At 45.3% G+C, this 144,179-nt stretch overlaps 2 protein-coding genes and 2 long non-coding RNA genes across 15 annotated transcripts in view; 2 read left to right on the top strand and 2 right to left on the bottom strand.

Annotated features, from left to right (window-relative positions):
• The first annotated feature begins 23,606 nt into the window (after positions 1–23,606).
• Positions 23,607–133,624, top strand: igsf9bb (immunoglobulin superfamily, member 9Bb). 6 transcript variants are annotated; one of them, XM_023813570.2, is made up of 22 exons: positions 23,607–24,134; positions 55,755–55,946; positions 59,303–59,449; positions 80,927–81,078; positions 87,526–87,643; positions 91,041–91,182; positions 94,313–94,458; positions 96,746–96,888; positions 97,562–97,702; positions 97,790–97,906; positions 98,520–98,670; positions 101,380–101,503; positions 107,516–107,691; positions 108,233–108,459; positions 110,774–110,858; positions 111,271–111,432; positions 113,331–113,376; positions 119,538–119,624; positions 123,424–125,088; positions 127,739–127,866; positions 128,457–128,528; positions 130,056–130,192. In XM_023813570.2, exons 1-21 carry the CDS (start codon positions 24,071–24,073, stop codon positions 128,522–128,524), a joined length of 4,281 nt encoding a protein of 1,426 aa, XP_023669338.1. In that variant the 5' UTR covers positions 23,607–24,070; the 3' UTR covers positions 128,525–128,528; positions 130,056–130,192. The 6 variants fall into 6 exon arrangements, with proteins under 6 accessions (XP_023669338.1, XP_023669335.1, XP_023669334.1 ...); XM_023813567.2 differs by lacking the exon at positions 128,457–128,528 and having other exon boundaries at positions 111,289–111,432; positions 130,056–133,624; XM_023813566.2 differs by lacking the exon at positions 128,457–128,528 and having other exon boundaries at positions 23,608–24,134; positions 101,380–101,491; positions 130,056–133,624.
• On the bottom strand, positions 107,772–118,240 carry LOC140579700 (uncharacterized). 2 transcript variants are annotated; one of them, XR_011983608.1, is made up of 4 exons: positions 118,003–118,240; positions 117,384–117,537; positions 111,258–111,475; positions 107,772–110,855 (listed from the first exon to the last, which is right to left on the bottom strand). It is a non-coding gene; the product is annotated as an uncharacterized lncRNA (long non-coding RNA). The 2 variants fall into 2 exon arrangements; XR_011983607.1 differs by having other exon boundaries at positions 117,384–118,240.
• On the bottom strand, positions 122,036–133,752 carry LOC111844782 (uncharacterized). Of its 2 annotated transcripts, none has more exons than XR_011983606.1 (4): positions 133,632–133,752; positions 129,940–132,911; positions 126,168–126,257; positions 122,036–123,555 (listed from the first exon to the last, which is right to left on the bottom strand). It is a non-coding gene; the product is annotated as an uncharacterized lncRNA (long non-coding RNA). The 2 variants fall into 2 exon arrangements; XR_002838463.2 differs by lacking the exon at positions 133,632–133,752 and having other exon boundaries at positions 129,940–130,119; positions 132,783–132,907.
• Positions 133,753–142,472: 8,720 nt separating this feature from the next.
• Positions 142,473–144,179, top strand: part of arhgap32b (Rho GTPase activating protein 32b) — a 102,275-nt gene continuing 100,568 nt past the window's right edge. For all 5 annotated transcript variants that reach the window (XM_072702153.1, XM_072702151.1, XM_072702149.1 and 2 more), the window contains exon 1: positions 142,473–143,017. The gene's annotated coding sequence lies outside the window, so the exon portion shown is untranslated. The remainder of the gene's footprint in view (positions 143,018–144,179) is intronic.

Here is a 144,179-nt window from a genome sequence, read left to right as displayed (position 1 = left end):
ACTGATAAAACATTTTTTAAAATAAAAATACTGATAATTAATCCAGTTGCAGGTAATTACTGCAGGTATATGTTTGATTTGTGAATTGCTTCAGGGGAATTGTAATTCCAAAGGTTTACTTACCAAACTCAAAAACATTTTGCTGACAGCTAAAATTGGGTTTTTTTGAAAGAAAATTCCAACAAAAACAAAAGTTTCACAGTTTTTGCCTTTAGTGTAATAGGAACCTATGGTAAAAAAAAACATTGGGATAGAAATTTCTTTCCCTTGATCCAACATACATCTCAATAGAAATATGTCATGGTTATATTTTCCTGGTCGCGGCACATATAATCTGATTTCCCCAGGATAAGCAGGACATCAACTGATGATGGACAAATGGACACGTCTAGGCCCTTGTTAAATCACTATTCTTCTTTAAAATTGCAAAACAGCTCATGTGCACTATGGGTTCAAGTTGAACCTCTGTAAGGTCCCACCAGCCCCACTATTCACTACAGCATCACTGCACAGCGTGGATCATCAGCGTTGTCTCTGTCAATGTCTGCCTGGAACCTGCAGTAATGATAGATGACTAGCAATCTGTTGCTGACCACCTAGCCCATGTTTCCCGGTCTTGTAGATTCACATCAAGAAGATCAGGTCTTATTTGTCAGAATATGCAACTCAACTTCAAGGCCAGGCACCTGTCATCTCAGAACTAGGAGACTGCAACTCCTTGCTGACAGGCTACCAGCTTGTGGTGTCAAACCGCTACCGATGATTCAAGATGTGGCAGCATGTCTGGTATTTAATCTGCCAGAACACTCTCATGTTAGACCCCTCCCTGTCTCTCCTCATTGGTTCCCTCTGGGTTCTCACATCAACTTCAGTTCCTTGGTGCTGCTTTGTTGACAGAACAGCACCTACTTCCATGGAGCCGCTTATCAAGAGCAACATCATGTCTCGCCCTCTTTGCTCAGCTAACCAGTGCTGCCTTAAGATCCCTCCACCTCTTGAATATAAATCTCCAAAACACCAGCATGTTTCATGCATGGTCCTTGATGGTGAAACAAGTTACCCAGTCACAGTCGATCACACCCTTCCAACCTTCAAGGAACATTTCAAGACCCATCTGTTCCAGTCACACCTCAACTAGCCCTCCAACCACTGACCTGCTATACCTTCATCTTTGATGAGCTTCATCGCCGATATCTTGTGTATCCCAGATGCTCTTACTTTGTTTTTGATCCTGCTATCTCTCTTATTTGGTTCTTGCTATGTTAGTAACATACTCTGAATTAGAATCGGAAAACTTGTATTATCCTTGGGGAAATTGTTTGTGATTACAGACTGCACTGCACACAACTACACCAAAAGACATAAATAGACAACACGCAGTACCACATATAACAAAATAAGTATAGCACATGGAGACAGTAATAAATTGCTGGGTGAATAGAACAGTAAGTACAGTAAATATTTCTCTAGAAAGAAAAATATACTATATAGGCATATTGATAAAAATAGATATTGTTGTGCATGTACCTAGATTGATTCGCTAGTTGTACAGGCTGATGACCATTGAAGGCAATGTCTTCCTGAGATGCTGGATAATTTTATGTTGAGCGGTCTGCAGCTGAATGTGCTCTTTTGTTCGACCACAACATTGTGAAGTGGGCGAGCGCCATTGTCCATGATCGACCGCAATCTGGACAGAATCCTCCTCCCTGCCCCAGTGTCAATAGTCTCCCTCTTCTCCTACACAACCGTTTTTGTCGTTTTGTGTATCGCATTGCTGTACACTTCGTACGGGTCACTGGAAGCTCAGCCTAGCTACATTTTAGCCTAGTCTGGTCCTTGACAGCAATATGTTGCAAAGGACTTTCTGCCTTGTTTGTATGTCGTTTTGGACAAAAGCATATGTTAATTATATGAATGCCAGTGTAAATGTAAAGGAAAGGAAGAGATATCCTCAGGACCTGGAAGTGGCTCTTTGGTAAATCATGCATTGCGTCTGACAGGCTGAAAGACTCAGACACATGAACTTCCTTTTTTTTTGTAAGCAGACAACCTGTATGCCAAAAAAAGAAAGAAGTGTCAGGAATATTCTCTGGTACATCATCTGATTTAACAGGTAATTGCAGCTGCAACACTTCAGTGATTTTTACCGTTAGAGTTTCTATGGAGGCACCTGGAAGGGTGTTAGTGCTGTCAGTCACTGAGTGATCTAATCTGCTTATTATTAATGTGTTAGTCCCCCATTCGAAACTGGCAGCTATTGATAGTGCATGACAATTCTGGAATCTTTCAGAAATGTATCTGCCATCAGTAACAGACACTGCTGGTAATGCCCCCCCCCCCCCTCCAAGATCATCGTAGTTACACCAGCGGCCAAAATTGTGGGAACACCTAGCATTTTAGGCTTGACACTTTAAAAATTACTACATGAATATTGGCGGTAATGTTTATAGACAATCAAGGAATGTTACAGATATCATACATTGGGCGATTAAATAAGTAACTGGAGCAATAAAGTTCTGCAATCTCTTAAAATTGGGAGTGTTTCCACAATCTTGGCCATTTGTGCATTGCGCTAATCTTAACACAGAATGGCCTCGTCTCATTAGTATATTTCTTATGTTATTATTGTGTGCAGGTTTGGTCACCATACCTTAAGAAGGACATTGCTGCCTTGGAAAGGGTGCAACGTAGGGCTACAAGAATGATTCCTGGTCTTAGAGGAATGTCTTATGAGGAGAGGTTAGCTGAGCTGAATCTGTTCAGCCTCAAGCAAAGGAGACTAAGGGGGGATATGATCCAGGTATGTAAGATTCTAACGGGTCTGGATGCTGTTCAGCCAAATGGCTACTTCAATATTAGTTTAAATATTAGAACTTGTGGCCATAAGTGGAAATTAGCGGGAGAACATTTTAAAATTAATTTGAGAAAGCACTTCTTTTCACCATATGTAGTTAGAGTATGGAATAGTCTTCCTGCTAGTGTAGCGGAAGCTAAAACCCTGGGTTCCTTTAAATCAGAGCTAGAGAAGATTTCAACCACTCTGAGCTATTAGTTAAGTTCTCCCCAAACGAGCTTGATGGGCCGAATGTCCTCCTCTCGTTTGTAAATTTCTTATGTTCTTATGTTCTTACTTAACCATTAAAGTCATGCATTGAGGTCTCCCAATTGCTTGCTTTCTATTCTTTTTTCCCCTGGGGAGGGGGACTTTTGATACAAGAGTATGTGTTGTCATGTACCATCATGGCATTAAGCAAGTCCCCTGCCTGACGTCCAGGGCTTCCTCGGAGTGGATGCAGGTTTGCCATAACGAGACACCAGACAAACATCCTTCATAATCCGTAAAATTTTGCTCCTCAGATCAGATGCCTTCAGGATTCAGTTTATAAGGTCTGTAAGCGTGGATGCATTGTTTTCTTGCCATTATTAAGGTCGAGCAACGCGGCATTGGACAAAGAAAGCCAGGGTTTAGGGGGCAGAGAGGTCATCGTCACCGTCGGATCTCATCAGACAGCCGATAGCACCTTTGTGGGAAACGCCATGTAATTTTCTCACACCTGACACTTTTGAACTGCTCCCTCTCGAAAGCGAGAGCAGAAAATCAAACTTCCCCCTTATCTGCCGCAACACAGACGTCCTTCTTCAGCTGAGGGGGTATGGGAAAGGGGGGCTGAGATTGTGTAATTGATTATTTAATAGTTCTAAATCCACGGGCAAGGTGATGTTAGTGTGACCTGTTCCGTGGCTTTGCGTTTGTGTCGTTCTTGTGATCTCGTGACTCTGAGGTGTTACCCTGTTAATGGAGTTCTGGTAATAGTTATTGAATAATTTAAATAAAACGTAAAAAAAAATGGTGCCCAGTTTTTATAATAATATAAATGCAATGTTGCCACTGTGACTGTGATGTTAATATGAATACACGGGATAACCTTTAACACATAAGAACCATATGAAGTTCAGAGCTTAGTTATGCGAGCAGTGAAAGTGTTTCTATGTATGTTTTCACACAGTCAAGCACAAAATACGAATGACCTCAAAGGTCTGTTTGCTACTTTATAGTATATGGGTATCTCACAAAGAAGCAAATTTAGTAATTTTGTCAAATTTAAATAATTTAGCCACAATGATCAACAGTACCATCTTATTAATATTCCTTTTTATCTAGCATGCAATTTTTCAGTTCACTGTAGTGGTTAATAATTATCCATTACCGATGCTATGATCATTTCTTATTTGCACAAGACCTCCATGGAACTGATGAGAATAGCTACGGCTGCAGGGTACCTGGCCAAGGACATCGACAGAAACTAATTATTTATAATGTAGAATTTGAGTGCTCCCTCTTCTGGTGACATGTTGATATTACATTACCTGACACAGATGGACGCAAGTGGGCAAGTAGGGAGATAATCTTTTCCTCCACGATTGAGAGGAGGCCAGAATTTATGGACAGTGAAATCCCACTCATCTGCAGCCCTGCGTCAGACACCCATTCAACGCTATTTGTCATGAACAAGGAATGAATTGTTCTGTGCTTTATAGCACCTTTTACTCTCATCCATGGGACTTTGACATTCATTCATGCCTGTTGGCTGCTGTCCATTAATTCTGAGAGAGACAGGTGATGTGAACTGCTGCAGACATCTATCAATATATATATTATTTTACAAATTACAAAATATCCTCATTTGTCAGCCATGATGCTGGAATAAGATGCGTTTTCATCTTAGAGATGCACTTGACGGAAAGCCTTGAGTGTAAAGAATTAGACGAATCCAATGTAAACATAAATCTATATCCTATAGAAAAGTACATGCCAATTCTGTAATATGAAAATCTTCTTTGTATCTATTCTTGAAGAATTAGTAAAAACTTTGACAGAATTAGGGTTGTTGTATTAGTTGAGGAAACTCTAATTCTCTTTCAGATAAAATACACGGGGACACTGCAAGGGCGAGAAAGTTAGGGACATTCTTAGGGCCCTTGGCTAACAGGGGCCCATAAAAAAATTGGAGCATGATTGGATTGGTTTGGGTTGGGGGCCCAGTACGATATGCTTTCATGGGGCCCGAAACCTCTCGCAGTACCCCTGGCACTACACATAAATAATCTACGAGAGAAAGCGGGGGCCAGTGGATTTGGGTTGTTTTGGATTTTTGGCATAGTTTCACACTATGGCATTAAGGTGTGAATGAATGCATGAAGCTACTGTGACAAAACAAGCAAACGAACAGACAAAAACATTGCAGTGAGCATGCAAATGAAAATCCCTGCCTCTGTTTTGAGATGCGTCTATAAAGCAGTGTGTCGCCCCTTACATGTTTGTAGTGAGGACTTAATTTAATCTATTCAGTGTAATTAATTTATATATTTTTTTCTTTGTTTCGGGAAACATCTGAGTTAAGATAACAACCTCCCCAAGGATCATGGTGGGGGGGAGGGGGACTAATTTAAACATGCATTAAGACGATGATGCAGAAAGTCACGGGCTCTTAGCTTTCTTTGTGTGTTTCATTGTATTTATTTAGCTGCAGCGTTTCGCTGATTTTTCAATAACGCGCTAATTATTTCTTTGTTTTCCATGGGAGTCGGGAGCGATAGCCCCTCAGTATAATGTCCACGCAGTCTTTTTGTTCCAGCGAGTTGTAATCCCATTTTGTCCCAGTTTCCCCGCATTGGACTGTCATTAGGTAATCCCTCTACTTTCTAACATCCCCATCTCTGCCACCTCCCCCCCCCCTTCCCCACTTTTCATTGGCTCAGCACTTTCTCCCTATAAGTGCCCCTCCCCACCCGCTCCCCGCCCCCAGCCTCTCAAATGAAATCTAATTAGCGTCTGCTTCTGCAGTAAATATAGGCCAGGGATCTGGGAATCACCGATTCATCTTCGAGTGACGGCAGCTGTCTGCAACCTGCCTCAGCGGAGACTGCGGCCCTGCGGGGTGGGGGGGGCGAGGGCCACAGCAGGGAATCCCCCAACACAGTGCTGAACTGCAGCTTCTGCCTGGAAATTGCCCTGGGCTTATGTGTTTAATGTCCACCCTCTGTCTGGTAAGCATTCCACTGCAGGATGTTAATAATTCACCCTGCTTAACTGCAAATGGGAAACGTACCTTTCTCTCAAAATTTCATCACAGAAAAATTTTGGCTACTACATCCTACTAAATCTACCTACTGCAGTCCCTATCTATTATATGGACAGAAGAAGCTTGAGGTTCCAGTTTAAAAACTGCTACAGTGTTAGGTGATGTGTGGATCAGTGGGTTAGGGTGCTGTGTCTCTAGTCTGAAGGATCTTGGTTCAAATCCCAAAGTCAGCAGCATGACCTGAGATAAGGCCCTTAATTTCTGAGTGAAAAGTGTATTTCCAAAACTTAGTCTGCTGGATACATGGTGTAGATTTCTGTGGGCTTGTGAATTTAAAGAAACTTTATCACTCATTTACATGAGGACTGAATCTGACTTGGTTCTCGATATTGTAAAAATGATGAGGAAGCCTGACTTCAGGTCATTGGTGGTCTCATCCCAAATACCATAAAATATGGACCCAAGTGAGCTTTGGAAATTTGCTCTTCAATCACTCGAGGGACAGTCAGACCCTGCTTTCTCAAAAATGTGTGTTGCTTTGGGTTTTACGTTTGCTAAATAAATAAAACAGTCTGAGTTCCATCTGGCCCCGTATCAAATCGTGTTTAAAGACAAACCGGACCCCCCGCTAAATCCCTGCGTAGTTTGGGCTATTTTTTTTCACAGTTAGAACAGGAAGAGACAGACTGTCCCACGGAAAGCGCCCCTGCGCGCCAGCCCCCGTTTGCAGCCTCCCACGCGCTCGCACGCGTATGCGGCGGCACGCCCGGGCCCGTGACTTGGCTGCGCGTGCACAGACGCGCTCGATTACGCTTTATTGACCCATGAGAGTGACATCCGGCTCATTGCGGGCTTCTTCGGGAGCCGAGGCAGCCATCTGCAGGGATCTGCTATGCCTGCATCCTATTTCATTGACCAGTTTTACTTATTTATGCAGCTGAATATAACTGGAGTGGTTTAGCTTAAGTACGGTTTTCAGGCGACACCTCCCACTGTTCCTGGTAGCTCCCCCCCCCCCCCCAACTCAATCACAACAGTGCAGCTCCATGGCTGTAAGATTATATGAAATGAAGCTGTATTTTCACAAGTACAGGTACACTGGAATGCTCCCTTTCACAAATCCCATCATGCTCTGCTTTGAGACGCGCACAGACATATATGTAAGGGTCCGACAGACGCGTGACTGTTTAGCTGAGGACGAGATTCAGACTGGGACTTTTCGACCACAGGCACAGAGGCCTACCCAACTGAGCCACACGGCACAGACCGGGCCGAAGAGCCTCTACGACTAGACCAGGATTAGCAAAAGCCTTTGTATCAGGCCCCAAGAGCCTTCATTATGTATAATGTGGCACCCACTGCCTTTAACTTGCAAAAGAGCTCTGAAAATGTAAGATAGAGAAATGGGGCGTGGCATACAAAGGGACGTCCCTCTCTGTTACCATGTCATCAGGGATCCCCATCTGTGGGGCGTGCCTAAGACTTTATCCACTTAATAATAGTTATGTGACCAACCGCCCAAGTTGTTTCCATGCATGCACAAGAACATGGCCACTTACGAATGGACGAGCATTGTTGAGAAACCACACCCTCCCATCGGCTGTGGACCACCTCCAATTCACACCCACCCCCAAGTCCTTTTCCCTCCCGACGTATAACCAGTGGAGAGAGCTATTTTGGGACTTGCCCCCAGCCTAATTCACTATCGTTATCTGTCTTTTGTCAAAAACTGGTCTGAAAGCTTATAGGACTTGACAGAATGATTTGAGAATCAGCAGCAAAAATAAAAATCTGTCAAACACCCGCCCTATATTTACCGCTGCCTATCTGACCCCATTTGTGGTCTCCACCGGCCTATACTGTATAATTATTCCAGTCGTTACGTGGTAATTGGTGTTTATCACTGTTTTGCATGACAAACATTATTTAAGGTGATAACCAGCAAATCCCGACAACGAGGGACGTCACTGCCGTGCTGTGCCGGTTTTACGCGTCTGATTGAAACGACGAGAACAGTTTATACACTCTGGAAATTAATACTTAACACTTAACACTGTGGACCCCCCCCCCCTCCCACCTGCTCTGTGATAGGCAGCCCAGACCTGCCTCATGCTGCCACATAAGTTCTGCCATTTTCATGACCGCTGCTCGCGTCGGGCGAACAGATGTCCCTGAAATCTCAGTGTAAACAATTGGAAAAGGCTCTTCACAGTGACTCTATGCTCAAGCTGCCCTCAACAGAGCTACTGCTGGTGGGGAGACGCCTGCACAACATAGCCAGAGTGCTTAGGTCACGCTAGGCAGAGGCACATACAGGGGCGGGACCACAAGGTCGCTGGCCCCAGCTGAGTGGCCCCTCCCCTGTCATTCACCAATTTAAAACATATCATTGGCTAATGATTACATTGGCCCCTCTATATGAATTATGATCCCCTCCTATACCCCCAATGACAATCCCATTCATTCATTTCATCCCAACCATTGTAGCAGTACAGGATCAGTTTCTATTTTTTTGTTCTGTTTCATCCCAAGCCTGAAAGAAAACAACCGTTTCCAGAACTGAACACCCATTTTACTTTGCAGTGTGCTTCCCTCGCACTGCTGCTGAAATCGTCTACGTTCCTGTACCACTCCATCCCCCCACCCCCCGTCACATGGTCCTCTTCACTCTTCATCATATCTTAGTATATTTACTGGATTATTTACAGTTGACCTGCCCACCTGACAAAGGTTACAGCGCCATTTTGTCTCCTGCGCGGTACAGACTGGTGAAACCCTACAGTAAATGTTTCTCAACCCGGTCCTCAGGAACCCCCACATTGCCCACGTTTTAGCTCCCTCCCAAGTCCCTGCCAGACAATTCACATTTTCGAGAAACACTGGGTCGAGAAACACTGCCTACACAAAGGGGGCGTCACACAGACCAAGGGCCCTTTGGGGCTAAATAATGACCAAATGCAGTAGCTTGGACAGACTAATTAGTTATAAGTTCACAGTTTGTCAAAATGGATTATACATCTTATAAAGAGAAAGAAACATAGGGTAGGGAGTACCCCAGGGAAGGGAGTACCCCAGTGAAGGGAGTACCACAGGGTAGGGAGTACCACAGGGTAGGGAGTACCCCAGGGAAGGGAGTACCCCAGAGAAGGGAGTACCCCAGGGAAGGGAGTACCACAGGGTAGGGAGTACCACAGGGAAGGGAGTACCCCAGGGAAGGGAGTACCCCAGGGAAGGGAATACCCCAGGGAAGGGAATACCCAAGGGTAGGGAGTACCCCAGGGAAGGGAGTACCCCAGGGAAGGGAATACCCAAGGGAGGGAGTACCACAGGGTAGGGAGTACCCCAGAGAAGGGAGTACCCCAGGGTAGGGAGTACCACAGGGAAGGGAGTACAACAGGGTAGGGAGTACCCCAGGGAAGGGAGTACCCCAGGGAAGGGAGTACCACAAGGTAGGGAGTACCACAGGGAAGGGAGTACCACAGGGTAGGGAGTACTCCAGAGAAGGGAGTACCCCAGGGAAGGGAGTCCCCAAGGGAAGGGAGTACCCCAGGGAAGGGAGTACCACAGGGTAGGGAGTACCACAGGGAAGGGAGTACCACAGGGTAGGGAGTACCACAGGGAAGGGAGCACCCCAGGGAAGGGAGTACCACAGGGTAGGTAGTACCCCAGGGAAGGAAATACCCCAGGGAAGGGAGTATTCCAAGGTAGGGAGTACTCCAGGGTAGGACGTACCCCAAGGAAGGGAGTATCCCAGGATAGGGAGTACCCCAGGGAAGGAAATACCCAAGGGGCAAATATTGCAAATGAACAAAATATAGCTACATGCATCTCCATCCATCAAAATGGGTGTGGATATAGGAGGTGATTGGTGTGTGAAGTCGGAGTGTCCCGCCCATCGCTGTAGCAGGGACAGGGTGGGATTGTTGGAGGTGGAGCCATCCCCTCCCCCACCCTCATTGTCCTTCACTTTTGGGTATCTCCCTTTCTCCCCCCACAGGTTCACCGGCTCAGGTTTGCTGTCCCCGTCACCGGCAGGCACGCCAAGCCGTGCCCAGCGCGGAAGCAGCGGCCCTCAGCGGCCCTCGCCGCCTGACCTACTTTTCTCACTGTAAGAAAGCGGACTGCCACAGTGACATTTCATGCCAGGCTGTCCCCGGGCACAGCGGCGGAGCAGCGCCAGGGAGGGGGGCAGCCAGCCGCTCAGCTTGCCCATTATTTGTTCAGGCTGGCTGGAATGAAGGGATTACTTCGGCTTCCCTCATTCACTGGGACGGTTTTGAAAAACATGCACTTTGTTTCGAGTGCGGCCTGCTGAAATGCGGTGCAGCCTGAAACCCAGCAACTTAGCGACGGCACGAGGAAAGCTGAGGCAGGATTCAGGGTCTGCAGCTCTCACGCGTCGGGCGTGACACTCACGCTTTCAGACTGCCACGTTCAATCAAGAAATCTTACAGCAAATCTATGTCCTCCTGAGACCCAAGGAAAAAAGTGTCCTTCAATTTTAGGTTATTTGTCTTTGGATGAAATAAGACATCTTATAATTTAGATTTTTTTCAAATTTATTTTTATTTTTAATTTCACAGCATGTCCTCTTTAGTGTACAACATGAATAGATGCAAAAACAACATGTCCACTACAATGGACATAAATGAATGGGTGGGGTCTCAGGAGGATTATAAACCTAATATTAGCTGCATCAAAAGCACTGGGGTAGTTTGCAAACCTTACAGAATATTTACAAGGTAGTAAAACTGTTAAATACATGTGAATGTGTGGCAGGCTTGTCTCGAACTGAAAATCTCAGGCCAGCCAGCTGACCAAAGTTGGCGACCCCGAGAATTACACATTTTGCTCGAAGGCGGAGGGTTAACGTTACTGACATTCCGTTGTGTGGAAGAATACGGCTTTGGTTCACACTTCTTCTGGGTTGGGCAGCCAAATTACATCAACAGCTCAATTAATTGATCAACTTTTCATCAGCTGTTTCTCGTTCTGTTTCATTAGTTCTGTATGTTTCCCCAGTCCGGTCATTGACGTCGCTGTGTGTTTCTGAGCATGTTACCCCTTAATAAATCTCATGCTTACCCGACTCCACGATTCCCTCTGCCTGCTTCCCTGCTTCGAACGTGACACATAGTGTCCCCAGCAGCGTGGCAATAAAGATTCTGATACCTTTTACAGACATGAAATGAAAGTTTTATACCAACATAGTTGTAATTTAAACATGATTTCCTTTGGCTGCCTATGGCTTTTGTGGTGAGTTGGCTTTTGTAGATTGCCTGCAGTATGTGTGTATGCCTGTTGAGAAGCTGGCATCCTGTCCAGAAAGTTCTCCCGTCTTGTGCTCTGAGTTTCCTCTGATTGGCTCCAGGCTCCCCTGTGGCCCTCAACCGGCTAAGCAGCCGCATGACGGATGGCGACAGGAAGGAAACTTTTCCCAGTTGTTTCAGTGCTTAACCATTAAATCACTACTGTGATTGAGCACGATTTGCTGATGTCCCCTTCATTAAATAAAGTAGCAAGTTAGTGTCCTCACAGAGGCCCAAAGTGTTCTCACACATGTGTGGGGAAGGTTTCAGGCTGGAAATTTTACTGAATTAACACCATACTTTCTACTCCCACAAAGGCAAAAGCTAACCTATTACCCCCTATGGAGCACCAACACGTCACCGTGAGAGTCAGACACTTGGGCACAAATGGACTTGGATTGGATGTTAAAAAAATGCCCTTTCATATTCACAGAATAATTTCATATCTAGAAAAGCTCAAAATTAACATGAAATAACTACCATGAAGAGCGTCATCGGGTTTTTATGTTTAAAATGCCTTTTTGCCGCATTTGTATGGAATACAGTCTGGGTGTAAGCTGGCATGTAATTTAAAGCGTGCAGAATCACTCAGTCTGTGGGGACATTTGTTCTTTTATATGGCTGAGTGGTTTACGGACAGGCCGGACCGTGTTTCGGGGAGTGGAGAACGTCAAAAAGCCAATTGTAACTTTCGAACCCCGGCAGCTCGCTGCGGCTGATTAATGGCCAACTTTCCGGCAAGTCATTGGTGGCTTTGATATCTGGGATTGATTCGTTCGCCTTGATGGTTTTGCTAAAAGGGCGTCCCGTAGTGTGTGACGAAGGTTTAACACGTGATCCAGCGCAGTACGGGGAGTGATGATTCCCAGCTTGCAGCATGTACATGACAGGCAAACAGTGAAACAACTGGGAAGACATAACTTCCTGGGACCATCCATCATGCTGTTCCATCTTATACACCAAGGGCCGTTAAGTCGGTTACCAATACACCTTCATGGCTCATCTTCAGGCTGTGGGACACCAATCAGAGAATGCAGAGAAGCCCAAATGCCGGGCCACAAGCCTCAGCTGAAAGCTGATTGGCCTCACGAGTGCACCTTCCCCTGTCACTCATCAATTCAAAACATATCATTGGTTATCAATGAAAAAAAAATCCTAGAATCACCCCTGCTGGCATGGATAATAGAAGTACAGGAAAAGTCTGCTGATGGCCATGCCCACAGAAACCATGCTGTTGGGAGCAGAGTGCTCTGGGGGTTAGAATTCTGCTCATTGGAGTTTTACTTACACAAAAATGTTCTGAGGGTGGAAAAAAAGACTGGTTCAGAGAGATAACCAATCAGATTGTAAAGGAGGTGAGTGCAAGCAACCAGAGGAGGCAAGACCAACCAGTCAGATGTCTTAATCCTAGAACTCCCATGAGCTTAGGACTCCCTGGCAGTGATCAGAAGGTTGCTGGTTCACACCCATGGTTAGTGGAGTGGTTTCACCATTGGGCCCTTAAGTAAGGCCCTTAATCCCAGTTACTCCAGATACCGGCTGACTCTACTTTCTCAATTGTATGTTGCTTTGGTTAAAAGAAGCATCCCCTAAATAAAAATAATCAATTGTACTGCAAGAATGCAGTGAACACCAATGGCCTTTTCTTGATTGTGCTCTTTTATCGCTTATTGTATTGTTTGTTAGTCAGCTAGCCGACAGTATGTCAAGTTCAACATGTGTTGACTCAATTCAACTTGTCTCTGAGTGACTAACAGAGAGACGCTGCGGAATGAAGCAGAATCCAAGCACCTCCCCTACACCCCCCACGGGAAGGAATTCTGTGCCATCATCATATCTTTTCCAGAGGAACATTGCGTGATATTTCTGTAGAACTCACAATAAGTAGTGCCTGACTAAGCGTTAGTCACACACTGGGCCACGAGGCATGACTAAGGGAGCTGGGGAACTGAACGTCTGGGGTATTGCATTCCGAGATCAATGTGTTCTCCTTGTGGCCAAATGGTTGGTCCTTCCCACCGATACACTCATATGTCAGTATGTGCAGGCGGACAGCAAGCTATCTGCTGTGACGTTATTCTGTCGTGTATCTAGCCCAGTGAAAGTTGCTTCTGAGGATGCCCTTTACAGCATCGAATAGCAGTAGAATAGTAATATGTTTAAGCAGGGCTAGAAATTAATCTTGCACATTCGTATGACGTGGGTAAGTTAGACGAAGGGTGAATGCAAAAAAACTGACCACTAACCAGCTATCTAGTAAAATAACTTGCATGTTGGACAACATCAAATAGCCAGAATATTGTATTTATTCACATCCTGACACAGTATGCAGATCACTGCGTGTAAAAAAAATTTTCTTGGGTGATGGCTAGTGCAGGGTCTTCTTGGTCAATCTCAATGTTGGACTTCTCTCAGTTAGCCAATCAACTTGAAGGGCCTGATGAATCGATATTCAGCATTTGATTGACCATTTTCCAGAGGAAGAAATTACTAAAGATATTGGTAAGCTAGACTGGAAAGAAATAGAGACAATTAACTAGATTTAATGCATTACTTCTTGTGGTAATTTATCATTTCAAGACATGATGGTTTTTGGTTGCTCTTCACGCTTGAATTTCACATTGCACTTTGTGGGCTAGTGAAAAAAATTCTGAGCCTGTACATTTTTTACTGAACTAGCACAGTTGGTTAGTTTTGTTGTTCCACAAATCAAACAAGTAAGAATTCCCACACACTTGTTACACATGGCCAGTAGAACATCTTGAATTTTGAATCGTAAATTTCATGGATCATGTCTCAGTGGTTGGCAGTGTCTTCAGTCTGTTGTCTGGCTGCTATTGCAGTCATACATCTGTGATGGAGAAAGCTGGTACCTCTTTTTTCTAAAGACAATAAGTGTAAAGTCATTCATGTTCTAGCTTCACTGAAACCCACAGGACCTGGGCTACCTTTATCGTGTGTCGAGGAGTGTTCTCTAAGCTCACACCTGATACTGAAATAGCCCTTTGTCTGCTGCAATTAAACACATGTTAAATGTGACATTAAAGTGAATTGATTGAAGTCACTTCCGATCAGGTAAAGCTTTATATTAAGTGCACCATCATAATGCATTCATTATGCATTTATAGAACATTCAGTGCACTTTCATAATGCATTCATAGAACATTCATAAGCAGTATGCAAGCACACCTTAACATCCTAACATCCCTTAAGAGCTTTAATATACATTAATAACAAACATTACATGATTATACAATTATAATGTTTGTTATTATTATATGTTTGTTTTTAATGTGTATTACAGCTGTTAAGGGATGTTAGGATGTTAAGGTATACATACATGATGTTTATGAACGTTTTTATGAATACTTAATGAATACATTATGAAGGTACACTGAACGTTTCATGAATGCAATGTAAAAGCATTATGAAGGTGCAGTTAATGTAAAGCGTTACCCAACATAGATATAAAATTTATATGAAATGTAGACCTTGCATTCAGTCACTGCAGGAGTAGAGCGGTCCAATCGGTAAATCATTTGTATCTGCAAAAGCCAGGTGACTCTTTCCATCCAGTGCATCTATTGAGCTTTCAGACTCAAGGGAGACCTACATTTCCTGTCTTCCTCATGGGGTCTTATTGGTCATCCCGGCTGTACATCATTCACCATCAAAGTGAAGCAGCGTTTCGGTTACAAATGTTGCTGGAGAGTATTAAAATTGTTTAAAAAAGAGATTAAAATAAAGATAAACAACAACCATCATTTTAAGTGGATATTCTGTGGTCCTACAAAACATACAAAAAAACAAGAACCGGCATTATCATAGCTTCGAGAAATGTTTCATTGATATGAACATATATAACATATTGTTTTTTCTTTTTTTTTAATTTTAAAAGGATTCAGAGATGTCTGAGGTCAGGTAAATATTATAAAGTATATTCACAAGTGTCACGTTTGGCGAAGGAGGCGAGCAGGGAAGCAGGAGAGCAAGCCAGGACTTCAGGTAAACGGGGTTTAATTGTCAAGAGACAGACAGGTACGGACAATACAATGACAGATCTGGGGAAGACTGACTCAGACGAGGACTAAATACAAAAGACAAGCTAGACCTAACAAGACACAGGTGATCACACTCAGGGCTGAACACGAGGTAACGGTGGGCGTGGCACACATCAGGAGCGGACGGAGCGGGGCGTGACACCATTCAGAATAAGAGGGGCATCGTGTCATTGGTCGGCAGCAGGCAGGATTGACCACGTGACTTATGGTGAAAAGGTGAAGATGTGAACATTTTCACTTTATTTAGAGAGGTGTTTATCTAAAGAGATACTTAAATGTATATATATTTTTTTTTAATCTGCAGATCCTTGCAGCACTGCTGAAACATGACCTTTCTGTTAAAACAGATGGTGGCGATAATTACTACAGTACATTCCACCACAAACATTGGATAGATCCAACAAAAATACACAAACTCGTTTTTTTCTTAGGTCTTTAGAATTTGTTTGGCATAGAATAACATTTCATAAAATTCACACAGCGCTTTTAAGAATCAATGTCATGGACAACACAGACAGCATCCGATCGATTGTAATGCGTTCTAGCGAAGGCTACTAGAGTGAAAAAAAGAAGTAATTAGAACAATTTGGGAAGAAGATATAATCAAGGCCGTTCAAATAAGCTGAAGATCTCTGAGAGAGCTATTTGTGCTACAACAGTCTGCAGTTGTACCTGTTTTTTTTTTTATTTTATTTTATTGGACATAATTGAACATTTTTTAAATCAACAACTCCAAACTTAGATTGTGTTGGGTGGTGTAATATCTCAGTGGGTAACACTAAGTCCACACATCTCCATAGTCATTTACATTTATATTTATTTACCAGATACTATAGTAAAAGAAACATGCAAGGTCAGACAGTCCCTGGAGGTTAGAGGCCGTGCTCAAGGGCCCAACACTGAAATTACTCAGGAAGCCCTAGGATTTGAACCAGCAGCCTTATGACCACCAGAAAAGCACCCAATTTTATTGAGCCACACAACACACGATTGCTCAAAGTCATGTGTTTGAAAACAACTAGATTCTGTGTGTTCTTCCACAATCTGAAAACCAGCAGCTGGTGTGAATTAGTGTCTCCAGATAACCCAGATCGTGTGTGATCTAGTGTTTCCTATGACAGGCTCGAAGCTCACTGATTAACCCTCCTATTATGTTGCGGGTAAAATTGACCCGTTTTAAAGTTTGAAGATTTAGGAAAAATAGTTAAAAAAAATTTTTTAGTATGAAACTACTTCTGCTGGCCTTAATTAGCGTAATCAACATATAATATGAAAATGGTTCATCTCATATATTTGCAACCACCCCCCCTGAAAGTTTATATCACAGATACTGTTCGGGTTAATTTGACCCAGCAGCAAAACTGGAGGTAAAAGGGTGTCAGAAATGTCAGAGTATTTCTGTCTTTGCAATTGTGAGACATATTTCACTACAATCACACATGCACACACACACACACACACAGACACACGCACACACACATCCACGCACACGCACAAACACACACACGCACAAACACACACACACATACGCACACACACAGACACACACAAACACACACACAAACACACGCACACACACAGACACGCACACACACGCACACACACAGACACACACAAACACACGCACACACACACACACACACAGACGCACACAGACACGCACATCCACGCACGCACACAAACACACACACACAAACACACACCCACACACAGACACAGGCACACACACAGACACGCACATCCACGCACACACACAAACACACAGACACACGCACACACACAGACACGCACATCCACGCACACACACAAACACACACCCACACACAGACACATGCACACACACACACACACACAGACACACGCACACACACATCCACGCACACGCACAAACACACACACGCACAAACACACACACACATACGCACACACACAGACACACACAAACACACGCACACACACAGACACGCACACACACGCACACACACAGACACACACAAACACACACACAAACACACGCACACACACACAGACGCACACAGACACGCACATCCACGCACGCACACAAACACACACACACAGACACAGGCACACACACAGACACGCACATCCACGCACACACACAAACACACAGACACACGCACACACACAGACACGCACATCCACGCACACACACAAACACACACCCACACACAGACACAGGCACACACACAGACACGCACATCCACGCACACACACAAACACACAGACACACACACACGCACATCCACACACAAACACACACACACACACACAGACATGCACATCCACGCACACACACAAACACACACACACACAAACACACACACACACACAGACACAGGCACACACACAGACACGCACATCCACGCACACACACAAACACACAGACACACACACACACACGCACATCCACACACACACACAAACACACACACACACACAGACATGCACATCCACGCACACACACAAACACACACACACACAAACACACACACACAGACACACGCACACACACAGACAAGAACAGGGCTGAACTCCCTGCTGAGCTGCTGGTAATAAAGAACAGGGCCCCTCAATCTTCCATGTTCCGAGTTACTTATCCTAATCGCACCATTACCTGTTAGAGCTAAGGAATACCATTGCGCTAAATATTGGTAGAATAATTAGTAAAGTAGTTAGTGATTAAATATTTAGACTTATTGTTAAGATTTTTTTATTTTCAGACACCTTTTGGATGATTAAAAATGCACCGGGTAAAATTGACCCAGGAACACCATTGCTGTTCCTGAAAAATGAACATAATAGGACAGTTAAGTGGTAATGGCAAAGGGCGGATGAGTGGTATCGTAGTCAGAAGAAAAGGTGACTTAATAGTGCGCAACTGCCAATATCTTCTACCCTTATATATCACTTAAAATACAAGCTGTTAACAGATTTTGATTTTTTTAATGTCTTGGAGAATATTAAAATAGCATGTGCTATGGCGATGTCCCGGAATCCCGTACGTATGACAAATTGCGACCGTTTTGAAGTGAGAGACTCTTCTGATGACGCATTAGAACAAAGATGTCCTACTTAACATCACCTAGAGGCACATGGGGAGATGGTGAGCACGTCGCAAACCACTTTTTTGACCGCCAGAGGCCTCACGAATCTTAATGAGCAGAGCATGAAGACATCAGAAACCCTGATTATACAAAATGTCGCTGACACAGAGATCAGCGTATTGGATTCCTGTTGTAGCTATATTTTTTCATTGGGAAAAATGAGACTTGCATAACTCATCTTTTATGTTTTAATAACATTCGCTGACCTCCCTGTGGCAACGCATGAACTCGGGGTTATGTTTCAGTGGACCACAAATGAGTTCATCACCGACAGCCTCCTGATGTGATCTTCAGACCCTACATGTCGGATGGGGCTCTCTATTTATATCAGGAGGTCAAGTCATCTAACATCTGGTCATGTTCTTGATTGTGCTTCGCGCAACCACTGAGAGGAGGTTACAAAAATGAAACTTCAGCAGGGTTTTTGCACCTTTAGGTTAAGAGTCATTGCACCTTCCACCCCCAGAATGAGACAATCCGCATCCCCCCCATACCAATGTAATGTAAACGCAAGTGCTGGGGTCATGAAAGCACAACGCAGTGAGTCATTCCTGCATTCACTGTATTCAAAATCTAACCATCTATTACAGCTTTTGGATTGTTTTGTAAATATTTTGCTCCACTGTCCTGAACCTCGGTTCTTAAAAGCCAAAGGTTTTCTTGCCGACACATAAGTGCGCATTAAACAGAAGAAGCCAATGGCAGATTCCTCGTACGACACCGTGAATGTAAAGTGCCTCAGAATTACAGGTAATTTGGTTAATGCAACAACTGTGAGAAGGTCAAGCCAACTTTGGAGCATCCTCCAGAATAGTACAGCACTTTCCTCGCAGCACATTACACTTGGGTTTTCTGTAGTGCAGGAATGGGATCCCAGTACATGAACCTCACACCTGAATCTGTCACTAATGTGCTTTATGAGGTTGTGCCTAAAGTAGGGATTCAACAATCTTTGACTTCGTCAATGTTCTCCAAGATTTTTTCCCCCCCACACTCCATTTCAGTCTAATACGTAACAGTAGACTGGGCACTTGGTTCAGCCACAAAGAGCCTGAGCTGAATGAACCATCCAGACCTCGATTATCTGCAGGCTAACAGGAAGTTGAAGCCGCTTTGTTTGACTTACAGCTCTTTTCTCCCAGGAATTGCAACCTCACTACGCTCTGCATCTGACCCTCCAGTGAACATAACAGTTTAATCATAACCAGTTTAATCTCACACATACAGCCCTAATCCCAAATACTACAACCTTAACCCCTACCCAGCCCTAACCTTAACCATAAGTAACCAAACAAAATACAAGACTTTAGGCATTTTTAATTTTTTGATCACAAAGATTTTTTATAAAATTGAGTTTCCCCTTGTGGGGACCAAAAAGATGGTCACCACAATATCACAGTCACAGACTTTTATCACATTGTGAGGTCCAAAGGTTTTGACATCGGATCTTGCATTTCTGTAATATTGTTCTCCTTAAGCTCGATCTTGTACTTGCTATTAAGCAATCAGTAATTAATGATAAATTGCTGTTCAGAAGGGCTTCCCCAGTTCTCAGTATGCAACAACACTTCATTGATATGCACTCTCAGAACAGAAAGTCCCAAACACAGACACATTAGTCAGGGACATTAAGATCAAACAAGACACTGAGTGCCGGTCAGACAAAGAGATAGAAACAAACAGACACGCGTGGATATCCTTATGTCTTCCTTTCAAAGCCTCCTCACAGTACGGCTGCAGTGATCCCACAGTAAGCTGTAGGTGTTTTTTTCCCCACCCATTTAAATATCAAGGATGAGACAGCGTTCTCATGGTCTTACACGCGTGGTGTGCTGACACATTTGTATCTGGTGCACAGTCAAGCATCAGGGGGCTGCTTTAATCTGACTCATCACAGACAGAAAAGATATGCCTGGAAGCTTAACTTAAAATAATTGTATTTATTTTTATAAAATACATGGCCAAGTATCAAGCAAATGCTTATGTTCAGTTGATTGATGGACTGATACAAAATCTGTTCTGTAAATGGAGCTGCAGTCCAGGGGCTTTAATAACTTTAATAACTGATTATTGGAATTATTGGAATTATTATTAGTGCTTTCATTTCAGAGTGTGCAACCTTAAACCTGGCACGTCAAACTCATTATCCTAAAAAGATGAGGTCATAGATGATGTGACATACACCGTTTGTGGAAAAAATTGCATGGTCAGCTTTAAAGCCTTTAATGCTCGTATTAGTGAAGAAATGATTCTGGCCTTTCGGGATGCAAACGGTACGAGCTGATCGTTCAGTCAGCCCTCCCCCATGAAGGGGAAAAAAATATCAACTACCAGCTTCCGCTTCCGACTATCTTGAGCCATGCTTTTCTCTCGACTCTGGGGGGGAAGTTGCCACTTGTTACCATGGTGAGGAGACAAATAGCTTGCCTTGTTGTTTTGAGAGGAATCTCACTGTATTAGGTCAATCAGTTTTGCTGTGTCTGATTATTAACAATACCACTGAGATAACATTACTCTTAATTCAAGCGCTATAGCCTCAGTACAGGGCAGATGGCATGTATATAAATAATCCTGTTTGCGCATAAACTGTTTGGATGGCATTGCTTTCATCTTCCCAGTCCAATTACATATACAATATGGGCTTCATTAAGTGTGATTGCTCATTGGGTCTTACTTGCAATGTCGCATATTGAGTAATATGTCAGCCCAAAACACGTCTTTTAGCACTTGCGATTGATTGATGCTATTGAGCCCGAGTGGCGGAATCGGGTATTAAAGAAAAAATAATGTGTATTTTTTGTCTGGGGAGTGATGCGAGACTATAATGTACTTGCCACAAAATGTGGTGTGAAAAGGGAATGTCTAAGTAATAAAAGAACCTAAACATATAAAAGTTCCAAACGCATAAACCAAAAATATGCCATAATTACTGTCAGACAAGTACCCCCTCCCCACCCCCTTACATAGGCCTACGTGTAAACGTCAATGAGCCCACTCAGCTTTGTTAGGTGATCAGTTGAAATTACAATATGTAAACCTGGCGTGATTATATGATTGCGCTTTTTGACGTCTTGACTCCGGTGTTAAGTGGGGGCACGATTTGCAGCACGTTTCAGCATGTGCGCATTACGTTTTATGCGCAAAACTCGTCAAGAATCTCAAGTACAGAGCGAAAGCTAAAAAAAAACCTCCAGCTGCCAGTTAAACTGCTCCCTGGATATTTTAACTGGGACTATAAAGGGGGGGAAAAACTCACCGCGACTGCTTGACCCGTTTACCTGGACAAAGGTAAATGCAAAAATGCATTACTTAATGCAAAAGCTTGTAGTCAAACAAAGCGCGAAATAATATTGTTCTTAGTGGCTCTAAACGCGAAAATAAATAAATATTGCTTTTAATTATTTTTTTTTTTAGAAAAGACATTCAACATATAAGTGTTGTGCGTGTTGGTGACGTCTCAGGTATCATATGGCGGCTTTTGCATGCAGATTACTTCATGTAGTGCCAGGGCACTGAAACGATCTTATTTTTAACTTAATTTTTGAGCATCGTCCTCATTCCATTTCTACCACAATAACCAGTTTCACTTCAATGACTCGCCGGAACTCTTCCCATTCGCTCAGTATTTGCTGACTATCGGCCACTGCGCACAAATCAGTCAGTTTTTATGGCGACGTTCTGGACCAGAGCTGGATATAGTTCTAGGACAATTAGTAATAATTGGCGTAAGTCACATATTGCATCGCTGTTAGGATATGGTCCACTCTTTGTAAACCGAACAGTTATGCGAGTTGTGTCAAATTGGAATCCTGTTATATTATATTCGCATCGAATATGGCAAATTTAAGGACAGAAGAATTATTGGCAGGTCACCAAGGTTTCCATTAAAGTCTCTGGCTGAGGTTTGCGGAGCAGCAAACAATGATATTTCACGATTGCCTTAGATGCAGATGGTGGCTGAGTCCATAACTGAACTTAAAGTAAATAGCCACCGAGGAGCTGAAACGGTGGTCTTGACGGACTTAAGCAAAAATAATTTTAATTATGATAATATGTATGACTACTGAAATAATATAGAAAGCGTATATGTATGAAGAAAACCCAAATGAACCGGTGTTTGAAATGACAAAGTAATGTGAGCCGTTGTCTACCATGTCAAAAATATTTTTTTTATCATAACTAATATTAGGGAGTGTAGTTTTTCGATCTCATGCAGCTGTTTCCTTATTGTTTCGGCGCAAACCGCAAATTGTGAGACTTTCTGCATGTTTTCATAATACATTTTACTCAACTTAATTTCCAGCTGGTGCTCAGGTCGTCTGGCAGGCGCGTTTTTGCGGTTTTAACTCAATAATATACCGCTGAGCAAGACGTGATAAGTAATAATAAACATCTTATGGTGGCTGGCATTCTGCAGCGAAATGAGGAAATGACATGTGCGGCGGTGGGGAAGCAGCTTTCTCATAATTTATACACATATATTCTCACGCAGCGCTTAAGTGCAATACGTGTCCTGTCTGCATAGCATTTAAACTGACTGCTGATCACCGCCGCGACACGAAATTCGCGTCTAACCGCGTATCCGCCTGGCAGTTAGCCCGATCGAATGGATACCTGACAGCCGGCTCCTAAGTAACATTACAGTGCTGCCAAATGCGCGGATAATTTGAATAAATCACTGCAATAATTCAGCATTTTTTTCTCCAGTGTGCCATGTTATATAGCCGCAGTCAAAAAAATTGACTTTAAAACTCTAAACGTGGAAAAAAAGGACTCGATGCGCACACCGTGTACTCGGCGTATTGACCTCACGGATTCTTTAAAAGTCAAGTTTACGGTCATTTCCAGCCTGGGATCAGCCTGGGAAGGACGCAGCCGACGATTCGTCTAACGCTTCTCTTGCAAGGAAAGCATAAATCGAGCCGCTATATCTATTTTAAATAGCCTGGAAATGATACCTACAATTTATCTCTCCAGTGCGGCGTATATATTAAAGAAACGGCCCCGACAAATTCAAGAGAAGATGCTAACGCGGCTCTCCCTCATTGCGCATGATACTGCGGCTCCGGTGCAACTCCACGCTCCAACTCACCTTGAAACAGGGCTCGCCTGGCCCTGCCTGCGGAGCGACGGGCGACGAGGCCAATCCACGCCCATATTCCTCCCACTACAGCCAATAGAAACGCAGCGGAGGCGGGCGCAGAAGCTAAAAATGTCACGCTTGGTTTCACGTTGCCCCTCGGCAGCTCGCTCCGTCTGCTTTCGTCTCACTGGTGCAGGTGCTCCGTCTCAACGAGAGAGGATGCAAAAGGCGTGAAGGGGAGGGAAGGAATGAGGGGAAGCGTTGAAGAAAAAGTGTGCAGGGCATGAATAAAAGGGTATCAGCAGCAGACTGAGCGTTCACCGTCCGGGGGGCTCGGCTATGAAAGATTTATTGAAAGGGGCACTTTGAGATATGATGAGGTTTCCTTCTGGTTGGCAATAGTACTATGATTTGGTATGTGGCCACTTTGATAGCAAGTGTATTCAGCACCCGAGGAACGGCTGCTCAAGGTGAGTTGAAGTGCAATATTAGATGATGCTCAGTACTAAAGTTTTTCGATTACTCTGGTATTTATCTCGCGTTTACTTTCCCGATGGCTCCCCTTTTAGTAATTGCTGCTGCATGCACGCAGATGTCTTACATTTAATTTTTATTTAATATGGATACGGATTCGAATAATATTCCAAAGTGATTGCATGGGGTTTATCAGGTTTCCGTTATTTATCAGATATTTCCAGTTTTCCAGAGTATTGATGTTTTGCTTTTTTTTTTTTTTAGCAAAAATTGTAACCGATTCACGCCAAGTATGCTGGAATAGTTGTAGAAAACCACATGCGCACGAAATTCTGATGAAATCTTATAAATTGTTGTCTCGTGGCAGGAACTTCAGCTTATAGATCCTGCTGCTTTGTAGCCAATTTGAAACCATTTAATAGTAAGCTATTTAAATCACGGCGGTTTATATCATATAGTAGCCCAGTAATGTATTTTCCTTAGTCATGCATTAAAGGTAAATGTAAGAAAATCAGGAATACACCTTATACCTCATTGGCTTTCCTGCGGGTAATTAAAATCGGTTTTATTTTCCTTGAGTAGGCACTGGATGTCTTCTGGTCTGTGAATAGATCTGAATTCGGTTCTGTTTAAACGACTGCCGCTGCAAAGGGGTGTGCTAAGTCCTAGCATGGTGTCTCACAGTGATGTTGGTGTAACGAGCTGCCTTCACAAAAAACGTTGCAACTCTTGCCAGTCCTATTTGTTGCTCTTTGCAGGTGAAGTGATTTCAGTCCAGTTCTTTTCTGCTTATTTCAGAAACAGATGTTAAAGCGCTCGCAGATATTACAATGGGCAGAATTATGTGGTTAAAAACACAATTTATTTTTAAATGCCATTGATGGGTACTTTTAATTTGCATAGCTGTTTATAACATGCGATTTCTTGTGTAGCGTCCGCCTTGACAGTAAGGCAAATGCATTCTTATTTTGGGTAATTTGCCTCGTCCTGGTGGACTTATTTGGCCTTGCGTTTCCATTTGCCGCCACAGGAGGGTGCGCTTTTGTTCTGAAATTACTGCATCATAGCTGAAATAGTTCATATCCTGGAGGTACCCCTTTAATTTTTAGACTATATTTTAATTTATACAATTTATGCATAACTCCTATATTTAGCCCCCAGTCTGTACTGTTGGTTTTGTCATCCTTGTTATCCTGTAACCTTTGTCCTTGTTCCTTTTATTTTTTTGAAAACTGAAGTGTGAATTCTCTTCATCATTAAACTTTGCTGCTTATACATTTTGCTGATATTTGTTGTTTTTCGTGCCTTAATTTTAAGTGTAGTGTGTTTTCTGTTACCAGAGATGGGTATGGTGCATGATCTTTGATTGAAGATTTATATAGCACCGAGTCCACGAGAGTTGGAAGCGGCAGCTAAGGGATAAAGTTGACGTGGGTGAGGGGGTGCCGGATGCTTCTGATCACAGGTCGTACGGGCAGGTCTTGGCTGCAGCCTGTGCGCGTGGCAGCTGGTGCGCGTCACGCCGCCTAGAAGCAGAGCATCGTGGCGCTGTCCTCCCCGTGCCGGTCACCTGCATGCGCTACGTCTAACCTACCAGCACCAACCCCCAGCGCCACCCTCACCAGACGCCGCCGCCCCTCCCCCACCCCCTTCTCAGCCAACCGCAGTGGAGACACAGACCACTAGGGGCTCTGTCCTTCTTCCTCGATGCTGCCGTCTCAAGCTGTTAGCTGGCGGGAGCCTCCGCTTTCGCCAGCTCCTCCCTGGACGCGGGCCATCATGCCAGCCCCCCTGATCTTTCTTTGTCACTTTCTCTCTCTCTCTCTGCCCTCACGCACTCCGTTGCTCCCCTCTGCCAGCGCAGACCAAAATAGAAATCGCTCCCGTTAAGAGCGCTTTGGGCTTGGTAGGACAGTTAGGGCAAGCACAGTTAATGGGGGCCTGCGGGGGGGGGGGTGTGGGGGGGGGTTATGGCTGCAGTCTGGCTCGCACTTGTTGAGCCCTCACTCCCCCCTCCCATCTTCAGCTCCCCTCCCGCCCTTGGGAGGCTGCATCTCTAACCACAGAAGCATATGCCCAACAGCGTCTGTCTCCCTTAAAATGATTATGACTAATCTGTGTGCTTGACTAAGTGCCATGTGGGTGCCATTCACACACACCAACGCGTGTGGGTTTGGTTTGGGGGGGGGGGGGGCGGCATCGGTACACGGAGTCAGCATCGTCACTCGGGGACCTCCGCTCCTGCGGGGAACTCCCCGTCGGTGCTGGTCCAACGCTGACGCCAGTGCAAGCTGAAGGTGGTTCTGTTTGAGAACCATTCCCTCTACCAGATCAGTTACTGCCAGTGAATTGGACTTTTCTGGGTCAATATGGCGAATTCCAGTTGCAAATGGGATTACATTTGTAATAGGGCTCCTGGAAATAAAAGAGCTAGCATGAAAAGAAGAGGAGTTTGTTTTTATTTTTTTGGCAGACTTTTTTTGAGCACTTAGTAAAATAGTTTGAAAGCGTGTTATGTAGGGGAAGGTTTTAATATGGGGAGAGATCCAAGTTCTGTGGGGAGGATTTCTGTAAATCTGGCCTCCTGTGCTTTCTGACAACCGCTCCTTCTCATCCTGTTGAAATGACCCTTTTTGATATGAAGAATGGGATTCGTGTTCTGACACGGATAACACTCTGTGTTCCAGACCCCTGTAACTCCGTAACTCTGGTTCCGCTGAGCCGTGCTTTAAATCACCGCGGTAGTGGTTCGTGGAGCCGGTATCTGCCCCGTTTCCGGTGAGTTGTGGTTTCCAGTGACCTGGCAGTAACCTGCCCGGTGCCAACCAGCTCTGCATAGCCCAGACTCGGTCACAATTCCGATCGATTCCCATTGCCGTGTAGCGGGGCGAAAGATCACAGCGGATGCACCTCAGAATCCGACGGCTAAGTCTGGATGTGTCGCCCGGCATAGACAGCGCACGACGAACGTACCCTGTTCTTTCCAGCCTCTCATAATGTCAGGAATCTAATTTTACGCTCATCTTTTTTTTTTGTTTGCCTCGAGACAGGGTTTCAGACCGGGAGCTTTCAGTTAGAGACCTCACAGAGGCTTGGTTAAATTATACAAGTTTTTTTTTTTTTTAAATGTCATTGTAGCTTGGCAACGGAACAATCCAGCCGCGAGAAAGACGTTCCCCAGAGCGACCGTGTCTTAGTAACACCGGGTCTCCGCTGAAAGGTGCCGTCTGATCCTTGCGTCGGATCCTCTCTGCCGGCCCGGATTCCATTTCCCTGAACTCAGCAACTTCAAAAGCCCCCGGTAGCACCATCCCGTCCGCGCCCCCCTCACCTTCACCCCATCCACAATCCTGCCTCAGAATCAACTGGGCCCATCTCCACATGGGGGGGGGAACATGTTTATAGACCTCAGACGAGGCGCCACTCCCTGGAAATTTCAAATTCAAACTCTAGCCCAGGGCCCCCGGATCAGACTTCTTTGTGATCTGAGTTTCGTGTAGATGGCTGGAAATTTTTTGGGCTTTTTTTAGGAGTCGCTGGAGCATCAGCATTTAACCTGGGAGTGGAGGAGTGGATGCATGCGGGGTTTTCAAGCCCTTGGTCTAGTTGGCTTTTCTTTTTCTTACTGCTGTGTTTCCGTTGTCGATGACTTTCATTTAATTTTCATTTTTCGTTAATTCACCAGGTCGTAATCTCCCCCGTGACGCCTCGCCTGAAATTACACCAGGTAGCTAGAAATCCCCCTGGGTTGAGTCGACTCCACTTCTTTATCGAGGTTTTCCGGCCTTCGCGTTCCGGATGGAGGGATACGGAAGGCCAAGGCTGAGCCCCCTCCCCCCCCCCTCCATGCCGTCTCCGGAAAACCATCCCATTTGAGTTTTCCGAGGCGACCCCCGAGAGGGACCGTCGGCCGCAGATATCCGTCGGACAGCAGCACTTTGGAAAGGCGTCCTGATAAATTATGCAGGAATTACTCCTGTTAGCTCTGGTCTAGTTAAGGTCAGGAAGTAGCTATTTTAGATTTATTGAAACATGCTTGCACTCCCTCATTATTTGAATTATATGGCCAATTATGCTAATTTATTTTTGCCCTCCCCAGAAAACATATAAGCCTATATCTGGTCTTCATGCCGCTCTCACGGTAGGGAACTTGTCAGGACTCTGTGTGTTTGTTTGTGTGTGTGTTTGTGCGTGGATTATGTTTATATTACATTGTTTGGTTACTTATGTTGAAGGTTAGGGCTGGCTAGGGGTTAAGGTCGTCATGTTGGGATTAGAGTTTTCCCCATAGAAATGAATGGCGAGTCCCCAGAAAGATATAATTGCAAGCCTGCCTGTGTGTGTGTGTGTGTCCAGGTAGTGCATTATTTCCTCATGGGGTTGCCAAGTGTGGAGCTGGAGGATGATGCTTTAGATCAGTGGTTGTCATCTGGCCTCAGGACCCACATTATTATCAGGATAAAATTGTCTCCTGAGGGGGTGTGGGGGGGCTGGTGATGGTTAAAAAAAATTGTTGGCAAAATTTGTACGCTCATTTTTATTTTTTGAATCACACACTCCGCAGCCCGCTGAAATTGGTAGCCCGAGTCAGTTGAGAAACGCTGCTCTAGACAGAGGTGTGTGTCAGGATGCTGCAGGTACAGCGGGAATAATTACGGACCAGAGAGTGGAGCCTGTGTCTTATGCGAGTTGAGTCTGCGGTTTGTTTCCAGCGGTGGGCTGACAGCCCTGGGGGGGGGGGGGGGAGAAGTAGAGCTTCTGTCAGGCATATTGTATGGAGGCGCGGTATCAAACCAGAACTGCAGGGTGATGTGCGGCGCGGGCTGTCTGGACGGTGTGCGTCCATGCACACGTGTGCAGCCGCGCATGTGTGCTGCTGGAGAACCTGCGGTCTCTTGGGCCGACGGAGGGGGAAGGATCCGCCTCACCTTTGCAACTTCCCGTCTGTCATAAATATTGCATCAGCCTGGGGCTATGCGCCGTGTGAGACGGTGGGCCGGTGTGTGTGCTTCCGAGTCGGGGGGGGGGTGGGGTTATTTTGACCCCAGATCAGGGCTGTCCGGAGATGTCACTCGAACCGAAGGCCATCCAGACAGAGGTGGTGAGTATAAGCAAGCTGACCGCACCCTCTCTCTCTTTGACAGTCGGGATCACTGGCCAGACCTCGAGTCCCAAAAACGAGAGCCTTGGCTTTAAAGCCTCACACTTACGTCCCTCCGCTAGCCAGGTACCATCCCATGGCGCCCCCTACTGCTGGGGGTGAGGTGCCGTCGCTGCTGCAGTGTATTGAGGCCTGCGAGGCTACACTGCAGGGGTGTATACAGGGGCGGGGCCACAGGGGCAGTGGCCCCAGCTGAAAGCTGATTGGAACTCCCAAATGCACCCTCCGCTGTCACTCACCGATTCAAAACATATCATTGGCTAATGAGTGGCCAATCTGTATCAGTCATAGCTGTTAAATGTCCTAGAATCAGGGTGGCTTGTGAGAGTCATAGGTATACCTGTGAAAGAGAAGTGGTGGACACTAGCTATGAACACTTTGCCATGTTTATTATAACTGTAAATAGGAGTGTGAGTATCAGAGCCATGTCACACCCTCTATAGGCGTCAGTTTCCAAACTTGTTTATTGAAAGTTTTACTGAAACAGACCTGGTCGGGTCCCTTTTATTGCTGGAGTTTCCTGGGACTTTAAAGCATGTTATCCAGGTCCCAAAAGCACCTCCTCGTTTTTTTTCTGAGCACTGGTGCTGAGGACAGAATTCGGGCCCTGTCCCCTGGCACAGACTGCCTCGCCTGGGCCCTAGTGGTGGTCCAGACCGGTCCAGACCACATGGTCACAGCGCTGGCTTCCTCCTCCTGTTGCTGAGCCAGCTCGCTGGGCTGACAGACCGGCCACGTGACTTCATGCGTCATTAGCTTGAACTCGCTTCACTTTTCAGAACGGGCGGGGTTGGGGGAGGGGGGTTTATGATGGGAAGGACGTTCTGGTTTTTTGGGTCTGATGCAGTCGGACAGTGGAGATCAGGCATTGGTAGCCCGCAAAACTAATGAAATTCATTTTTATTCAAAATCAAAGCACTAAAATCAATTTACCATATTGTGTTGTATCATGCCTGTATAAACCCTACTGATTTTTACATTCACATATAGCCATCTTCCATAACTGCTTATCCAGTATTGGATCACAGTGTTCTCTGCATGTTATTTACAGTGTCTAGTGTGGGCAGATTGTTAGTTTCTGCTACCTGCTTTGACTGTTACTGTTCAATTAATATTTATATATTTTGTTCCTTGGGGAAATAGTACTCGGATCTCCACTTCTGCAGATAAACTTGTTCATCCAACCTTTCTTGTAGTCCGGAGTTAGCAGAACGCTGGGTTCTCCCGTGAGTGTGTTACCTGGGAAGCGTGTTGTGCGTTGGGGGGGATTCCGGTGTTACGTGCAGACGTTGGGCCTCCTGCATTACGTGAAAAGTCCCGCTACCTATTTTTGGGCGTCTGTGTAGATTCAGGGTCTTTAGTGCTCCGTAAACACTTTTGCACCAGGAGTTACCAGGACTGATGGAGAGCCTGTTTATTTATTTATTTTTAAGTTGACGTTTCTAAATTTTAGTTTAGCACTCTAGCAGTAGAGCAGCAGTGACTGTTTTTTGTATCATCAACAGAAGATGACGTGTTTTTTATCCAGCGCAAGTTCCCCTGTGAGGAATCACCGTAGACCGCAAGCTTGTTGCAGAATGGGTTCAAGGGTGGTGCGGAATTTCGCACAGAATATATTGGAATTAAACGGAACGTGTGGTGACGTGACACGGTGACAGGATGATTTAAGTCCCTCTCGCGTAAAAACAACATCTGCTGATTAAAGCTAAATATTTTATGAGGCCAAACAAAGGGGCTCCGGCTGTGTTGCGAGTGGCAAGGAGCGCTCCGCCGACAGATTGTGGGCTCGAGGGTGTGTGTGGGGCTCTTCATGTAGGTGGGCTTGCCTAGGCAGGTATAGGACCATGTACGGGGGCGGGGCCATAGGTGCTGAAAGCTGATTGGCTTCCTCCTCAGTCACTCACTGATTGGTCATATCATTGGCTAATGATAAAGTTGGCTCGTCTGCATAAATTATAGGCCTTCTTAAAAATCCTAGAATTGCACCTGGGTAGGTGGAGGCGGTCCCTCCCACTGCGGGTGTCACCGAGAGAACGTGGTCCAAGTTCAAAAAGAAAAGGGAGAGGGACTGAATTTTATGGCAGCCCCATACAGCAGGACGGAGAAGTGATTCAGAACAACTTCTGGGGTTTGATTAGCCATGTGCGAGGAGCTGGGGGCACACAGGGTTAATCATCACATGACAGAAAAAATACAGAAAAACAAACGGCTGCATAATTTTAGCATTTCAGCATCCAAAATCGCTGCAGAATATAATGGTTGACGGCAGTTTATCTGTGTAATTGCCAAGTAATACTGAGAAACTCAATGGCTGCCATTCTACTATAATGGTAATTTCAGTTTTTCAAATATGGCTGGCTGCTTGTTTTGTTATTATTCTAGAAAATAATAATCCTGAAAAAAGCACAAAGCTCTGCTTGCTGATGGTGTGCTGGTGTGTTTAGGGGATTTACAGTGGTGTTTGCCTTTCTGCTGTTGTGGTGGCTGTGAGTGACAGAATCGGGGATCAGTCCTGTTTTTAGCTGATGTTTTGTTTTATGTATGTTTTGAGCAGTTCAGAAAAAATCAATGGGTGGTTTTGTGGGAAGAACTGTCAAATATTGCGCTTGCAAAGTGAGAGATGAAATGGTATCTTTGTGACAGGCCACATTATGCAGCTTTAATGTCTGCTGCTGGGGGGAGTGAATGTTTACAGTCATTCATGCTTTGACAGCGCTGGGGACCGTTATTTGGGGAAACTAGAGGATGAAAATAAAAAATGGAGTGCGATCTCTGGTTTTTCTCCCGGATAATTTTCAGTAGATAAAAGCAAGATCACTGAAAGACGGAAACGGAGATGTGCTTTGGAAAAAAAATAAACTCCCCTTACCAGTCTCAGAGATGTCTTACTTTGCCTCTGAGTTTCGGCAGCTAAGGATGCCTTGAAATGAGATTACGTGAGATCTCAGCTGCTCCCTGTCTTCGATTGGTCATATATCTCTAGAAATTTCCGGCCATTTCTCGTGCAGCTCACAAATATCTAATTTGAAACCCTTTCTGTGTTACTTAATTTTCTGTCGTGGCCTTAAATTTCTTTAAATTTATGTCAAGTAATTCATGCGATTATTAAACGATATCTTAGCCGAAACAAAAATAAGATCATTTGTTTTTTTTCTCCAAAATATACAGCTGTAAGATTGGGGATTTTTTTCCCACCATGAGGTATGCATGTAGGGTATGGGGGATGGTGTGTGGCTCGAAGGGTTAGGAAGCTGTGCTTGTGATCAAAAGGTCATTGGTTCAAATCCTGGGGTCGACAGAGTGCTTTCACTGTTGGGCTCCTGGGCAAGTCCTGTAACCCCAACTATACCAGGGACCATCTGAAAAGCATGTTGCCTTGGATAAAAGCATCTGCTAAAGAAATGCATCATGTCTTTAAAAAGTTCTAGTGAGAAATTCCAGCATACAGTAACCATCTGACAAAGAGTACGGATAGATCCCAGTATTCCGCTTGAGTCGTCCCTATCTCTGGAGCGGGACGCTGCCATTTTGGTAGGCATGGCGCTACGAGAATCCCACACCGCTGACAGATCAGAGCGCCAACGGCTTTCGTCTGCACCTCACGTCTTCAGCGCTGTGGCAGCGGGGGGACCGGCACTGAGAGCGAGCCCTCCCCCCCCCCCCCCCATGGCGGCCTCTCTTCCTATCCAGTCCCGTATCACTGTTACCCATTGATAGTGAGCTGCCAGCTCCCATCGCCTCCCCTCCTCCTACGCTGCCATTAAACATTCATGGCCATTAGACACCGCGGCCCAGAACCGGCCCAGGAAATAATCCTCATCTCACTATATCCGCTCGAACCCCTCCCCCCCCTCACCCCAGCACGTTAATTCAGCATTGCATTTCTGTGTCAGAAGGCTCTCAGGAGGTTTGCCCACCCCCCCTCCCACTCGCACAACTGGTTGTGACGTACCACAGCCAAGCACTGGTACCCATTCAGCAAAAGCATCCCCCTCCCAATTCATCAGCTCCGCTCCTCCCATCCTGGCTGACAGCGTCATGGAGACAGACTCCGATGCCCCCCCCCCCCCCCATGCACTAACCTGCGTCCTGGTGGGAAGCGAAGTGACATATCATTGTGGGGGATTTGTAAAAGTATGCTCTAAGGGGCAGGATTACTCATCTGAGCTACAGCTATCCTCAGATTGCTACTGACACAGACATTTTTCCCATTTCTTTTCTTTCATTTTTTTTTCTTCTCCTACATCAGGGCAGTTTATAGTTAGATCACAGGAGCGTGTTTTTATGCTGACGCGCTTTGCACGTGGGGTGGGGGTTGTGTGGCAGCCGGCATGCCCAGGAAGCACTGGGCTGCGTGTCACAGCCAGTGTGCTCAGCAAAGCCCTTACGGTGGATCTACTAACCCCTTAAGGTGAAGACGGAGGACATGCTATCCTCTTAAGGTGGAGACGGAGGACATGCTGTACTCTTAAGGTGGAGACGGAGGATACGGTAACCCCTTACAGTGAAGACAGAGAATGTGTTATCCTCTTAAGGTGGAGACGGAGGATGCGCTAACCCCTTACAGTGAAGACAGAGGACGTGTTATCCTCTTAAGGTGGAGACAGAGGACATATTATCCTCTTAAGGTGGAGACGGAGGACATGCTATACTCTTAAGGTGGAGACGGAGGATACGGTAACCCCTTACAGTGAAGACAGAGAATGTGTTATCCTCTTAAGGTGGAGACGGAGGACATGCTATACTCTTAAGGTGGAGACGGAGGATACGCTAACCCCTTAAGTTGGAGACAGAGGACATGTTATCCTCTTAAGGTGGAGACAGAGTATGTGCTAACCCCTTAAGGTGGAGACAGAGGACATGTTATCCTCTTAAGGTGGAGACAGAGGACATATTATCCTCTTAAGGTGGAGACGGAGGACATGCTATACTCTTAAGGTGGAGACGGAGGATACGGTAACCCCTTAAGGTGGAGACAGAGGACATGTTATCCTCTTAAGGTGGAGACAGAGGACATATTATCCTCTTAAGGTGGAGACAGAGTATGTGCTAACCCCTTAAGGTGGAGACAGAGGACATGTTATCCTCTTAAGGTGGAGACAGAGGACATATTATCCTCTTAAGGTGGAGACGGAGGACATGCTATACTCTTAAGGTGGAGACGGAGGATACGGTAACCCCTTAAGGTGGAGACAGAGGACATATTATCCTCTTAAGGTGGAGACGGAGGACATGCTATACTCTTAAGGTGGAGACAGAGTATGTGCTAACCCCTTAAGGTGGAGACAGAGGACATGTTATCCTCTTAAGGTGGAGACAGAGGACATATTATCCTCTTAAGGTGGAGACGGAGGACATGCTATACTCTTAAGGTGGAGACGGAGGATACGGTAACCCCTTACAGTGAAGACAGAGGACGTGTTATCCTCTTAAGGTGGAGACGGAGGACATGCTATACTCTTAAGGTGGAGACGGAGGATACGCTAACCCCTTAAGTTGGAGACAGAGGACATGTTATCCTCTTAAGGTGGAGACAGAGTATGTGCTAACCCCTTAAGGTGGAGACAGAGGACATGTTATCCTCTTAAGGTGGAGACAGAGTATGCGCTAACCCCTTAAAGTGGAGACGGTGGATCCGGTTTGTAGAAGCAAAACTCTGAACTAATCAGCTGTGGAAATCCATTACTACATTATTTGCCCGTAATGGTACATGAAACAGGAAAAAAAGGAAGAAGGAGAGAAGAGTGCCAGAAGAGAGCGGAGGCTGTGATATCATCTTGCAAGTTAAATCATAAATTTATCACCGTTTTTATTTGGTGAACTATGGGTTTGCGCTCTCCTAGCACCACGACAACCATTTGTAACAGGCGTGTGGCAGAGACACCTAAAAGCACCTGAAAGGCAAGGTCCCCCAGGGGTCTTCCTGTTTGTCTAGGTCTGCAGGCGCCATGCTCCTGTCACCATGGCCACAGATCGCTCCCCCCTCTCACATTGTTGTACCTGCTGCTACATTCGACAGCCATAATTCCTCATATGGTGGCCTCTTTAAATCATTTATCATGTCTGAATAGTGGTCATGACTCTTGGGATAAGAGGCGATGAGAGGGAAAACAGTGACTGTGTGAAGTTCTTGTGGAGGTGGCGCTCCAAGCGGTTCCGCTCGAGCGGTTTGGGGTGGGGACGGGACGTGACAGCTTAGCACCTTCTCGACGAGAGGCAGAGAGAGCCTTTTGAAGCTCAGCCGTCGGAAATTATGAAAGAGTCTCCATGGATGCGTCCTACGTCGAGTGGTGTACCGGAGGCATGCTTATGTAACGTTTGAGGCTCATGCAACCCCTGTATGAAGAGCCTTTCCCAGAATGCCTTTCCCAGAATGCCTTTCCCAGAATGCTCAGATGGGAGCTTTTAGGGGGATACTACCAGGTGCTGGGCATACAACCTCACATTTTAGGCCAAAGTGGATCTCTTGAATTTAAGGCCAGTTTGGTAAGAACCAATAATAAACTATTATTAATACTAACCTATAAATACGAAAAACAAATAATAAAAGTGATAGTGTTCCTGGAGTTTTGAGACAACTTAAAGGTACAGTCTTGTATTTTTTTTTTTAAACTGTCATCAATGGAGAAGCTGCTACTTGTGGATGAAAGACAAACTCGCATGTGATTTGCTTACGGGAGAGGGGCGGGACTAGATATGCATCGCTGGGTGGATGTCGGGATCCAGGGTTTGACCTGGCGCTTGCCTCCGCAAATCTGCCCTGTTGGTGAATGAGTGCTGTTTCATTCACCATTAATCAACTGAAAAATACCAAAGTGTAGCTACATAATAAATAGAGTTGTATTATGTAAGAAAACATGTTTTCCAGGCTCGCCAAATGAATAAACTGTAAACTTCAAAAATCTGAAATCCAGAATCTGGCTTCACTGTTATTTACAGACAGACCCGATACCATCCCTGCCACTGAGAATCGCTTTTTTGTTTTGTATTTTTTTGTTGTTGTTGTTTTAGCGCCATATGCTAAGCTAGCAAACTAGGCATGTGTTGTTTCCGTCAGCGCTCCCACCGGCGAGCCGCTTCTCCCTCCTCGTCGCCGGCCCGGCCGGCCCGTCTTGGCAGGCGGTGGCACACACATGCTACACCAGCAGTGGAAGCGAGATGGTTTCGGGCACGCGGCGATCGGGGACGCGGGCCAGCGCCGAGTCACACGGCGCTAAGCTACACAGGCCACGGTGGGGGGGGGGGGGGGGCAGATCTCCCCGGTAATTTCGTTCTGTTTACAGGGACTTTAAACGAGCAGTTGGGCCAGAACGTTCGCAGGGGGGTTTTGAGGCCGGTGGGCGGGGGAGAGCGAAGGCGGGGAATGGGCACTTAGCTTTGTGCTGGCGTGCCAAGTGCAACATACGCGTAAGACGGAAGGACGGGCCCTGCGTCATTGTGACGTTAGCTTTCATTTAGGAAATTATCTTCTCTCGTACGATGACTTTATTCATTCATCAGCTCGGTCTTGGCGGGGGGGGGATGTAAGGGAGTGGGGCTCACTTGTATAAAGGACCATATGGTGAAAGCATGGAAGAGTGTGAGTTGAGTAGCTGTAAAATATTGCATGTTCAACTGGCATCTTGTCGCTAGCTAAGCATTTGGTCAAATTTTGCCAGAAGCAAAGCGATAAATGCAGAAGACATATGGGCCATTGTTTGTTTTCTCCACTGGTTTGTCCACATTTGGGCTAAAACGCTGTGACAGGGACACAAAACGGTGTTGGTTTTGGTGCGGTCTTCACCACCACTTTCGAGTAATGATCCCGTAAGCAGTGTGATCCCGTGCGTGACATGGTTCCCGAGTGATCGGAGATCACGACGGCGACAATCAGTGACTTCGTGACAGTGACTCACCCTGCATCAGGTGCTCTCTGTTCTGGTTAGGCCGAACGTATAGGGTTAATTTTAACCCCAAGTCTGTTCTTCAGCTGTCGTTCGTGGGTCGTCATGTGAGGCACGCTCTCTGAGAGGCGGGGTGTGAAAAGGTGCACTCCTTTGCTTTCGTCGTATCTGTTTTTACTCATTTTTGGCTCAGATCTCCTGCCTCTTCTCCGGGAGACGCTGCGGAGGAGACGGAAAACGTTCTGTTCCCGTTATGTCCTGTACTCGTTGCTTGCGTTGGTATCACGCTGCTATCCGTGACAGTTGGCGTCCGTGAGGTTTACTGTTACTGCTTGTCCAATGAGATAAAGAAACATTTTTTTTTTTTTGGGAAGGGGGGGCAATGCTGTCACCTGAGCTTTTAAATCCAGGGAAATAGTTTTGAATATGCCCCTCATCAAATGCACAGCGAGACGGTGGTTATGAAACAGAATAAATCCGTTTTCACCCTCGACGCTTCGTCACCCTCCTCGGCACGTCAGCTCAGACTATTTTTGGCCTGTCTCGTGGCGAGCGTAAAAAATGTTAATTTTGGACCTAGAGGCAGAATAGGAGGAATCGATGAATAACCGGCGGAACAAGGAGCCAGATGTTTATCCTGATCTTATGCAGGAATGTGTCACGTACACAAGAGGAATGTGACTCAGCTGGGCACGTCTTCCTCGCTCCCGTGTTGGAAACAGCAGCACGGGATTGTCCTGGGGGTGGGACGGCGGGATTCGGAAAAGGAAAACGAAAAGCGAATCCGGCACGGCTGTGCACTAAAAAGCCGACTGACGCTTTCAAAGCGGAGCTGCTGGAAAAAGTGGGATTTTGCTAGTGGGAAGCCTGAGAAAATGTCAAGCTCAGTAGCAGGGAATAACTATTGGTTATAAATAGAGAGAGAGGGAGAGAATGGAAATAAAGAGCCTGTCTGTGTAAATAAAGCTTTTTCTTGTCAGAGATACAAGGAGCTCTCATACTGAGCAAGGCGTTGCCATTATATAAAACACCTTGAGGTTATATTTGTTTGTATTGCATTTTTTTCTAATCGCGTCCGATGGGGACCTGTGGTCTCTTTCACACCTGAAGCATAAAACTGCTGAAAACTACCAATCACAATGGGTGGAACAGCTGTCGATAAGACGCAAGGGCGGCGTAGCCGGGGCTTCTGGGAGTTCCTGAAAAGGGTGCCCGCCGGCATGCATGAGCAGATCTGGCTGCTGTGTCGTGGAGAGCATCTCGGTGTCCCGGTCTAATGTGGATTACCGGGAGACCGCGGCCTCACTCTGTGAACACTTATGGGGGACAAGCTGTTTAGGCTGGCAGTTGGCCTGTGGCCTGGTAGGCTGTGTAGCTGTAAACACAGAGTAAACAGCGGGCTTCGGTGCTCAGAGGTTTAGGGTTTGACTGTTTCCTGTGCTTGAGGATTTATGCAGTGGCATGCGTGTGTGTTTGTTTGTGTAACCGTGTTATCTGCCTCTTGGCTGTGAACAACACTTTTGGCAGCATATAGCACTTACTGTCATGCGATTTTCTCGAGGCGTTGAAGACCTTGTGCCACGGAGCAGAACAAATTAATTCAGGTTTTACTCTTGTGTAAAGAACAGAGTGTACTGTACCTGGCATGAAGAGCATGAAGAAGGAGTACTGTACCCACTGTAAAGAACATAAAGAACAGGGTGTACTGTACCTGGTGTGAAGAGCATGATGAACAGGGTGTACTGTATCCAGTGTAAACAGCATGAAGAACAGGGTGTACTGTACCTGGTGTAAACAGCATGAAGAACAGGGTGTACTGTACCTGGTGTGAAGAGCATGAAGAACAGGGTGTACTGTACCTGGTGTGAAGAGCATGAAGAACAGGGTGTACTGTATCCAGTGTAAACAGCATGAAGAACAGGGTGTACTGTACCTGGTGTAAACAGCATGAAGAACAGGGTGTACTGTACCTGGTGTGAAGAGCATGAAGAACAGGGTGTACTGTACCTGGTGTGAAGAGCGTGATGAACAGGGTGTACTGTATCCAGTGTAAACAGCATGAAGAACAGGGTGTACTGTACCTGGTGTAAACAGCATGAAGAACAGGGTGTACTGTACCTGGTGTGAAGAGCATGAAGAACAGGGTGTACTGTACCTGGTGTGAAGAGCGTGATGAACAGGGTGTACTGTACCTGGTGTGAAGAGCGTGATGAACAGGGTGTACTGTACCTGGTGTAAACAGCATGAAGAACAGGGCGCACTGTACCTGGTGTGAAGAGCATGAAGAACAGAGTGTACTGTACCTGGTGTGAAGAGCGTGATGAACAGGGTGTACTGTACCTGGTGTAAACAGCATGAAGAACAGGGTGCACTGTACCTGGTGTGAAGAGCATGAAGAACAGAGTGCACTGTACCTGGTGTGAAGAGCATGAAGAACAGAGTGTACTGTACCTGGTGTGAAGAGCGTGATGAACAGGGTGTACTGTACCTGGTGTGAAGAGCGTGATGAACAGGGTGTACTGTACCTGGTGTAAACAGCATGAAGAACAGGGTGTACTGTATCCAGTGTAAACAGCATGAAGAACAGGGTGTACTGTATCCAGTGTAAACAGCATGAAGAACAGGGTGCACTGTATCCAGTGTAAACAGCATGAAGAACAGGGTACACTGTATCCAGTGTAAACAGCATGAAGAACAGGGTGCACTGTAAAACTTTAAGGTGTGCGAGAAAATGACGCCTGCAGTGGCTTTACCTGAGGTACCATGCGCAGGTTGCTGTTGTGTTTCTGGGTCACGTCTCCCTATCACGCCCTTCTTGCCGAATCGTCTCCATTTTACTCTGAATCGTGTCTCTCAGCTCCATTGTGGGAAATCCCTTGCACTGTCTGACTGACATAATGTCTGTCTGACTGGCAGATGTCAGATGAGAGATGCAGGGAGAAAAACCGTCACATAATAATGCTCTTGGTCAGTTTTGGAGTATTAGCATGAAGCTTATTGACCTTTTTTTCAGTGAACGTGGAGTGATATATTTAATCACTTAACTGCCTGCCAATTTTGTATAAACTTAATACTTAAAAGCCACTGAAATATAAGTATTATTACCGTATGACATAAATATTCGCTGATAATTAGCCAATGGGTTAACTTACATAACCCATGAATGTAGTGATTCCTGGTTTGCTAGACTTGGAAGAAGAAAACTTAAAACAAAAGACGGTGAATTAATCTTGAAGTGTAACTGGAAAATATAGTCACGGCGTGGCTGCCATTTTCTGTAATATCTATCCAGCCATTATCCAAACCACTTAGTCCCCACTGGGGTTGTGGGGGGCAGGAGCATCAAGCACAGGAGGGAACCAACACACTGCAGGGCGCGCACACTCACAGGGCCAATTTAGACACACCAATCAGTCTACCCTGCACACTTCTGAAGGTGGGAAGAAACCAGAGCCCCATGTGAACATGGGGAGAGCGTGTGAACTCCGCAGAGAAAGGACCCGGGATTGAACTCAGGACCTTCTTGCTGTGGGGCAGCAGTGCTAACCACTGCATCACTGAGTCACCCATTTTCTGTAGTGTCTTAGCTTTTTATATATATATATATATCACCAACAGTTCATCAATACACTTGTTTTCATGTTTCCAGCAACACAGTTACTGAATAGAGCTGTTGTTTAGGTGTCAGGAGACCAGCCACATACAGTATGACATGGAGGTTTTATTAGTTGGTTAGTTATGGAGAAAGATGCAATTGTTAGTGAAGCCCAGCATGCTGACGGCTGAATAGTCAAACTGTACAGTTAGAAATGTTAAATCCAGTGTCAGGTCATTTAAGTCCCACCATTTCTAAACGTTAATATTCTCCGTTTTGTAAGACTTGTCGGTAACACTGAATTCTTCATATCTTTGATAGGTGATGGGGGGTTTTTTTATTTCTCCTGTTTATCACATTCTATTTATTTAGCAGACGAATTTATCCAAAGTGACATTTGGTTTTGAGGAAGCAGGGTCAGACATTCCCCACAGTAACTGGGGGTTAAGAGCCTTGCTCAAGGGCCCAATGGTGACATCACTCTCCTGACCCTGGGATTTGAACCAACAACATTCTAAACCCCTGACCCACACATTACGTCTCTAGAAGAGATACCAGCCAGCCATTTGCCCCATTTCCATGCCCCATGTGCCTTGTTGTGTCCACTCCCCTCTTCCAAAGGAAAGGGTCTTGAAGTTCCAGTTTGATTGGTGAATATGGAATTCAGTCGATCTACTGCAATCTGTTTTCATGGGTGTTTCCGATATAAAATGCACTAAGGACAGTGGACAGTCCCATCGTTTTTGACCGGTTGCAGTGCCTAGTGGTCACAGACATACTAATATCTGTGTGTTGAACTCTTGAGATGTTCACTTGTGTTCATTTTTGGCGGTGGGGGGGTGGGTGGGGTCTCACAGGAAACACTACGCAGAGTTTGGACAGAGTCACTGAACCACTTCCAGAAAAGTTGATGTCTCTTCACCATAGATCATTGGGATTGAAATGTGGCTTTGTACCAGTCTGCCTGTGAAGAACATGGAACATTTAAACCAAATAGCTGCAGTTAAAATATCCATTAGTACAAATAGCAGTGAAATTGTGGCACTGTGAGCTAACTAAATCTTTCTGGGTCTGCTAAGTGACTTAATAACCTGCCAAAAGGAGATGCTTTAGTCCTTCATCCAAGCCTCTCAAGATCCCCCTCCTGACACTTTGTCAGAGTCTGAGGCGATGAGCATCCGTCTCGCCAGATTCTGAGAGGGGCGCAGCGGAGAAGAATAAAAAAGACAGGGAGCTGATGAAGTGTTGGGAGGTATCAGCAGGAAGGTGTAGCATGGAGAACAGAGGATGCCTGCCAAGGCTAAATGAAGAGGAACATGGAAGGTGACTAGCTGTGAAAGGGACAGCGCCCCAACTCAAAGGTGCAGGGCTGGTTGAATGCGAAGGCAGCGCTGCTTAGCTATCTGAAGCACATCAGGCTATCGGGCTGTCAGTCAAGGGACGGTTATGCCTAACAGCTGCAGTATGTAGCTCGGTAGGGTAGCTGCCAGCGTGCAGAAGGTACTGGTTTCCATTTCTGTGGCCAGCATGGTAACCATATCACCACTGAGCCCGAGCAAAAGCATCTGCTAAATAAATTAGACCTGGTAGAAGCTTGACCTTGGCTTTCAGGTCCGTCCATTCAGGGGCTTATGCTGTATCGCTGATGAACAATGGCTGACTTGAAGAAGAACGGTACACTAACCTTTATGGGGGTCCAGGCAGAGTTGCTACTGGGACCCAATTGTTTTTATTATTGTACTTCTAAAAAGTAGTAATGGAATCCCAAGGTGATAGTATGGAATGATGCTTTACATTCTCCAGTGCTGTAACTTGTAACTGGAAAATTAGTTTATTTTTTTGCTGTTATTTTCATAATAAAGAAAACTATACAACAACCTTGCATTAAAGTTTTTGTTACGTATGAGCACTCATTGGCCGCTTTTCCTTCACTTCCTGGTCAGACTCCTGTGGTTCACCTCGAAGTCCTGCTGAGGAATGGACTGGAAGTGCAAAGGTTTCCGACATCTGGCTTGATGACCCCCCGCCCCCCCCCCCCATCTTCCCCTGCTTTGCAAACGCACCTTTTAATCCATTCATATAGCTATTATTAACTATTTGTACTGTATTTAGGTCTGGTGGCCAGGTCATGTGATGCGACACTATCACTCTCCTTTGTAGGCAGCTTGGTGTGTCCAAACTTTTGACTGGTACCATATGTGTGTATGTCTCAAAGGAGAGCAAATGGGATATTTGAAAAGAAGCATTCTAATGTACTTATGCAAATAAAGCTTTATTTCATTATTAATCTATTTATAGTAAATAGAGCTTTATTGGTCATGGCATTTTAATTAAAAAATGACAGCACTGGAATTGATGGCTTGCACATTCAGATTGGCCCCTTCTCATTATTTCACAGATGCATACTTGTGATATTACAAAAGACTCACATTGCCCAGACTCCATAAGGTAATTTCCCAGCATGCCTCGTTCTCTCGGGATTGTCACTGTGTCTCAGGGCTCTCTGAAGATGTGATCTTGACGGCAATGTCTTGGAGCTGTCAGATACACTTTGTAATTGCAGTTCACCTCTGGGGCATCCTTGGCCAAGTGCTTTGGGGCCTCAAAGGGGCCAACATCAAAATTGGCTGATTTATTCTGAAATGAAGCCCTTGGGCTATAATATTTACCCTGAGATCTGTGAGCTTAGAATAGGGCGTAATGGACATCGAGAAAACATGCTATTTTAATATTGGGAGCTTGTTATTAGGACCTAGGAGGCCGGTTTGTATACATCACAGTGATGTTTTTGTTTGTGGGTCACTGGACAGTTGACCTGAAGGACACCCCTAATGGGCTATCAGTGTTGTGCCCCTGGGCTAAGCACTATGCTTGGGTAGTGTCAAGGTTTCTGTGCTATTTTCAGATATTCAATTCAATTCTATTTTATTTGTATAGCGCATTTTCACATTACATTGTCTCAAAGTGCTTTACATTATTCCCGCCCCAAACCCCCAGTGAGCAAACCAGAGGTGACAGTGGCAAGGAAAAACTCCCTAGAAGGAAGAAACTTTGGGAGGAACCATATTCCACTTGAGAGCTACCTGAAGTGCTCAGTGTTTGGCATCGTACGCAAGCTTTATGACACAGAACAGCTCTTCCTCTCGATAGGGGCTGATCTTTCTCTTCAAGGAGTTAATCAGCAATTGTGGCATATTAACGTTAAAAGCACAATCGGTGCATTCCGATATTTTTTTTCCGGATGACAGATTATGAAGCTGGACAAATTGACCCACTTGGCCACATAGAATTGTTATAGCATTCAGGAGAGCAACAACAACGTGGAACGATAAGGAACAAGATGAACCTTTCAGTGGAGGCAATGAATCATGATCTTTATCGTAAATTCTCCATCTGGAAGATAAATTAGCCACGGTAGATTCAGATATAAAAAGAGAGGCATGTAACACATGCCGTATATTAAAGTATAAATAAAAACAATTACGGTAACAATGAGACATTAATTACTGGTAGTTAAAATACACATCCTGTTTACTCTTCATGAACCACGGCGGACCTGTTTTGTTCAGTATAATGAACAACTACTGTAAGCTTTTTTTTTTTTTTTTTGGTCCACTATCATTTCCAGAAATCAAAAAGTTCAGTTTCCATCTAAATTAAATGATGCTTTATTTGCCATTTGTACAAACACAGCTATCTTTTGATAGTTTTCACATATCCCATCATGCTCTCCTTTGAGACGCACGCACAGTTCAGAGTGAAGCTTAGCTTCTGAGCCCGGGGTCAAGCCAACACTGTCTGTGGGTTAAGGGCCTTGCTCACGGGACAAGTAGTGATATGGTCACTCTGCTAGCCACAGAACTCAAACCAATGACCTTCTGGTCATTTGCACAGAGGCGTAGCCTGAGCCACACAGCACCCTCGTCTTCCATAACCACTTTTGCAGTGTAAATAGATAATAGTGAGCCTGCGACCTAAAGCACAGGGCAAAGGGCAGGGCTCAGCCAGTGTGAAATCCGTGCTCACTGCTTGCAACCTTCACTTATAGACGAATCACTGGCCATCAAAGTGCTTTTGCTTCTCTTTCTGGTGGCCCATTACACTGATTTAATGCTAAACTCACTGAGAAAGAACTTTAATTTAATCTGCAGTTTAATTTAATTATCCAGGCGGGTGCAGCCAGTGGTACCTCTTTGATTCTACCCGGGAACGTGCGCAATGTGACAGAGTAACAGTAATTGTGGGCACACAGTGGAATTTCCACCATATATCATTGCGCAGATGATTGCTGGTCAGATTGTGGAATTTGGAGAAGGTGAGATGGCCACTGTAGATCAATCCTTTTCCTTCTAATAGATTCAGTGAGCAAACACAGTGCGATGCACTTAATGTCTTTCAGCACATACTGTATACGCAGGTCGGACACGGATTCTCTGGCGAAGGGCAGCAGACTGGGCACGCAGCCATGAGGTCGTGAAGGGGGGGGCAACTCTCGACCCAGGGGCTAGACCTGAATAGCTTCAGTAAACATCAAGTTTCTGCCGCTATATGAATGGATTAAAAGGTGCGTTTGCAAAGCAGGGGAAGATGGGGGGGGGAGGGTCATCAAGCCAGATGTCGGAAACCTTTGCACTTCCAGTCCATTCCTCAGCAGGACTTCGAGGTGAACCACAGTCACGTCTGCATAAAAATTGCCGTAAGCATCCCAGTGAATTCAACTGAATCAAAGGAGAATGGAGTGGAAGTGCCAGGGTTGTTTTCTTAATCCACACAAATAAGCCTCTATATGGGAGTGGTGTGTGGCTCTGTGGTTTGGGACGCTGTGTCTGTGATCAGACGGTCACTGGTTCAAGGCCTGGGATCGGTAGAGTGACGTCACCGTCAGGTCCCTGAGCAAAGCTCGCTGACCCTGCTTTCTCGAAAAGCGCATGTCGTTTTGGATAAAAATAAACAGCGTAAAATAGAATCTCAGCAGCCTTCTTGCCCTGTGTATACTTCAGTGATCTTGTTTATTTGTATTTTGCGTACAACGGAACTTCTGGGCTACTGTATGAAAGTGTTTTTTTCTTCCTGTGTGAATATATCCAGTGGTATAGTGTGTGATGTTGTTTCACACGCAGGGGGAAGTTTTTTTATTTTATTTATTTGTTTATTTATTTGTTTGTTTATTTATTTATTTAAATGCAACGCAAAACATCCATATTGGTTGGATCTCCTGAAGTTCCATTGTTCTGATATCTCTGGAACAGGGCCAGGATTTTTTGAGGTGGGGGGCCACAAGACGGGCCATAATTCATATAGAGGGGCGAACCTTATAAGCCAATGAGAAATTTCAATTTGCTGACTGACAGGAGTGGACACTCAAAGGGCCAATCAGCCGTCTGCTGGGGGCGGTGCCCCTGTGGCCCTGCCCCTGTATATACCTCTATATCCATGCCAGTTACCAGGCCGGCTCCAGAACTGAGCCTTCTGCCCTCTTAAGTCACTTTCTCTCATCAACCGACATGTAGAGGTTTCTTCGACGTTCGCATTAGGCAGTTAACGAAGTTGCAAGCTAGATGTTCGGTGCTTTGTAAAATAAGAAATAAAACACCTTGAGCTCTGGCCTGGCCAGTGGCACCTTAACTGAATGCCGACTGGGGGCAGCTACTGGTCTTGGTCCCGTCGCCTCATTTGCAGGGCTTTGCGGACACTGGCAATAAAACAGTCAATTTTTGAAATAGTAGTTTAATCCAAATGCTCTTAGTAGTGGCGTAGACTGGTGCCTACTGTGTCGGTTTTTGTGTCGGATGGAGAGCCAGCCACAGACTGGTCACATGACATTTGCGCCCTTTAATGGACAGGAGGCCGCAGAGGGCGGGCAGAGGGCGGGCGTGAGGCGCGAGGTGAGGTTACGTCCACCGTCATTCTCATTAACGAAACCGTCATGTGATTAAACCTGCACTTTTCAGCCCCTAAAAAAAAACTGTGCAGGCGAAATCTAATAAAGTGGATTAACTCTGAATAAAGAGGATTAGGTGGGTGGACACTGTCACAGAAGGATGCGAGCTGGGGGGCCGGGGGGTGGGGGTGCCTGAGACCTAAGCCTTTTGTGGAAAAAAAACGATTATGGGAAATAAGGCAATTCTTTACAAGAATGCTAGCTAGCCTTTGTCAAGTATATCACAATATCTGTCCTCATCTGTAAGTGAATTCAAGTTAACACTTAATTACATAGTTGGTAACATTAGATTGCTGTATTTTGCACGGGATGAATTTCTAGCTAACTTTCATTATAAACAGAAGTTATGTACTTAACACTACTTGTTGTCAAAATATCTTCAATTAGACATTTATTTTTCAGCTATTCCTTTTGCTGAAGTTCATTACTTCAGTTAGTGTTTAATGTAAACTTTTGGTTTATATCTTGAATACTTAAACAGAAGATCTTGCATATGAATTAGAAAATCGTATTACTAAAAAAAAAAAGTATAGGCATATTACAGGAAGTGCAGTGAACATTTAAAAGGTGCAGCTTCAAATACCTACAAAACAAATACCTACAAAAACAACCTAGGTGTTTCACCAGGAATTATATATATACTCATGTAGTGGAATTATAGGGTTCAAACGATTGAAAAAGATGTCTTCTTGAAAGAGGAGAGTTACTAGTGTGATTTGCTGAAAGATCAATTAAAATCCATGCGTTCATCCATCTATCCATTTTCCATACCTGCTTGTCCTATGCAGAATCGTGACGGGATCTAATTAATAAATCAAATGAAAACTTGAGTGTTAGTGCATTTTAAATATGACTTTAAAATAAATACGATATTCACAAAAGCTATGCGTTTCTAACTAAAAGAGTCTGCAGGTATTTTAAACTGACACATGCCCACGTTATTTGCTAGTGTTATGTACTTATGTGGAAGTAGCCCAGTTTGTATCCTCTGATGACTGGTGGCATCTCGATCCATTTTCAGCCATCTGCAGTCCGTTCCTAGCGGACCGGGTCCATGTGGGATAAGAGGCTCAAATCCCGACCCAGTTTCACTGTCGTCGTTGAAGACAATCGGCAGTGTGACTTAAATACTTTTGCTGAATTTCTGTTCCGGTGTCCTTCACTTATACACGTCTGTCTGTGTCTTTAGCTAACAACGTCTAAATGTGTAAATCAAGAGAGGAGTCAACAACTTCGCGTTTTTTCATCATTTGGACATTTGCCTTAAGAAAATGGTTGAGCCTGGTCTTAAATTATCTGTGTGGCTTTGTTCCCATAAATTCATTATATAGTATAAGCCACACTACTGGCATCAGCAAAAAAAAAAACACAGGACTCAGCATACTGTATATATCCATGTAGCTTGGAGGAGAAGAAACTCTGTGCAGGCAAGACATTGCACGGTGCTGTAGTGATACGTTGGTTGTGAAAAGCAATACCCATCACAAAGACCTACAGACGAAGGAAGGACGTTCTGGTGAACGTAAGAGTATGCAAAACAAGATTTGCCTTTCATTGGTCATTAAAATCTAGCAGGGGTGATTCTGGGATTTTTTTTTTAAGGTAGGGGGTCGCAAAAGGGGCCATAATTCATGCAAACGAACCACAAGCGTCACTCTCAACTGTGTATCAAAAGAGGGCAGGATGGAATATGTGAAAAGAAGCATTGCAATCTGCTTGTACTAGTGCAAATGGGAAATAAAGCATCTTTTCATCATTTTGTTTCTTATCATTAGTGCATGATTTGTTTGAATCGCCACGGGTTACAAGAGGGGCCAATCATGTTTCAGCTGCGGCCGGTGTCCCTGTATAAAGCCCAGAACCCTAAGATACTGTGGCTAGGTTTTTTACGTTCTGCCTCTTGATAATTAATAGGGATGTTTATGCTATTGATAGCTGTACCATTAAGTTTTAATAGTTTATAGTTGATATGATGGTGTGTGTGTCCCACTTTTTTTTATGGAATTTTCTTACTGGCAAGATTCCTGCTGTTGTCAGCATCATCATCAATGTGTTGTTCGCTGGCCAAAGCGATTGCTTACTAGACAAAAGCTGTACATGAACAGTCGGCTTCCTGGAACTCTTTGTTTTTCCTGAATGGCTGAGGCTTCCCGCTAAAGTCAGTGGTCTGGGAGGTACTCCGCTGTGATGGACGGGACGTCTGTAGTGAGGAGCAAGGGGCAACACCATGCACTGTGAGCCGGTCAACTGCTCAGGGAAAGTTGAAGTCATGCTCCTTTCAAACCATCCGCCCCTTGGGCCCCTTGGGTCCTGCTGCTGTAAATAAACTAGGGAGGGATCTAGAGCTTCCAACTGGTCCTCAGAAGAAGATGCAGAAGTAACAGTGCACTCCACTTGGCTGCTGGCCTGAGGAAAGCAGGTTGGGAATGGCTGGGGTCTTGAGTAATTGCAGCAATTCCCCATTGAAGAGACCCATGTTTGCTAATGGGAGGAGGGATTTCTTGTAGGTTTTTTAGTCGACTGGTTTGGACTTTTAATTTATTAGACTTTTGTTTGGAAATTAGCAGCTCAAGCTTCCAATGAAGCCAGGAGTCTTTTGTAAAGGGGGACTAAGGTAGAAGATGGGAATGTCTGAATGGATCCTTGTGATAGATAAAGGCTGCAGTGTTTACCCCCCCCCCCCCCCCCCCCCCCCCACAACGGCACCTCCAGCCCCCCCTTGAAGGTCAAGTTAATTTTATTTAATTTTATTTTCTATATAGCGCCAAGGTTACCTTTCCTATAGAACAGGTCTATACATTGTCCTTTTATTAAACAAACTAAATAGCCTTATGTTATTTATATAATATACACAATAACTTGTCATTATTGTCTCTAAACGGTCGTGCGTTTATAATTGTCCTTTGCTCTCTGTATCGACCATAGCGGAGTTCTGCCCCGGTGCGCGCGCACACAGACACATGCGCACACACAGACACATGCGCGCGCACACAGACACATGCGCACACACAGACACATGCGCGCACACACAGACACATGCGCGCACACACAGACACATGCGCACACACACAGGTGAGCACACTCCCACCAGCGGACAGAGAGCGCGCGTCGGAAAATACACAGTAACAGTTGTTACGTGCTACTATGATACTTCATGACTTACAATGTTTCCATTTTTTTATTAATGTAAATTCGCACTGTTCACGCTGGTGACAGGTCCAGGTGTCTGTCACCTTTGATTTCAATGAGCACTTAAGCCCAATAACCAAACAAAAAGCACACCCTGGTAATAATTCAATGTGGCACTACAGAGTAGCAGTTAAAGAACTTGATTTATGGCCTGATATATGCAGTAGTGTTTGGTTTCTCTGTGGATTTTGGGGCAGTGCTATTATGCCGAAGCAATATCTATGGCGTTTGCCTTAGGCCTTGGATAATCCCCAGTGACAGGCATAGCTACCCTCGTGAGGACACTAAATTCATTTTTGATCGCAATCATTCGGAATCCCCAACATGACACTGGGAGGGTTTATAGCATTTTACGGAACCTCTGGCTGTATTGTTGTATTATCTGATCCCTTGCAGCAGTGCCCGGAACCCTAGCAGAGATGTTCTACTTTGTCCCACATGAGTGTACTTGAACTATGATGTAATGTGCTTGAAAACTGAGACCTAGAGACGGTAGCAGAAGTTAAGAAGACTGAGAAGCAGAACAGCTGAGGAAGGTACAATACCAGAATGGTATGAGTGCACAATGTGTTTCATTTAAATGTAGACACATTAGATGCATTCTTAGGCCTTCGTCACAAACAGACCTTCCCCTGAATTTACTTGGTTATACTTGACTAAAAAGGCTATAGTACACCTAGAGAAACACTGCAGATACACATTCACTCGCCACTCTATTAGCAGTACCTGCCTAGTACCGAGTTGGACCCCATTTTGCCTTCAGATCTGCCTTAATTCTTTTTGGCATAGATTCAACAAGGTGCTTGAAACATCCCTCAGAGACTTTGGTCCATGTTGACCTGATAGCATCATGTCAACAGCTGCTGCAAATTTGTTGGCTGCACCTTCACGATGCGAATCTCCCGTTCCCCCACATCCCATAGGCGCTCTATCGGATTGAGATCTGGTGACTGTGGAGGCCATTTGAGTGCAGTGAACTCATTGTCATGTTCAATAAACCAGTCTGAGATTATATGAGCTTTGTGACATGGCGCATTATCCTGCTGGAAGAAGCCATTAGATGCTGGGTACACTGTCGTCATAAGGGGACGGACATGGACAGCATCGATACTTCGGTGACATTTAAACAATGCTCAGTTGGTACTAAGGGGCCCAAAGTATGCCAAGAACATGTCCCCATGACAATAAGCCACTACCACCAGCCAGATTTGCTGTTTTCATGTTGTTTATGTCAATTTCTGACCTTACCATCTGAATATAGAAGCAGAAATTGAGACTCTTCTGACTAGGCAACGTTTTTTTCCAGTCTTCCATTGTTCAATTTTGATAAGCTCGTCCCCATTGTAGCCTCAGTTTCCTGTTCTTGGCTGACAGGAGTGGTACCTGGTGTGCTCTTCTGCTGCTGTAGCCCATCTGCTTTAAGGTTCGACGTGTTGTGGGTTCAGAGATGCTCTTCCTCATACCTTTCTTGGAGTGGTTATTTGAGTTGCTGTTGTATCAGCTTGAACCAGTCTGGCCATTCTTCTTCGGCCTCCGCCATTACCAAGGCATTTTCGCCCAGAGCACCACCGCTTCCTGGATGCGTTTCCTTTTTCAGCCCATTCTCTCTAAATCATAGAGATGGTTGTGTGTGAAAACCCCCAGTAGATCAGCAGTTCCTGAAATAAAAATACCAGCCTATCTGGCACCAACAACTAAGCCATGTTCAAAGTAACTTAAATCAATCTTGCTCCCCATCCTAATGCATGATTTGAACCTTAAATAAAGCTCCTGACATGTATCTGCCTGATTTTATACACTGTGCTGCTGACATATGATTGGCTGATTAGATATTTGCTTCAAGCAGCTGGACTGGTGTACCCAATAAGTTCCTCGAGGTCCCAGCACTGCTGGTTTTCCAGCCTTCCTTTACCTGTCAGTCAGGTGTGAAGCCTCTGACCAATCAGAATCAGTAATTATTAAACAACTACCTGGGGGAACTGAAAACATGGCCTGGATTTGGAATCGAGGTCCAGAGTTGAAGAACCCTGGTGTACAGTATGTCATCCTCGAGGATGTTGTTATCCACACTGTAGATGTTTCCCTTGTAGTCTGTAAGAAAACAAAGTCTTGGAATCCTGGTTAATTTTACACTCGCAAATCTAAACAGTTGACCGGGCTGCCAGCACACCTGAACCAAACAATCAAAAACATTGAATACCTGATACAGGTGCATTGGGAGCTGGGAGGGAGTAAAATTATGGGCTGTCTGAGGGTCCCTGAGGACTGGGTTGGGAAACACTAGTGTAAAGGCTACATGCAAAAATAAATGTCATCCATGAGTGGACTACACTTATTTTTATCTCACTGTTTTTTCAAAATTCAGTGAATAAAGAGAAAAAAAAACTGATATAACATTATAAAAGACTTTGTTAGTATAATAATGCTGTTATGTAAGTGAATCCTGCACATTTGCACTCCATCATTAGCACTGAGTTCGAAATACAGTCGTTACCCGCCAATTTTAAACTGCGGTGATCGTATGTCGCACTGATGATGTGAGAGGACAGAGTTACGTACTCGAAGAGGGTTACGCAACCGTGGGGCCGCTAACAGGGGTAATCGTCCTTTGGCCAGAATCTCAGAGCTCTGCTGTGCACTGTGACAGAAAGGAACGTGGAAGCTGGCTGGGACAAAAAAGATGTTTGAGCCCCCTCTATGGGACACCGGCGATACATCTGAGGAACACCTGCAGAAAAAAAGCGCCCCATTTTCCTTTCACATCGTTTTACTTCAAACGGCGTGACCCCTGTTCTCCCTTGAGTCTTTCACCGTGAACTGGCGGATCTCTCGGAGGAGGCAAAAGGCTGCTTGTTGCTGCTTGTTGCTCCATTCAATATAAACAATGAAGTCATCCCTTCCATCGCTTGTTTTGCTAGCTGATGATGTCACCGGCAGCCAATCAACACGTTATACTGCAATAGGTGGCAGGGAAGGGGAGGGTCAAATAGAAGCTTATAAGAAGTAACCAGTATCATTAATAACAGCAACAAATAAACCTGTATTGTTGCAATTAGCAGTGATATAGTGACTGACTGTGGTTTTTTTCAGTTGTAGCATTAATAAAATAACAAATATGAAATTTGCCTTTTGCTGTAACTCTTTAAAATTCACATTACACAACTCGCATAGATGTGGCTGGAATATTTTGAGTGAAGCTGAAAAAGACATAGGTTAATCGCCAGTCTCAAGCCCCAGATTGACAGCTGACGTTCTGGGCTCACTGCATACAGTATAATTAAACCCATTTCAGGTAATTTAGGACTGAGTCATTAAGCAGGGTTACAATTACTTCTCTGCCTGTTACTGGAAAAATCAGTGATTTGAAATACATCACACAGCCTGACAGGAGACTGGTGAAAAATGACATTGAATTTTTAAGGAAGGATTCCCCAGTTTTGGACCTGGGGGGCCAGTTTGCAACATGGCTTGCAGATTTCCAGGCTCAAACACACCTTATTCAGCTCACCAGCTAATTACAAGGCTTTGTAGATGTGTTTGCATGGCATGGAAATCTACAGTGTTGCAAACTGCCCCTCCAGGACCGGAATTGGTGAACACCATCCAAGTCATAATGTAAATAGAAATTGCCCAAAATATAAGCTAATCATTATGAAGGTAAATTCTCTGAGATACTGGATGAAAAACACTTATCGTTGCCTTAGTAACCATCATCCTTCATCCAGATCATTATCAAGATTCTTATCAATGGGGGCTGTGAGTGCCTCAGTGGATCAGGATGCCGTGCCTGTGATCGGAAGATCGCCGTGGCGAGTGATGTCATCGTTGGACCTTTGAGCAAGGCCCTTTACCTCGAAATGCTTTCAGTTGTACATTGCTTTGGATAAATGCATGAGCTTAATAAATGAATTGAAAGATTGTTTGAGAACCTGATCAGACCTGGCCAACCAATTTGGACAGATTGGTCATTGTGATGTACTGTAAGCAACCCTGTGCAATATGACCAAATTTCCAGAATGTTCTGAAAATGAAAAGAAAAGCATGTTATTGTCATGCCCGGCTCGTACGATCCTCGTGTGTGCCACGCCCCCCTCGTTACCTCATGTTAATTCCTGATTGTAATCACCTGTTGCCTGTTACGTTCAGCCTGTTTTATGTATTTCGTCCGCGTCTGAGTCAGTTTTCCCCAGATCTGTCATTGTATTGTTGTAAAGTTTGTGGATGTCTGCCCTTTCGTACCTAATAAACCCCGGTTACCTGTCTGTCCGACTCAACTCGCCTGCTTTCCTGCTCGCCTTATCCGCACGCGTAACAGTTATGTCTTATAGAATCTGGTCACAGGTAGATTCTATCATTTGTGTTTTTTCCCCTCCAACACCTCAAAGTCCCCGCAGTTTCCTAAGGACACCAAGAGCTGGACTTCAACCCTGGTGTGTCCATAGAACGGGGCGGAAATAGAGCAGAACATGATTAATGTCGAGGTTGCATGAATGTTGAGGTACATGAGGCAAATTTGGCACAAAAGTTCTCAGAGGGCAGTAGTTCAAATTAACTGCCACCCCCCACCCCCCACCCCCCATTGCCGAAAATTACTGTCAGTACTCTATAGGGGCCTTGTCATGTTCTAAAAGAGATATGTATTTATTTAGTACCAGGGTGTAATTACCTAGACATGAGAAGGTCACTGAAGTCCTTAGGGTATGAGTAGTACTTCTGCTGAGGCGAATTAGGTGTGACGTGGAGGGTTTTCCCCACGTATAGGAAGTCGCTGTGCTCACTAGCGTAGGATAATTAGTTATGCTAATGAAACAGTGGTTTGTGCAAATGCAAGCAAATGTGTGTGTTCAGTCGCAGACCGTCAATTGAGTAGCTTTCATTCCGCGAGTGGTAACGGCTCTCCAGCTCCCGTGGCTTGCGGTGGACGCCGTTCATGTCGCCGCAAGAGAGATGAAAGCACATTGAGGAAAAAGCGAGATCTGAATCCAATCTGGGCAGCCCGAGTGGACACCGGGCAGGTTGACCGAGAGCTACCTTGTAGTAAGCGGCGATGTTTGATATGTGTCCCTTTTCGGATGCTGGTTATAAGGCTATAAATTTCAATGGCTCAAGACTCAGTTTCACCAATAATTGTTTCATTATTACTGATATAAATGGTGAACAGTAAGGTGTGTAAATAAGATAAAGGCCTCTTCTGGGAGGATGTGCAAATAAGCAATTATTTTCTACATGCACTAAGGAGCACTGCTCTAGCCATGGTGGAACGTGGCATGTTTTTAATCTTGGGTAAAGGGGCTCTGTTGGCCCATCCTGGTTTTCTAAGCCGACTGCATACAGATGTTGTCACTGAGGAACGCGTGGAAGGATGTGTCAATCAGCCTCTTGCTAGCTGTTATTTTTACCTTGACTGCGATAGTCAGCAGTAGAGTTTTTCATCCTGACAACCTTGACTATTCAGATCTGCAGTATACAAGTCTGTGGCAGTTATATTCACTGCATTTTTTTCCTCTGACAGTTTTCAGCTAAATGGTGGTGTATGTTTTGTTAGTTAGGTTGGAGTGGGTGTACAAGGACTAAAAACTATAGTGATAGTAAATCTGTTTTATTGTACCCCTGGTTGATGATTGGCTAATAGGAAATTGTCTTGGAAACCCCTTTGCTGTAGGATTGTCTCTTGTGCTGTAGGGATCTCCTGAGTTTTGTACGGCAACATTGGCGTGATTGGTATGGGATTGCAGATCGGTTAGCGTAGCGAGCATCTAAGTCACGTATCTTTGTGTCATGCTAGTATACCAGATGTCGAATGCTCACATTGTCTAATCGGTTATCCCCCCCCCCCCACCCTCACAGGTGCCCACGGAGTGCGAGAGGAGCCCCAGTTTGTGACAGCGCGCGCTGGAGAGAGCGTCATCCTGAACTGTGACGTGGCCCATCCCCTGAACGGCCAGCCCTATGTGGTAGAGTGGTTCAAGTTTGGAGTTCCCATCCCATTCTTCATCAACTTTCGCTTCTACCCCCCACATGTGGATCCTGAGTATGCCGGTAAGCGGGATAGCATGCACCCTTTTTTACCACCTTCTGGCCCCCGCACATCCCTAATCTGATGGCTAGGGGCACCATTAGAGAAACAGCCTGTTGGATACGAATCGAAGTCTGTAGGTGTCTCTTTTGACCAAGTGTGACCCTTTGAGGCTCTATTACTGGATTAGTTTACCAGAGAACCAGATTAGCATTGCAGTATAAAATGAAAAAAATACCGATAGATATTCCTGTTTGGGATTGTAAAGATTAAGACACACGGGAGTTAAACATAAATCCGTCAGTGCAGATAAGTTAGTGAAAGACTGGTTTTTGCAATTCATTTCTGTGGGAGCCTATTCTACAGATTCTCTGGAACTCTTAGGGTATTAAACATCTTGCAAAAAAGTATTATGAAACGGTAACCCTTCCATCTCTCACACCTAGTTACAAAATTGAATCACAGACCTTCCGGTCTTGCCTTTGGAACATGGGAGTTCTTTTCTTCTCCAATGGTCTGTAAAATAATAGTTTAAAGACCTTCAGATGGAAGTATATTTGCATTATGTAGTGTTGGATAAATAATGTAAATCAGGTTGCAGGTTTCTAGCACTGACTTAATGTAATGTGATTCTAAGTGCCAAGTAAGAACCTTTAATTTCATTTTTAGTAATCAGATATATCACAGAATTTGTTGGATTTGTAGACGTGTTTATTGCAGTGCCAGCCTTAGGCTTTCAACATGCTGAGATGAGGATAATTCCTGTTTGACTGTGGCTACTTCACACAAATGGAACAATATTTTGTCTGTGAATGGATTGGTTCCGTTAAATCATTTTGTAGCATGGGGCTCTACAAGTGTTACGCACAGCTTTAGTGCTCGCTCTCTGTGTGATTAATAGCCATTGAGTAATTCAGAGGTACTTATGGAATTTACAGATCGAAGGTTGTTTCTCAGTGACAAAGGAACAGGGGATGGCCCAGATGAGACGGTCGGTGATGACATCATTCTGCTTTGAGAATCGCAGGCTAATGATATCAGGTCTGCAGGTGAAGAACTCACAGGACGATATTTTTTTTGTCCTATTTTATTATTATATTTTTTTGAAGACAGATGCACTTGAAAAGTGCCAGACACATAAAGGGCACGATTTAAAACCATGTCAGCTTTCTAAAAGCAAGGCAGGCTTTACATTTTTGACCGCCGATCCGCTCAAATGCATGCAAATGAGGATTTGCCAGCCTCAGATTTATGAACTTCATTTTGGACCCCTTATGAAGTGACTTGAGGAGGGTGTGCGGTTGTCATATTGAGAAAAACAGTATAATCCCTCGGCAAACCATCTTCCATTAAATGAGAATTTTATATGCTGGGAGCTGCCTTTGGTCTCTCTCTCGGCAATAGGACTGATTCACCCTCCTGCCCACCATCATAGCCCCTGTGTTAGCGCAACTCTTACAGGACCTGTAAGTGTCCTTGTGTTCTACTTTGTTGCAGTTTCATTACAGTTTTTATCGATCGTATGTTGTTTGCAAGCTTTAAAAGAAAAGTGTAGAAGAACTGGTATTAACGCACTAACAAGTGAGTCTGAGAGATGTGTCTTGCTCACAGAGGATTTCCTGGCGCCCCTCCATGGCATTCACACCCCGTCTCACAGACTCTGCACAGTCGTGGACTTGTGAAGATGGCTATCGTGGATGCCACATCCTCCCTACAAAAAGGGCGCCCTGTGTCGGGCCACAAGGGCTCTTTGTCAGCTCATCCGGTGGAGTTCATCTGGCCACGCCGGGGTCTTAATCTCCCAGCCGGTCCTGGGACTGAGCCAGCCCGGCCGCCCACCTGCCTGCACATTCGCCACAAAGCGTCGCTTGTTGGGCCACACTCTCAGATATCTAGTGCGAGAGACCGAATGTGTCAATGCAGGCGGCCTGACAGCGTTGACAGTATGGGTCTTGTGTCTCACGGGAACTCCGTCTGGCCTGGGAGGGATCGAGGTGCTGAGCTGGGTATCTCTTATCGTCAGTGTCATTATTATATCGTTGTCGCCGAGCGCCAAAGATTCCATTTACCGCTAAGATTCTAAACCATGTCCTGCTCCTGCAGCAGGTATCAGTATCGTACAGACATATACCACCAATCCAACGCCCCCATCCCTCTACCTGGACCTCCCCAGCACATGGTGATGTCATCTGCTACTGTGGGACATGTTCAGGCAGCATCATCAATGTCTTCTATCTGAGGGTTGGGGACCAAATCTTAATCTTAACCCAAACGCTAACCCTGTAAGGATGAGAATGAGCTGATATCTAAGAAAAGGTGAACCATCAAAAACTAAATAGAGGGATTCAGGGTACCATGCAGCTGTACTGACATCTTCCACAGGACTCAGGCTGTATACTACGGTATCCCTCAACCTCATGTGAGTGCCCCCCCCCCCCCAAACCACCACCCACCTCATTCCCATCATCGGTTTGTCATGGGTGTAAAAATAAACCAGACTGTTGGCAAGCTCTCTTTTGCCAATATAAAGTGGCAGACTTTCCTTGAAATCTGCTTCTCCCCTTTTCGTGTTCTGATAGGAAGAACACACTGTATGGAGGGCTCTGGTACAATATCAGGTTGAGTCATCTGAAAAGCAGTAAAGTATGGGATGAAGTCTGGGGTCCCAGCTGGGGACATTTAAAAATCTGGTTTGCCTGTTAGTTACCAGTGATGCCTTTGTAAACATGGGTGAATTCAATACAGACATGGTCACATTTCTCTCATTGAATATCCCGCACTCTAAGCGTTCTCTTCAAAGAATCATAGGGGAAAATATATCTTTAAGCAACTCTGCAAGCTTTAAAAACAGAAAGGATCAGAAAATATTCTCTAGGATGGAACTTTTGTCTCTTGTGTCTGTACTGAAGGCCATACTATTTATCAGCTATAACTGCCTTTCTTGTGTTATGCATTTCCAGGCAATTGGAGGAAAGTCATTTTTCTTGACTATACATATCTTGACCCTTGAAAATCAAACGTGAGGCAGAAGTTTTATCTATATGCTTTTTCTGTCTGGAATGGCTCACAAATGCAGCTGTGGATTTAAAGGGCATATCTGTAAATTTCATCATTAGTCCCTTTCTTAAGTTTGATTGTATCAGAAAGATGTGACAGCAGCCTCCTATCTGCAGCGGTAATCATAAAAACACAGTTTTACCTTTCCTTCTTTCTGCCAGCTTGCTAATACAAACGTCTTCTGCTGATATACGGGAGTGGCAAACATTTGACAATTTTGTGGAAATGGACATCATGTCAGTTCTGTGAATTTTGGTTGCTGTTCTGCAAGTAGTTATTGGCTTCACCACTAAAAGATGGAAATGTGTCTCGCATTCTGCAGGTCGGGCCAGCCTGCATGGCAAGTCCTCGTTGCGGATTGAGCAGGTGCGCTCGGATGACCAGGGCTGGTACGAGTGCAAGGTCCTGATGCTGGAGCAGCAGTACGACACCTTCCACAACGGCAGCTGGGTGCACCTCACAGTGAACGGTAGGTCAGAGTCCCAGACGCTTTCTGGGAATTGAGTGAGTAAAGTACAGAAACGCTACCAAAACCTATTAGAAAACGGTACACAAAAACCCCAGAGGTGTCTAACACCTGGAGAGTCTTTTGGCTTGTGCAATTGATGATTTGAACCACATGCACTCCGTTATATATGTGCAGTTGCAAAATGGATCATTGAGGGTTTCTGTCAGCCTGTTAAAGGAATGGGAAACCCATTAAGAATGGGCCCCCAAAGAGTTCTACCTTAATGGGCAGGACACTCTGTCTGGCCTGGTGCTGCCCACTGAGCCGGAGCTGGGAATTCCGTATAGGCAAGGTAATAAGGGGTTCTCCTGTCAAAAAAATTTAAAGAACTCACTCATAACTGGATAACACCCACATACTTACTATCCCTGCTTTTTTGGGTGCCAGCAGGCAGCCATCATCACTATTTTATGATGTTCGATTTGAATCTGCCACCCTAACCCCAGATAGCATACTTTCCTTTGTCTAATTGCCAATTTTGCGGGGGTCGGCTGTGAGGTTTGTCCTACAAATGCTGCAAATACTGAGGGTCGACCATTATTCTACACAATTATGGCATTGCAGTAAGTTACCACATGGGTAATATGAGTACAAAAAGTGCAGTCCATTGGATGTCGTAAAATGGCTGGCGCCCCATGCAACCCAAATGGAATATTGCAAAACTGGTAGAATCCAAATGGGGTAGAGAAGGCTCATTTGTTTCTTAGACTACTGTTGAGGGACTCTATAAGCAGCACTGGTTCACATTTTGAGTTGAATAAAGTCGAACTATGACTTACATACCCAGCAACACATTCATTTAGCACATGGGATATATATTGCATTTTGGAACCCTAATAATTTTAAGTCAGTATGGAGTTATTATAAGATTTCTTGATTGTTTAACTTTTTAATCAATGCTACCCAAACTACCTTTTCATGGGCACAGGCAAATAGGATGGGTAAGAGCCCAGGACAGAGGGGGCTGATTGGATTTATTTGTGCTATCTGCACTGGAATAAGCCGGACACCACATGGGACTAAATCGGGATTAGCTGATTTCGGAGGTTGCAGCCCTTGAGCCATACTTTTGGTTTATGGTGCAGCCAAGTGCACAGGTGCAATTCCCTTCCATGCTGTCAGGATGTTGACATCATACCTGAACCTTTTCTTACTCATTTTGTCGGGCATCTTCAGTGACCTAAGGAGCTGTTGCCACTTGGCAGATGATTTCGAAAGGTGGAGGTAACACATGCAGATTACTTTCCAGTGTCAACTCACTTTTTTCACCGCTGTCATTGAAAGATTTTTGTTGTCCAACTTAGTACAAATGTACTCACAGAACCAACCTTTGTGAAAGGTCTTCTGTTCTCCATGTACCTCATCCTTAGACTGCCTTGCACTCTTATCTCTGGGTTGTTTAATAAGGTGCAAATTCTGGCTCCATAATAATTCAGCAATACGCTGTTGGAAGGCTAGGGAACCTTTTGAATTGGGAACAATAAAGGGCTGATTAATCTTTCCTGATTTTTAATATCAGGCAATATCAAGTTCAATATGTGATGAAAAATAAAAGATGTGCCTTGATCTATCAGAACTTTTACATGGTATAAAAAGTGTAACAGTGCCTATAGTTATAAATATTGCGTAGAGGCCCTGCTTTCAGGTATCCCTGCATCGCATACACTGCCTATATATCACTGTGCAAATGCTAATTGAATCGGGCTATTAACCTTTAAAGTGTTGTCACCTCCGCCAGTTGCCTAGCTGCCGGGTTATGATGAGGCATCTGAAACAACGTTTCCTAATGGCTTTGTGGTACCGGCAATTGCACGGTTTTTATGCCTGTGTCCCATATGACCTGTACCTAATTAGCACAATTTTAATAACTTGATGAGTCATGAATTGAAGGGTACTGTCCCGTGACTGCCCAAAGGCAATATCTCCAATAGAAGCGCGATGACGTATCCTGATCATTGTTCTCGAATCTTCCCTTCTCAAGAGCTAACGAAAGGCCCCAGGGTCAGAATCCGAGGGTCCTCTCAAGAATGATGACTCCTTTCTTTGTTCAGTGCTTACAACAAAGAGTGACAGATTAACGAGTTCAGGGGCCCTTAGAACCGTAGAACCCTCTTCTGCCCCGAAACAACACAACTATTAACTGTAAAACTATTAAATATTAGTAACTATAAAATTATTTCTATGAAGTGAAAGAGAATGTGACACTTTATCAAACGAGAGCAATTGCATCAGAACAAACCGGCATTAATCTGCCCCTAACGACAAAGCAGATACATTCTTCCCAAAGTTCTGGCACCAGCCCTGATGATAGGGAATGTAAAGTGCCGGCTGACCTGACCCACCAGGCCAGTGCCTCATGTAAATGAACATTGAACCCATGGTTATATAGAAGCCCCCCAGCTATTTCAAGGGTATCTAGTACAGGCAGTTCCCAGGTTACGAACAAGATCTGATCCCTAAGTCTTTAAGTTGAATTTGTAGGTAAGTCGGAAAAATAATAATACAGTACATAATAATGATAGTACAGTCAAAATAAAAGTAACTACATACAGTACTATACTGTACCTCGAGCTGAAGAGCTACTGAATCTGTGCAAGGTTTTCACAAGTATCACAAAGCAGTGCGTACATTCATTATTATGTACCATTGTATTTAACCTGGAATTTTTATATAATAGGCTTTATGGCAGTCTATTCGTAAGTATCTGTTGTCCGTAAATTGGACGTTCTTAACCTGGGGACTGCCTGATTCAAAATGAATTCATGGTTGCCTTAAGTAGACTCAAGATGAACTGCTTTAGTGCTACCTGCTCCACTTTGTCCTCTGAGGTACCTTTGTACCTGCAACCGTCGCCTGCAAGCTTTTGGAAAATGCTGAGGAAAGGGAAAGGGAGGCTTAGTATCTGTGAAGAGAGTTCCTACAGACTCCTCGAGTATCCCTTCTCCAACATACCCATCCTTTCTAGTACCGCTTTCCCATGGATGTCATAATCTGTCTGAGCATCAAAGAGCACCTAGCCCAGACTTTGTGTTGATTGGTACTGGTGTCATCATGAGGTTTGTGGCTTTTGGCAGTGGAACCTACAACCCAATAAATCAATGTACACACCAAGGTTAGGTGCATGTAATTGATACAAAAGAATCCAACAGCCAGACTATCAAATCTCATAGGCCAAGCTTCCCCTTCACCCTTAAGAATCATTACACCTCACATTGACAGAGGACAGAAGTTGTGGTACAAAATCAGTCCATTTCAAGACATTTTCTACTGCCTTCTCTGCGAATCATTTCCATGCAGAATGATGAACAGAAGCATTCCTTTCGTAGTACAGGTCTGTATGATTTCCTTCTTGCTCCACAGCTGCACTATGACAAATATCTTCGTGATGGTGTGTCTGTTGTTATCTGTCATTAGACTCATGGGAGTTTTACTTACACAAAAATATTTTGAAGGCAGAAAAAAAAAGAGTGGTTTGGAGAGATAACCAACCAGAATGTAGAGGAGATGGGTCCAAGCAACTAGAGGAGGTGGGGCCAACCAGTCAGATGTTTCAGTCCCTCCTCCTCTGGTTGCTTGGACCCACCTCCTCTACAATCTCATTGGTTATCTCTCTGAACCAAACATTTTTTTGTTCTGCCCTCAGAATATTTTTGCATAAGTAAAACTCCCACGAGTTGTCATTACATTGATGTTGAAGGTCATTTTATGGTTATAGTTACTGTTAGATGCTTTCAAACGCCCAATTGTCTCGCAGTAGGCATTCCTACTGCAAAGCAGGAAGACTAACAGTACCTACCTACACAGAGTCACATCGTGGCTGAAAATTTATAGCAGGTCTGTCACATAATTCACAGAGATGACGCATGAATTTCTAGACCCAATATGATACATGCCACATTCAGATCAAAACATCAGATCAAAACATGCTGCATTCAGATCAAAGCCAAAAGCTGTCTTATCAGAGGAGTCCCCCACACCTGAGTGTGCATTGAAAGACATGCAGTTCTGCATTATAAATAGCCGGAATAGAACATGTGAGGCTAAAAACAGATCTGCAAACAAGCGGAGAGACAAAAATATAAAGGCACAAGTGATAAAAATCTAAGCTTCAGCAAGAGGTTGCAGTCCTGCAGTTGCCAGACCTAGTTCTGAAAGGTAAGCTTGTCCCCCCCCCCCCACCGGTGCACCCTGCCTCCCCCTCTTTGCAGGTTGCAGTACATTAACCCCCGATCAACTGCAGTGTCTCATCTTGGAAAGAAGCCACGCATTCAGTATGAGGGCTGTTGCCTTTCCCTGGTAAACAATGCGAGATTTATATCTGCCACAGGCGAGGCGCCGTTTGAAACACTGTACCTGATAATTGTTTTCCTGTCCATTTAATAGTGGAATGAGGCAAAGATTTGGGAACCCTGAGAGCAGGGAAGATTTTACATGGGGGGAGTAATTAATATAGAGGGGCCACCCAATGATATGATTTAAACCAGTGACTGACAGAGGAGAAGGCACTCTGGGAGCCAATCAGCTTTCAGCCAGTGCCTCTGTGGCCACGCCCCTGTCTGACAGTCTGGTTTCTTAGTTAGTTGGTTAGTTATGGGAAGGGGGCTATATGGAGATGACACCCATGAAACTTAAGGAAGATCCATAATTCTTTGCTCTACAAAGTTCTTTGTCAGGATTTTTGAGGTTGGGTATTGATAGGTACGGTGAGTGATAAACCTATAGATACCTTCTGTCCATCTTTAGACAGCTAGCAGTAACAGTAGAAGGTTGTACTGTTGCTTAATGCATGATACTTGGTTAGTCGATGCTGTAAACATCCATACAACCACCTTTCAATTGTTTCTGCCGTGTGAGGTCATGGTGGGCCGGAGCAGGATATGGGATGGGAAACCAGGTCATCGCTGGGGACACTCATTCACACAAACATGGGCAGGTTTGAGATGCCAGTTTGGACTATAGGAGGAAACTGGAGCATGGGAATCCATGCAAGGTGGAGAGAACCCCCCTCCCCCCCCACCCGAGGTGACTGTGTTACACACTGCGCCATGTCCTTGACCTCATAGATAGGTTTCCATCAATGCTGTCAGGGTTTGGTGGCCAGGTAATTCACTTAAGCACCAAGGTCTTCCTGTGTGCTGATTGGTCAGTCTCCTATAATCATGCACGTGTCACTAATGCTAATATGAAGCAGCTGGATGAGTCTTGCAATCAAGGAAACAAACCAGTCAAAGCAAACAGAACTGTTCAGCCAAGTATGAGAGCTTTTTTGTTTTAAAGTAATTTGTAAACCTGAAGTAGCTCAAACTGGTCACCCTATGTAGGGGGGTTTGAGTCTGAGGTTAGATAGACCTAGAGAGACCTCACCATGGGACGCAGAAGTCATAATGTACCGCCTACATATTGATCACATGTAAAACATGACCTGTGAATCTCTTATGGCTGCATCACTATATGTAGCAGCAGGAAAATTGGGGTGCTTCTCTGACAAGTCTCGGGTGACGGATGCACAAATTTTTGGGTCTCCATAGCGGGAGGCTTTCTGACGCAGTCTAGATGAAGTGCTGAAGTGATGCTTTGATCACAGACGTCAAGCGAGCACAATTTATAGAATCTCATAATGGCTGGCTCATTCACATTGATGACTAGTCTGAGGTTACGTCCTCATAGTTTCGCTTTGATAAATTACATCCGATTGGGTTTATTTTGTAAAAGTACACTTCAGTCAGTAATTTGGCTATAGAAACTAAATGAGAGCCTTTTAGGTTTTTTTATGTGCAGAATGATACTGAAGCGTCACATTTCCTGTAGCCACTGTTTAAATGCGTCATTTCTGCCAGCCTCATTGTGTGAAGGTTATCTGGAAATGAGACACACTGATTAGTTGGTTACACAAGGTGCCAGAACAGGACACGGCCAGGACTCTCGGAGTCAGCGCCTTATGCGCACGAACGTGTCCACATCGCCGCTCAATGAAGCTTCTTCTGGTAATCATGATGGATAATGTTGCCGGATGCAGTACGTGCTGCGGCCCGTCGTCGGGGGGCGATTTGCAGGCCATTTGCGATCGGCCGGTGTGACGATCACCGAGCAGCACAGCGCTGGTGCCGTCAGCAGGTTGATGTAATGCCTCACCCCCCCCGCCACACTAGCTGTCCATGTCTCTCTCCATCACGCTCACTAGTGCAGCGTTCCTGTGATATTCCTCACCCTCGCACACCAATAATCCTCCCGGGAGACGTGAGCTCTTCGCCGCGCAGTAAGTACGTCATGCAATGGTGATGGTATAGGCAGCGCACCTGTCTGTGCTCCGGCGGTCCCTGCAAAGAACCTTCCAGAATGACTTTAATGGAGTCCCGCCTGCATGTATTTCCTACAGAAACACACTTTGTGGGGTTTTTTTTCCAACGCCAAAAGTAAGTTGAGGAATTTGAGGAAACCGAAAATGTGAACATTTCAACGATTAAGTATGAGACAATGACATTAACTTCATATATATATATATAATACATGGGCAGTATGTGGCTCAAAGCTCTGTGCCTTTGATCAGATGGTCACCAGTTAAAATCCCATCCTCAGCAGAATAGTCGCATGTCTGAAGGACTCCTGGGCAAAGTTCTTTACCCCCCCAAAATGCTCCAGGGGTACTGGATAAATGGCCCTGCTTTGTGCTTGGACTCCTACTTTCATTCTGAACTGAACTGAAATGGCAGATAAAGCATAATTTCATTTCATTTCTTATCACTGGCCAATGATGTGTTTTAAATCGGTGAGTGACAGGGGAGGGGGCACTGCAGTGGCCAGTCAGCTTTCAGCTGGGGCCAGTGCCCCTGTATTCACCCCTGAAGCCTAAGATCCTATGGCTAGGTGTTTATTTTTTACATGCTGCCTCAAGATTATTAGTAGGGATGATTATGCTATTGATAGCTATGCCATTAAGCTGTGCAAATGACAAATAAAGTGTCATATTATAAATAATTTGGTCGCTCTTTCACTTTGGAGACCCGCTCTGGATCATCACGGCCTCATGCAGATGAGCGATTATCAAGAACGTTTGCAGAGACGTGTGTGATTTAGCTGGACCATTAGAGGTCCAGTGCAGGACTTGCTCAATGCACAGGCATCCGTCACTCTTCCGGAATTCTGAAGGCTTCTTCCCCCTGGTCTGTAGTCCTCACTGGTATCGCGTGGATCTGCTTCCATCTAGAGTGGGCCTTGGGTTTAATGTTAACGATGTTTCCTTAAAAAGCAGAAAAGGGAGGAAAAATCTTGATTGATTTTTCTTTTATTTTTTGTTAAACGGATCAGTGATCCAGAGCAATCTGCAGATCCCATTAGGATTAAAACGCCATCTGGAGAGATGGAGGAAAGGCAGAGTGACATGGATCCACAGCATATCAAGGACAGGAATGCAGGCAGATTCCCGCAGAAGCGACGCAGCGTGCAGAGAGGGGGAGGCGGCCTTCAGCTCTCTCACGCGGCGCTAGCATAGCGTACTACTACTCGCGCTAATTTGACACCGCTGATATTTTTGGATGTGCTTTCACAGTTTGACGCAGCCGTAAACGGCTCATTTGCAAGTAGACACGTTCTTCTAGGTGTCAGAGCAAAATTGGGAATGACGTAATGATCAGAGCTCCAAGGAGACTCGCTGTGCCAAAAAAAATCCCAAATCCGATTTCACCTATTCAGCTTCACCTGTGTGACTCTGGACTCTAACGCCTCGCACTTCCTGTAAGCTGCAAACGTCAGAATCATCGTTTATTTATCGGCAAGTACTTTTACATACAAGTTATTTACTTTGGGTGTCGGGCATAACAACCAAGGACAATGAAGACAATGCAAAAAATACAGTTTGTACATAATAATACAACAAAGCTGTTTCTTGTTCCGCAGTTATTTTTTCTAATAGTTGTAAATGTCACCTGTCCTGACGAGGTGACACATTATATTGTCGAGAACATTTCTTACGTGCCTTACATGCTGTCTTTCTTGGAGTGTGAAAACAAAAACGAATCCTTGTAAAACGATTTCAGTGTCCCTTGGGGTTTAGCATGATATTGGCAGAAAAGAGGGCACGGACATCTTGGATGTTTCTGGTTGTTTCTGAACAGGTTTAAGAGATATGCAGCTTTGGATACTGTAGATCCATTCAAACTGCACTAAATTGTATGCGGATTACTTGAGTAAATATTTGCACGAGTGATTGAATAGTGTCTCTCATTGCATCCTGTCACAAAGCAGACTCACGTTTCACTTGGTTTTATTGTTATAAGATCAGATAGAACACTGATGCAGAGCATCCCAAACCTGGACTGTCCTGTAACCATTCTGCCAGGTTCTCATGAGTCCACTGGACAGCAAACAGGTATCAATCAGGATGGGAGGTTGAGGTATACAGGATGGGTGGGGCTAGAGGGGCACTGGCCCCAGCTAAAAGCTTATTGGCCCTCGGAGTGCCCCCTCCCCTGTCACTCAGCATTCAAAACATATCATTGGCTGCCTAATAAGGTTGGTTATATTTAAAAAATCACGTGCTACAGGAGAAGGACTTGTGGTTCAACGAGGTGGGGGAAGCAAAACCGGGAACAGTGCCGAAAAATATGGGAATAAATAAAACGAAAATTGCGAGTGCCATGTAAAGCTTGCTGTTCAGTATATAGTAGGGGTGGGCAATCTTATCCAGAAAAAGCCATTGTGTATGTAGGTTTTCACTACACCTCCCTAATTAGGTTACTAATTCGAGGACTGATTGGCTGAAGAATCCCTGCACCTGTGTTTGAACAGCCGACCTAAAGGTTATCCCCAAAACCTGCATACACACCGGCCCTTTGCAGGTAAGATTGCCCACCCCTGGTATATAGCGATTCCCAGGATTTCCTGTTTGAATTAAGTCCCAAAGGGCCACTCCTATTCATCCCAGGTTACATGGGTTTTCTTCTCCCATCAAGGCCGAGTGGTGTAAGGTGCTGGGTTAAGGCTTCAGTCTCTTTGGGGACCTGGGTCCAAATCCCATGGCTGCCAGCAGTTTTGAACAGGTGTGTGGCTCAGTGTGTTAGGACGCCGTGCCCGTGATTGCCGTGTTGCGAGTCTGACTTCCAGAATTGGCAGAGTGATGTCACCGTTGGGCGCTTGAACAAGGCCTATAACCTCTGTTCACTCGCTTTCTCGAGAAATGAACGTCAGTTTGACTAAAAGCATCTACCATATAAATGAAATGTATATGACGGATTTCACTTTCCGTAGGGGAGATTTTAAATAGAATCACCTATTGTCATTTTAGTGTTGTATGAATAAGGCATATACAGTTTTGTTGTAGGTGGTTCAGAAATGGATATTTGTGTAGGACCCATAATAGCTACACAAACCGGTAAGGACAGAAACTAAACAACGGGAATTAATCGATATAATTTTCCAAACATGAAGCTTTTAAAAGATCGCGGAGGGCTGTGCTTTTTTTTAATAGCATTACGTAAGAAGCCCGAGTTACATTTTTGAGATTACCCAATGAGTGAGTCAGCCTTTCGGAATCCGCGACCCACTTCTGGAGGCGAGAGTACCGCTGGGGCAATAAACGTTAAGAGACCTGGGCGAGGCACCTTCGCGGGCGCCTCCGGAAGCATCCTCTGGAACCGGGACCAAGTGAAGCAAATCAGATAGGGTGGCTTTGTTGCCAAGGGCATATAAGAGGCTCAGAGGAGCTCTGCCCTTGGTTGAAAGCTGACTGGTCCCCCGAGTGACCCCTACTCTGTCATTCAGTGATTCAAAACGTATCATTGGCTAATGATAAGGTTAGCCACTCTGTATGAATTATGGCCCCTCTTATGCCCCCCATCTTAAAAAAATCCAAGAATGTCCCACGTATGCTCTCCTGGTCTCCCGCGTGATGAACGGCGTCATCGTCAGGTCAGCTGGGTGCTAATTAGATAGCAGCCCGCTCGAGTTTAATTAAGGAACAGCGCTGCAGAATAGAGGCCCGTGACAAGGTGCGTTGGTTCCTTTCACGGGGACGATAATGATGACAATTACATTTTTTTTTTTTCCGAAGAAATGTTCCAGTCTACGAATCACTGTGGGATAATGTGTATTCCTCTCTCTGCATGATTACATCGTTTTCTGTTCTAGTCCGATCCTTAATTGTAAGTTAACGTTAGACGAATGTGATGTTGTCATACGGTATTGTGGCCTGCGTCATTCAGCATGGGTACCTCAGAGACATCAGTATCGGTGTGGATGTTTATAAAAGGTTTACTGTATCACACTGAGAAGCGTCTTTAACTACTGAAAGCTTCTCTACCAGTGATTTTTTTACAAGCTTACAGGTACACACTGCTTGCTACGAGAGCAGTCAGCGTGACTCTTTGGATTTGTGTGTGATCTTTTCAGTTAGATAGGCAGAGTATATGCAAGTAGGTTAAACCGATCATTTAAGGGGGTGACTTCCTTTCATTTGAGGACCTACGTTTTAAAACCTTTGTCTGAGTTACAGTCACAGTCATGATAGGTGGTCCCAAGTAATTATTTGTTCCAGCCAAACCCAAATAGCCAGTAGCCTTTGTGTTTTGCTTTGTCAGCTGTTCGTACCACTCCGCCTCCAACCTGTCTCCGTTTATAATGATCCAATGGGAGATCAACACATTAGATCTCTTTTAAGCCAATGGTAATTTAGTAATTTTAATATAGCACCCCCTCACAAAGCAGAGCCAAAGAATTTAATCACAATAAAGATACCTTTTATCTGTTCCAAACGATGAACTGGAAATGACTCTCGACTGCCATCAAAACCATCTGGATCCCTCCCTGACCACTATTGTCTGGGTGTTTGCAGGAAGTGGGTTAGGTAGACAGGAAGCGGTGGATATTGTAGGTAATTTGCTCAAGCACTGGCAATGATCCGTGTCGCTTGAGGGAGTTCATGGTCGGAAGCCCTAATGTGCGAAAGCACTCTCAGGCCAATCCGGGGCATGACTCATGTGTCAGGCGTGACTGGTCAGTCTTTAAATCGGATTTCCGCTGCTGCTGTCCCTACAGACACAGTTGGCTTACTTGGAAATGTCTATGGTCAAACCCCCAGCGTTACTGAGTTACTGAGAAAATTTGCATGACAAATAAACTAAACTTTCGCCGACCTGTTAAATGGTTGTAAATGTGTATGACCTGGGCTCTTTGTCCAGGGATGTCTACAGAGGTATATCTTGATTAGCACTTTGATGCTGCAGGAGGAGGCTTTGGGTCTGCCACTTAAAGCAGGGGTTCCCAACCACCGGTGCCGATTTGTAGCTAGTATTCCATGGATCTGTGGAATTCTGGGGGTTTGCAGGAGGGTTTGGTTAATTTCTAAAAATAAACAATATATAAACAAGCCATGCCTTTTTTATTGATCGTTTCACAGCCAGTACCCCAACCCTCCTCCCTCATCTATCCGTGCAATTTTTGCACAACATATTCCAGTCCGTGGTCAACAAAAGATTGGGAATCCCTAACCTATAGGTCCATGAAGCTGGAATCAGATCTCCTACACAGGGTCCACTGGACAGAGACATACCCTGGATTGAAGGCAGTACAGTTAGGGAGTCAGTACAGGAGACGAGAGGAAATAGTAAAATGCTATGCTAGTTTAGAATGCTAATTTAGCAGGATTTTCCTTTTAGGCTTGTTAGCGTTTCTCATCATGATTTCTACTGGTGTCCAAGATGGCGTTGCTCCAGACCTTAGCGTCTAAGTAGAAGGAAAGACTCTGTCGACCTCCTCTTGGTTCAATGGATACGGTGGAACTGTCCCACTGAGCGGAGCAGGCTAGCGACGGGGCTGCGGTGCCGGTTTTGGCAGTTCAGAAAGCCGGACTCTTGGCGAATCTCCCCGGGCCGTCTTCTCTTCCTCTATGCGGAACCAAAGAGCACACATAGAGCGATAGTGCCACCTTTGATTCGCACAGAGTGCCTTTATTTCAAGGCCATAGACGAGTGTATGCCCTCTTTTTTCATAGCCTTGGAGGGAATGGCTTGAGAGGCTGCTCAGTTTCCTCTCGGTGTTGACGTTGTCAGGCAGGCGCTGAGGTGAATGAGAGCCCAGTGTGAGGAGAGCAATGCTGTCTGTTATTTATGGTTTTTTTAATGGTTCCTTTGAATATGGATTTTAAGACCTATCCTGTGACGATCCTCTGTTTAGCAAAAAACCGTGCATAGCAACAGAAAATAGCCAAAACTTGAGGTATTGGGGTCTTGGTGAGTCTATGCGTGTACGTCCATAAAGCCCGATGGGAGGTACGCTTTTTATAATCTCGATTTGATTCAGAATGTGGCAACGATGCCCCGTCTGTCTGTCGGCTGGTGCATTGAAGCTCAAATCACATTGACGGGCCACTCGAATCGGAAATGCAGGTTCGGCCTCGGAACTTAAAAATGCTTTTCAAGCAAAGAGGGGGGTTTTGGGGGCTGGTATAGAGGCCGCGGAGAGAGAGATCAACACATGACGACGGGCTTGATGCGGGATGAATTAACGAACACCGGTAGCTGGTTCGGAGTAACGTGAAAAGGGGACAAAGCTTAAGGATTACTTGTGTAAGCAGATCATCTTTTAAGGTGATTATATATGTGTATCATGTGAAAGGGGGAATTAACGCATAGAATCCCGCCATCGGACTTGGTGGCGACGGCTCTGCCCAGCACCAATCGATGTCTGGTTCTGGGTACAGAGAAATGCCACCCCCACCCCCCCATTAGTCCACCTACCTGAGCAGTTAATTCCATTTAACCCACTGTGAAAACATCCTGGCTTTCTGAAGAATGCTAACCGTGCTGTTAGTAGGATGCTGTTAGTAGGATGCTGTTAGTAGGATGCTGTTAGTAGGATGTTAGAAGAAATCCTGTAAAGGATCTTTACAGCCCATGTTTCCTGCTCTCTGTATTTCCCATAGCGAGAATTAGGTTTGAAAGGTGTGTTTTTTATGCAAAGTGGCACGGACTGCCAGGGTACTGATTAACATTTTCTTGGGCTGTAGAAATAGTAAGCTGAATTTAATTGTATTCTCAAAATGCAGCGCAATGGCTTCCTGCATATGTGCTGCCCCTGAAAGATCCGACAAGTTGCCTGGGTCCTTAGAAAGGTCTTGGTTGAGCTATTTAGGCGACCGAGGAGAACGCCGGTGTGGCTGGACCTCAATCCCCCCCCCGGCATGAATCAGAGAGGGCATCACATTCTGTCGTGCTGCCCACAGAGCTTTCTTAACAGTGATAGGAGATGTGGGGCCTGGAGTCTCAGATGGCAGCATGTATGCTCTCAGCTCCGGTACTGCCGTGATGCAGTGGCCCCCGGGCCCCTCCCCCCTCTTGCCATTCTGGGATTGGGCTATTTTTCCAGGTAGGCCTGCACAGTGGGACAAATCACATCCTTCTGTTTTGCGCTTTGTTACATTTCACCAGATTCCCCCCCAAAAATGAACAAACAAATAAATAAAGAAACAAATGTTTAAAATAAATAAATAACCAAATAAATAGATAAATAAAATTTGCCAGCACCAGGCAAAACCTTCTAGTCAGATTTGGTGTTTTGCTTTTTTTTCTTTCTGTCTCACTGCTGTGTCCCGTTCTCTCAGCACAGACTATAAACAAGGACAGTTAATGCATTTGAACAGCATTTGATGGTCCCTCAATCATAGGGTCTGAGTTGTTTCGAGCACAAACATATGTAGCTGTGTTCAGATGCATTTAATTATGCTTTCTGCCTCCAAATGAAGACCCATCATTATTTGGGACCAGACATCTATGTTCTGGGTCTGAAGTGTCATTAAGTCTGAGGCTGGAGTTCTGCGAAGAAAGCGTTGCTATCCTAGGGTAATTTTCATTTTTTATGTCTGGAAATCCTATTCCCACAGTGCTGAATCGGTTACATATCGCCGCACAAACCTCATACATCGACTCGGATCATAGATTATAGTACGTATAGATCCCAGAACAGGAGGGATTTAACTGCCGGACCAATTAACCCGGTGTCACGGTTTTGGTTGAAAGTTGTGGCGCAGCTGCAGTCCATCTGTGCGAATGGTTACTAGCTTGGAGTAAATAACAGGAATCTGGTGACGACGCCTTGGAGGGATGTTATAATTAGCAGGGAGGTAGCAGTGTGCCGTTAGCACCAGAGTTAGCAGCCATGCTAACATCTGTTTGGAGAGTGACGCTCATGTATGTATTAGTCAGAATGAGGGCTTTAGCGGGTCGATCAGAATGCCCAGACCCAGCCCGCCTCATCCTTCCCGGTTCCCACTGAGGCAGTGGATCGCGACATAATCACGTCTTCGTTCCGGGACTGAGATCCCACCTGTGCTCGATCTAGGCACAGCTGCAACCCCCACCACCGTTGCCGCCACAGACCCTTATTTTAGCTCACCTCTTTCCATGCCGCCCCCGGTCGGTGCAAACCCGCCGACTGTGTCACCGGCTAATGCACGGATTATGTCACTCGCACGATGACCAGGTTCGGCTCTCAATGAGAGAGAGAGAGAGAGAGAGAGAGAGAGCATGTCTAATCACGTGCGGCTGTGTCTGCGTATGAGAAAATGCTACTGACTGTACTATAGGCATGATTTGTAAATGTGTGTTTGGGATTTCCCAGATTTATATTTTAGCACGCGCTTTTGTCCCAAGTGACGTACATTTTCTCTTGAGAAAGCAGGTTAAGACAATCCCTGGAGTGACTGGGGGTTAAGGGCCTTGCTCGTGGGCCCTACGATGATCACAAGCACAGTGTCTTAGTCCATGGAGAAACACTCTGCCCCAAAACTGCTGGCAATGGTGGGATTCAAACCCACACCCCCCCAAAGAGACTGGATCCTTAATCCAACACCTTAGACAATTTGGCCACACTACCTTGAGCATGTGACTTATGACCATGTGACCTGGGATGAATGGGAGAGTTCCTTAGGGACGGGTAATTACAAGACTAATATGCCCTAAACTGTTAGCTTTATATGACTTGTAGTTTTTGTTTTGTAATGTGTTGGTTTTGTGGTACCATTCTGGTTGGCTCCCTTGACTCAGCAGTTAAGTCACTGGGATTTGAACCAACAAACTTCATGTCACAAACACAGCCTCCTAACCCACCAACCCCACACAACCACATGGGCTGGCTCAGGAAGGAGACAAGTATTGATTTACAGTCTGTCTTTAAGCGGGTTTGTCGGAGGAATGGCGATGAAAGGAGGAAAGGAAGAGAGAGATTGAGAGAACAGGACGGCTGCAGAAAGCGATGCGATGTGGATGAATATGAGCATTCAGACCCGAGAAAGACCCTTTTGGGCACAGGTGCAGCTTGGACCCCAGAACCTACCGGTGGCCCAGTATCCCGCTCGTCCCTGAATTGGATCATGATCACTCACCCTTTTATCCACCAACCACCGCCGTTGGTGTGGGGGTAGGAAGCCGGCATTGCAGCTGTCCGGCCTGTGGCGGTAAAGGATCCTCTGTTCGGGACCAAGCAGGGGGGGGGGGGGAATTATACTCCGGCTCCGCCTTCAAAAGCCTGTCAGGCAGACTCTTTGTATTCAGTCAGATTACCTCACATCTGTTTCTTGGACGCCTTCATCCAAAGAGATTAGTGCATCTTCGCGGTCCTGCACGTGCCACATTTAGACAGACCTCCGGGTGCTGAGATTTGCAGGCTCCCCCCCAAGGGTCCAACAGCACCATCCCACCTGGAGTTCGAGCAGGTACCCTTTTCTTTGCGGAGTTACTGTTAGTACTCCACCACACCCAGCTCTTGCATTCACATAAAGGGCATTTTGCAGTGTTGGAAAGCAAACCTCTGAAAACATTTCACAAGACACATAAAATCACCGGCTTTTTGCTTTAAAAAGAAAAAGGTCTTTTATGCATGATTGTCTTATTCGTTTCCTTCAACATGCTAAACAGCTTCGAAGTCGTTTCAGATCACAAATTACAGTTTAAACATCGAAATGATCCATTACAGAAATATATTCAGTTTATCGTCTCCCTTAACGAACCCCCTTCGCTCTTTTATCTCTTTTTGTCTGCCGTTCATTAGCGGTAATCTTTCTTTGGCGCAGCCAGCCACACAGAAAGGAAGACGGGCAGAGCGATGAAGGCAGGCTTTCATTTGCATGCCGCATTGATCCGTAAGTGTTTGTGAGAGGCGGGGAGGGAGCTGACTCGAGGTGCGGTGGATATATTTAGTTTTAGTCTTTAAAAGCAGGGGGGCGTGGTTGGAGTTGGCGACGGATATGTATTGAACTGAGAATTGCTGATACATTTCCATTCATTAAAATAAGTGTAGTATGATACATAATTTTTATTGAATGCTACTGCAATAAGTTCCGGTAGTGAAGTTATTATCACTGCTAGGGTTTGAGTCTCTGCCCTGTGTCTGCACATGTCCAGTTTACATGTCCCCCCTCCCCCGTGTCATCATGACGTTGCCTCTGGTTACCCCCCCACAGTCCAAAGACATGCTGAGATTATGAGTTGCCCGGTTGGTTGTAGGTGTGAGTGTGCCCTGCAATGGGTTGGTGCCCCGTCCTGGGTTATTCCCTGCCTTTTGACAGTACACTAAGATAAGCAGGTGTAGAATCAATGTGAAGCAGGAGGCACTGGGAACAACCAGAAACCAGCCAGGTAAAGGGTGGAAGCGACATTGTAATGCCAGAGATGACTGTCAACTTACTAGACAGTGTCTCATAAAACAGAGGATGACCTCAAGTGACCTTCGAAAGGAATGGGAAATATTATGGGTGTGAAGTGCACTGCTAGGACAGTTCATAATTTTACACGGACTCATAGACTGAGAAGTGAGTGAAACTGAAAATTTTCTGTGGTCTCTTAATTTTTTTCCAGAGCTGCATATATGGTATGTGAAAAGAAGCATTCTAATATACCTGTGGTCATACTTGTGCAAATGACAAATAAAGCTTTGTTTCATTGTCTCTGCCGGCTATCTATGGCAAATCCCCACAAACCCCCACAAAAGCCCTTGTTACAGCAGCCCGTGATGCCCACACGTGCCCATTCCCAGTCTAACCACATCGCTCTTTTGCGTTTGCTTCCTCATTCTATCGAGGTAGCACCACTCGGCCTTCTGGACGTTGGTCCGTAAAAAATGTTTTCCCCCACTCCCCACTTTCAGAGTCCTATATATCATTTTCGGCGCTGTGGTTTCTGGCATGGATATAAGTCAAACGAAGTGACACCTCTGTGGGTGATGCATTTGAAAACCTGGAATGAAAAATGGGTGCGTGGAGCCAGATTGAAAAATGAGCAAACCCTCTCGCTCGACAGCTGTGGTTTTCACTCGCTGTGCACTTACAGCCCGTCGGCCTACTTAAATGTTACTGGGGTCGGGTCTTGATGCTATGATGACCCCCGACTATTGACATCTTTGAATTATAGATGTCTGGTACAAGCAAAATCATTTCTGTCATGCTATCTGAGAAATCTGGCAATATTTCCCAGATGCAACCTGAGAACTGCTGTCTGCTGCCATGGGATTTTTGTTATGAGTATTGAATATTATCAATGGTCGTGCGGTATTTCATTTCAGGTGAGTTTAGGATGATATACAAAGGTCTAAGTCCCATTAAGACAAAGAGCCATTAATTTAACCTAAAATCCCAACCTAAAATGGTAAAACTGCAGGGTTCACCCGAGACTGACGGACTCCAACTAAGAGCACAGTTTAGCCCTCGCCCCTTTTTGGTCTGTTTGCTATAATGTTAGCATGCCAGAGGGGGTTAGCCAATCAGCTGAGTTTGAACCTTTGAGGTTTTTTTTTTTTCCCCTACTTGGGCGTTTTTGGTTCCTCTCCTCCACTGTCTTCTGGCACTCCTTCTCTCCCTCCCACCTTTTTCCCTGTTCCATGCACCATTGCGTATAAACAGTGTAATAATGGATCGCCACACACTCTTCTCAAGTGTCTTGAGGCAACTCTTTTGTGAAAGGCGCTATATAAAAGTACACTGAATTAAATTGAGTTAAATTGATTCTCTATCACCGCTTTGGCCACTCAGCTTAAACAAAGATATGCAAATGGTCGCACCATGGAATAGAATCCCCTTCCTTCATAGAAGGAAGTAAAGAAGAGCAGTAAAAGACAAGATAGTGCAGGACTAAACAGTGCAGCAAGAATGAGTAATGGGGATAAGGACGCAAATGGACAACAGAGTAGTGGAGTATTAGTGAGGTATTTACAGTGCACAATACAATGCGATTGGGCGAATATGACAGCATGGACACTGAGCTGGCCATCAGGCTGGTCAGAATGAAAATTAGTTCAGTTAGCTTTCTAGGAAATGAATTTGCAATGGTGGCCAATAATGTCCCCACAAACCACCGGAAGAGGTACTGACTTGCATGCTTTTGGGTTGGTATTGAGCTTGGGGGGGGGGGCGGTTGCAGATGGATGCCATGGGGTAAGAAGGAAGAAATCTGTTATTTGCTGGCGAGACAGAATAATTATCTGCATACATTTGTGTATAGTTCATTTGCATGCTTTTGACAGAGTGTATCGATGTCCCTCTTCATTACTGCTAGATAGAGGTATCCATATTTTTGCAGGTGTGCTCCGGGGTTTGATTAAAGCCCATGTTGGGGCAAACTACTGTTACAAAGTCACCAACCCCCCCCCCCCCCCCCCCACGCTCACGCGCGTCTAGGAGCAGCTCTGTGAATATGCAGTCAGGCGCCATCATGTGTGACTTCATTAATGGCTCCATCACTTTCTGTTTATTTAATTTAGATGTGGAATATAAACGAGCGTTGGCGTGGAAACGAGAGCGCGAGCGATGATTATGCTAATAGCGGCCTTCCGCGAGGTGGGGGAACGCGCCCTTTGGTGAGCTGCTAAAGACAAACCTTAATTGGAGGGGCAGGTAATAACTTCTCTCCAAGCGCAGCTGTAAATCCTCCCCGCTCGCGTTTTTACGGTTTGCCGCGGAAAGCTGTCGTAATTAAACAGCACTGTGACAGTTTTTTTTTATTTATTTCTGTTAACCTGGAGTAATAAATCACGCCGTTCTTGACGATGAAACCGTTTCCCCCTCTTAAAACTTGGGTGAAATTGAAATATTCAAATGTGCTTAAGTGCTAATTTAACAGCTATAGATATATTTACCATACAATATTATACAGCGCGGACTTCGTCAGTGCTACTGCATGACGACACGGGACTAATTATAATCAGGGTGGATTCAACAGAAGAATTATACCATCTTATATTGATGATGTAATGTTCGATTCAGCTAATTACAGTTTGTTTATATACAGGACTCTTCCCATCATAATTGCCTCAGAACGAATAACAAAAACTCAAACAACAGTGTGACTGACTGTCAAACAACAGTAACGGAAAACAATAATAAAACTGAAAAGCGAATAAAAGCCACAAGACAATGGAGGAGGAGATACAAAACCGCGGAGTTTGATGTTCGGTAAAAGCTCTCGTCTCCAGCATTCAAGTAACCAGTACAATTGTAACATGTCATAACAGCATAAAAATTTTACATTGATAATGATAAGTAATATCACTATTATATTCGAATGTACACTAAACTAACTAAAAATATCAGAAAATAAAGAAATGCATCGTGCCATAAAAATATCAGTTTCTGCACATGACTACAGAGCTGCACGCTTTCGTAGCCTTTCCACTTATTCTGTTGTTACCTCGTTATCTCTTGTGTTCTATCATATATTGATCATTGCAGCGTGGTAAAATAACAGTATAATCATTTGTGTGCGTTTGTATAACGGATTAAAGTGAGCAAGAAATGTTACAATACAGTGGTTTTCAACAGTGTCTGCCATGTACTTTTGCTGTAGGAGAAAAATGTCAACCGGATTCCTCACCACCTTCTGGCATGCTGACCATAAACAGGTCAAGGTGCAGTATGTGCGTGTATGCGTGTGGATTAGGTTTATTTTACTTTGTGGGGACCAAATGTCTCCCACAATGTGATAAAAACCTGATTTTTTTTTTGACGTTGTGGGGACCAGTTTTTGGGTCCCCACAAAGATCTGTGACTACAATCAAAAAGTAAAAATGCCAAAAGTCTCGTTTCGTCTTTGATTACTTATGGTTAAGGTTAGGGCTGGGTATGGGTTACGGTTGCCATGTTGTGATTAGATTTTTCCCAATAGAAATGAATGGAAAGTCCCCACAAATATATAATTACAAATCTGTGTGTGTGTGTGTGTGTGTTTCTGTGTGTGTGTGTGTGTGGTGCCGTCTTCTGTCATGATGTCTGTCGATCGTAAACATAATATTTCAACACAAAGATGGGATACTATATTCTTTTTCCCTCCAGACTTCACTGACTGCAGCATTAAAGACACAACATCATGCTGCATTTCTGCCAGTAATCCGGCGAATTGTCCAACTGTTTAGCCACAGAGCGGAGACGACAGCGGGGTACCTTGGGAAATTCCAGATGGTGGTATTTCTCTCAGTTATGAAGCATTGATACTGTAGAGACCCTAATAAGGAAATGATTGGTCTGTTTTTTTAACCTTCTTTAGTGTGACACGTGTTACAGTTCAGGGAACAGCTAGTGTGACCCCCTGTGGGGTCAAGCGTCACTGACCATGGGATGAACAACAACCTTTAGCCTTTTATGAGACAGAATCAGACAGAAAAGATGTGCTTCTCAGCTAAAACAGAAACCTTGAATGTAAGCAACCAAACGAACTACAGCAGTGTCCGTTTTTGCGTGTTCAGAATTCCTGCCACGTATCAGCACGGCTGAGCTATTTAGAGCAGTTTCTAAATATCTGAAATCTTGACCAGCTTCGTCAGTTGGTGGACAGGGCTTTTTGCTAGGTCATGCACACGTCACTACAACAGGCTGGCTTGTCCAGGGGCGTGGCCTTAGGGGTACTGGCCCAAGCTGAAAGCTGATTGGCCCTTGGAATGCCCCCTGCCCTGTCACTCGCTAATTTGAAACATATCATTGGATATTAATAAGGTTAGCCCTTTTGCTTCAGTTATAGGTATCCTTTTGCTGCCCACGATATAAAATTTTAGAATTGGTTCTGCTGCAATTCCATGCATTATGGAAGAGGACACAAGGTTTTTGTGCATTGGGGCGGGGATAATGGGGGTGTTCCTGGTACAGATACAAATTATGGCTTGTCTGATGCCACCCCCCCTCATAAAATTAATCATAGAATCGGCCCAGCACTCATCTCAAACTGGTACAGCTCTTTGTTCTGCACACTGATCCAGCAACACGAGTGTGCGAGTGGACAAATGGATGATTACGGAAAAACAAACCACGGCTGTGAAGAACAGTGTCAGATATATGGCACGTTGTGGAAAGCCGCCATTGACCAAATTTTATGGGGGGGGGGGGGCATCCACCAAAAGGCCTCCCCCCATTTATCCTGAAGGAGATACATGCCTGAACTTCTTCCTGTATTCCCTGTCTCCCGATTTCCACAGCTCCGCCCACTTTCACGGACACGCCCCCGCAATATGTGGAGGCCAAGGAAGACGGCAGCATCACCCTAACCTGCACTGCCTTCGGGAACCCCAAGCCTGTGGTCAGCTGGCTAAGAGAGGGCGAGCTCCTCACTGAGAGTCAGAAATACAAGGTAGGTCTGCCGTCACTGATCTGTACATCCCTCTGTAAATATTCTATAGTCTTGAATCCAGCCCCATGTGACTAAATGTTCACAGATCCTGACTTTCACGCACCGTGTTCCCCGGACGCTCTTAGCCTTGCAGTCGCGTAGAGGCATTCCCGGGGATCAGGATGCTTTAAAGGTCACTCGCTAATTAACTGTAATGCATAGATTAGATGTGTTTCACACACATTAGCAAGTGTGTGTGTTTTTAATGCTTGGGGGATAGCCCTGAGTGCACAGCGTCGCAGTGTAGCATCATTCACTTAATCGCACGTGTTGGTTGCCAGGAAACAACGGAAGCCGGTGTTTCGGAGAGGTAGTTGGGGCTGTGTGAGGTGTTAATCCACTCGTTTGTGGATCCTTGGGGTTCTGGGGGGTGGGGGGAAATGCAAACGCACCCGTAGGTAACGCCGCAAGAGGCGGCAGGCTCCGCCGCAGCTGGGATCGTCCTCCGGAAGACTCCGGAGGGAATTGTCAGAGAAGAGCGGGGAAGGTGTGTTTAAGTCGGGTTTTCTGTTTCTCGCGTCTTGTCTGAGGTGTAGACACTTTGTGGATCTGAGGCTCCTTTGAACTGAGTAGCTTTAGAGGAGACACCCCCCCCCCATATCCAACACGCAAGCACTCACACATCAGGGCCGCATGACTGCAAGCACACAACTGACGCATGCAGGAAAGGAGACGCGCCCCCCCCCCTGCCCACCCCCACATGACCGTGTACTTAGCTACAGATGCCGTTCCTGCTGTGCCAGTCTGCGAAGCTCCTGTTCCTCTGTGTCGTTGCAGTGTACTTACCCCGCCCCGCCCTGCCCCCCCCTCACAAGGTCACCATGAGTCAACACCAAGATGTTCATCAATCTCCTTTTTGTTATTATCTGAGATGTATAATCTACTCACATTTCAACAAAAGAAGACTATTAATATTATTACTATTATTATTATCATTATTATTATCCATCTTCTAACTATATATCCTGACTGTGGTCACAGAATATATACACATGCACACGCACATATACAGGCAAGTAAAAGTATGTGAACCTTTTGGAATTTCATGGTTTTCTGCATTAATTTGTCAAAAAATAATCAGATCTTTCCTGTCTTTATTGAGAGTGAGTAAGTAAGTAAGTAAGTGAACCTTTGGAATTACTAAATAGTTGACCCCCCCCCCTGCAGACTGTTTAAGAGGAATTCTGGCCCATTCTTCCTGGCAGAACTGCTTCAGCTCTGTCATATTCTTTGGACGTCTCATGTGTACGGCTCCATAGCATCTCTACTGGGTTGGGGTCTGGGCTCTGACTTGGCCACTCCAAAAGGTGGAGTGAAAGATCAGAATTTGTTTGTGATATTATTATATCCACATTATATTTGTCAATACCTTTGACTTAGATGAAGATCAGATGCCATTTTATGACAAATTAATGCAGAAAACCATGGTTCACATACTTTTTCTTGCCACTGTATGTATATATAATTATTATTATTATTATTATGTCAATCTAAAGTGATTAGCATAGAAAAGTGATTTGCATAACTGAAAAGACTGCAGTTATTAATGACAACACTGCTAGCCATGCAGATCGCAAGCCCAACAGCAATCTATATCCTGTAAAAGCTGGGAAATTACACAACTAAAATAATAAAACGGATACCTAGGAAACTTTTATTGCAAATAACAGTTATGATTCTGTCTGCGAATCTCCCGATGCTTTGGGCAGGCTACAGATTAGCAGGTATGTATGAGTAAATATGTATCCACTTGACTTTATAATTTGCCTGGTTAGTGTAATCCTCGCACTGCGGTCACTGGCTCCCAGTGTGGGGGCTTTTTCCGTGACAGAATGTAGAGATGATTCAGCCAATTCTAGCTTCCCTGGCTTAATCTGAAAACTTTCACATGTATTGATTAAATTAACATTTTTTTCTCTAGCGCACATCTAAATAATTGCTGGACTGTGGTGATCTGCCCGTTTCTTTGATTGATCTCTTCCCAGTGCTGAACCAGTACATTTTTTCTTTTTTTTTTTTTTTGCAAGGCATCTTTAAGATCGACTCTGCAGCGAATCATTTATCACTTGTTAATTAGACGTGGGCGGGATGTGCTTGTCGTTGTGTTTCTTCGGTAGAAATTGGACACGGGGGTATGGCGTCGGGTCAGAACCACTGCAATTAAAGGCGGGAAGTGGCCCGTGTGGAAGTTTTGGAGCGGGGGGCTCGTTAGTGAGCCATGGGGAAGCAGGCTTGCCGCTTGATCCGTTACCCCCCCAGCCCCTTCCTGGCAAACGAGGTTAAAGGATGAGCGAGGAAGGCCACTGACATCACCGGGAAGGATGGGGCAGCCCTTTAGCAGGGGGGGTTGGGGGTTGCAGGAGGACACAGTGGGAAAACGGCAGTTCGTAAACGGACCATACCCATCAGTAATGCGGGTGTGCGCTTCGTAAACTGGCCACGCCCATCAGTGATGCGGGTGTGCTCTTCGTAAACTGGCCATGCCCATCGGTAATGCCAGTGTGCTCTTCATAAACTGGCCACGCCCATCAGTAATGCGGGTGTGCTCTTCGTAAACGGGCCATGCCCATCGGTAATGCGGGTGTGCTCTTCGTAAACTGGCCACGCCCATCAGTAATGCGGGTGTGCTCTTCGTAAACGGGCCATGCCCATCGGTAATGCCAGTGTGCTCTTCATAAACTGGCCACGCCCATCAGTAATGCGGGTGTGCTCTTTGTAAACGGGCCATGCCCATCGGTAATGCGGGTGTGCTCTTCGTAAACGGGCCATGCCCATCGGTAATGCGGGTGTGCTCTTCGTAAATGGGCCATGCCCATCAGTAATGCGCTCTTCGTAAACTGGCCACGCCCATCAGTAATGCGGGTGTGCTCTTCGTAAACGGGCCATGCCCATCGGTAATGCCAGTGCGCTCTTCGTAAACTGGCCACGCCCATCAGTAATGCCAGTGCGCTCTTCGTAAACTGGCCACGCCCATCAGTAATGCGGGTGTGCTCTTCGTAAACGGGCCATGCCCATCGGTAATGCCAGTGTGCTCTTCATAAACTGGCCACGCCCATCAGTAATGCGGGTGTGCTCTTCGTAAACGGGCCATGCCCATCGGTAATTTCCGCAGGATGATGCGCTCTGTTTCCGGAGAGTGACAGCTCAATTACCCATTGCACATCTCCGTTATCGATTCACCAAATCATGTGCTCTTTCCGCCTTGGTTTTTTTTTTCTCATGTATCTGTTTTCTCCCCCACCGTGCTTGTGGTAGCAGTCTGGGCACGGGTTCCCGAGCAGGCTCATTTGGTCGTACGCGCGGGTGGGGGGCGGGGGGATATCGACGAGGCTGCGTTGCTGGCTATTTACAAGGCCCAATAAAGTCCGGCCGCCCGACAAAGCTGAAAGGTTTACGGTGTTTTTTTTTCCTTTATGCCGTTAAGCTCACCCTGCTGCCCGAACAGCCGCCTCGTCCTCACTTGTAGCACCACTGTTTTATGGAATCTGTGATAATCTGCTGTCACTACACCGGATAAATGCCCCCCACCGCGGCATTCAGGAATTGAGCCCATGCTACGCCCCATTTTACTGTTGCTTACTGTTGCTCAACCCAAAGTGCCTTTCTTGAGATTATTACCACTCATATGTCACTGGACCGCACACATGCAAGGGAGAGGGGCACAGAGAGGTGGAGGGGCACAGTAGTGTTGGGTCTGTGGGTGGGAGTGTCGGGGGGATGGGGAGTCTATCGATAATACCGCGTAGGGCACTCCAAGGGGATGTGTCAAGCGGCCAATCAATCGGAGGACCAATTTGTGCACATCAGGGGTGATTCTAGTATTTGTTTCTTAAGGTGGGGGGCATTAGATGACCAATGATTCATAAAGAAGGGCTAACCTTATCACTAGCTAATGATATGTTTTGACCCTGGGGGCCAATCAGCTTTTAGGGGGACCTGGCCCCACCCCCTGTATACACCCCTGGTGCTAATGTGCCGTTTTTATAGCCTGAAAGCTTTTTGGGATCTTCCTTACTGCCCGATGTCCATCTCATCAAGCTGGGACATTCGTTTGCCTGTGAGCAACCCATCCCCGCTCCAAGCAAGACTGAATTATTTAAACAACAAAAGCCCCCCCCCCCTGCCGTGGTTACACCTTTGGAAAATACCACATAGTCCTCAGTCGGTTTGGCTGAATTGCTAGATCGCCGTGGTCTCAAAACCGTTGTCATGCTTCTTTTCATTACAAGCAGTTTACTTTTGTGGCAGCTCAGAAAGCAAAACCCCGTTGGTTTGTTTTTCGGAAGTACAGTTTGAGCTAATAATACTCTTCCTGCCAGTTAAGGAGGTGTAACTCACTGATGATACAAACAGGGTCTTGCAGGACAGGAAAACCAGTGTTGTGGAAATTTCGCGATGTAGGACTCAGGACAGCGTCTTTTCAACCTTCAGTTTATTGTGGTATCTTACAGCACGGGCCCGGGGAGATACCTCAGGAGTTCTCCCCCGAGCCTCTTCTTACAGTTCTTTTTATCCCTGCGTTCTACTGTGTGTTTCCATATATGGTTTGTTCCGGTATTTCAGTGCTCGCCATTTCTTGACTAGGGCCTAATGCTATCATCCGACCTTGAACACATGGTTTCTACTGGCCTAGTGCATTCTTCTATTGCTAGGAGATTATACATAACATAACATTTACTACTTTTGAGTTACATTTGGGTATTACATTTGGATTTTTCTCTCACACCGGACAGCCATGGATCATGGTTCCTGCGCTGTTACACATACCTGGCTCGCCGTAACTGGAAAGATGAGCTGCGGAAATGGAATCAATTATTTAAATGGATGTCAGCCGCCCGTCAGCTTAAAATGCAGTGCTGGCGAGCAGCTGCTCTGTGCTCCCCCCAGGCCGATTACCACCTGTCTACCAGCGCCATCCTCCCCGACGGCGTAAGACGAGCTTCTCGGGAACAACCTCAACCCCCGCCGCCCCGTACCTATCAGACACTCAGCCAGTTACTAAACTCATAAATTTGAACCTCCCCCTCGAAATTTGCTTCAGGCTCCTGTCCGGTGAAAAGTACCAAGGGGGACACACCCCTCTCCAAAATGAATCTTTGGCTATGGTCCTGTGGAATGCAACGCTGTTCTCCGCTTTTGATCGGGGTGCTTGGGGTGCTGTCATTTCACGTTCCAAGATGACAAACCCGTTACAGGTCTGATGTTCGGGCACATGGTTATCAGGGCGAACGACCCTGGAGGGGAGACTCAGTTGGGGACTTGGGCAAATGTCCAGCTGCATTGCTTTGGGGTATAAAACACAAAGTAAACAATCGCCCTTTTGCCCCAAGGGCGTCTTTGTTCCTTACGCGTAAACACGCGGAGCAGCATGTGGCAGAAAGGCTGGTTGAATCTCTGTTGGCTGCCCTCTTAACTTTTCCGCCATCTCCCTTCTCTGAGGTCATCCTTAGCGACTCTTGAGAGCTGGAATGCTTAGTGGCTGGGATATTCGCCGTACAGTATAATGTCATCAATGAAGGGATTGTTATGCGGGAAGATGTTGGACAGCCCTTTGATGGACGCTGCCGTTTGATACCGCATCATTCTGTCCAGCACAGAAAGACAATGGCCTGTTGTTCCTGCCGTCAAACCCCTAGCCCCTGAAATCTGATAATACTGGCTGGCAGGCTTAAAATCGGCACCCAGCTCCAATCACGATTGGCCATCTCTGGCTGTCACATGTATCTGGTTGGCTGTGATGTCAGCTGGACACTTGCAACACCCAGAGACCCTCGGTTGGCCCATATTGATGTAGCCATAAACAGGCACTACACTAAATATAAATTAGACATGTTCCTTAATTAAGAGATGCTGAAGCAGCATGTTCTACTAACCAGCTACTACCCCCCCCCCCCCCCCATGCATTCAAAAGGGTTAACAATTCAAAAGTGCAAGTACAATGAAATGTTTGCTTGCTTGCGACGTATCAGAGCTTTGACCAGCCAGGGTTTAATCTGGAAGGACATCTGTCTGTCTGTAGAGCGCTGCGGCACATCTGTCTGTCTGCAGAGCTCTGCGGCACATCTGTCTGTCTGTAGAGCTCTGCGGCACATCTGTCTGTCTGTAGGGCTCTGCGGCACATCTGTCTGTCTGTAGAGCTCTGCGGCACATCTGTCTGCGGGGACGGTAGTCATTTGCAAGCCTTTCTCCTGCTACATGAAGGATATTTCAGTTTCAAAATGTTAGTATTTAGAGTAGGGGAAGGCTAATTCTTCTGAAGAATGTTTAGAGTGAATATTCATGCACACCTGCTTTGACGTATACGTACGTTAAACTAACGTCAACATTGTTAAGGCATATGGATGTCTTAATGACCTTGACTGACATTTCTGTTTTTCATGGTTTTATTTTGTATTATTTGGTCCACAGGTGAGCGATGGGAGCCTGACGGTGCTGTCGGTCAACCGGGAGGACCGAGGAGCCTACACGTGCCGGGCCTACAGCGTGCAGGGAGAGGCCGTCCACACCACACGTCTGCTTGTCCAAGGTGACTTGCCCCGGTAGTCTCTACATGCTTGTTCGGTCATTGTTTATGGGTTGGTGCTAACTGACTGGGCCGCTGACAAGCCGTGCCGGAGCCTGGGGGTAGGGTAGCGGTTTGGAGAGTGAGGTGGGCCGGGTCACCAGTCAGGATCTCCCCTTGGGGTGGGGGACGCGGATCTTCCCTAGCAGCTGTGGGTACGGACGTCAGGGGTCGGTCGCGTTGGAGGGAGATGACACATGTTGAGAGTGACAGGGCAGCCCGCAACAACCGTAGCTAACGGATTTGCAAGCTTGGGGCAGAAACGTGAATGAGAGGTCTGTCTGGGGGCTATGTCCATCTGCAGAGACAGTGTTTACCATCACTTACACCATACACTTGCTGGGGGCCCCTGTTGGCCACAAACAGGCACTACACTTAATATTAATTAGACACGTTCCTTATTTAGGAGATGCTGAAGCAGCATGTTCTGATAACCAGCTAGCTAGCTAGCATCTTCTAACTCTACTTGTTAGCAATTGATTTAATTTTCAGAACATTTGGGGTGGGCGAGTGACTTTTTGAGTGGGGCCCCAGAAACAATAAACCAGCCCCTGTCTTTCCCTTTGGTTGACCCCCCCAAGCATTCAAAAGGGTCAAAAGATTCAATAGTTGAAAACTTTATTGTCATTTGTACAAGTGCAAGAAAGAATGAAATTTTTGCTTGCTTACCATCCTTCAGACATAAACAACATATAATCATTAATACGAATGTTAACAAGTAACAGAATGGTGAATAATAACATTCATTCAATATAATATATATGATATACATATACAATAAGTTGACTATAACTGTTGAGAAAAAGTTGTTCTTGCTTCTGAGGGTCTGCGCTGTCCCTAAACATCTAGGGACGACGGCAGAAGAAAGGATGAGTGCAAAGCTCACTCCAGTTATAAACACTCATGCCCATCCTTTCCTGGAGCACTATGGTGTTAGCTCACAGAGACACATTTTTGGGTCTCCTTCCTCTGCCATGCTTCCTGCCCCTGGTGACTTGACTCCGGATAGAGAGGAAAGAGGAAATTCCCAAAATTCACTCTGTCCGTTTTTTGTTGTATTTGAGATTGCCAGACTTCATCATCATATGCTACAGAATTGGGAAACAAAACCCCCTCTGTCCTCATGTAATCCACTGAAGTACTTTCGTTAAATTTCCAAGTCCATAGACATTTTTTTTAAAACAAAATTTACTCTTCAGTTTTCTGGTTATTGTTTTTTTTGTACCATTATATACATTATATATTTTTTGTATTATCTTTGCTACATTGTTTTGGATTTATTGAATGCTGTATTTGTGTTTGATTGGTGCATGTTTGTTAAAGCTGGTGCATTTACATAGGCTTGTTGCACCAGAGTAGTATCTTCCTAGCAGCCAATATATTATGCTGACTTACCTACCTACACATACCCACTATTAACCCTTTTTTTAAATGCAGTCTGACTCTTCGGGAATTGATCATGCCGCTGTACAGATAACAAGCTCAGTTGCGAGGCTCCAGCTAATGGTCACCTTGCACAGTTCATGGCTGTTTTTCAAAAAAATGGGTGATTAACTTACCTCAGGGTAAATAACACTCCCAAATGAGGGAAATACTGCCCTTCCATTGGCTACAGCGGGTCCACAGTGAGGCGTCTCTCCTCGCCACCCTCCCTCCTCTGATTTCTCCCACTCCTTCCTTGTTTCTAGAAGCTTCTTCCTCTGAACCCATTCTCCCTGTGCACCCTTCACTCCCAGACTGCCTGTCGAAATGGCATTTCATGCTTAATTAGTCCGAGGCGGTGTAAGGGGTGGGGTTTGGAATCAGCCGCCTGATTAGTGCCCATTACAGTGAACCCCCTCCCACCCCTCCATCACAGACTTACATGCTCCCCTTCCCCGCTGGGTTCCTGCTAGGAGCTCCATCTGGCTAAAGTTACACAGCGGTCAGCGGAGGTAGTCACCCGCCTACCACCCTGCGATTTGCACACACCTCCGGAGCTTTAACCTGTACCCACCTGTGCTGTGTTACCTGAGTAAGAGCTGAGGGTTTGGGGACTACTGGACAAGCAGTGACAGACTTGAGCAGGCTTGCCTTCACAGAATCCCAAGACTTTTGGGGCTTAGCCCAGAGACCTAATCCCTCCAAGGATCCACCCGAGGCATGTAGCCACATAGTCAAATCACAGGTTTGAACCCTGTCCGAAATTTGTTAGATCCTGACTAGGCATAACCAGGCAGTAAAATTACGTGTCTGATCCCTCCTCCCCCAACTGAAATTTTCTTCCCCTGTTCAACGAAATGCACTACGAGCCTCGTTTGACTGCCCTGCCCTGGCATCTCTGAAGTAACGAGGATCGTAGCACTACGAAGATTTTGGGAAATGCAGTCCCGGACCAGGACTGCTGCAATATAAGGAACTCTCGATCTGACAGAGTGGCTATTAAGACATCTGAGTGAAACAAATCATTTGGGGCCTGTTCAGATTTGCTGGGGGCTTCAGCCTCTATTGCCCCAGGCTCCTAACCAGTCTGCACAGGACCCCAGCAGTGCACCACAAAATGAATCAGGATTCAGGGTGGCGAGACCGCAAGCGCCCAATGAATGGTCCATTAACTGTGTTTATGACTATGTTTATGCAGCACCTTACTAATGATTCTCCTAAAGTCTGGATTCATTCACACCATGAGCAGAATTCCTGTTCTTAATGTCACCAGGAGGCTTAACCTGGACAGTTTGAGCCATGCTTCTTGTGGACAAAACGCGGAATAAACTCCCAGCTTCCAGATTCAATTCAGCGCCAGATAAACACTCGCTTTTCTCCCACTCGTCAAGAGCCCTTCGGAGTCTCCTTATCTTGCACTAGTAGCTGCTGTGGACCTTTGAATGACAGGATTTTTTTTGTTCCTATTTTTCCCCGAATTTGTGTTATTAAGTTGTAGCTTCTTAGCAGACAGCCATATGCTCCACCAGGTGAAGGAGACTCCAGGCCTGGTAAACTTTCTATGTATGCCTCTCATGGCAGCGCTGCAGCTAACTCGTTGTGACATCATTAGGTGGGAGGTAAAGTGGTGCCCGTGGAATGCCATGGACACCACTGCCCCCGGTGGTGTAGAAAGTGTACTGCAACTTAATATTTTTACAATTCATTTTTGTAGGTGTGCTTTTCCTATTAGTGAAACTTTAATGTTCTATGTGAAATTAAATAATAATGTTGAAAGTTTAAACTCATAATTTAATAGGAGGAGATATTTGTTCACTTTTGTTAGAGGACAAGCAGTACGTAAATTTCCTAGCTAAAAGTTAGAGAACACTTCAGTCCGCTTTAGGTCGTTTATTCACTCACATATCTGTTAACCCTTGCTTTTTGTCTTTTTTTCCAGGGCCACCATTTATCGTATCGCCACCAGAAAACATAACAGTCAACATATCCCAGGATGCATTCTTCACCTGCCAAGCAGAAGCGTATCCAGGCAACCTGACCTACACCTGGTTTTGGGAGAAAGATAACGTCTTCTTCAAGAAGTAAAGTTATGATCGGGTTCATTATTGTGCCATTTCTCACTGTCATCCTCAGACCATCCATCATTTATTGCTCATTAATCCTAAGCTATCGAGCTTTGCGTGGTTTAAGAGTCTCTTGCATGTTAATGTGGACGCGTGTATTATCTGCGTTCTCTCTTGGCTTTGATGCGGTGTGTATTATGAAAATGATTTGTTGGATATTTATTAATCCAAACCCGATTGGATTAACGATTCTTTTGTGCAAAACGTGTACATATCTGTACGGTATATTTTTGACCTTGTCTGGCCTTCAAGGGGGGAGTGGGGCTGCTCATATTACACCCCCTCCCTTCACATGAAAAGATGACATCACTTTTTAGAGTGGAGCTAAAACGGCAAGGCCACAGCGTGGACGGCGACGGGCTGCTAGCGCCGTCCCTGAGCGCGTCCTTGGTTTGTGGGCCAAGGTCACATCCAAGAGCACATGGTCTAGCTGCTGTTCAGCCAGCCGTGGATTATCCTTTTCTTTTGTTTGGTTTTTTTTATTGTCCCAGCGCTGGTCAGGGGCAGACCTGAACAATCGCAGGCTTCTGCCCGACTCTGCGCTCCCCGGGATTAATTCGATTCCCACCGCAGTGTGCTCACTAGCTGGCCTGCTGTAGCATGCTCTTACCAGCAGGGGGGGAGGCGCTGGCCTTTTTTTAAATCACAATTTATCACGGGGAATGAATTTTGGCAACCTTGCAGTGAGGAAACGGGGCCGTCCTTTCTGTTCGTCCCCGGATTTCTGCCCCCTGCCCCCCGCACAGCTTTTTGGAGCGACGACGTATAACTCTGTACATAATGTACTTGTGTTACGGAAGTGATGTAGAGACTCCTCTAAAACTATGGCTGCTCTCAACAGCCTTGCCACTTGTGACAGTAAGGGCACTTACCGGAATTTACCGCATCCAAGCAAAGATCTCTATTTTTTTCTTCCGCGAGATGCGCAGGTTAAGGGATTGAGCAGCGTAAGCTCCCATGCTGAGAGGGATGTGGAATCCCCCTCATTGCTGGATGGTGGAGGTGACTTTTATTTATAAACAAGTGGCACAGATTCATGTGCATGCAGACTCTGACCCAGAGAACATGCGAAAAGCAAGGCACTGAGGTCCTGTGTGAGGTTGCCTCATATTAAAAAACGGCCTCATTTTTTTTTATTTTTGCACATCATCACCTCCCCCCAACCCCCCCACCCGCTCCACCGCCAATTAAATGTACAAAAAAACTTGGCTGGTCACCCCACTGCCTCATGGGATGATGAAACCGCCACAGAACAAAGCTGCTTCCTCTTTATTTTCTCTTTGACATGTACTTTAGAATTTTTTTCCTTTTTTTTTTTTTTAAACTTAGGCCCAATTTGAAACCCTCTGGGTTTTGTTCCACCCAGAACCGGAAGCACTTAATTGGATGATATACTGAGCTCAATCAATGAAGAAAGCCGTGACTTGCACGACGTCCACTTTCGGTATGATGAGGAATTCTGAGGAGTTTTTGCAAGGTGGAACATCGCAGTAGATGGTAGAAGTTTGTCCTGCACGCCTTCTTGTCATGATCAAAACATGATCTTCGGAAGCATTTGTTTGATTAAAATCTCGACCCTCCCCGCACCCATAGGCCAATTCATAACAGGCCTACCAGGCCTTCAGTGTTCCGCACACTTGATACAAATTCTCTTCTCTCGTGACGAGAATATCTTATGGCATGGCTCTTGTGTCATCACACGCTTCGTCGGCGCTGATTACGCGCCTCCATAGCCCTCGGCGGCCATACGGTCCCTCATGCGTGTCCGGCAGATTCAAGTGGAGAAAGGTTCCCGTGTGTGCCCTCCCCCAGCACCACACACCAACCCCCCCCCGGTGCCATCTTACAGCATAGAAACGTGTTAGGATGCAGTCGCTCTGGGTCTGAAGCAGCCGTGTCAGGCTCAATGCCGAATGAGCCGTTTTTGTGGACCTGCAGATGGTCGATGTTCACACCGTCCCGTTTTGAGATAGTCTGGCCACAAAGCCGCGGAGGTGCCTGCTCCATATAGAAAGGGGGTCTGCTATTAGCCTCACGGATGCAGGAATGCTGTGAATGTGGTTTTAAGCTGAGCCAGCATTCCTGGTGCTCCAGCCCAGAGTATTACTCAGACATGAAATCCTTCTTCTTAAGAAGATAAAGGAATCGCAAATGTTAATGAGCACTGGTCAATGTATACAATGTTTTTGTTCATTTATTTCTGTCCTTTCACAATGTCATGGAGTGGTTCTTAGCCAAAACCTTGTATGAACCCTGTAGCGTTTAAGCAGCCAAGACATCCTTTCCGATGAATGGCTGTGGGCCCCATATTATATGGGTGTTTTTTTTTAACTCAATACTGCCCTCTAGTGGTATCACTGAAGAACAACATGCACCAGCCCCTAAAACCTTAGGGGGAAAAAAAAAAGTCATTGCACCCACACCCCTGTGTCATTGTCATGAGGCTGCATAATCCCAGAGGAGTATTCTTGCATCCGCTGTTCTTTCTTTAGTGCAGTGAAGTATTATGCAGCTGCATCTTTCCGTCTGGCTCAGGACCTGCTCCCATTCTTCTGAAGGGCCACCAGTGCTTGAAGGAGTCACCCATACTGTCCTCACCCCCTCGATTAAACCCCGGTGTGCATCAAACCACCTCAAGCTTTCAGGGGGTTTTTCTCCCCCCTCGTCAGATGCTCGGAGAAGCTGCGATGATGTGGAAGGCTCATCGGGGACCTTGGCTGAGGACCCAGTGTATTCAGCACGGCAAAAAGAGGAAATGAAAACAATTTCTTGCTGCCTTCGATGGGCACCTCGCTTACAAAGGGCCTTTTGTTGTAGCTGAACACAAGAAAGAAGGACTGAGCCTTAGAATGCATCTCTGTCAGATTGTGAAAATGATTGTATTTGAATTGCCGCTTTTCGGTTGGTGCCCTTGGAATGACCTTTGAGAGGATGGTACTTGCAATGCCTCCATGCATTTCTCCATGCTGTGCTTATACCTTACAGTTCTCTGTGGCACTGTGCATCTTGCTAACCTTTTGCTCTGTCTCTCTTCCGCCCCCTACTGCCCCTCTCCCAAACAACGCCACCAACCACCACCCCACTCCAGTGATCTGAAGCGCAGGGTTAGGATTCTGATTGACGGCTCCCTCATCATCTCCCAAGTGAAACCGGAGGATGCTGGGAAATACACCTGCAGTCCCAGCAACAGCCTTGGCCGGCCACCCTCTGCATCTGCGCACCTGACGGTGCAGTGTGAGTGTCGCCGCCGTGAGGACCCGCACACCCGCTGCTCCGCCGGCTTCCGCTACGCCGGCTACCCTACCTGCAGAAATATTACCGCAAAACTCAGTGACATTTCTGTGGATAATCTCATTTTTAAACCTTTAAAACTCTGGTGGTCGGTGTGTCATTTTGCCGCAGGGGTGGTACTAGGAAATTTTAAAGGTGGGGGCATAAGACGGGCTGTAATTCATACAGAGGAGCTGACCTAATCATTAGCCAATGATAAGTTTTAAATTGGTGAGTGACAGCTGAGGAGACACTTTGGGGCCAATTAGCTTTCAGCTAGGACCAGCGCCCGTGTGACCACGCCCCTGTCTACCCTCCAGTTTCGCACTCAGCTCTTCAGTGTTTATATGTCACGCAATTGTCTGCTTTCCATGTGAAATTACTTTTTTTTTCTTGGTGGGAGGGCACTGCAGCGCATGTTCATTCTGTCTGCATTGGGGCCGTCTTAGTGACTGTGTAGAGTGTGTGATTTGGCAGTGAGAGATCTGCAAGCAGGAAGACAAGTGAGAGTAATGGATCTTGCACCCAATTTCCTGCCGAAGGTGGCGGGAGACTCCGGTCGCGTGCTGCAGCGTCTCTGGGCGCCGGAGCGAAGCCCATGCATCCATGGTGACTCCCCCTCACAGCCGGGAGGAGGAAGTACCCTCATCGCCCCCCCCCCATCTCAGGGGGAGTGCAGTGCACTCGCTGACCTTGAGCCAAGCAGTCTGGCCCCAGCTGAGCCTTCCAGGAATGGGACACACGTATATTTTTTTACCAGCAACCATTTGTACAAGTATCATGAATATTTAAAGACAGGTTTTCATTAAGATTTTTTATTATTTTTTTTTTATGTGACCTTTGAAATGTCAAGTGCGATTACCCCAATTAAAACGGGCTCTCGTCTTCCGAAGACGCGACATTCGAGGGTTGCAGGCGCCCCCATTAGACACTGGCAGAAAGTAAAGCTTTTGTTTGGAAAAAGAGCAGCCCCCCCCCCTTTCCACTGCCCCCCCCTAACCTCAGTACCCTCTCCATGATGTCTTTGAGAAGCAGCACGGGTAAAAGCTGACTGATTTGAAGAGGGGCTCCCTCCGGGGACCGCGTACGGGATGATGTCATTCCCTGCTCTGCGGAAACCCCCCTCTGCCCCCCCACCCCAGTCCCGCTTGGGAGAAGCGCGGCAGCTATGCAGCACAGAGCCTGTGCCAAGCCTTCCAGCTCCACCCCGAAACCCCCCTTCCTTATGTCAAACCCACAAATTAAACCCTAGATGGGTGTCCCTAGCCCCCCCTCCCCCGGATAACAGTAGACAGCAGTCGCCCCCCCAGTCTTTCTAGACAAGGTTCCCTGCTTACCATCCAGGGATCTGCAGTCCCCACCATAAAGGAGCCCGAACTGCACACAGCGGGTTACCCTTATAAGGACATTTCCGGGAGCGACCCCCCCCTCCTGGATGTACCTGTCAAGCAGGACTCTTTGCTGCCAAAGATTTTGAGTTCTGCTCTGGGGTACCATGCTGCCTGCTGCAGCCCGCTTGTGGTTGATTTTGGAACTCGACAGCCCCCCCCTCTGGCCAGCCCCAGCAGCCCGATGGCTCGACCCAATGTCGTGCTCGTGCATGTAGTCAGCCCACGGCCCGTTATCCATGATTGGCCGATTACTCTGTCAAATGCTTTTGCGGCTGTGGAGTTTATGTCATGGGGACCAAAGGCCAGAGGGTCGTGATTCATTTTGTGACCCCGTTTCCCAGTTTTGGGACTCTTTGGTTTTCTCTTGGCAACCTTTTGACGGTTTCTCTTTAGCTTTTTTCCGGCTCAGGGGCATGTACAGAGGCGGAGCCACAGAAGGCACATGGCCCTAGCTGAAAGCTGATTGACCCCTGGAGTGCACGCCTCCCCTGTCACTCACCAATTCAAAAGATATCATTGGTTAATTAATTAAATATGACCCCTCATATATCCTCCACCTTACAGAATCCTAGAATGGCCTCTTTCCCCTTCACCTGGCTTGACAGTTTTACCCTGCTTCCCTTGGCTGGTTGCCTGCAACCAGGATCTCAGTCATAATCATGGTGACATGAGTGGCTACTTAGGGCTTAGAGGACCCACCCCCACCCCTCCCCCCCATCTGATCAGCCTTTTAGAATGAGGGGGGGAAGATAACAAAGGACAATTAGATTAATCACACATCACTTAGGGCCCCAAAAAATGTTGGCCCAGCCTTTGGTCATAATGACACTCTGAGTTGTGCTCCCCCCCCCCCCCTCCAGACCCTGCCCGAGTCGTGAACATGCCATCGGTCATCTACGTTGCGATTGGACTGCCAGGATACATCCGCTGCCCGGTGGACGCCAACCCACCCGTGACGTCGGTCAAGTGGAAGAAAGATGGGCTTCCTCTGAGGGTGGAGAAGGTGAGCCAGGCGTCGAGAGGGGGGTCACAAATGGCCCGGCTTAGCAGGCCATGGATGATCATAGGGAATCTTGACAGAAGTGTGTCAAACACCAAACAAATGTAAATATGACTAGACCCAGATAGTGTGGGATCTTTGGCTCGACGCAGAACGTGGGCCCGTTCCCAGAGGCCTGCATTACGCGCTGTTCCCCTTCAAAAGAGGAAGATTCGCCTTAAAAGAGAGGCATCTTGGAAGCACTACTCTGTTTACCCATTAGTTTCCTTGGATACGCATTCTCTAAACCCATGAATGTTGCAAATGTTGTCAGTGATTTACTGGTTGAATGACTCCACTTGAATTAACAGGGTGTGGTGTGTAGCTCCCTGGGTTAGGATGCCGTGATCAGAAGGTTGCTGGTTCAAATCCTTTGGTCACAGAGTGATTTCTCCATTATGCCCTTGAGCAGAGCCCTCTTTTCTCGCTTTGGGTGAAAGTGTCTAAATAAATTAGCATAAATATTTAGCAGACACCTTCATCCAAAGTGACATTCAAGCGAGGATCAGAGAACAAGGCCAGTCAGTGTCCCCAGAGCAATTGCGGTGACACACTGCCCGGCGATTTGCCAGGCTGTTAGGGGAGAAAGCCTCTGATTGGCTGCCGGTATTTTACTGCCCACCCCGTTCTCCAACAGTACCCCGGCTGGAGCCAAATGGACGATGGGAGCATTCGCGTGGCGGAGGTGACAGAGGATTCTCTCGGCACCTACACCTGTGTGCCTTACAACGTCCTGGGTACCATGGGACAGTCCCCCCCAGCCCCCCTGGTGCTAAAGGTACCTCCACTACCTCCCATTCGCACCCGTGTCGCACGCCATGCTGTCGTCGTGACGCCACTGACCCTCTGGCGTGTCGACCCATAGGACCCCCCCAAATTCTCGGTGGTCCCTGGAGGGGAATATAGGCAGGAGGCTGGGAGAGAGCTGGTCATCCCATGTGAGGCTGAGGGAGACCCCTTTCCAAATATCACATGGAGGAAGGTAAGCCCCCCCTCCCCCCCCCCCCAACCTAAATTCGTTAAGGCCTTTTAACAATTAAGTGCACTGTCATCAAAGGTCCCCATAATGATGTTAATGTTCCAGCGATTATGGACATGAGTGCATGCTGCATGACAGTGAATCTGTGTGATAATAATATTTTACTGACTGCCCTGAGACCATAAAGGTGTTCCTGAAGACCTTGAAGGTTCTCATTAGCATGTTGTTGACTTTAGATAGATCCGCAGTGGCTTTGAGATCAAAGAGGGACCCGCCTCTCTCTCTCTCACACACACACACACACACACACACACACACACACACACAGGTTTGTAATTATATCTTCTATCTTTGTGGGGACTCTCTATTCATTTCCGTGAGGAAAATTCTAATCCCATCAACCTTAACCCCTACCCTGCCCTACCCTTAACCATAAATAACCAAAACAAAAATACAAAATCAAAACAACTGGTTTGTATCACATTGCGGCAGACATTTGGTCCCCACAATGTAATATATACATAATCCACGCACACACACACTGCCTGCCAGGCTGTCAAAGACCTTTGCCTGCATACAAACATGCGGCAGCTAAAGAGGCTTCTCTCCGGCCAAGGTAGGGAAGCCCAGCCGAAGCAAGCACAACGTCCTACCAAGAGGCAGCTTACAGTTCAAATCCCTCAGCAAGGAGGACCACGGGGAGTGGGAGTGTGTCGCCACCAACGTTGCCACGAGCATCACTGCCAGCACGCACCTCCTAGTGATCGGTAGGGGCCCCTTCCGGCGGCCGGCGTCGTTCTCTCATCTTCCCTGTTTCCGGAAGGTAGCTCCGGTCCAGTTTTCAGACGTATGCATGCGGTTGGCGGAAGGATGCGTCGTATAGGTCGTTACTGGAGGCGTCTCTGGTCACAACAAGTGAAATCAAGAGCGGAATGAGGCGCGGAGGTGCGGGGAGAGTCAAAGTGTCGGTCGTCATGGCAACGCGGCGGCGGCGAGCTCTGAGTGCTCAGCGCCGTTGGCACCCGACAGATGGGGAGGTGGTGTTTGGAGAGCGGTTTTTCAGGTTGGCCGACTGGTGTTGACATGTGGGATCTGCAGACGAGCAAACATCTGCCTCGTGCCCAAACCCGGCCCGAGAGGGTGGGCCAAGCGATTTCAGCCGGGCGAGGAAGAGTTTAACTGGAAAACGTGAACATGAACACATTTAGGGATGCCTGTCCAGCCAATGAGGGCGCCATCTTAGATTAGATTAGGTTCAACTTTATTACCATCGCACAGTATAAGTACTCAGCCAAAGAAATGCGGCTTGGTAGCTGGCAAAAGTACATAAGTGCTACAAACGGTTGTACAATATATTCATGTGTATAAATAAATAGAAAATGTACATTTCTACCAAGGCTGCTCCTTCCTGCTCCTGGAGATCTGCCACCTGCTGGCTCTGATACTGAGATGCTACTGAAGGACCTGATCATCTGTCAGATGTGTTAGGCTGCACCTAAGCTCCTCAGGGTGGTAAATCTCCAAGAGCAGGAATGAGCAGCCACTGACCTGTACAGTGGTATATATGGTACAGATGGTGTGGTATAAATAATTGGTATATATGACATCTATGATCTATGATTGCGGATAAGAAGAATGACAGTTTCTGTCCTGTGTATGGAAACAAATACACACACAAATAGTATGTTTAAATAGGTATGAAGTGGGGGTGGTGTGCAATTCATGTTATTGTGGGATGTGGATGAATATTATTGGTGGTGTTCTGAGTTCAGCAGGGACATGGCTGTGTAGATGAAGATGTCTCTCAGTCGCTTGTAGCGCCTTCCAGACAGTAGGGTAATGGCTGATATGTGCTTGATGAGCTCCTGTTTCTTTCCTTTTTGGCCATCCATAAGGTCAGATGTTTCACAGGACCAAATTCGCCGGGTCTGACTCCTCGAAGACCTTCACGCTGTGCGTCTGCTCTTTCACTAACATCTGAATCAGCTGCTTGCTATTTAGACACTATTCCATCTCCGCTCACCTTGGGTATCTTTCCGTGACCTCAGTAGTTCTAACCCGTCCTCTCGAATCCTGTTCTGCCTTAATAGAGCGTCAATTTACGACTGATGCCGAATGAAACATCCTCGAAATTCCTGCCGGTAAGCGGAAAAAAAAATGGCATGATTAGTGGATCGTCTGAAAAATAAGCGCTTGCACTGCAGAACACTCTTGGAGGGAGTTGGGTTTTTTCGGTCTCTTCCCCCAAACTGTTTCAGGAAACAATGCTTCCCCAAACGTTTGTAGCCGTCGTTACATCAAGATTTTATATCAATGAATTACAGTCCGGCTGATTTTTTTTTTTCGTGACCTGGGATAAAGTGACAAGGTCACCTCCTGGAACGGAAACGTTGGAGTGAAGCTTTTCCTTTCCTGCTGTATCAGGCTATCTGCATTTGACTCTCACGGGCCTCCCTGTAGTGGTGTCTGAGCATCGCATGTCAGTAATTAATGCATCTCCGCGTCCAGATGGTTTCAGGGGGATAAAAAAAAAACCTACTTGAAGTTGTGAGATGGCAGAGGTGATTTCGTGATCTGATGGTATCCCGTAATCTTCTCTTCTGGGTTCCGTTTAATCTAACTCCCTGTCAAAGATCCACATATCACACGGTAACAGAAAGGTGCCATTATCTCTGACTTCCAGTGACGTGGAGGCTGGTGGAATTGCGCCTCTCGGGTCTTTAAGAGGGGGGGGGGGGGGGGAGCTTAGAGATCAGATTGCAGGAGCTTTACGATGCCCCCCCGCACCACACCAGCACGCTAATTATGAGTGAGTGCAAGTCTGGTCTAGGGAGATAAATTTAACAATGTGAGATGTTGATCTCGTGACAGTGTTGACGCTCTGGAAGCCACCGATTATAAACATCTAATTATATCTGCTATTCTTTTAACAATAGGAGAGTCTTCCCGTTTTCGGGGGGAAAAAAATCAAAGCCTTGAAGAAACCAATTTAAGAGTACAGCCACCAACACTCAATATCATACAAATCGCAAGTGATTCCTTGGGACATAAATTTTTACTTCTCTGTGTACACTTATTGGAATTTAATAGAACCGTAATTTTGCAGGTCCCTAAGGTTTCACTGAAATGGTTATATTTCTTCATTGGCGGTCTGGGTAAATTGTCATGGTAGTCATAGCAACAGATATTCTTACATCAACATGAAGGTTTATTACTAAATCTAACAGCCCTGTAAGTAAGTATCAAGAGATTTGCCAATTGTTTGCCTGAGCTGTAATTAGTACTGTAAAACATGTCTCTGCTCTTTAAGGTACTTGATATATAAGTACTGTATGTATAATCTCTGGCTTTTCTAGGACTGAATCCAGTAACATTTATATTACGTGTCTGGTTTGCACAATCATGTATAATCTTTTATGTGGAATGCTTTATTGGTTCTGGTTGATGTGGTCCGTGTTGTGCGCCCATCCTGCTAGGCACAAGTCCTCATGCCCCAGCCAACGTCCATGTCTCAGCCTCGACGACCTCAGCCAACGTCTCCTGGGAACCCGGATATGACGGCGGATACGAGCAGACATTCTCAGTCTGGTACGGCCATGTGTGAGTCATCCCAGCATGCTTTGCTTTCTGCTTCTTTCCTAACCGTTTTGATTTTTTTCCTGAGCTTTGTCCTGCTGATGTGAGGCTGTGGTGACCCAGGAGGGGATGGCAGGGTTAGGTAGGGGTAACAGTCCTGGCTGGGGTAGGAAGCCGGGGGGAGAGTTGGATGCATACAGAGGTTCTTGGTATCTGTTTTGATTTGGAATGGGGGGGGGGGATCTCCGTGTCATAATTAGTGTGTTTAAGTATTGGAGCCACTAATCGATTATGCTGCATTCCATTTACCTCAGAAGTCGGAAGTCAGTGCTGCAAATGACGCTTTACCCGAGTTAACCGCTTTCCATTACAAGTTGGAAAGCCATTTAGCAATACCAGTTCTAGCCAAGTTCATTGTTAGCAATACCAGTTGACAACAACGCATTAGGTGGTATTTTCTGCTCATGGGAGTTCTACTTGCACAAAAATGTTTTGAAGGCAGAAGGAAAGATTATTGGTTCAGGGAGATAACCAATCACATTGTAGAGGAGGTGGGTTCAAGCAACTAGAGGAGGCAGGACTAACCAATCAGATGTCCTGGTCCTGCCTCCGGTAGTGGCTTGGACCCACGTCCTCTACAATCTGACTCTGAGCCAATCATTTTTCTGCTTTCAGAACATTTTTTTGTAAGTAAAACTCCCACAAGCATATTTTGTGCATCCAAACATTGTAGCAACATGTCCAAAGACAGATCGGACAGTCCTGTGTGTAGAAAATATGACATAAGTACAAATAAACAGTACACAACTACAGCTCTGTTATATAATCTGTTGATGAAGGGTGCAGCCATCTTGAATTCTGTAGTTGGGATTGTAGAGTTTCCTCCGACTTTCCACGTCAGAACTCCGACTTCAGGGGGCATTCTCGTTGAAATTTCCGACTAGGAACTTGGAAATTCCGACTCCCTGGTACAAATGGAATGCACCATTGAACCCCCTTTTCATAAATCTCTGTTGACTCTGCTGCTAGAAAGTCCGCTTATTTCATAAATTCTTTCCCAATGTTTGCCGTTCTTGGAGGGTTTCACTAGTTCTAATCAGTGTATATCCCCTAATAAATATAACTGTAAGTGTCCAGGGCACAGACATTTTGGTGGCCTTCTCTGGGACAGAGATTAGCAAGAAGCTAACACTAGCAATGTGGTGGATGTTGCGTTCCTGCACTGCAGTGTGTCATGCTGGTCTGGTACCGGCCTTCCTTTCGTAGTCCGGGGGATCCCAGCTGCACTGAGGTCTGCCAGCATCTCAGTAGATGATTGTGGTAGAAAAACTTATATATGGCAGACATGTATAATCTGGAATTTGTTTAAGCTCTTGCGGGACTGAGCTGTTATGAAACACTGTGTTTATAAAACACCTTATTAAGAGACAGAGACAATTATGGGTTTCTGTTGTAAGCAATTAGCCTGGTCATTAAACGTTTCACTGAAAAGTAATAATGAGTTTGTGTGATTTAAGGGCAATGTTGTGTCCTCTCGTCGTACTGTATGTTGTGGGAGCATATACACATCACAGCTGCTTTGTGCTAACGCGTTCACACCTGACTCCATGTGGCCTACCAGGAAGCAGGAAGGAAACTACTGATATATTTTATATATACTGTTGACATATATATTGTTGACTTTGTTGTGTTTCAGGTTTTCATGACACTTGTGAGATACACCTTTTTGTACGCTGTGTAACAGCCATGATGGCTACCATGTCACTTTTCTTGCACATTATCATATTCAGTTAAATTATCTTCAACATTATTATCATCGCACAAAGTAAAGGAACTCAGATGGCGAAATGCAGACACACATATATACGGCAGAAAGTAATTATGGGGAAAAAAACGGCAGCTGCTTTGTTTTTTGAGAAAGGAAGCTATTTCTGGTGTGGCTTGGTGATAGGGCACGGGCAGGTTCACTGGGGGGTGACGGGGGGGGCTTCCTGGTTAACGATTTACGGGAATTAGGGGCAGGCAGGTAGGATCAGCAGCGCATAGTAAGACCTGAAAATCAAAATTGTGGTTTTTGTGAGAATGAACAAGACATTAATCTTGGGAGTGCGTGTTAGACAACAGTATAAACCAAAGCAGTACATCAGAGGCACAGCAGGATTACGGAGGCTAGAACTCAGAGCACATGTCATTTTATACCTTCAGTCTTGAATGAGGGACTGGAAGAACCAATCAGCACAAGCCAACTAGTCACCTGACTCTCCTTCCCAGGAAGGCCACACCCTCTTCCCTTCTGACAATAATATGAAATGAAGAACACACATGTTTTCTGCGTGTTCTTATTTAGGGATTCTTATAACAGGTCAGGGGGCACTCTTAGGGGGTGGGACTGGGGAAGATGGGAGTGGGGGTGGTGGCGGGTCACACCTCCTCCCTTTTCCTCCTTTACCGGCTGCCTCGCTCTCCTCCTCTTGCTCAGCACAGCTTGGCTGTCTCTGGCTGCTCCTGTTCTCTTGATATTCCACCGAATATCCTCATTCTGCCCCCACACACCCCTTATTTACATCATTTACTTATTTAAGAACATCCCTTCAAGATGTTCTGCCAAATGGTATTCGGGAACATTTTTTATTTTTTTTGGGGGGGGGGGTCCAATTTATTCTGACTCTTTCAGTATTGCTGTGACATCCCTTCACACTTTTGAATCACTCTCTATTGCCTATATAGGGAAATCTGTGTAGTTCACAGTTCACAATATAGATGGAAAAGGACAATGATGTCAGACACCATGTTCTGGGACGCTCTGCGTTGGTATCCTAGCAACCACTGACTTTTGCGAATAGCAAATACAGCAACGATTCAAAGGGAATGAAGAAGATAAAGTGATTATAGGATTGTAAATCTGTATTTTATTGAATTGAATTATTTCATTATTTAAAATTGAAATGTCAGCTGCAGTCTTTGGAAAGATTGCTAGTATGATTATACTTCTTAAAATAAAAAAATATATACTTTGTAAACAAAATTGCCCTTTATTGTGTTAGTATTATGAGGTATTATGATTGCACTATAGTTAGTTGATAACAGCTTTGCAGTGCATTGTGGGTACATGCAGGACCACAGTGTACATCATCTGTATGCACCGTAACTTGCCGGGCGTTGGGAGTATTAGTACTACATAGTGAGTCGGATTTGCCTTAAAGAATCTGAGCATTGCTACAAAATGGCAGACATGCTGTATAGTGCACTGTTTCAGTAATAGGGAGTGATATCAAAAACAGCCCTTGTGTCCTCAGACAAGACCACTTTGGGGAAGGGAGTGTAACCATGGTGACCACGCAGCCAGGCAGGGTGTGTATGCGCGTGTGTGTGTGGGCACGCCTGCGAGCACGAGTGGGTCTGTTTGTGGGCATGTCCATGCGTGCGTGTGCAAGCTGGTCTGGGGGGGTGTGAGTGAGGTGCTTTTGCTGGGGGTGGGCTGACGATGAGGGACCCCGCCCCCGTTGGCTGACGGGACAGCTCGCAGGGGTGATCATTCACGGTTTGGGGCCCTTCAGCACAGTCCTCTTATCCGGCAGCCTGGTTCATCCCAACATGCCCTGCACCTTCCTGCCTCGCTGCCTCCAATCCAGCACATCAGGGCTCGATTAATCTGGTCTAAGGTGTAGCCTGCGGTGAGCGGAGCCGGCACTGCCCACGCTCAGTCCCGGGGGCTTTGCCTGGCCGAGCGACCGGCTCGACTTTTAAAGGAGGGCGAGCCCGTTTAGAATACTAATGGGGTCCTGGGCTGCCCTTGCTTACTTAAGTGGGGTATCACCCAGGGCGTAGCTGCATAATGATGGGATCGTGGTGGGGGGGGGATAGGTGGTGGTGGGGTTTTCCCATGGCCCCTCCGGTAATCCCTGTGAGCACAGTGTCCCTCTAGGAATAGAGGTGTCCCCCTCCGCTCCTCAGCCACCACAGAAGCTGGAAAATAGGGCCCCCCCCCCCTGCATTTAGCGTAGATCCTCCGCACAGCGTGCTTCATAGAGAAATTTGCATGTGCCGGCATGAGGCGGGCTTATGCCATACCTGACCCATGTTCCCTGGCCAATTAGACGTCATTGCCTTCACTCAGCCAATAAGGAGCTTGTGGTCATGGCTGATGGACAGAGAACTCAACCAATCAGGCCACCCATCTACCATTCGGGAGGCAGGACGTCTGGAGCTTCCTTTGGCTGTCAGACATCTGCTTCGCTCAGATGGCGCCTCCCCGCCCCCCCCCCCCCACCATCTGTCAGCCGTGCCGGCTTCTGATGTGCCCCTCCGCGGCGTTCTCGTGCCCGCCCCTGCCCAGTCTCGCCACTCTGACAGCCTGACGTGAATGCGCTGGCGCCCCCGCGCGCTCTGCCGGCAGTCACGCGCTAACTTGCGACACGCCGCCGTTTTGGTCCGCCGTGCTTCAGAAGTCGAGTGGAACGGTTTGGTGGAGAACGGCGTGTACAAGTACAGCATGTACGAGTCCCGTAAGCTTCACCCTTTAATTTGTCACGATCGCCCATCCGGCTCCGGCTCCGGCTCCGGCTCCTCGTTATCGTTACTCGGGCTGCCTGAACACTGCCAGGCACACTGGCGATACTTAACACTTGTGCAGCAGAAAATATTTGAGATAAAAGGTTTGAGAAGAAAAATCCTCATTCGTATCCTGACTGCGGCATGGAGCCAGTCGGGGGCAAATGTAGAAATTCTGGGTCCCCTGACAAATTGTCACCTTGACTCACATTTATATTCATTTGATGAATTCAAGGCCCCCTGTGAAGTGCCGGGCCCCCAGAATCTGCCAGGGTGTCCGTGCCCTTACTGTGCTCCCTGGTGCTAGTACAACTCTTCTCACAGGTAACACACGCATAACACGAGTAACTAATCGGAATAGAAGGCGGATACGAGTCGAGACGGTCCTAGCACTGCCCGAGAGCACCCAAAAAGCCCTGAAGTATTTTCAAAAAGTCAGTAATGTCGGTATAAGCATGTGAACACAATCAAACGACTGCAGGTACCACAGTAAATAAATCATTTATAAATGGGAATAAACGCTGCATATATTGTGCTTCAAAAATATATCAATAAAACGCATTACAACCACTGTTACTAATTCTGCTGCTACTAATATTTCTGCACTTAGCTGGAAGATGCAATACCTCAGAATGAACTGTGGGTGGCAGGATGGCGCCCCTCGCAGTGCAGTCAGCGTGTTTGCATGCGCCCAGCTACCGCCCTTTTGAACGTGTCCGCGAGCATTGCGTGTGCTGCTGCGCCGTTCCGGGCGGCATGCTTTGCCCTCCATCCCTCCACGTCTGCTTCTGTTCCGTGCCGCAGAGCATTACGAAAGTGCCCGTGTGCATTATGGGAAATTGTGCTGTGCGTCCAGGTAGTCTGGCTCATACCGGATCCAGGCTGTTTAGGCATCCTGGAGCTTCCCCGGATCTGTCAATCTTTCCTTTCCCAAACCATCAGATCTTCAAGTTTTTTTTGTTTTTTTTTAATCGCCAGGCTTTACATATCTAGATTTTAATGTTTTGCCTGCATTTTAATCCTCGAAGTTTTTAAAAATTCAAAACTACTTTGTAAAAGTCATTTGGTATGATAAATCTGAATTAACCTAATAGATTTTTTTGACCTGTAGATCATTTATTCTTAATTATCTTGATACTTTTGGATAACTCATTAAGTCAAACCTAATTTTTAGTGTTACTGGGGAAATGCTAATATGTGTTTTACTGATGCCTTGAAGTGTCACATGAAAGGTCACGACCCTGACCTGAACACGGCTGTCACATGGGGGTCCTTCTTACTGCAGGGAAGTGGCTATGAAACAGTAGAATTTTGTACATTACAGTTTCCCAACAGAGCTTTATTGTGCCAGCAGGGGGCGACAAATGCCGAAAGCAGCCCCTGTTTCGGTTCTAGCTGCTGGGGCTCAGGTGCCCCGCTCGCCTCGTGAATCTGCCGGTCAGTGACCCCTCTCGCGCTTGTGTCCGACTGTCCCGGATGGCACAGGGTGAAGAGAGCACAGCTAGGGCCACACGATTGGCTCTCGGTGCCTGTGCCCGTCGCTCAGACCTGGCTGCTGGTGCAGGGCCTGGAACCCGAGACGGCGTACCAGTTCAGCGTCCTGGCGCAGAACAAACTGGGGACAGGCCCGTTCAGCGAGGTCGTCACTGTGAACACGTTAGGTAGGTGGGGCAGACTCCGCGGTACGGGGACAGGTAGCGTTCAACACGTCGAATCGCATCCAACATTAATCAATCGGTAATTAAGAAAAGAAGTCGTTTAATCAAAACATTCTCATGAGTTAATCAGTCTGCAACATATTCGCAAGTAAGCACCTTATTATACTCAGTACTTGTACTAGTAATCACAACAATTAACATTAAGCTTCATTAAGCCCAGTAATCTTCACTAGGGTAGCTACACAGGTTAGGACTCTGTACCCATGATCAGAAGGTCACTGGTTCAGCTCCTAGTCCTTGAGTATCCCCAATAACCCCAATTCCTCCAGGGACTAGCAGACCCTACTCTCACCTGTGCATTGCTTTGTATTTACCTAGTCTCCATAACCTCTTATCCAGTATAGTACAAGAAAACAATATACCATCCAGAAGACTTTAAAATAAGATAATTGCATATCAGTCATTCATAGTTGCATGCCTCTAACTGGGGCTACTCAGGGATGTGAAGGCTCACTCTTTCTCTGCCTGTCTGCTTACTCTCCAGTATTTCCTATAAGTACCCCTGAACCACTGGTGCTGCTAACCCCACCAAGGTGCCTCACAGCCAATCGGACACAACAGGGAGTCCTATTGACATGGATCCCTCCAGCCAATCATACGTCGCCAATCGATCGGTATGTCATGGAGTTCCGCCTGGGAGAGAGGTGGGACATCCTGGACAGTGAGATCCCACCTGGAGAAACAGAGCTGCTGGCGAGAGACCTTGTCCAGGTAAGAACAACATCTGGGTTTCTCTTCGCCCCAAGGACACTCCTTTGACGGACAAGTCAATTTGAATAAGCAGTGATTCCCAATGCAGTCCTCGGGGACCCACAGTCGGTCCAGGTTTTTGCTCCCTTCAAGCTCCCTGCCAGACAGTCCACGTTTTTGCTTCCTCCCAGCTCCCGGTGGGGAGCAAAAACGTGGACTGTCTGTGGGTCCTCAACAATTGGGTTGGGAAACACAGGTATAGGCCTGTTTGATGTGAAGCTGACTTCTGTATGATGACACGTTGACGCTTAACTGGTTTGTAGTTCGTCAAAGTGACCCTCTTTGCGGTAAATTCTTTTCAAGTTTAGTTAATACGCTGGAACCCATGTAGTACAAGGCTAAAGGATGAAGAAGAGCTTCTGAAACTTTCATTCCCAGAATTAAATGTCAGAAATGCCATTTTGGGAGAGCTCAGTGGGATCAAAGTGGGATAGAAAGTATTAGTTGGACTTCAAAGTGGTTCGTTTTATGCTTCCTCTGTGACCACGAGGTGCATTACCTGATGAAAAGCTACCATGCATTTACATAAAATAAGTTAAGATTTCAGTTACTGGCCTGATGGACATCTCTACTGCTATCAAACAGGAATATCCGATGTAGATAGTACAATAATACTCAGACATGATAAAAGACATACATTCAATATAATACACCGATACTGCATAGCACAATATATGTTCCACTACAGCCAAAATATATGAAGTCATACATAATAGATTTCAAAATGTGTTAGGAATGGGTTGAAATCCCCAAGACCCACATTACCCATAAAGTCAGTCCCATCTCTGAAGGAAACTTTTCATGGGATGTTTTCCTCATCCATCATAAACTCACACACGGCTTATACAGGTGAACATGGAAACAGATTATCATTTATGTCATTTACGTTTGAGAGAGGCCTTATTCCGGGCCTGGTACTTGCAGTTCTGCACATGCTGAATGCTGTAACCTATTTATGGCGTACAGCTGGATTTCACTGGAGCGGTTGAAGCAATTGTCCCATTTGGGATTTCGAATGCGGCGCCCTCCCTCGAGCTTGACTCCATTTCCTGATTCGCCGGCGTGGTGAGCTGTGTTGTCCTTTTGCCCGAAGGTGCATATCGGTTCTCATGTTCCTGCCATTCGCTCGAGCCCGGTGGACCAGCTGTCCCACGTTGTTTTGGTGGATGGGTCCCGGAAAATGCCGTCCATCTGTTGAAATGGGTGTTTAGCTTCGGTGCAGATGAAGCCTCTTGTTGTGACATCATTTCCTCTGCTAGTATACCCATGAGTGTTCCTTCATTTCTGCTTGTGAGATCGCTTCCTCTGGCAGTACACATCTTGGTCGTCCATTTACATTTTCTCATGAGGTCATTTCCCTTGATGATATGCTCCTCTGTGTTCCTCTCTGTCTTCTCATGAGGTCATAACCTCTGCCAGTATGCCCCCCCCCCCCCCACGCTCCCGAGTGTTCCCTTGTTTTCCTGATGATGTCAGTTCCTGTGCCCTTGGCTTTAAACTGTTTTTCACTGCACATGATGACTGTAACTCCAGTGACCTGCTCTGCGCAGTGCCTCTATGACCATGCATGGTCCCAGCTGGAGGAGTTGTGTGTGTCAGTGCCACCTACTTTACTGAACTGCCTGGCCGTTCTTCCAGCTAAAAGTCCCATTCCGTCCCTTATGGCCTGAACTGATTCTGTAGGATTCTGCCTGGTGTCCAGCGTCTGGTTCATGTCCACCGCCTGCCAACACTTTGAATTACTGGTGCAACCTACCCAGGGGTACTGAGAAAACGTGACACCCAGTCTTTGACTGTTTGTTCAGTACAGGGTCACAATTAGCCTGCAGTCCCGCCCAGGAAATGCAGGACCTGAGGCACTCATGAAATGCACAGTCAGCTGTTCTCTTGAACCGCATGTCTTTGGACTGTAGGAGTGGACTTGCACAGAGGGTGCAGTTCCTGCAAAGTCCACAAGGGGGCCCCTGAGAACACAGTGCTAGCCACCGAGCTAGCATGTAGCGACACAGGAAAATCTTTTATATTATACACATGGACCATTCATTCCAGGTGAGCTGTAGTGGATTCTAGGGGACATATGAGGGGCTTTAATTCATACTGAGGCCCAACCTTATTATTAGCCAATGATACGTTTTGAATCAGTGAGTAACGGGGAGAGGGTACTCCGATGGCCAATCAGCTTTCAGCTGGAGCCAGTATACCCCCCCCCCCCCCCCACATACACCCCTTGCTATCATTTTGAGTGGTTGGTGAGCTTTTTTTGCTTTCGCTGCAGGATTCATGGTACGAGTTCAGGGTGACGGCTGTTATGGAAGACCTCATCAGCGAGCCCAGTAACGTTGTGGGAGTTTCGAGTACTGGTGAGTCAAGAAGAGAGCATGCAGGTTGAAGCAGATTGCCAGGGATGTTTGAAAGATGCTGCAAGTTTGAAAATTTTCAGTGCTTTACTGCCCCCTGTTGGAGCCAAGCAAAACTTGCATCTTTGAATGGCAAATCAGTTCTGTCATTGATAAAATTTTTGCAACGACAATATAAAAAATTAAAGCACAGTTAAAACATATATTTAGTTAAAATGCATTTTTTTAAGTGGCTTCTTTTATCTGCTTTAGCAAATAAACTGTATTTTTAGGCTAATCGAGCAAACAGTGTTAGGAATATTGGTGGTTGGAAACTGAAGTCTGTCCCTGACTCCACTGAGAAGCGTCCTTCCCGCAGCTGTGTGTACCGGTTCCTTGTGTCATGTGACTCTCGACACGTACCTCTCTTCCTCAGACTTCTTCCCTCCCCCAGAGATGGCAGACGAGGGCCTGGCTCGGCCCGTGGTGGCTGGCATCGTGGCCACCATCTGCTTCCTGGCGGCAGCCATCTTGTTCAGCACGCTGGCGGCCTGTTTCGTCAACAAGCAGCGGCGGCGCAAGCTGAAGAGACGGCGAGGTGGGTACTGCAACAGTGCATCGCCGGGGCTGCTGTGGATCAGCTGTGAAACATAGGCGGTACACGCAGGCAGCAAAAATTATTTTTTCTGGTCAGCATGGTGTCATTTTCACTCTTTACCTGTTAGCTTTAGCTTTGCTTCCTGAGAATGCATTTCAATTGAACTTTGGCCATGCAACCCAACAGGATAACTGATTAAATGGTCATAGAAACAACATAGCTAGGATGAACATGCCATTAAAATAAACAGTAAAATGCAGTCTAGTACTGCAACATCTATGTCACCAGTGTGTTTTTTATGTATATATATCTTTATGTTCTTTTTCTTGTTTGTTTGTTTTTTTTTTTGGATTGAATATTTATTTTTGACCATATCGTTAATGGTGCTGGTGCGCTGTGCCTGTTTTTGATCACCAGTTGAAATCCCAGTGTCGGCAGTGTGATGTCACTGTTGGGCTCTTGAGCAAAGGCCTTAACCCCCAGTTGCTCTAGGGACTGTCTGACCCTGATCCCTCAAAAACAAACAAACAAACAAAAAAGTCGCTTTAGAGAAAAGCGTCTGCTAAATCATTATGTAATTGAGAAATTGCAATGCATTGCTTTGAAGCTGTCCTTCCGGTGTCAGTTCAGGGCAGTCTGCATACCCTGTTGCTTCCGTTCACAAAATCGAGGGTGAGTTACCACTGGGGTGTTTCCTTCTGACCCAGCAGAAATGCAGGCTTTGAATGAAGGTGCATGCTGGGAGTTTTCTGTCCTCTTGGCACAATGGCTAGCTGTTCGGGTGGGGCTGGGCGTGCAGAAGGGAAGGCCAGCCGGTCTGGCTGCACGGGGCCGTGTGAAGTGATGTCTTACCGTCTCAGTGCTTCCCTGAGCGCCTTTAATCTGACCGCAGGTGTAAGTGTCGCTAAGTGCCGAGATATCAAACCGAGTGTGATCTGTCGTCGGTAATGGGGAACTGCCGTAGCAACTGTGTGACTCTTTTTGTACTGTAAAACATCCTATCGATCGTGCATGCACACACACACACACACACACACACACACACGTACACACAAAAATATGCACAGGCTAACTAGAAAATAGACTTATACTTGTATTACTGTTACAAATATGAATCGTGAGAAAACACAAATTCACACAAAGTCCTTTTTCGATTGTTACATTTAGTTAAATTCAGAGCTGGTTCTCATTTTGTTCAACGTTAAAATAATATATATTTTCTTTATATTACATTATATGAGTAAAAAAATAACACATAGCACATACAGTGATTTTTTTTAATGCAGCGGGTTGAGCCTCGTTATTGGAAAGACGCCGGTTCAAATCTCATAGCAGGCAGAGGGACCATGTCACTGCTGGCTCTATAGGAAAACTCTTAATCCCCAAAATAATGGAAAATAAATGGCTGATCTTGCACTCTCACTCTTCATTCTCACTTCTATATGTGTCTCGTGGAAGAGTAAGGATGGGACCTTCTGCATAAGTTGACAACCCCCTGGGGAAAACACATTCTGAAAAATTGAAAGATGCTCTGACTTAATTGTCGCAGACTAAATTACAGCGAGCACATTCTCAGCAATTCCCTGGCAGTATTTTGTGCTCATGGGCGTTTTACTTACACAAATATGTTCTGAGTGCTGAATGAAAAATGATTGGTTCAGAGAGATAACCAATCAGATTGTAGAGGAGGTGGGTCTAAGATGTCTTGGTTCCTTAAACCTACCTCCTCTACAATCTGATTGGTTATCTTTCTGAACCAATCATTTTTTTGTTCTACCCTCAGAACGTTTTTCTGTGAGCAAAAGTCCCACTAGCGTATTTTGCTCACCGCCGGTCGAGCCAACCACTGACAACTCATCGTCTGTGTATTTCTTGTTTTCTTGTGTCTTCTTTGCCAGATCCCCCACTTTCGATAACACACTGCAGAAAAAGCGTCGAGACACCGTAAGTAGCACCAGCTGAAGCAGCTGTTTTTTTGTTTGTTGGTTTGTTTTAAAACATGCTTCAGTCTATGCCAAGGCATGGGATGGAGCCCTGTGCTCCATGCTGGACAGCTACATCCGCCAGCCCCTGCTGTGGTCACATCCAACACCGGCTGCCGGTAACCCGGTGCGGGATGGGATGACGGTCAGCCATTCAGCCCCAGTCATGGTTCAAACCGTCAGTATTGATGGAAATGTTTCCTTGCAAGCTTAAAGGTCTGTTCTTACATAAACATGGCTTTGATTTCCAGTACGGGAGGCGTGCACAAAGCATTAGCATGTTGGGAGGTTTGCCTATGGCTAAACGACGCCATGCTACTTCAGAATGGTTAGTTTATTTAGAGCTTGGAGTCCAGTTGTATCTTATGGATAGCGCATCCTCCACCTTTCGGCCTGCTCCATCCACCATACTATGCTTTTCTGAGCTTTACTGTTGGTTTCAAGCACTACACTTGACACCGAAGCACAGTACATGTTAGGAACTATCCCAGCGAACAGGAAATATTCCCAGAGCTTTAGCTAACGTTATTTAAAGGTCTTCACAGAGTTGGCAGAGAACGTTCTTAATGTTAATGGGACTTTATTTCCACATTTTATGTCTTAACGAAGGTTCTGTCAATGTCAGCAGGGGAACATTATTATCTGAACATTTTTCTAAACGTAATTAATGTTGAAAAATATTGTTTTACAATAACTATAATTTTATGAAAGTGCTGTATGCGTATACTGCGAATACACCGTCCAGTCCTGAACCCATGACCTTAGAAGTGTAAAGCAGTAGTGTGACCCCCTGTTGTACCGTGCCCTTCGTTTGCGTTTATATTACTATTCTTAGTTGTAGTAGTGGGACATTCTGGGAACATCAGGAAAACAGGACACTTGAACATTTTCAGACCTTAATCGTCATATCTGGTAAACGTTCCTTATTAGCTAATTATTAATAATCAAGAATTCTTGAACCACCAGGTGGCATAGTGGACATTCGGGTTGCAGGGGCATGTCGACCTCCCTACAGCCATCCAGTAGAACTGTTCTTGTGACTGATGGTGGTTGTAATTGACTTTTTTGTCCCCAAAGAGCGGATATATATCTGAGAATTCAAAGGCAGCAAGCGCCACTGCTCTTGTAAATAGAAGCAGCTGCACCAGCTGTTTTCATCAGGAAAAAAGGTGCAGTGATGTCAGGTGAATGCAGGGACAGGAGACTGACCAATGAGAGGATGTCTTTAGATCCATGGGAGACGATGCACTACACTGTGCTGTGCGATACGTCTGCTCAACATAGGTAGCTAAACTATATCACATTTAGCACTTGCTTAGTGTAATGCATATAAAGTGAAAAGTGAATTTTCCTAATGTTGGATTCAACTGGGCAGCTGGGCACCATGATTTATGTTGGAACAAACCTTAAAGTCATAATACCACCTAGCTGTTATTCTTTTTCTTCTTACAATTTTTTTGTTTCCAAATTTTGAAGCATAACACAATTGGGGCTGCTTCTGTGGTTTATCCTAAATATTTAGAAAACCATTTCCAAGTTCAGATTTAAGCTTAAAAATATTATATGTGTGGATATGCCGATTGAGAGAATATAGTCAGATAGTACACATGAGTAAAGCAGTTTAATATTTTATATCAGTGTTTGCCAATCCGGTCCTCGGGGACCCACAGTCGGTCCACGTTTTTACTCCCTCTGGGCTCCCTCCCAGCTCCCGGTAAAACGTGGACTGGCTGTGGATCACCGAGGACCAGACTGGGAAACACTGTTCTATATTGTAATTTATAAATCCAGTAGGTTTCAGGCAACTTAACAACTTGGCCACAATAAGTTTGCCGTTTCAACTCACTGGTTGAATGCTGACCCAGAGCTGAATATCTTACATATAAACACGGGGACACTGTCCAGGATAAGCTGTGTGGAAAAATGATGAATGCTTTGGTCCAAAATTTCTCATTTCCACAGGTATTTATTAGCGAATGCTTCCTTGGCGTTATAAAATCACTGATCAGTATTGTGAACAAAAATGAAAGTAATTCATAGACGATGGTTTTCTAAATTACTTTCATCACACCCTTTTCTTTTCTTGGGCAGTTGTTTCTGGCAGTTATTTTATGGGGGGGGGCACAGTTTATTTGAAAAAGAGTTTAATGATTAAGGTTTAGATTTGGTTAGCACTATTGCCTAACAGGGTTTAGTCTGCGCCGTGGCTCGATGAGTGTGGAGTTTGCAATTTCTCACCCGTATCTGATGCGGTTTCCTCCGGGTACTCCGGTGTCCCCCCACAGTCCAGAAACATGCTGAGGTGAATTGGAGTTACCAAATTGCCCGTAGGTGTGCTTGTGTGAGTGAATGGTGTGAGTGTGTGAGTGAATGGTGTGTGAGTGAATGGTGTGTGAGTGAATGGTGTGAGTGTGTGAGTGAATGGTGTGTGAGTGAATGGTGTGTGAGTGAATGGTGTGAGTGAATGGTGTGTGAGTGAATGGTGTGTGAGTGAATGGTGTGAGTGTGTGAGTGAATGGTGTGAGTGTGTGAGTGAATGGTGTGAGTGTGAGTGAATGGTGTGTGAGTGAATGGTGTGAGTGTGTGAGTGAATGGTGTGTGTGTGCCCTGCGATGGGTTGGTGCCCCAGCCTGGGTTGTTCCCCGCCTTGCCTCTGGGATAAGCTTCAGACCCCCCGTGACCCTGAGTAGGACAAGCGGTTACAGAAAATGGATGAATGGATGAATGGATGGGTTTAGATTTGCTGAGGTTGTTGAAATAGGCCAGCTTCTTTGAGGCATGAAAGGCTGATTTTAAGTATCTCCTGAGAATGGATCCCAAGGCCAAGGTTACAGCTGCTGTTAAGCACTTGACTGTTTCAAATCCAAACACTCAGTCCAGACACCATTATGTTCAGAGTCTATACCCTAAACCATCAATAACCAAGGGGAAATATACAGACCAATGCTGCTTTTATATTCAATTCAATTTAGTTCAATTTATTTTTATATAGCGCCTTTCACAACAGAGTCTCCCCAAGGCACTTGACAAGAGTGCATGGCAAATGATTACTACATCATTTATACACAGGGGTATAAATGGGGAAATGGGAAGAGGGAGCGAAAGAGTGCCAGAATATGGTATATTCATATATCTATTTTTATATATCTGTATATCTATTTATATATATATATTATATGAGAGTCAATTTCTGCTTATCTTACATACAGTTTTTTCCGCTGCTTCAACTGTTGTACCGTATAGCCTGGTGTCCGTTGTCACGGCACCATGTGTTGTCCCACACAGGTAGGTGTGACTTTTTGGGGACTTTTGCTGATTTATCAGGCTCGCTCACTCACATTCACCATGCACACACCATGGAGGCTGGCCCCGTTTGTGTGCGGTCCACAGCGATGCTGACAGGTTACATTCATGGCTGCAAAAAGGCTTGAACAAAGAAGTCACTGGTTGCTGTAGACCAGCATTTCTCAACTCAGTCTTGAGACCCCCAGACAGTCCACATTTTTGCTCCCAGTACCACACCTGTACCAAACAATGAATAACAAACCAAACAATCGAGAACGAATCAAACAATCGAGAACGAATCAAACAATCAAGAACGAATCAAACAATCGAGAACACTGAATGCATGATACAGCTGTGCTGGGAGCTGGGAGGGAGCAAAAATGTGAACTGTCTGGCAGGCACCTGAAAGGGAGCAAAAATGTGAACTGTCTGGCGGTCCATGTGGACTGGGCTAAGGACCACTGCTGAAGACCATGTTAAATATTAAAATGCAGATGAGATTAAGGAAATTGCCTACTTTTCACACTTTTAACCACAGGTAATGCTTGTAGTGTTACTTCATTGCAAATGATTACTTATAAGCCATAACCGAGTAGTAATAGTCGGCTCAGGTTTCTCAGCGGAGTACCTGTAGCATGTGACCGTGGTTTGTAAACACATCGAAGGTGATGCGGTGTAACTTACCTGGATAGACAGCAGAGGGCGTTCTCATAGATCAGTGGAAACGGAGGAACGTCCATCCTCCCGACTGAACCCCACCCGATCTCTGATTTGTCCCCCGACTGCGTTCAGGACGGCAGAGGGCCCGACCGAAACCCAGTGGTTGAAAAGCGGCCCGCTAGCAAATCACAGACGGTACACGTGAGTGTCCTGCCTGAGGCCCGACAGGCCCGCGAAGCCGCGTGGTCCCGCCCGCGGGTACATGCTGTCCCCGTGCCGGCGTCTCCATGGGCTTCGTGAAACAGTAACCCACCTCCCTTACCGTCAGCTGGGCTTAACCGGGTTAAGTGCAGCACATCCCTCGTTTGTGTCATCCAGCTCAGAAGGTCACGTATCAGATAACACCAGACCCAACTGCAAGGCTGACGGCCCAGTAATTTTAGGTTGGGTGGGGCAAACTGGTTGCCATCCGACTGCCCACATTGACGTCTGGTAACTCTGTGTGACGGGAGGTACATTCAGCCAGAGAGCTGACAGTGAACCTCCTGGACACATACGTGTTGGACACCTGTCCAGTCTCCCACCCCCAACCCCACCAAGTTTACCATGGTAAATATGCATGCTTTACTCAACATGACCCTACCTCCTTGCTTGGCTACGGCTTCTCCCCATTGCTTTGATGGCTCCGTCACGCACCTCAGCTGGTTTTTACCATGGTACACTGACAAAGCTGAAGATACAATACAGTTTAAACAATGATACAATAGAATTTGTTGTACAAAGCTTTAAATTGCTAACCAAAGCCAAAAAAGCGATCAATTACAAAAACAAGCTGAAGGGATTTATGTATTATATGCTATATATAAATCCCTTCATTTATATATACATATATATATATATATATATATTTGCCTACTTAACTCCTTTTTATGTGTGTCTTTCCTCTTCCAGTTATAATAACTTCACCCTTTGATGACTTTTGGAGTTGATGTGTCGGTTTATGTAAATCTGTATCCCACTCTGTGATGGTCAGCTCTGTAATACACAGTATTGTGACTTTGTGGAGAACCACTGTCAGTCCTGGAATGATATCTAACGGTGAAACAAATTATCTTGGCATTGTTTTACAAAAGAAAAAAAATAGAAACCTGTTTGTTTTTTTCCACAGTTAATAGCAATTGCTCTCGTTATGCAAAACTTATTGTCTGAGTGGTGTGACTGTTAGGAAAAAAAACGATGTATTACTATATTGATATATTTTATGATACGAAAGTCAGTTTATTAATACTACATCTCCTCGCAAACGTATTAAATGTGACTTCAGTATGGTGCTGTAAAAAAAAAAAAAACACTGAAACCAGTTTCTCGGGTGCAGAGCGTAGAGGATTTGAATGTTTGCTTCATAGTTGTGCTATTTATTGCTATGTATGTCAATTTCCTGATGCAGTATTACCGATTCAACAGACATTAACCAGACATCCATAAAGCCAACAGGCGACCGATAAAATATCCCGCCGAAATCCGAGCGGCACGTTTAACGTCGAGTCCATCGGTGTTTCCTCATCACGGTTACACCGGCAGTGCCGCTCCTTAAGTTCCATTGTTCTCGTACTGATGTTTTCCCGAATGCCGAATTCCCGCCTCCAGGGCCGAGCGGTGACGTGCATTTGCATGGCGGACCCTTTTGGTGCAGCGGCTTCGTCTCCCAGATCTGTCGTGCTCGTGCTTTTTTTTTTTTTTCTTAATTTTTAATTATATGGTCTCCCCAGCAACAAGGTGCAAAGTCTCTTCCAGCAAACTGTAGCATTTCTGCTATGAATATATATATAATCAAAAAAAAAAACTTGTTTAAAAAATGTCTACCAAAAGTCATGTAGCTACAAAGGTAATCTACCATTATACCCGGCAAGTGATATTGCAGTTTTATCCTGACCTAGCTGCATGAAATAATATCCTCCGTGCATGTGTGAAATGTATGATGTATAACGCACTATGACTAATAAACAGAATTCAGACATGCACTGGCTATATCTTTCTTGTGTCTCTTGCTCTTCTTCCCTTCCTCCTTCCTTCTCTCTCTCCCTTTCTCTCTCTGTCTATTGCTGTGTTGATTTCAAGGACACACAGCCTCATTGACCATCAACTCTTCCTCCATCTCTATTGTGTTTCTCGCCGCAGGACTCCTCTTACCCCTTTGCCTGGCATTGAGCCCTACTGGGAGGGGCCAGACGGCAGCAGCTACAGGCCCCCGCCCACCAGTCCTCAGTGAGTGCCTGCACCTTGTTCAGCAGTGTGCGCTGGCTTTGGCGGCAATGCTCCTTGTGCGGGTGCTGGGCGTGGCCGCCGCACGCTGGGCTAAACGCCCTTGCGGCTCCACTCACAGGCGATGGCAGGCCGCCTATACTTTTAACTCCCACCCCCCCACCCCCAACTCCCCTGCTCCCTCCACATCTGCCGCCCCCCACAGCCTGAGCTCTTCCCCGTCGCTCAGCTCGGAAAGTCCATCATTGCGGCTGCTTCATCGCCGGTGGCGCCGCCATAGACACTTTCCCATTGGCCGTCTAATGACTTAAATGAGCGAAATCGCAGCTTTCCGATGTGTGGCCACTGGCCTTCTGCCACCTCGGTATGGGAAAATAGAGGAGATCGGTTACGGAACAGATGAATCTCTGCCCAAGACTAAACATATCCCTTGTTTTGGCTTTGAATCCCTTTACAATTTAGCTGCTAATGCTGTTTCTGCAGATAAGCATCTAGCGACACAAGATATTAATATTAATTTGGCCTTTGTAGGAATGCCCAGTACATCAAAGTCCATACATTACCAGCTTCACTGCTGGATGCATAGAACCAGCCTGCTTGACTGCTGAAGCATGCAGTAGATAGTGAATTTAACTTCCATGTGAAATGTAGGCTGCTCCAGGACAATCCATTACCTTAGGAAACACTCTATATTAGTCGTATATCCATATCCAAAGATCACCCACATTTTGAGTATCCAGCTGGGGCCTCTCATTCTTCTTGACCATAGCAACATTTCAGCTTCATGCCCGCTGATGTAGGCACACATAAGCTTTGGATAATGAGTCATGTTGATGACCTTGTCATAGCTACATTGATTAAAAGCAACTTTTGATGACAAGCGATTTCAAGGATCATGGAGAAGGAAGACATAGTTGCTTTGGTGCAGGGGAACCAACCCAACATAGTGTCTTTCTGATGGATCTTTGACCTTTCCAACATTGGGTGTGGCTGAAGGTGCAGACAATTAAGTAGAACCACCTAAACCTCAACACTGGGGTCTAAACCATCCCATGAGAATTCAATGACTACAGTGAAGACCACAGCCATTGTGACAGGACGTGGTTAGCTTGAAGACGATTTAAAATGTGAATTGTCCATGGATCACACCAAGGAAGTGTTGGAATACAGATAAGTGACAGTCTCTAAGTTGTGAGTGGACCCTGAAAATTAACAAAATGCATTTTTTCCTTCAGCAGCACACATTTGTGTACCGTAACACTGATATTTCCAGTTAAAACTGCACTATCCCTTCCCCCAGATAGTCTCAATTTTTGCTGCACTTGGGACATTTGGATCCACGAAGTGGGAGAAAGTGAGGAAAGACCTACCACCATGTGTGCAAAAAAGCTCAAGCGCCCTGTGAATGCCCTCATGTACCTCTACCAGATTTTTCGCTGTGAAGTGACCCCAGAATCACTGCCTCTCAGGGACCAGCACCCTGCTGCATACCAGTGCTTGACCGTACCCACACTTGCCATTTGCTGATGCGACCATCCTGCAAACCTTGCTGTTTTTCATTCCCATTTTGGATTTGTTGGTTGGAGGAGATACCGTTTGCCCCTTTAGTAGCAGTCACCTTCTGCATTATTCGTTGCCATGGCAATTTTTCATGTTCTTTTTTGACAACTAATCAGAAGACTTGGAAGTTCAGCGTTGTTTACCATATTTAACAGTATATCCTTTGGTGACATAAATTATTCTGTTACTTAGTGTTCTGTTCCTGTGTCCAGGACTTATATTGTATACACCTTACTGATGTATTATTATTATTATTATAGTGCATAAATTTGACGTCCCTATTTTTTGCGTTGGTCGTAGTGATAATAGGCATTTTATTCTTCTGCTAGTGTGCTGTGCGCAGACAATCATGACACTGTCTGAATGTGTTTAATCGTAGAATTGAAAAGCTTGAACAATAGTTTGGAAACAGAGATATACCTCCTTGATCAAAAAAGGAAGGAAGGAAAATATTTTGGTGTTTTTTAAAAGCTGCTTCTATATCTTTTGTGTGTATTAGATGCTATTTTAAAGTATTTCTGATCTAGTTTGACTTTTCTTGATCAGTCTGTGGGTTCTACTAACCTGTACTGTGTATTTGAGGTATTATATGACATTTCGATAGTGTCCATTACTTGTTCTCTGGTGTGTTCGCTACCTTACATCCATGGAGGGCAAATGATGTCTGTCCTCAATGCTGTCATGCACTGTACCTCATTCCTTAAGAAGACATTGCAGTAAGGACACTGCGTCCTGCAGCTTGACTTAAATAGCAGAAAGGACATTCTTGCCTATCGACAGCTGGTTGTCTTCGACACTAAGGCCCATCAAAGCAGCCATAAAGACTACAAACATTGACAAAAAAACCCATAAACTTGCAGCCATAAATTGTATTTTATTGGTCTCAATAAACTGTTATGGTTTAACATGTCATCTGATTGCTCATTTGTTTTCTGGAAGGTAGCTACTACTTGGTCCTTGTCTCTTGGCACAGATACTCTCTTGGCATTATGAGGAACCCATGGTTGCCTCACTTGTATCCATAGAAATATTGGTTGTTCTTTCTTCATAAGGACTGTGCAACTTGGAATTTAACACATTCTAAGTCTGTATGTTGACATATTCAAAGATACTTACAATGTTCCATTATTAGTAAATCTATATAAATTTGTCCTTCACAATTTGCATTAGACTACATGTATAGTTTTATTTTTCGGTCCCCCTGTGTGTTTTTACAACTGCTATGTTCTGATAACATTGTTAGCAAGTAGGACAGCTGGCAATAATGTACATGTGAAGTCATTAAATGATCAGGTCTAGTATATGTCACAGAGAAAGTAAATTATAAAATGAAAAATATGAAATATGAATAATCAGCAGCAACAGGAGAGTATGAGATCCAGGGAAGGCTGAGTAGTGACATCTCCAGAAAACCGAGTGAAAACCAGATGCAGTACCACTAAGATGGGTCACAAGACCTGGGAACTCGGGGCCTGTCGTAAGACAAGTGCAATAATCCCCAACTGTTCTATTCAGGAAGGTGTTTAGAGGGAACATGTTTCCTTATGAGTAATAAAATAGCAGTATATAGGATACATTTCAAGGAGGCTTTATGAACTCTGCAATAAGTAGGGTTGTTGTGGCTCATGGGCGACACTGACTCATGGTGAGATCTGATACAAATGGCTATCCCCCATTGCCCAAATGCCCACCCACATGACTCGACTGTGACTCATGTCCTTAATGCACAGCAGTCACACGCCTTTGGCAAGCATTTCAGGCAGAGCAGTTGCACAGTAGCATCAGAGGTGACACTCCCACAGAGCAGTGCGGAATTCATTAAGGGTCACGTGATTCTGTGCGTCAATTTTGCAGTCATGTGATATCAGCTTTTTTTTTTTTTGCTCTTGACCTTGTCTCTGTCATACTGTGCTGCACTTACCAGTGGCATAAATTTCAGTAGCTGTACCCATAGTAAAATATGCTCACATGCCCTCCACTGCAGATCTCACAGTCTGTTACATCATTACTGAAAGGTTACATTGAGTTTCTCTGGTGTCAATTTGCTAATGAGTATTAAAGGACAAAGAAGTGATCTACCTCTAGAAATGTTCCTCCACATATTCTTTTGAATAATTGAAACAAGGTAAATGTCCCTTAAAATCAGTTTATGTGGGTTCCTGCTATGGCCAACTGTATCTATGTTTCTTAGCTTGGACCGTGCTGGAGATGACTGGTTTGTTGTCTTCTTCCCATTCCACAGGTCCTCCTCTGGGAAGCTAAGTCCCGAGAGTATTCGATCCTTGGGACCCCTCTCCGAATCCTCAGAGGAAAGCCGTGGCCTGCATGTCAAGAAAGCGCTGCCAAGTCCCGCCAAGGAGAAGGAACTGTCCCTCTACAAGAAGACCAAGAGAGCAATAACCAGCAAGAAGTACAGCGTCTCCAAGCATGAGGCAGAGGCCACCACCCCCATCGAGCTGATCAGTCGTGGCCCAGATGGTCGCTTCGTAATGGAACCCTCTGAAATGGAGACCTCCGTCAAGCCCAGGCGCATCGAGGGTTTCCCCTTTGTGGAGGAGTCTGACTTGTACCCAGAATTTCGGCAGTCAGACGAGGAAAATGATGACCCTGGGCCCATGCCCCCAGTCATGGCTACACTCAGACCCCACCAGATCTCCCCCATGTCCTCCAGCCAGGAGTCATACATGCAGCCCCCAGCCTACAGTCCCCGGTTCCAGAGGCCCATGGAAGGTATGACTATCATGGAGAGCAGCCGGCTTCAGGCCACAGGGCAGATCAGAGCTGCCCAGCATCACCGAATCTTTCCGCATGGCCCATACTATGGCTACCTTGGAAGCCCTGGCGAGTCTGAGTCCCTGCCTCCCTTCTACATGCCCGACACCAGCCCGCTTAGCTCAGTCATGTCCTCGCCCCCTTACCTACCCGAGGGCCCCTTTGGCCATCCCACCATACCAGAGGAGATGGGGGAGGGGGAGATCCAACATTACGCCGCCTCAGGCAGCACCCTCCCGTTGACCCATACCCCCTCCACTCGCTCCCCGGAGATCTGGCAGCAGCCGGATTTCCCTTTTGCGAGCCTGGAGGACCCACGCTTCATCTTTCCACCCCACCACCCCTTGCATCTTCACCGGGAGCTTCCCCTGCCTCCTCCTCCTCATGTTCTTCCTCCCAGTAGTCTGCAGCCCTCTGCCCTTCAGGTTCCCCCGTACCCCGGTGTCCTGCAGCTGGAGACTCCAAAGAGCCGCCCAGGCAAGTCTCCCAGCAAGGTCAAGCCTCAGGGCCCTCCAGCCAAGCATTTACCTATGCAAGAGGCACAGAGTCTAGGGCAGCTACAGCTAAGACATACAAGCCACGGTTTGGGTGTACCAGTATTGCCTTACCCTGACCCGGCAGCCCACATGGGCGGCCCAAGCACATTCGGAGGCCTGGACACCCGGTGGTATGAGCCTGGGCCTCAGCTCAGCCCCAGGCTGACTCGCAGAATGGAGCCCAGCACACATCAGGTGGTCCTCCAGCCATCCCGACTCTCCCCTCTGACTCAGAGTCCTCTGAGCTCACAGGACGGTTCCCCAGAGATTGTAGTGCGCCCCCGGCCCCGTCCGAGTATCATCCAGCCCCCCATACCTCCCGAGATGTCGGAGATCACCCTGCAGCCCCCCTCCGCAGCCAGCTTCTCCCAGAGGTCCTCTCCCTCCTCCTCACCCGCCCAGGGCCAGAGTAGCAGGCGGGCAAGCCCGAGCTACCGCTCCCACATGGCCTTCGCCTCCACTGCAACAAGCTATCCGTCCCAGTCCCCATCACCCCCCATGGAAAGCAGCGACGTTTTTGGGCAGATGCCATCCCAGAGGAGGACAGACGAGGAGATCCTTCCATCTGAGCCCTCTCCACCTCAGTTGTCAGCTTCAGGGTAGGTGCAATAGGCTGTCACCCGGAAAACAACTCTTGACCACCAGAGAAGAAGTCTTCTATCTTCTACCCCATTCAAAATTGGTCTAATTAGTGAGTCAGCTTGAGGTTTAAACCTTTGAAAACAACTCTTCTGTGCTATACTAGGGTTGTACAGTAATTGTTTAAACAAATACTGTATATAAATATATTAGTAACTATATTGAAACATAAAAATTGTCTAATGTTTCTAGTCAGATTCGCCAAGGTTTGTGCACCGATGTCACACAACGCCATACCATTTAACATAGAGGTCTTCATTTGTTGGGCTGTATATATTCCAGTCCCTGCTGCTTTTTCTGTCAAACATTCAATTTCCAACATCCATCCATGAAATCTATGAAGCACTGCAACAAGCTCACCTGGGGACAGACATTCGGACAGATTCGGCCACCGCCGAATACACGATCAGAAAGACCTCAGAGCTGATTTCTGAGATGAACGTTAGTCCCCAGGTGAAAGCAGTCCTTTGCTTCACAGATCAAGTGTCAATCATGTGACTCAGGTCGAGGTCTTTGGCTTAAAAGCCTGGGTCATGTCAATTCAGAGGATGCACAAACCTGAAGGATGTCCAGACCAGCACAGGTCCCTAAAAAGCCTGGAATCCTAAGGGGGTCACCACAGGATCCCAGTTTTCTCTTCCATTCCTCATCATGCTTTTTCCTTTACTCTTTCACCCAACAGGCGGAAACCTACAAGTGACCCTGAATTGAGCGCTCTCAGGCTAAAGGGTGCTCCTTGTTACAACTGACTCCAGGCTTTTTAGGACACCTACTACATGATGTGATGTGGAGGGTGCTTAAGGAGTGTACACCCTATCAAGCACAGGGAAGGGGGCTTGGAGCTTCCTCTTCTTTAATGATTTGATCATATGCCCACATCTCCACAAAAAAATCCCCCTCTCCCACCTCATCCCCAGGAAACCCCAGGAGATTATTGGCCAAACCACGTTGCAGGGACTGTGAACTCTCATCTGTTGCAATGTCTCCATCATCTTAATTAGGGACAAATTGGGCATTCTGATTGCTCGGGGTGTCTTACCTGCTTTGTTTTTGATTGATCTCAGCTATCTGGGCAGCGTTGTTGTGACCAGGTCCTCTACATCGCAATAGGTAAGGGTTGGATCCATGTCTGAAAGGGGGGGGGCAGCAGGTGGGGCTTTTAATCACCTTTTCCTTTAAAGGGGAATACGAGTCTTTGGGTATAGCCTGATGTGGTTTAGACAGGTTACTAGCAGTGATTGAAGTTATTTCGTTCCAAGTGCGCATTTGGGTTCTGCAGTCTTGAATAAACACAGATCTGTGATGCTTTAAAAATTATATATATATATGTACCCAATTGAAGGGGACACTGTTTTGGATATTGCTTATTACGCAAAGTTCTTCACGCTGTGCATATTGTTTAATGTAAACACCAAAATGTTCCCAGGTGCAAATCTTATCTTTTCTGATAAGATTTACATTGATATTGATAACTTCACAGCTTTGAAATACTGGTGTTTGAGCTTCCCTTGACTGTAAGTGGACAACGTGACAGCACTTCCGTCTCAGACATCTGGAAAGTCCTTGCGTTTCAAAATCTCCCATCAGACTGCAGAACAGCCGAGCCTTTCAAAAGCAATGCCGGGCGAGTGTCCCTCCAAAACTAGCGATGCCATGACTTGAGCGACAACAGGAATTGCATGACGGCAACAGGAAGTGCTTGAGAGCAGTATTCCCCTTTAAAGTCCTGTTCCATGTGCGAAACGCCATGCATGCCATTGCTAAATATTGCTCTTCAGTTCCAAAAAAATGACAAATCTCAGAATAAATTCTTGTTACATCTGTTGTCCGAGTGCCTTGGTTGCTTTTTTTTTTATGCGACTGTTCCTGAGTAGCCATCACCCCTCCCGCCATCTCTTCCCCCTGTCAGCATGGTGAAGCCCATTATAGACGATATCCATGTCTATGGACACATATTGATGATGATTTTGTGGCTCAGCTGTGTTCCCCCCCTCCTCCCCCACACTAATGACCTTCGGTTTCTCTTTTCACAGCCGCTGCAGAAGGACAGCCTCCATATAACAGTTTCCGTTGTTTTTCGTGCCTCATGAAAACCTTGTGCGTTTTTATCAGAATTTCGAAGAAAGCTAATAACAGTGCCTCCAAATCCGGACAGGAAGACTGCAGATTTAGTTCAATGTGGGTGCAGAAAGACTCACAAATACCCATATGAGGATATTGATGCAACACTTATTTACATACTACTACTTAATGCAGTTCCGTTTTTTCTTTAAAAGAAAAATGGATTTAGTAACATCACCCAAACCACGTTAAAATCAGAAAAGTGAACTAGGAACTTGTTACATGAACAAAAATCGCAAGACATCTCTTTCCCTTCTCATCTTCTTCACAATGAAAGTAAAACATCAATAAAGACAGTGCCTGACTAGTGTTGCGGTTTGAGCAAAGAATGCGATAGCTCAGGGTGATTTGGAGATAACCATAGGCGTGTCTAATGATGTACAGATACTGCCGATTTTGGGTCTAGAGGATACAATTTTTGGACCCCAAGGTATCTATGCAGAGCCTGGTCTTCTGTTGACCTTTTTCTCATCTTTTTTTTCCCTGCAGAAAACGTCAAGGTGCATCGAGTGCCCCTGCAGGGTCTGAGAGGTTGGAAGCACTTAGATTCTACCGTGCTAAAAAAGGGAAGAAGGTGACCATCAACAACAACAACTCCAAGTTCAGAAAGAAGGCAGGTGAGTGTGGTGTAGTCTTTTCCATTACAAAATGTCTGTGACCGGATATGTCACTGTAACATTATTTATAAGTGTGTAGCTCAGTAGGTTAGGACACTGAACCCGTGATTGGAAAGTCAGTGGTTCAGATCCTATGGTCAGCAGAGTAATTTCACTGTTAGGCACTTGAGCAAGATCCTCAACCTCCAGGTGTTCCAGGAACTGCCTAACCCTGTTTTCTCACTTGATGTGCTGTAATGTAAAATAGCCTGTCTGATTACAGCATGTCTGGTACATTCATACCAACTCTGGCAGCCTTTCATAGGGGCATCAGTTGAAAGACAGCTGCTCATTCCTCCAGCTAACACTGATTTCGAACCTCCAAGCGTAGTGTATCATTTTGCAAACTACATGGGGTCAGATTTCACATCTTTGATTTTCCTGATACAAGCGAGCACTGTCAGCTGCTGCAAAACATTTATGATTTTTGAACATTGTCATCCACAAAATGTGTTTTGTGCCCTTTATTCAGCTGGAGGTAAGAATTGTGCCATATCGCTGCCAGCAGGCACATCTTGTTTGGGATTAATAGGGCACTTCCTGTCTTGCAGGCCCCAATCAGATTGTATATTTGCACCAGGTGATTCTGACTTCCCAGCAGCACCCCACTGTGGTGTGAGAAGGTAGTATTATCTCAGACTGCTTCCTCCTAGCCGTAGTAATCCCCGTGAAGCGCTTCACATGGCGTCATGTATCCCTCCCTGCCCCCCATTCACCACCAAAAATCTAACTGTGACCCCAGACCTGTGTCATGATAAACTCTGTATTATCTCCAGCTGTACAGCACTGGAACGGATAACCTAAAAATCTGTCCTCATGAATCATGTCATCAAAACTGCCATTCACCTTTCACTCATTGCCAGTTTAACTCTTTCATGAGCATTTATGGCTGAATATAGCACTGCACAGATCTTTCTGCTCTTCCTAGTGCCAAAGAGTGATCTGAAGCTATCTTTCTTTGAGGAATACAAAATGGTTTCCATATCTGCTAACCATAACTCTCTCCATGTGGTATGGGTGGCAATAAAATCTGATGAACGGAAGGAAAGGAGTTAGTGTCGGTGCCAGAACAAACCTAATGGCCAGACCCAAGATTTCCACAAGGGGGCACTAATGTTAACTGTTTAAAAGCTGAGCAGTGGGTAGACAATCCATGCCAATGCAGGGCCATACCCCTGTCTAATAGGCAGATCTTTTGTAGCTGCTTTGGGGTGTTTCTTTTTGGGTGGGGCACAGATGGTCATTCAAGCCCCCACCCAAGCACCGACAATAGTGTCACCTGCCTCCCTTTCTGATGTTTCTGAGATCTGAGGGCAGTAGAGTCCAGGTCTAGAGTTGGCCAGTTTGTGGTTGGAATTCTTTTGCATACTGCAATGACCATCCCGGGGGATGCGGATAGGAAACAGCTCTCGTAAAGCTTAATAGTTTAACGCTGAATGTTACACCTGCTTCTCCTCATAAGGTCTCTGCTCCTCCGCTCACCATTTTGAAACTCTTTCTACTCTGATGTGAGTGATGAAGGCTGACTTTTGCAAATATTGACTTATTTTGAGCTGATTTCGACCCGGGATGATGCTGTGGCACATTGTCGGTATCGCTGCCTTTGATGCATGTGCACAGGTGTTTTTGCTAAAATGGCCCAGGAAAAAGTTTAAGACTGACTTACAGCTTATTGGGCTTTAACTCAACATCTTTACTCACTCTAACAGGACAGGCCCAGCCTTTTTCAGAACTCTAACCAAAATTTTATTAACCTAGTTGTCATTTGCATCTTCCTTCCCATTCTGAAAGGCTGATCAGATGTGTACGGCCCCCTGGTGGCCTCTGGGACCAATGACGCTGCTTAGTTCACCTATGTCTCGGGCTCTCTAATCTTATTAAAACCCTGCGATTCATATTGTGATTGAACAGCCCAGCTTTACACTCTGTTTTCATGTATTTGTTGGTTTTCTTTTGTCGCGTCATTTTTGCCATGCTTTTTAACCTAGCTTAGCACTTCATATGTTACATGTGTTTAATGCTGAAATTTCTCACCTGAGGGGATATCGACGGCACCCTTTCTGGGGTTCAGACTTCTTTGGCACGTTCCTCGTATTTTTGGATGCCTGGCTATCCTCCTCTTGTGACCACACTGTCGCTGTCCACCCCAGGTGTGTCCACTTCCCAGACCCAGCAGCTCCGTGACTCTCAGGTACTCCAGCCCGAAGAAGCTCTCTACCTCCGCAAGAAGAAGAAAAGGCAGGACCCGTACGCTCGCTTCTCCGCTCTGCTGTACCGCCGACCGCCCCGGGAGGACCAGAAAGCCATCCTGGCCAGCATGGATACAGCAGACCCAGACCACGCCACACTACTCTGAGGTCACCAAGCCAAGGCCACGCCCCCCCTTCCCAAAGCCACCAATCATACGAGACAGCTCTCTCCCCATGAACACCAATCACATCTGCTCTTCAACTCAGCAGCTGTCGTCAACTCAATAATCTTTTATTTCATTTTGATGCATTCTTTTGTATTTATTTTGTTTTTTTGGCACTTCAGAGGACATTAGTAATAGCTTCCAAAGTTTTACTCCAGTGCAAATCACAACACAGGGAAAAAAAAATTAAAATCGCGCATAACTTAAAAGCTTAAATGTTAACTAACCTAATGCCTGGGAAAGGGTTTGTGAGAACAGAACAGTAATAACTCTACTTTAAAAGCTAGCTAAAGGTTCATCCTTTTGACGTTCACTCTACAGTATTACCACAATATGTCGATAAGCTTAGTTCAGTGTTCCTGGAATACCAACACAGGATTTTTATTTACTCATTTATTTTGGCGCGGTCCTGGTTTACAGCAGTCTCACTCTTGCTTCACATTCCTTCACCCACTTTGCCCTGCCAAACCTCCCTGCCACAGGGGACATTTTCAGTGCAACACAGGGTTCTCTCTTTTGGAAATATATACCTCAGGTCATTTCGCAGTTTACCACACGGACTGAGCCTGTTGATTTCTTTTGCTAATGGTTTCTGTTTTTGTTCTATCCGGTCGTAAGCGGGCTTCAGCTACAATGTTGTAGATGGCGGCCGTACGCTGTTCGTACTTGTTTGATGAGTTTTCATCACGCAAGGGGCACCCGTAAGGAAATAAAGCGACCTTAAGTTTAAGGACAGATGGTTTAGCATGGTTAAGCTCTCTTTGATACTCGAGGGTTTCGGTAATGGTATCTTTAGTTGAGCGTCTGCAGCAATCTTGTTTAATTATCGACACCACTGTGGAATCCAGTATTTTCACTGATTAAGTAGGCCGTTTAAAATGCAAAGCACAATGAGAGGTGTATCTATATCAGATCACGCAGGGAGGTGAGAAAATATCAGTTGTTTATTTCAAATATTATCGCCAAGCTTTGGGCCTGTTGCCTGTTTGTTTTCTTGTCAGGTCTGATAGCCCTAGCTGGCTTTTGTTTGCACTGGAGCAAAATCTTGGCTTTCGCTACTCAAACACATTCACCTCGTCTCTGAACACACACAGCCTGTGTCATTAGTATAGAGGGCTCCTGACCCTATCCAAAAAAAGTACTATAGTAATGCCAAAAATACTACCACTTCCTTAATCAATAAAACAACAAAAGTACTGTACTATGAGGAGGATAGGATTTTGTGCCATACTGTACTATAGTATTTTTTTAATTGCTTTGGGAGGGCCGGTGTAAATTTATATGGCTTCCTTGGGCCTTGGTAGGGCTCAGTTGCCTGATCTATTTTCGTTTATTGTGTTGTATTTGTTGGATAACTCAAATTTAACTGCCTTTGGTGACCAATTTTATAGCCTTGACATCCTGTTTTTGTACGTTCTTCTTTTAATTAGATTAGATTTCTTTAAAAAAAAAAAATACAATGTGGAGTTGTCTGGTTGCAGCCTGCAGGAAGGTGTAAAATCTCCTGTATGTCAAATTATAATAATAATTCCCACGTTTGGTGACCAGCAGGAGGAGCTGTTTCACGAGTTGGCAGGGCTGCACATCAAAGTCTGCATTTGTGTGTGTGTGTGTTTTTATTTTTAACATCCAAGGGTGCTTATTTTTTATAAATCCATATGTATTTCCCAGTCAGATCAGACATATCCAGACTGGGTGAGACTAAGATGCATGTGTTCTGTCTTGGTGCACAGGTGCACACTCTGGTGTGCCCTGGATCCATCTTGCTAGTCAATTTGACCTCTGGAGTTCTGGGGGGAGAATTGTGGACACCACTGGCCTCAGCTGGGACTTGTTAATGCCTGACCCACTAAAGAATGGGGACAGGTCCTAAACTTTACTTAGGTTCCTCTCATTGGGCAGAGAAGAGACATTGTAGGTTTGTAAACTGTTAACTTTCATATGCTGATCAGGAAAAAGGAGACACCTTCCGTTAGAGGGCACCAATTTCAGGGCCCATGACGCAATTTAGTGCCATCAAACTGCTGTTGCGACTGATTAAAACTTGGGAGCGTTTGCCATTGTGATTTAAGATCGGCTATTTCTGTACTGCGGGTCTGCACTGATTTTCCATGGAAAAATTCAGTGTTTCATTCACTACGATAATAATTCTTAAGATATTTGTTATATATATTATGACTTTATAAATATGGGGGAAAATGGCTTCTATCCTGTTTAGGCTTTGACCTATATAAAGACAAAAAAGCTTACTGTTAGTCAATGCCAAGGCAAATTTATCTTATTAAATGGGTAATAGGAATGCTGAATGTTGTTTTTGTTTCGTTTTTCTCAAGATTTCACACAGAGCCCAGTAACACTGGATCACCCGAGTGGCTAGAAAACCTACATTACCAAAGGGTATGGCATTTCGTGGTGATTATCACCTTCAGCCCAGCATCACATTCCAAGAAGTAGAGAAACCCACCTTACTCCATCTGACATAGGGGTTGAAGGTTCCTGGGATGAGTCAGTAGTCTGTAGATCAGTGAGTTTGTGCAAAGCTGGGCATAAAACCTTGGTGCGTAGTTTTGGTCAACACAGCCAATCAGCCATGCTTTTTTGTGATGTGAGAAATAGCCGTGGTAAGTGTCACTGGGGTTACATTTGACAGCCGTACAAATCGTGTAGTCGAAATAAGTATTTAATCGCAGCAAATTTCTTAAATGAATTTCATTTGGTATACGGAGTACAGAAAACCCGTCTTGTGTGAGTGATCTGTTTGACGTAATCCTATTTAATACGTTTATGGGAACAGCGGCGGCTCTGAAGGGTGAAGTGTGAATTTAACGATCTCGGTTGCTTAAATGGGATGACTGTTCACCCCAGCCCCACTTAAGCAGAGTACTACGGTCACAGTGAACCGGTTACACCGCTGTCCACACGTGCTGTTTCACACAAGCGCGTTTCAAACTCAACGCACTCTCGAGACACCCCCTTACCCTTAAATCCGTGTAATAAATCCTGGCGATTTTTTTGTAAATGTAATCTTACCGTGAGGTGCTACAATTTAGGCATTACGACATAGGGGTCTTATAGTCTTGTGGTATCAGGAAAGTGCTGTATATTCCCGCCTATCTTTTGTATAAATCTGAGTGTGCGTGGGCACTATTTGGCCGCGTTGTAGTGAGATCCTCTTCAGAGGCTCTTTGCCGGTTCGCCTTCATGCGGACAGTGTAGGCTTTTATGTCTAGCGGAGCGCACTTACGTACGAAACACGGCCTTTAAGCCAAAAGGTAGCTTTCCACCGACAAAGGGAAATTAATTTTCTGTTTACCGCTCGCAGTGGCCGACGGCAGAACTCCCGGGACTCCTTGAAACAGCAGACTCCGCGCTCTGAGACCCGCCATGTACGGAAGCTGCTGTTGTTCCGTACCGTTTTGCCCGCGTGAACGATTCGACCGGATTCGGTCAGATTCGGGCACAGTTCGGTTTTGACGCGAAATAGCGAATGTGGGAGGTGCGTGTCCCGAAACACAGTTGGGACAAGCAAACCGGCATTTTCCCGACTGATTTCGTAAGCAGCATCGGTAGGTGGCTTTTTGTGAGCACACCTTGATCCTTCGCTGTAAAGAGGCTTCACGATGTCCGACTTAATGTCGTCATGGCAGACTGCTGTCAGCCTGCCATGAAAAATCACGTGAGCTGTTTAATGCTTGCAATAAATGCTTGTTAACATGGGTTGACAAAAAAAAAACACTTGAAATGAACATTTCTGTTGCCCAGTGAACATCCAGAAACAGTCTGCTTAAAATTGTCATATGACTTACATTATTTATTAAGTTTGTTACAGATATCTTACTCACATTCCTTTACACCTTATCATATTAGGGTGTTACCGAGTGTCTCTGCAGTAAATCTGCCAGATTTAGCTATTAAGGTGAATAATCATATGTAAGTATGTAAGAATGTTTGGGCTGTGAGTGTAGCTGATTTGCTGTGTGGCAGTTCTCTTAGCTCATAATGTATGTTAAATTTCATGCCATCTCAGCTTTATATATATATTATATTCTGTTAATGTGACATTTTCTAGAGATCTTCTGTATTAAGATGTTGCAAAGTCAAATATGTCACAACCAAGCTTATAGTAACTGTAACTATGAAACCATTAGTACACTTATTTATTTTAGAAACGAAACTGATGAGGAATAATATTCATCCACTCCCAGAGCTATTTGATGCAGAGTGCAGATTGGGGATAACAGAACAAAAGATTATCAGAGGTAATTACTGGGAGTTTTGATGTATGAGACTTTTCTCTCAGTAAATTACAAATCTCAAAAGGCTAAGGCCTCACCAAAGACGATATTTTATTGCTTTTCGCAGTGACATCTAATCATTGAGTTTACTTACTAAACTCTTACCACTGGAATTCTGTAATATGGGGGAGTTATGGCTTGCAACAGAAAATGGGAAGATCGCTGCTCGTTGACAAACACATTTAAACGGCAGCCGAGCAACCTCTCAGCTTTAGATCCTGCCTAGTTAGATCATGCCTAGTTAAATTGTGTTATTAGCTGGATATTCAGAAGCCTGGAGTCGAAATTGTTACCAAGCTGCCTAGTCGGAGATTATTTTGGCCTCATATACTTAGCTGCCTTGATTACACAAGTCAGTCATACAGACACACAAATATTCTGTCTTGTGCTTTAAAAGTCAAAGCACAACAGATTGCTTTAGAGTACAATCCAGCTCAACAGGTCACAATTACTCAAAGTCCACCTGGATCAATTCAGGCAAATTGTACAGGTGAGGCTGGTTAGAGTAAAATATCTGCCTCTTCCACTGTCCCAAATCATGGAGAGGGACACAGGCAGCCTATTCCAAAGAACTCCACCTCTTAACTAGGCCTGGTATTTGTGATCTTCTTAAAACATTTTCAGTTACATAGCCACCCTTGCTTAGAACTCTGCTCTCACAATATTTTAAACTTTGGTATTTACAGTTACATTTGGCAAGTTTCAGATGCATAATTACAAAACGGCCACAGATTCTGATGTGTGTGTGTCATAATGAGGTGTGTGACTCAGTGGGCTAAGCCTCTATGCCTGTGATTGTAAGGTTGGGGGTTCAAGCCTGGCCTTGTCAGTGTAGTCATGTGTTCATAGACCCATGAGCAAGGCCATTAATTCCCCCATGCCCCCCCGCTCTCTGGGCATTGCAAGGTGGCTGTCTCTTTGCTGTGGCCCCCAAATTTGTTCTCACCAGTATGGAAAGCAAGACAGGGCAAAGAGAATTTCCTCACAGGGATTACCTATCTCTGTTTGTCAGATAATTTTCCACTATTTGGAACCATTTTTAAAAATGTACAGACATATTTTAAGAAGTCTTCATTTTAAAAAAATGCATGTAAGTACAGATTCATGAAGAGTTTCATTTTTTTTTTTTGTAGAATGTCCATTAGCAAGCAGTGTATGTAATACTTCTAGTGGAAAGATTTTACTTGCATGGGTAAAGTTCCGAGTGCAGAATGCTTGAATGAGGAGCAACGTAAGAGGTTAAAGATTTAAAGAAATGGGGGCGTGTGAGACACATGATGATAGGAAACGTATTGAATAGGACGGGGTGAAAAGTGCCCAGTGTGACCTTTGACCTAACATGAATAGTTTGTGTGGGGTGCAGATTGATATTAGCTAAGTTCTTATGTTGCTAGGGCATGTGCTGACTGATATTTAAAAATGCATACAATAAATGACGCATTTGATTATAACGATATGTAACAGAATTCTTTTGACTAGACTTAAGCTTCCACGTGACTGAAACAGTACAGAGGACATTAAGTCAAGACAAGGCAGAAGGCAGCATAGAGATTAAATATCCTAGTTCTAAACCGACACTTGGGGCTGTTTTCGTGGTCTTTGCGCAATGGGCACTATTTTCAAGGCTAATGCAATTGGGCACCAACAGAGCAAAACGTTAACTGTCGAATACCCAATTTCCTTATTGTTTCATGGTGCTGAGCAGTGGTGAGGAGACTGGCAGAGTGTCACCGAGCACTGCCATGTGGTACCAAGAGAGCCCAGTTTGCAGGCGGGTGACACTGGGACTGTGCTCTTTGTGTCCAGCAAAAGCGAGGTAGCAGTGCTCTTTAAACCACTTTAAGACCGTCTTTCTGACACTGAGCATCGATAGTTTGGGATTTTTTTTCTAACCAGAATAGTTTCTGCTGTACGTTTCCAGTTACAAGTACTGTTCATCCGCACGATCCCTGCTGTTGTGTCAGAATCCAGACACTAGATGGGGTAATACCTGTGTTGAGCATGTTTTCTGCTGAAGTTTTGTACCCAGGGCAACGCGTCTCAGTGCAGTAGTCAGAGATCTAACTTGAAACATCTTAACAAAAAAAAAAAAAAAAAACACTAGGAGTCCTTCCAGGCAGTTAATCTTTGCCTTGTTTGTTGGTATGTTATCTTTCAAAAGATATTTTTTAAACAAACATGAACTACAGGAGATACTGCTTAACGATGTCTTTATGCCACGGAAAAAAAGACGTTCGTCTGCAATAGAATGTGATATTTATTTGGCATATTGAAATATATATTGGTTAATAATAATAGGTCTTGTTTTGAATGTATATATAATGTCATCGCCTAGAACTTCAAATTAACGTGTGTGGCTGAGTGTGTGCCTGAGCGTGTTTGTATGTGTGCATGTGCATACAATCTATATACAAATATATACAAAATGTCAAAAACTTTTTTTTCCTTTCCATACCTTCGGTGCGCTGACTTTGGACAGCAACTTAAGCCATTCTTAAGCTGGCGCGTGGAGAAATCCGCCTAGACAGAGCTAATTCAGATTTTTCATATATTGGCGTTCATTTTATATAAAGAACAACATCTCTTCTGGTGCAGTGCGGGTACGGTCTGTGTTGCTGCAAAGTCCAGCCTGCTAAACTTAGACTGAGACTGGGTTTAGTTTTTCATAGCGTGAGCCTTGCATCTAATGGAAACGGATCCACTTTATTGGTGGGCTTTGTTTGTGTGCTATTTTATGCATTATTGGAATATTTGGAATAAACTTATTCTTAATGAAATAAACGGTGGCGAGGTGCAGTGCGTGGGTATGAAAATGACCATATTTCTGCAGCGATACGAAGTACGGTTCACAAATGACGCACGTAAGCTTATAACGAATCCATGGGTACTGGTCACACAAGAAGGGGTTAGAGCGAGTTATTTCAGCTTAATTTAACACATTTTTTAAAATACACTTTTTCACATGTTGCTCACTGTATTCTTATATCTATCAGAGAGGCCCAACTGTACGTTCTTGTTACATTAAAACACATTATCTGGATGCCAGTCAAAAGCAGACTACAGGGCAAAGGCGTGACATTTTAAGCAAATTAAATAGAAAAAAAAAATCACTTAAAGGGCGAGGGCTTAGACTGGGTCGCGGGGATTGAGAAAAAAATATAACACAGTATGTGGTGAATAATCATCTAAACCCTGACACGCCCGCAGACAAACACACTGCTCTCTCGGTCTGGGACACAGCCACGCACATCTGCACAAACATAATGCAGAACATTTGCGTCACATGTGTAAATAACTAAGATCTGGCAATATATTTTTATGTATATCTGATAAACGATGCAGACAGAAAGAGCTGATGAATAGGAAAAAACGATCCAGTGGCACGATATAACCATGTACTGTAGCGATCCTCTATTTATAGATCTGTACAATGTGAATAATCAAATTATAACTAAATGCTACGACATACTTTAGTTTTGAGACTTAATCTTATTAATGAAAGCATATTACAAAAGGGTAACATTAATAACTTTCTGTGGAACGTGTTATTGACACGTGAGGAAAGTTTTTTTTTCTTGAGTAGCGTTTCATTATTTCCAGTTACAAAGGTTATTTTATTTTTATATCCATTGCTGCTTTAAGCAATACTGTATCATAAAATAAATATGAATATTGGTATTTAATACTTATATAGACTTCTTAGAAGCGAGTCGGTTGAGTTATGTATAAAACAAACTAAAAAAGTGGTACGACATGCATTTCGAGATTTGTAAGAGTATGAGGCAGATACAGGGTTGTTAGGGAAATTGTTAAACCTAATCAGAAATATTGGTAGTGTTTTAAAAGCTTTGGCTTTCAAAATTGGTTTCTTCACGTGTAACTCGCTTGATTGACGTGGTTATGATTATAGATTATTTGGCTGTTTTCTTTGAATGGGGATGCATCGGCATTAAATATTTGTTTTTTTCTTTTTCTTTTTATTACATAAGCATACAGTGTGTGCTCAGGCTATGCCACGGATAAAAAAATAATTTACAAGTACTGTAAGTACGGTAATCATAACCAGTCTGAATGGGCTGCCAATTACGCGGTCTTGCTCGATACTACGTGGATCGGTTAGATCAAGTCCTGAAACCCTGTATCTTGTATCTCAGACTCTATAATATATATATATATTATTATTTTTCCTGGTGGAATTGTCAACTTCATTGGGGCCCCCGTACAATCTGCTTAGCGGTACAGTACCTGACGTGTAGTCTCTATTGCTCTAGTCAACAGACCGTACAAGTAGATATATTTTACTGTATATGTGTAAGTGACCAATATTTAAATCTGCTTTTAAAAAAAAACAATAAAAATTATTGCCAGAATTGGGGGCCCCGACTTATTTCTGACAGCGAACGACATGTGTGTTTCCAATTTAAGCTCTTTTTATATATAAATGGGTGTGTGTTACCTGCCTCTTATTGATTTAAGGTCGCAAAAAGTGTCATGATTGGAATAACGCACCAGACATGCCCATCGCTCACGTAGGAGGGGGGGGGGGGCTCCAAGCGCGTGCATTAGCGATGTGTCTGGACTTTTTCGATGCTGTGTCGACTTTGCAACTGCGTTGTACACATGATGACTTGGTGCTATTTCCAAACTGTATTCGTGGTGCTCTTAATCAGAGTCAACACTGCTTCACTCACATTGCAAGCACTCTGTTTTTTTTTTATTAACCAAGGAAGTTACAGTGTAGTACTTTATGTGTGTAAGACACATAGTATCTGTGCAGGCAATAAACTAATCTGTGGCGGTGTTATGCTGAATGTTTGTTGCATTTAAAGCTGATGTCTGACGAGAAAAAAAAAACTTGTTAGTTTTTTTGGGTAACAGACGTTCAACTTCAGATGTGTTTTGAATACAAAGTCTGTTGCACCAAATAACACCGATGGGAGCAAATCTAGGAGAAGCAAAGAGCTGTGTGCGATAAAACGTAACGCAACTAGAAAATCTGAATAAAACTGTCTCCAGAGAAGTTTTAAATATGTGGTTATGTAGCATAGATTGGAAACACACTGATTTGAAATAATTTGAGCAACTGTCTGATCTGCTTGAGCACGTTATACACAAAACACCAGACAAGAGGGACGGCGTTCACTCAAACCCAGAGCTTTGTTGAGGTCCTGTTGGCAAACCTACTTTTGTTATTTTTATAAAGCACCGTCTGAAACTTCGTTTACAAGCACACACTGCAGAAATCTAACCCTGTTGGTGGCGTCTGTCTTTGAAACAGGGATTTTTTTACCGGTCCAGTAGACCTACACGTCCTTCTCAACCTCCAGTTGCTCTGAAATACTGTCTGGTTGCACGAAATACGTCTCTTTCTTCTATATGTTTTAGTCTTCCCGGCTTGTCTCTGTTTTACGACCACAGTCGGTTTAACTCAAGCCACACAGACGGGGGGCGGTGTTGCGGTCCTTTCGTAAATTAGACGGCTTTGGTGCACACATGGAAACACATCTGCTGTGTTTGTACGTAAACTTAAACCGGTCAGGTAGAAGCCGTACTTTAACTGGGGTCAATAACAGATTCACCAGCCGTTCATTTAGAGAAAGACAGGGGAAACTTTTTATGTATTCACTATTAAATATTACATTGTGCATTGTTTTCTGTAAAATTGACATTCTTCATGCTGGACACTTCCAGAGTTTATCAGCACTGAACATAACGGATAGAATGTAATGATACGGTACATAATGAATTTGCCTTTTATTTCATAGTCACCATTCACACTTAACTGTTTAATACCAGAGTACGCTTTTACAGCCTTTTTAAAGGTTTGTTTAAAAAAAATGTTTTACACTCTGAGGATGTATTGTTATTTGTTTATTCACTGAATATCATGCTTAATAGTTATTGCTAATATGTTATTACTTCAAGATGTTGCTGAAATAAGCACCTGATGTACATTGTTTTACCACATTGAAGGCAACGGTAAGCTACTGTTTAATATGAATTTTCATACACCTTTCCTAATACATTGTGTAAAACTGAAAAAAAAAAGAATATTTAAAATGTTTAGATTTATTTTGAGCTCTGTTATCAATGTACTGTTTTTTTTCCAAATACTAAAATTTAATAAAAGAGGCAGCCAGAGGGTTAATTGTTTACCATTTCGGGTATTGATCTGTTACAGCCTGTTTTCCCCCCAACACATTTTGTTGTTTAAAAAGATGGAAAAAACATATATGGTGCTGTACCAAAGCCTTATGTGACATAATACTCTATTGTACTGTTTTTTCTCCCCCACATTTTCAGCCTCTGCTCAGCAGGAAGTTGAATACACTGTCTAGGATTGCATGCGGCACATTCCCAAGGCTTCGGGCCCGTGTGCTTTCTGCCCGGTGCAACAGCGTCACCTATCGGCAGAAAGCCGGGGTCATCGCGGAACCGATGTTACCCTTCCCTATATAAATTGGTAGCGGTATAATCCCAGCTTCTAACAACAGCGGCCATAAACCACCACATACTGGGCATAAAGGAAGATTCCCTCGTATGCTATTGAATATCGGGGCAAAAGCGAGAATTGTAAATCTTTGCCTCTGTAGAATGCTGTTTAGATTAGTAATTTATGTCGGTTCCCGAAACACCTAAACAGACTCTGGTCATGAGAATAAACGCACTGAGAACGTCGTGCTTCGAGCTTGAGTCTGCTTAATTAAATTCGTATTTTTTATTGTGCTATGTGTAACATTACGTCTCTCCCCCCGCCCCGTACTTACTTGAACGACCCAGAGTGAGTTTTCATTGCTTATATAGGCCTGTCTTTTTTGATAACGATGACAGCGATCATCTAAAAACTGAAATTCATACAGCCGTGAAACTAACACATTCTGCACACACATTCGTGCATTTCTAGGGGCTGGGGTCCAGTCGATTGTTAGGTGAAGTGGCATCAGCCAGGCCCCGGTGTGTTCGAGGTCTTGCTGAGCGCTATGAGGCCCCCGATGTAGTAACTGCTGCTGCCTGTGAAAACAGCGCTGCGTTGAGCGGTTACTACCACGCCAAGCAGTCTGGGCAGAATTTGAGTTGATATTTACAAAATGCTTAAATCACATGTAACATTTACTCTGCTTCAGAAATGTTTTGTATTTTGATATAATAAAAATTTACCAAAAACAACCTTCTTTAACAACAGTTTTATCGGATGGGTGCCAACGTTTTCTCTATTTTATTTTGTTACATTTTTATTAAATAAAAATGTCATTATTCTCCGAGCACATTTAACGTTGCGGTAAATTGTTAATATAATACTTTAAAAATCCAACCAAATGAGCCAGCAACTTTGTCTGTGTGTCTTATTTATCAACTTTAGCCATTAGATGGCGGTGTTGTGTGCGGAGTTAGAAAAAGGCCAAACGAAATGTTAACCATTTACTGCGCTCTGTCAGAAAACTTACACACCAATATCATCGCCAATGAAAAACGAGCTGCTCTTTATTCCAACTGCTTAAGTGTCCTATTACTTTAAGCGTTTCGTACACATACATTCCGAGCCCAGCTGATTTATGATCTTTCACCCTATCCACAGTACAAATTTTGAACATGGGTGACTCATTTAAGAGAAATTTACGTTTCACAGTTTAAATCGCAGCTGCTTAAACATATCAACAGTCATGCTTGTCTGATGACTATTTCCAGTTGGCACCGTTCACGAGCATATATGCAACGTTTTATATTAACATAAAACTTACATATATGCATTCTCGGGAATACCTACACATGCCATGTTTCATGTACGTATTTAAATAGGAGGCATGTGTTAATATGTAAAAAGGGCGATGCATGCTGGTAGCACTGGAGGCGCGTCCTCGATCCCGTGCGCGGAGCAGCCGGACGCGCGCTCCCCGTGGCGTACTCGGGAGAGGGGGAAAGCCGCATGGTGGTGGTGGGAAGAATGATTTAACGTAAAAGGAAACCTTAGTAGGCTGGCTGGCTCTCATCTTCAAGTAAAACCACGAAAAGTCAGAGTTCGTGGCGACGGGTCGATGTGTGCAGTTTTATGGCCAGATTGGAAACGTGCTCGCTCGCAGCTGGCGCCAGGTGCCTAAGATAAGACACTGCACGGGTCTCGCCAACGGGTTTGTGCTTTTTTTTGCATCACATGCATGGGATTTATTTTTAAAACGCAGACACGTTAACTACACAGATGTTAACCGGCGGCGATTCCCGGAGCGCCTCTCCGCGCGGTGCCCGTTAATGCGGACGCGATCGCGGCGGAGCCCCTTTAGTCTGTTTCCTCCGTGTTTATAATGCGGCTTCCCGGATCTGAAGAACCAAGCGACGAGCAAGGAGAAGGGAAACGCCGTTGACGAGCCATCGGGAAGCCGGCAAGTCCTTTTCCCCCCACCGGTTACAGGTATGGGTGGGTAAACGCCGATGGGGCGCTTTTGTGGTGCAGTTGAACCCGCATCCAGGCTTTTAATACGATTTACTTATTTATTTATTTGTATCGTGTGGGCGGCGAGCGTCTGTGGTCTGCACTGTTGGGGGAATAAAAGCCGCCGGGCTATCGTGTGATCTGGAGCGGAAAAAAGTTTGGGTAGATCGGGCCCCCCTCCCCCAGGGATCTGCGGGATCGGGGGTCGGGGGCGTGCGCTCCGGAGAGCCGGTGCCGAAGATCGGCCGGTGCCCGACTGCAAACCCACCTAGGCTACAGTGTGAAGACTAATCGCCACAAGTCATTTAGAGGGAAGTGGGGCAAATGCCGTTAGTTTGGGGGCCGCAGAATTCTGTGGTTTATTTGCAAGCGATGCATCTGCGCCTTGGGCATGAAGTATTTAGGAGGTGCGCTGAAACATTGATGGCCGTGTTCCGTTACGGGCACCTGCCTATGTGAATGAAGCCCATCGGTCACCGTGCCGGCTTTAATATTGCATGCCTTACCGTACCGGCCATGAATAATATACGCATATTCGTCTGCGCTGACATGGACTCCTGATGGCGATCTGAACAAGCGGACTTTTGGCGGAGGTACTGAATGTCCGCATGTCCTGCATCCTGAGTCCCCGGCCAGTATGAATGAGCAGAGTCATATGGCGCGGTACAGTCAGGAGCTTGACTTTAGAAATTTAAATAATGATAGTGGCCAGTATCATATGTTCTTCTGTCTTAATATCTCTGGGCTTTATAGTCTTACTTTTGCAGTTCTTATGGGGCCTTTAAGGATAATCGGCCCTGTATTTTTGGGGTTTCGAGTACCTTTACCGCAAGCTGTTGCCTCTTTCTGTTTGCACAGATGTCCCTGTTAGCCTGGCGAGATACTGCATCTGCTTAGGACGACCTCCAAGTCATTAGCAAGGGTGGGGAGGCAGAGAAAGGGGGCCTTTGGCTACAGTTTTGAACCCCCTTCCCCCTCCGAGTGATCATTTTTGTTTTTGGTCTTTGGTGGGTTTAGCGTCCACTGGGTTTCGGTTCGGCATTTGATGAAAGAAAAGAGGGCAAATAAAGCGAAACCAAAGCATGGTATTTGTTCAGTTGGCTGGAGTCGAAGCTGGACCGTCACAGGCGGATTTGGCTGT

Source organism: Paramormyrops kingsleyae, chromosome 18, assembly GCF_048594095.1.
Source record: "Paramormyrops kingsleyae isolate MSU_618 chromosome 18, PKINGS_0.4, whole genome shotgun sequence".
NCBI lineage: Eukaryota > Metazoa > Chordata > Actinopteri > Osteoglossiformes > Mormyridae > Paramormyrops > Paramormyrops kingsleyae.
Note: the sequence above shows the minus strand (reverse complement) of the source record. Positions and strands in the feature narration are given on the sequence as shown.

What these genes read in the sequence shown, in the direction of transcription:
- igsf9bb (XM_023813565.2), top strand. Translation starts at nt 24,071, where the DNA reads ATGATTTGGTATGTGGCCACTTTGATAGCAAGTGTATTCAGCACCCGA. An exon ending in CGTCACTGTGAACACGTTAG is followed by an intron (nt 107,692 to 108,232) that starts GTAGGTGGGGCA and finishes CTTACTCTCCAG; the next exon opens with TATTTCCTATAAGTACCCCT. An exon ending in CAAGTTCAGAAAGAAGGCAG is followed by an intron (nt 127,867 to 130,055) that starts GTGAGTGTGGTG and finishes TGTCCACCCCAG; the next exon opens with GTGTGTCCACTTCCCAGACC.